This window comes from Narcine bancroftii, chromosome 1, assembly GCF_036971445.1.
Source record: "Narcine bancroftii isolate sNarBan1 chromosome 1, sNarBan1.hap1, whole genome shotgun sequence".
In the NCBI taxonomy this organism is placed as follows: Eukaryota; Metazoa; Chordata; class Chondrichthyes; order Torpediniformes; family Narcinidae; genus Narcine; species Narcine bancroftii.
In genome coordinates, this window is record NC_091469.1 from 336,440,200 (window position 1) to 336,584,378 (window position 144,179).

Genomic DNA, 144,179 nt, shown 5'->3' on the forward strand with positions numbered 1-144,179 from the left:
CGACCACTGTAATACTTAATTGAATTTTTAAAAAGCAATAAATACAAAATAAGATACCAATACAACTCCGATTATCCAAAACTGGATTATCCAAAACAAGGATATCTGAAATTCTCATTAGTCTGAAATTTTTTCAGAGCTAAACTAACCCCATACCTCAGGTCCCCGGCAGCAGTGCGATGACACTTGGCCCCTGAAGGCAGCAGCAGCGACCTTTGGGCTCCCGGCAGTGGGGACCTCAAGCTCTCGGGCAGGAGCGGGGCCTCAAAGGGGAGGTGTCAGTGATCAGCGGTGTCCAGTGAGAATTCAATTTTATTTTAATACTCAAAAAGCCTTTCCTTGCCATTATTTGTTGTTTGTACACTGTTACAAGTGATTTGCGGTTGCTATTGAGCTGTTTTTTAAAAAAAAATGACTGATTCTGCAAAAGTAATAGGCGAGGTTCTGACCATTTTGGTTAATCAGAGTTGTACTGTAATAAATTTTCAATTATCCTCATGCAAAAAAATGTGACCTAACAATAGTGCAGACAGCCTTTTTGTAATGTTGGAACAGTTCCCAATGAGTGTAACAAAGATCAAGATACCTGTTGGAAAGGGGTCTAGGACATTTTGGCGCCAGATTGTTTGGCACCAGATATTTTGGTGCTGATACTTTGGTGCTAGATGTTTCGGCCCCTCACAGTTTGGTGCCCACAATTTGGCACTGGACAGTTTGGCGCCCATATTTTGGCATCAGACCTTTTGGCCTCTCCCACTCACTGTCTGCTGGCTGACTCCATACTACCAATTGGCCTGAAATCCCTGCATTGCAGCACTGCCTGAACCCCCTGCATTGCAGAAACTCCCTTCCTGCAGGAAACTGCTCCCCCAGCAAACAAGTGCTTTTCAGCCCATGAGTCCGTGCCACCAAATTTATTAGCAATATATTTTAAATTATTAAAAACAGTTGGGGAATAGTCAAAAACAAGGGCTTTTGGTGACATTTATTATATTTTTTGTAAGTTATTATAAGTTTAATTACATATAATGGAATATATAATTAATTGAATATAAATTATTTAAAAATCTCATTAAAGCAATCCAGTTGTAAAAATTATTAATTATATTATTAAAAAAATAATCAATTAAGTAAAAATTAAAGGCAAGGCCTCATAAATACTCTAATGGTCTTTCTCTCCATATGAAGGCAATATCTTCAAAATTCTTTGTTTAGCACGCAAATATTTATTAATCTTATGCTGCAAGGAGTGACCAGCTGTAAGTTCTTCATATTAAGCATCTCTTCCCCTTTAGACTTTTTCTATGCCATTGATGCACTTTAAATAGTTGGATAGCGCATCCATAACTCCACATAAATTTGTCTGTGAGCTGCCTCCACATGGTTGTTTGTTTTATCCTCTCCATTTAAGTTCCTCATAAAAATTCCATAAATCTATCAAAAACAGTGCTGGGCATCTTCTGTGCCGATTTCTATTTGGCCTTCCAATATAATTATCTTCGAACCAATGTAACTGTCGCTGGAATTGATCTGGAAAAAAGTCTTCAAGTACATCAAGGTGAGTTTCAATGTCGTTCACCGGCACTAAACTAAGAGAAAGGATCATTTTAGCTTTGAGGGTGAAGTCTGCATCATTAATATAGTGCTGACTTGCTCCTTTGTTCTTTAAATGGTCATGAAAATTGTGACTCAAATTTAATTCCACTCCTAGAAAAGTGTCTTTCATTGCTAATATGGCAGCTCGTTCAAAGTCGCACATTATGCTTTCTTGGGACTGCGCATGGTGAGATAGCACTAATAAGTTCAAACAGTCTGATAGATGTTACCCTTTGAAAGCGGTGCATAAATAATAGGGTGAATTTTCACCATGTGTTTGGCCAATATTACATTTACTTGTGAAAACAATGTTGGGGCCAGATTAAAAGGTCCGCCAGCATATCAGACATCAGAATCTGCAAGGATTTCTTCACACCACTTTTTCCTACCAAAAATCAAAATTCTGCTTTCAGATAGCTCACTATCTTGGAGTAGAAATAGTTCACTTCCATTGCAAGTTTTGTAGATCTTAAAACAATCTGGAATCTCTAGGTCAAACAAATTTGTTGGATTGGGAGGTGCCTGATACATTTCATTGTGCTCCCTTCTAGTAGTCCTTTTAAAGGAATCAGGACTCTGAATGGCTCCTTGGCCTTCCTCCGACATATCTGCCAAATATTAAGAATTGTAGAAGTAGCTTCAAAAGTATCTTGAGCACAATGCTTCACGTTGGTTTTAACCTGTGCTACTTCGACTGATACAGCAGAAGGACCGTGGTTATGCTTATTGATTCCACAAATCATTTTGCTGTTTTTCGTATGGATTCGTCCTTTGCACATATTCTTATTTTTGCCCCACCAAAACAAAATTGAATTATGTCTTACTGCCCTTGTCAAAAATATAAAGATAACCAATATAAGCGAATTTCTCTTTAGACCCTTTCACACTGCCAACCTGCCAAATAGGTGTGTGAATGACCTGTGTTGAAATACCGGGTAGGCCATTCACACTGGATCATGAAATCCCGGGTCCATGCGCGCTTTCACATTAAACACCCAGTATCGCAGAGCTAAGCGGGGGCCTAACTGGCAGTGGCGATGTCCTGAGTGACCTATTACGTAAGCCAATGACAGTGAAATCGTAGCAGGAATAAAGCACATTTACACACAATTTATGAAAGTGAATGGAAAAAATGTACACGCACTATGTATAAAAGAGTGTGGGAAAATACACGCACAATTTAACAAAACATATGTACACCATTTAATCAAAGACCATGGGAAAATCTACTGCAGTGGGCTTCAGACAAACCCACAGAATAGCTCCCTCACAATCTGGCAGTCCTAGTATCAAATCTAGGACTCTGAGCCTACAGGCTACCCTCATTTAGCAGGCCATCCTTCACTAATACTACAGTCTAATGCTAATATCTACACTAAAATCCTTTGAAATGTAACTACACTAACACTACATGTGTCATGTGCCATCTCATGTCAATACTACACTAACACCTACACTAAAAAACCTTTGAAAAATTATCACTAGTTTTAAATACACTGAAATGCTGGCCTTTCCTCCAATCAACCTGGCCAGACTGATGCACACATGCAGGCAATGACATCACTAATGCTACTTGGCATAGTCGAAATGGCTTGGCTCTGATACATCCTTTTGGGTTGTAATTCTGCCTCACCCACAGTAAAAAGAATATCAGGGTTGTCTGTGATGTACCCTGACAATAAATCTGGTTGAGTGAAACTTATCTATTGCATAATGGAGATGATTGCTCTTCAAATTCTGATGTGTTGTCTTACAATAGTCTATGTTTGGTAACCATTGTAGGGAGAGAGGATGGAGTGATGGGGTATAGGGGAGACTCCTCTGTTGGCAACCAATGGGAAATACAAAGTTTACAAATCAAATACTTTTGCAAAAAAAAATTGGTACCCAGAAAACGTCTGCTTGTTAACAAACACCAGATGGTCTATTCGACACATCTTAATCAGTGTTTCACTTCAGACAGATAGCTTCTGCATGAGTCAGCTTCCAACACCCAGCAATAGGAATAATAAAGGCAGAACTATGTAAAATAGTTTGACCTCAATATGGAAGCATTGTACATCCTTGGGTTTGTTTGTTTAGACATTCAATGCTTACTCATAGAAAGACAAAATCAAGTGTGACAGGTTTTTTCTCCAGGCTTTGAACTATATAAAACACATACCTCATCACCTTTGGAACAAAGGAACCCATCAGCCCTCAGGATGCAGTGTAAATGTTAGAGCATGCTCAGTGGCATCCATCATTTCACTTTTATGTGACGACTCTGTGGATCAGCTGCTAAATTCAGATTATGCAGAGTTCCGCCTGATGTAATAGGAAAACATTTTATTTTACTGGTTCCGTTCATTTTCTAAGGGATTAGAACCAACTTTTTACCAACTTTTTTTCTTTTGATAAACATTCCTGATTTTTTTATAAAAAGAGAAAGTGCTGAATGGTTCTGCCATTTAGTTTTAAATTTAAACTTCAAGAACCAAGTGTCAAATGTGTGTATTTTGTGAATAATATACCTTAAACAGGGAGGCAGAAAAAAACCGACCACTTTTCATAATAAAATGAAAGGAATAAAAAACATAAATCCCCTATTGCTGTGAACAAAAAGTAGTTGATAAATTATTAAGACACAGTTGAACAAGGAAGTGCAATTTTATTGTGGGATGATCACACCAGGGATAAATTTCCACACACAGGAAACTAAGATGAAATGGAAGGTGCATTATGGTTATAAATTAAGTTAGCATGGATCTTGATAGATTGCATGCATGGATGCCGACAATTTGTGTTGCTGCTTTTTGCTAAAATGAATTCAGCGTTAGGTGGAATTTCAGTTCTGAGTACTTGGTCACAAAGAGATGTGAAGTGTCCTGTGCCATTATTTTAAAGAAGAGCAAGTTAGTGGAAGTATGACTTATTAATGGAGTTCTTCAGATTAGACAGGACACTCTCCAGAGCAGGCTGCTGAGAGTAAGGCCTTGAGTGTGGGAGAGTTCACCAGATTATCTGCACCAAAGGAAACTTTTGAGGTGAAGGAGGAAGCAAACCTGCTCCTTCTGCCCATCAAGCAGTTGTGTTCTAGTATTTACTCTTTCCCAAGAATGGTCTTCACCTCCCCTGAGCTATCAGACTTCACAATACCCTTGGGAAAAAAAACACCCAAACATCCAATATTTGAAAAAGGACCGACAGCCATTCAGTGCTTTACCTTCATTAAACCTAGAAGTGTCAGGTAAGTGACTGTTTTGTGACCTATACATTTCTAACATCCCACTTGACCCCAAAATAATTGGGTCCCAAACAGCCCTCATTTATTATCTTGCATTATGAAAGAGGTGATGGGAATAATAGTAAAACATTCACACAAAAAAAATTAACAACGTTAGCCTTTGGCTGTTGCCAATGGTTCTTGGAGTCTACGTGCAAAAAAATGCTCAAGTCAAGGAAGATGGATGCTCTGTTCATTGTTACCTCCCCTCTCAGTATTAGAATGTGGATATGGCATTCCCACAAAAATGATAAAGCCTCATTTCATTGATTCAAGGTCTTTTAAGACCAAGTACGGTTTGTCAGTAGCCTATATCAATTGGAAATAGCATCCATCAATCCTGAGACATGCTTTTCATTGTGAAGTCCAAGCATTCTAACATCACTATCATTACCTGGGAAATATTCTAAAATGGCATATGTTTAAACTGTTGCCCTGCGAGTTATAGTGCAAGCTGTGGTATAGAAATAAGGGATTCATTGTGGTGAAAATGCATAGAATTCTTTGCCAGCTTGGAAATTTTCACATAGCATGGGCTCTGGATGATTAACATTTCTGTTTTTATAACAAGTCAATAGTGCATATGCCAAAGCATCACACATTTTCTTTCTTTGGCTTGGCTTCGCGGACGAAGATTTATGGAGGGGGTAAAAAGTCCACGTCAGCTGCAGGCTCGTTTGTGGCTGACAAGTCCGATGCGGGACAGGCAGACACGATTGCAGCGGTTGCAAGGGAAAATTGGTTGGTTGGGGTTGGGTGTTGGGTTTTTCCTCCTTTGCCTTTTGTCAGTGAGGTGGGCTCTGTGGTCTTCTTCAAAGGAGGTTGCTGCCCGCCAAACTGTGAGGCGCCAAGATGCACGGTTTGAGGCGATATCAGCCCACTGGCGGTGGTCAATGTGGCAGGCACCAAGAGATTTCTTTAGGCAGTCCTTGTACCTTTTCTTTGGTGCACCTCTGTCACGGTGGCCAGTGGAGAGCTCGCCATATAATACGATCTTGGGAAGGCGATGGTCCTCCATTCTGGAGACGTGACCCATCCAGCGCAGCTGGATCTTCAGCAGCGTGGACTCGATGCTGTCGACCTCTGCCATCTCGAGTACTTCGATGTTAGGGGTGTAAGCGCTCCAATGGATGTTGAGGATGGAGCGGAGACAACGCTGGTGGAAGCGTTCTAGGAGCCATAGGTGGTGCCGGTAGAGGACCCATGATTCGGAGCCGAACAGGACTGTGGGTATGACAACGGCTCTGTATACGACATACAGATCAACAAAGTACAGTGATGCACCAAACAGAAAGAGTGATGTGTTTCAGAGTGGTCTCATATTTAGATCCTAAGTTCAGACAATCTGACCCATTAAACCCAAGCTTCTCAGAACCTATTCTGTTTCTCTCTTCTACTCCCTCCCCCCCACCCCCCAAATTAATTTGAATCTTTGAATTTCATAGACCTGACATTATAATTACTCATTGTAGGGGACAATTTGGTCCATTCATCTAGACTGGATGTTCAAGCAGAAAGTATGCTCTAGTCCAGTAGTTTTCAAACTGCCCCCTAAATTCACATTCCACCTGAAGCAATCCCTATGCTATCAGTGCTCTGTGATTAGTAAGGAATTGCTTCAGGAGTTATGTGGGTGGAAGGAAAAAGTTTGAAAAAAGTTTAATCATCTCTAATTGACTCGTTACGTGCATAACTCCAAAGGAAATGGGCCAATGACATTTTTCTCAAGCAACTTATTTCAGTAACAATTGGATCTGGAGCAATGATCCTTACCTTCCCTTCCCACTCACATACCAACTTAAGCAATTGTTTACTAATCACAGAGCACCAATGGCATTGGGATTGCTTCAGGAAAAACTGAGAGTTTAGTGCGGCAGATTGAAAACCAAAGCTCTAGTATATCAGATAAGGGAATCTAAATAAAATCAGAGAATAGGAAAATGTTGCAGGAATGCAGAATTTAGTCAAGTTTTAAACATGATCCTTTATTATGATTTGTTGCATTTACTGCACATTGATTCAGATGCACCTGAATCAATGCTCCAATCTTTGTCATGGAATTGGTTTTGGGCCCACTATTTATGATTAATAAAACAATTAAGGATGGAGCCAAACAAAGAAAAACCTGTCATTTGTAATGGCAAATAGTAAGTTCAGAAAGCAAGGCAAAATATAAAGGCCAGTATTTCATTTCAAAATGATGAGCAAGAACAAATTTAAAAGAGTATAAGCAAAAGTAAGGCTATGATTTTAGAATATTTTTTTTTCAGAGTTTCTCTGTTTCTTAGAAGGAAAAGAGTTAACAAAGAAAATATTGTGGTCCAAAATAAATCTGAAGTATTAATCATGGAAAATGAAGAGATGGGCAAAAGGTTTGAGAGAGCCGTGGTTTTCAAGGAATATTGGAAACTTGGTTCGAAGAAAAAGAGAGGCGTACATTAGATATAAGAAGCATGGAGTTAAGGAGATGTTTGAAAGATGCATTGAATATAAGAGGAATCTTAAGAGAGGAATTAGGAAAGCTAAAAGAAGGTACGAGGAAACTATGGCAAGCAGGGTGAAAACTAATCCAAAAGAGTTCTACAAATATGTTAATGGTAAAAGGAAAGCTAGAGACAAAATTGGTCCCTTAGAAAATCAGAGCGGAAAACTGTGTGTGGAGCCTAGAGAAATGGGGGAGATATTGAACAATTTCTTTTCTTCGGTATTCACTAAGGAGAAGGATATTGGGAGATGTGAGATAAAAAAAGCAAATTGGGTAAATATGGGGAATATAGAGATTACAAAAGGTGTATTTTTAGGGCTTTTGAAGAATATAAAGGTGGATAAGTCTCCTGGACCAGACGGGATCTTCCCCAGGACATTGAGAGAGGTGAAGGAGGAAATAGCAGAGGCTCTGGCGGTAATTTTCCAAATGTCATTAGATATGGGGATAGTGCCGGAGGATTGGCGCATTGCGCATGTGGTTCCGTTATTTAAAAAGGGTTCAAGGAGGAAGCCTGGCAACTATCAGCCTGTAAGTTTGACATCTGTGGTAGGTAAATTAATGGAGAAAATTCTTAGAGATAGTACTTATAAACATCTGGATAGACAGGGTCTGATCAGGAGCACTCAACATGGATTTGTGGGAGGAAGGTCATGTTTGACAAATCTGATTGAATTTTTTGAAGAGGTGACTAGGAATGTGGATGAGGGTAGCGAAGTGGATGTTGTCTATATGGACTTCAGTAAGGCCTTCGATAAGGTACCACATGGAAGGTTAGTTAGGAAGGTGCAGTCTTTAGGTATAAATTTTGAGATAGTCAAATGGATTGAACATTGGCTGAAAGGGAGAGGCCAGAGAGTGGTAGTGGATAATTGTCTGTCAGGTTGGAGGCCGGTGACCAGTGGTGTGCCTCAAGGATCTGTATTGGGCCTATTGTTGTTCATTATATACATTAATGATCTAGATGATGGGGTGGTGAATTGGATTAGTAAATATGCAGACGATACTAAGATAGGTGGAATAGTGGATAATGAAGAAGGTTTTCAAGGATTGCAGAGGGATTTGGGCTCCTTAGAAAAGTGGGCTGAAAAATGGCAGATGGAACTTAATGCTGATAAGTGTGAGGTGCTTCATTTTGGTAAGAAGAATCAGAATAGGATATACGTGGTAAATGGGAGAGCATTGATGAATACAGAAGAGCAGAAAGATTTAGGAGTAACGGTACATCGTTCCCTGAAGGTAGAAACTCACGTGAATAGGTTGGTGAAGAAGGCTTTTAGTATGCTGGCCTTTATCAATCATTGCATGGAATATAGGAGTTGGGAGGTGATGTTGAGATTGTATAAGACGTTGGTGCGGGCTAATTTGGAGTTCTGTGTGCAGTTCTGGTCGCCCAATTATATGAAGGCTATAAACAGAGTGGAGAGAGTGCAGAGAAGGTTTACCAGAATGTTACCTGGGTTTAAGCATCTAGAGTATAGGGAGAGATTGGACAGATTAGGTCTTTATTCTTTGGAGCGTAGAAGGTTGAGAGGGGATTTGATAGAAGTATTTAAGATTATGAAAGGGATAGACAGAGTGGATGTGGATAGACTATTTCCGTTAAGAGGAGGAAAGATTAAAACAAGAGGACATGAGTTAAGAATTAAGGGGCAGAGGTTTAGAGGTAACATGAGGGGGAACTTCTTTACTCAGAGAGTGGTAGATGTGTGGAATGAGCTTCCGGGAGAAATAGTGGCGGCGGAGTCAATTGTATTATTTAAGAAAAGGTTGGACAGGTACATGGATGAGAAGAAGATGGAGGGTTATGGGCATTGTGCAGGGAGGTGGGACTAGAAAGGGGTGTTTGGTTCGGTGCGGACTAGAAGGGCCTAATGGCCTGTTTCCGTCCTGTAATTGTTATGTTATGTTATATGTTATGAAGATGAACTGAATGGGAATTTTGCATCAGCCTTCACTACAAAAGAATCTGGGAATCCCCCCGAAATAGATAAAAATCAGGAATGGAAAAGGGTATAGAAAATTACAACCTCCAGTCAAGTGGCACAAAGCAAATTGTTGTAGCTGCAAACTGACACTCTTCAAGTCCTTATGGAAAAAATAACAAATGCAATTCATTTATTCAAAAAGGGAGGATATCATAAAATTAGTTCGATCAACGTTTGATGCAGGGAAAATGTAAGGTATTATGAATGACATTATACCAGGCCATAGAAGCTAGAATGTTTGTAAGTAAACAGAGCTTGCTTCCTAATTTAATTATACTGGTTTACTCCCCTTTGTATTCTCAGATGTGAATGGCTCGGACATGAAGCATCAACAATTCTTCTTTCTCCCATTGATGCGGCTCAACCTGCTGAATTCCTCCAGTAGATTGTTTTGTTTGCTCCAATTTCCAACATCTGCAATTTCTTGTGTGTCACAAAGGTTCTTCTGCTAGTTTGCAAGGCATGAGTGGTGTGTCGAATTATTACGATTTATAATACAAACACCTTGGATGAGGACAGCACAGGAATGGCCGTAGAGTTTGCTGATGGCAAACAGACAGGAATTTTTTTAAAATACATTGTGAATAGAAATTATCGAGGCCACAACATGATAAAGACAGGTTTACGGAGTGCGCAAAAATATGTAGCAAGTGGGGGAAAATGTGGGGAAATGTGAACTTTTCCATTCTGTTAGGAAAAAATATAATTAGAAATATGTCTAAATGATGAGAAGTTGCAGGGTTCAAATGCAGAAGGATCCATGTGCCTTGGTGCAAGATGCATGAAAGATTAATATGAAATTAATAAAGGTAATATGGAGAGTTCAATTTTTTTTTATTACTAGAGAGGTCTATTACAAAATTAAGGAGGTTATAAAACAGTCATATAGAGCCACATTTGGAATTCTGTGTAAAGTATTGATCATGATATTCAAGGAGAATGTTAACATATTGAAAGCAACAGAGAGAGAAATCAGAAATGGGAAGTTTGTCCCATAAGAAAAGGTTTGGTTGAACTCAAAAGTCTGAGGAAATTTAATCTCAACATGCGAGATCCCATGGTCTTTGATGTGGAGAGAATAATCCTTCCTGTTAGTGAATCTACAACTGACACACATTAAGGATAGAAATAAAGCAAAACCTTTCCTCTCAGAAGACTACAAGCCTTTAAATTCCTCTTCCTCAAAATGCAGGGGAAGCAGAATCTTTGAAACATTTTGAAGGAGAAGTAGAAAGATATTTGATAAGCAAAAGGCTGATGTTATCAACTGTAGATGCGAATAAAATTATAATCCAAGAGGTCTAATTGCCCAAGCTGGTTCGATGGGCCAAGAGGCTACTCCTGCCCTAATTCATATGTTTTATTCCTGAGCCCATTAACTCTCTCTCTATAGTTCTATCTATCCATCTTAATTTTCTCAAGAAAATGCTACTGAAAACTGGAAATCCTGACTAATTCTCGAACTTCCTTTTTTTTAAATAAAATATATAAATTGCATGATAATTAATTTCACCAGGTAAGGTTTTCCTCTGTTCCCTCCATCAAAGCAACACTAATGAAAAAGATCCATTATAAAGCTTACTGCCTTGGATTTATTGAAGTTTAGTTTCACCAAGATACCACAATGAGGTAGATGTTGATATTGTTCACATTTCAAGGAGCACATTCATGAATGAACTCAAATTTTAGCCAATTGACTGACCGATCTGCATGCTAAATTCTCCAGCCAACATTGAGAGCACTTGATTATGTTCACTTCTTGAGCAGAAGGAACTGATTCACTCTTCATCTGTCATGCACCCTCTAACACAATGGTTTTCAAACTGCCCCCTAAACTCACATGCCATCTTAAGTGATCCCTATGCCATAAGTGCTTTGTGATTAGTATGGGATTACTTAAGGTGGCATGTGAGTGGGAAGGGAAGCTTGAGAATCAGTGATCTCGACTCAATTGTTGCTGAAATATTTTGCTTGAGAAAAATTGTCATTGTCCCATTTCCTTTGGAGTTACGAAACTGTGCACATAACGAGACAATGATGTATGATTACAACAATGGTTTTCAAACTTTTTCTTTCCACTCATACCACTTTAAGCAATCCCTTTCTAATCACAGAGCATTTATGCCATAGGGATTGCTTCTGGTAGAATGTGAGTTAAGGGGGGACAGTTTGAAAACCACTGATCTAACACAGATAAATCCCAAGGGTGCTGGCAGATTCATTACACAGAGGTTTTGAAAGAAAACAATATTAAATGACATGTTCAGGCCAACATAGTAATCACAAGATTTCTTTGAGATGGGGGACAGGGAAGAATTCTGACAAATAGGTACCCATGTTTGCCCTAACACTGGACAATTTCTTCCTGAACACTTTTGTGTGTATTTTATGGATTTAGGGCTGCTGATCACGAACATTGTCTTAAAATTTTCATAAGTACTTTTTGTGATTTCCATTCATATTTTATGTCTACTGGTATACTGTATTGACCACAAAGCAAGCTGTTTTGGTCAGTCCAATCATGGTTGGATATGCACTCTTTGCAGGCATATGCAAATGTTGTCTTAGGCCTGGGGATGCTTAGTAGGATAGATGCAGACAGGTTATAAAAGCAGATCATATACCCAGATGCTGTTGACTGAACGCATGATGATGCACATTTTCTTCAGGCAATAGCATAGAGAGTGTAATTAACAATAGCATTTATTGTCTTCAGAAAGATTCAAAACACCAGAAATGTTGATCTTGGAGGAGTCAGTGCTGACCATAGTGAAAGGTTTCACCAGGACATTGCAGCCATTGAAAAGCTGGAATCCATTAATGCTGGATGACTGTTGCTGGACACTGGCACAAAGGGCATCAGATGCTGAGTACAACAAAAAATTGGCAGCAAAACATTTTTTAGGTCAGTTGAACTAATGCAATATGTTGACATCATCATGTGATTAAGCATGTTAAATTCAGTAAAGGTTAATTTAATGCTTCTCCAACTTGCTACAGGGGGCATCAAATCTGAAATTATCTTTGTGTTCAGCTTGAAGTTGTCTACTATAACTCCCAATTTATTTTCAGGAAGCAAACCTTTTGGAAAAAAAAATTGTTGTCCAGTGTATTTTACTGAAGACCTCCTTATGTACAGCCTCAGATCACTCATAAAAATGATGCCTGCAGCATCCTTCATGTACATCTTTAATATCCAACAATGTTATTGTCCTTGCCAAAAAAATTGGGGCCAGTTTATGTAATCTTATATGAATTTAGATAAAAGCTGAGGATTCAGTATCTCAATCCTGCTCCATCATTTAATGGGATCATGGCAAATCTCTTCATAACCTTAACTTTGCATTCCCATCCAGCCCTGGTAATCTGTTATCCCCTTGCTTATCAAGTAACGGTCTATCTCCAACTCAAAAATATTCAAAGTTTTTGCTTCCACTACTCTGAGGAAGAAAGACCCAAGTGCCATCAACTCACTGAAAATCCATTGCTATCTAAAGAACTCCAGCAGATGCTCCCGACTTCAACATCATAAATTGGCTCAGCTGCAAAAAAAAAATCAGATGAACTGTATTTTGATTGGATTTTAGCATTTCGAGGACTTTTCTTGCTCAGATGCCCAACAGGTGTTGACCATGGATACTGAATACATAATTGTTATATAAAAAGTACAACTATATGATTGGACAATTAGGAACAAAGAAGAATGAAGACCAACATGGTCCAACCACCCAGTCTGACTGCCTTCAGCTCCGCCCTGGTGTTAAATGGCTGTTAAAGGAGCCAAAGGTGGTTTATTTTAAAATCCTGTGACCACAGGGTCTGGGCCCCAGATGGTGCCGCTTAGATCACAAGGGGTTGCAGAATCCAGGGAAGAAGAGGAATGGACACCAGAAAGTGGGGAGACAACCCCCCCCCCCATTTGAGAAGGAGAAGCAGATGAGATGACCTATGGGTCGGTGACCATGACGGGAGATCAGCAAAAAGCTCTGAGGCTGGAGAACAAACAAGCTGTGAGCTGTTGGTGACTCAAGGTGAGGAACTCACGCGGGCTGTGGGCTGCTAAGGTCTGCGTTCAAGGGACTCACACCATGCTGTGGACTGCTGAAGGAGTACTGAGTATCAGAACAGAGATACGAAAGGGAGCTGAGGGCTTCTTGATCATGTCAGAGGTTTGGATCTGGAGCTCGGCTTGCTGATGACAATAATCTTGAAATATTTACTACAAAATATGATTTTGATTTCTGATTCCACACATCTGACTGATGGAGACAGCATGAAGGATTTTCATCTTAATGAGGTGACCAATATAGAACAGGAAATGGGAGATGTTAATGTTGGCGCATATATCTCACTCCAGTGCAACCACCACATTACCCATCACTGCCCACTTTCCATTGCCTTCCCCTCTTAATCTATCAGTCAACATATCATTGGAAGATTACCTCCAAGTTTTTTTTAATCAGATTGACTTATCCCAATTTTTGGCCTGACTTTTCATGCAGCCAAACAGTACAATTCATGTAATAACCTTCAGGTCAGATACACAAATAAAGCTCCATGTTCTAGCTCAGTCTCTGTACTCCCAAATCAGAACCTCCTGTCCTATCCACAATTGTCCAAGTCCTTTCTGTACTCCCACTTGGAAGCAAAATTCCAGAAATAAGCCCTATTCTTTTCAACTTGAAACCCGCATTTATCCGGATTCCCATGAAAAGTCATTGACCTGACGTTTCTCTCCCCAGATGCTATTGAGCTTGCTGAGTATGGTCAGCATTTTCAGATTTTGCTTTCAGTATTTGTAGTATTTTGGATTTCTGTACACTGGTTACCATCACTTCTTCTTGCCTAATGCCATAATCTAAAGCAAAATTCAATTTGTTATTTTGTTACTAATTCACTGAACTGGATTTGAAATGAAGAAAATACACAATTATGAAAATAATAATATTAGGGGATAGGTGTACTCTATCCAGCTCTTTGATCCTCCCCTCAATTCATGAAGATCCGAGCTGATCTTTTAGAGAATGGACATATTCCATCACTATTCCTAGGTTCTTGTAATATGGGTATCAATCTCTGCTTTGAATGAAAGCAACACACCATAGTAGAGAATTGTAAGGGTTCACAATTCAATGAATGAACTATTTTCCTCCTTGTCTTAGAGGTAAATGTTCTAACCCTTATTTCTAAAACTATGCTCCTGCTCTTGGATTTCTTGGTCAAAGGAAAATTTCCTACATCTTAGTTGTCAAACTGTTTTAGAATTTTGTATGTTTTAGAGTGTTGATTGGCATTTAGGGTTGAGATCCTTCATTAGGGTTGGAGACAGTAACCATCCAATTCACAACCATAGATGACACTTCATCTGTTAAGTAATTCCAGCAATTTAGTTTTGCTCCAGATTCCAGCATTTGCATTTTCTTGTGTCTCCAGCCAATGTCACCTTGGTCTATCGAATCTTTCCTCAAACTTGAAGCTACCATGCATAGAATATTTAAATATTATTTCCACTTATTGGTAAAGTTATTATAAAGGATTAGGACCTTGTATGAATTCTCAGAGAAAGAGGGAAAATGCTAGTATTTATATAGACAGTTATGAGAAAAAGGATGTCCATGGGCTCAAGTGGCGAATGAAGCCAATCCAATCTCAGGACAAAAATGTAGAAGCACCTGAAGCAAAAGGACATGAACTCCTACCAGAATGCTTACCTGTGTGTTGGCAAAAGTATCCTCTCTGTAATGCCTCAATTACTATAATTTTGTGTGGGTTGACTGGCAGGTTGCAATAGTGTTGCTGGATCAAGCTGCATTACTGGATGCACACGTTGTGGCAGATGGAATATCGTAGATTCTTTCCAGCTGGAGCAAGAGAAAGATTTTGTTGACATTTGTCGTTTATGCTGTTTTGTGCCCACAGCTTGGCCTCTCCTAGTCTTAGAATTTGCCTATTTTTACAGCTCCTTTATCATGGTGGCAATCATGTTTGTATGAAGTTAACAAAGTGCTTGATTTTTCTGGTCTTGTGACTGTTGCCTGTCTGCTGTAGTCCATTTCACATTGGAATAAGTTTAGTAGATTCCGGACAAGTGGCAGTTCATAGCATTACAGGGCAGAATGAACATTTAACAAGTCAATACAATGATATTCCTATGTTTCTGATGGTTTTGTTCCATTCTTGGAACAACAAAACCTGTCTCAATGATTCTACATCCGAACTGCCAGTCATCAAACACAGGGGGGACAGTCTAGTTTACCTTGACCAAGCCATCAGTGATTCAAGTAAATTATGTAACCTGGTGCATCTATAAAGTGCTATAATATAGGGGCGGAATGAAAATTCATTCTACACCACTGTCAAATGAGTTTATATCATAAATTTATAAAGTAATCCTTCATGAATTAACATATAGAACCTACTTCTGCTTGTGATACCTGACATGATTGTACACAAGAATATTTTACCAATTTGTAAAGCTCAAGTTATAAACTCACTTTGTTGAAAGAATCTGTAACTCTAATTTTTGTCTCTCAACAATGTGGTTCATGACTGTTTTGGAAAATGAGCCACACAAGGCCTTCAGAACCAATAAATGTCTATATTTGCAATTGCTCTTTGATGCATTAAGTCACGGGACATCCAAAGTGTTTTATTTCGCAAAGCAGCACACTTAAGCAATTTACATGTTGAAATTTTAATTTGGCAGATTTAACTGTTCCAAATCCATGGGAATCTGTTTCTTCTGCCAAATGGGATTACTATAATGAACATCCACATAGATCCAGAGATGAGCAGGTAAGCTTATGAGCAAAGATCAAGTTACCTGAGCCTAATCTTGCTGGAATTTAGAAGAATGAGAGGGGATATTATGGAAACTTGCGCAATATTGAAAGGATAAGGAAGTTGTATCCACCAGTGTTGTGTTCAAATTAGGTCACATTACCCTCCACAATCCACATTCCCACCATCTTTGAGTCAGAGGCCACCTGATTCCCCCACACTACATTCTGTCTCTCAGAAATCTGCACAACATTTCAATCCATTTACATGCAAGTATCCTGCAGTGTGAGCTGCCTCAATGACTACTGCCCAGCAGCACTAACTTCTATTCTGATGAAATGCTTTGAGGGGCTGGTCATGGCCAGAATCAACACGTACCTAAGCAAAAATCTGGAACCACTTATCACAATCGCTCCACAGCAGATGCAAAATCGCTGGCTCTCCACTCAGCTCTGTATCACCTCAAACAGCAATTCATTGACTACAGCTCAGGCTTCAATACCATTATTCTCTCAGTGCTGGTCAAGAACCTTCAAACTCTAGGCCTCTGTACCTCTCTATGCAACTGGATCCTTGAGTTTCTCATCAGAAGTCCACAGTCAATATGAATTCCCTCCTCACTTTTCAACACAGGCACACCCTACAGGATGCATGCTTAACCCACTGCTCTACTTGTTACACATCCATGACTGTGTGACCAGGCACAATTCCAATGGCATCTACAAGCTTGCCAATGACACCACACTTAGCAGCAGAATCACAAACGGCAATGAGGAAGTGTACATGGAGATAGATCAGCTCATTGAATGGTGTAATGACAACAACCTTGTGCTTAACGTTAGCAAAACCAAGATGTTTTTAGAATTCAGAAAGAAATCAGGAGAACACAACTCAGTCCTCATTGAGGGCTCAGTGGTGGAGATGGTCAAGACTTCAAATTCCTGGGTGTCGACATCTCCAAGGATCTCTCCTGGTACTTCCATATTGATACAATCACAAAGGCAGCTCGCCAGCTGCTATACTTCGTGAGGTGTCCGAAGAGATTTAGTATGTGACCAAAAACTTTCAAAAACCTCTACAGGTGTACCATGGAGAACATTCTGGCTGGTTGCATCACTGCCTGATATGGAGGTGTCAACTCTCAGGACAAGAATAAACTCCAGAGGGTTATTGACTTGGCTGGCGACATCACAGGTACCAATCCTCCATCGAGGACATCTACATGAAGCAGTGTCTTAAAAAAAAGCAGCTTCTATCCTCAAATACCCACAGCATCCAGGCTAAGCCCTCTTCACTCTGCTACCATCGGGAAAAGGGTACAGGAGCCTAAAGATGAGGACTCCACGGCACAAGGACAGCTTCTTCCCTGCAGCCATCAGATTCCTAAATAATCAATGAACCAAAGACACTGCCCTACATTTCATGCACTGTTATTTTAACGTTTTTTTTTAATATATAATGTAAGATGGCTATAATATGAATGTTTTCACTACGACAATAAATTCTGATAGAACACACAGCCCATATCCACTGACCCATATCCACTGATGGCTCATATCCACTGATGGCCCATATCCACTGATGGCCCATATCCTCTTCTCTTCTTCTCTTCTTCTCTTTGGCTTGGCTTAGTGGATGAAGATTTATGGAGGGGCAATGTCCATGTCAGCTGCAGGCTTGTTTGTGGCTGACAAGTCCGATGCAGGACAGGCAGACACAGTTGCAGCGGTTGCAAGGGAAAATTGGTTGGTTGGGGTTGGGTGTTGGGTTTTCCTCCTTTGTCTTTTGTCAGTGAGGTGGGCTCTGCGGTCTTCTTCAAAAGAGGTTGCTGCCCGCCGAACTGTAAGGCGCCAAGATGTACGGTTTGAGGCGATATCAGCCCACTGGCGGTGGTCAATGTGGCAGGCACCAAGAGACTTCTTTAGGCAGTCCTTGTACCTCGTCTTTGGTGCACCTCTGTCATGGTGGCCACGGAGAGCTCGCCATATAACACGATCTTGGGAAGGCGATGGTCCTCCATTCTGGAGATGTGACCTACCCAGCGCAGTTGGATTTTCAGCAGCGTGGATTCGATGCTGTTGGCCTCTGCCATCTTGAGTACTTCAATGTTAGGGATGAAGTCGCTCCAATGAACGTTGAGGATGGAGCAGAGACAACGCTGGTGGAAGCGTTCTAGGAGCCGTAGGTGATGCCGGTAGAGGACCCATTATTCGGAGCCGAACAGGAGTGTGGGTATGACAATGGCTCTGTATACGCTAATCTTTGTGAGGTTTTTCAGTTGGTTGTTTTTCCAGACTCTTTTGTGTAGTCTTCCAAAGGTGCTATTTGCCTTGGCGAGTCTGTTGTCTATCTCGTTGTCGATCCTTGCATCCGATGAAATGGTGCAGCCAAGATAGGTAAACTGGTTGACCATTTTGAGTTTTGTGTGCCCGATGGAGATGTGGGGGTGCTGGTAGTCAAGGTGGGGAGCTTGCTGATGGAGGACCTCAGTTTTCTTCAGGCTGACTTCCAGCCCAAACATTTTGGTAGTTTCCGCAAAACAGGGCGTCAAGCACTGAAGAGCTGGCTCTGAATGGGCAACTAAAGCAACATCATCTACAAAGAGTAGTTCACGGACAAGTTGCTCTTGTGTCTTGGTGTGAACTTGGAGTGGCCTCAGATTGAAGAGACTGCCCAGATCCACTGATGGCCCATATATCCACTGATGGCCCATATCCACTGATGGCCCATATCCACTGATGGCCCATATCCACTGATGGCCCACCAACTTCCCTCAGCCACCCCCCCCCCCGCCCATCATTGGTCCACCAGCTTCCTCATGGAGAATTGTGTTCAAGAGATTATTCCCACCCTAATTTGTTTACCAATTCTCATGTGTGGCAAGTGAGTACATTTCCATGTCTGGCCTATAATGCAAGTGCTGCACTCATTACCCACAGCAGCACCAGTATCTCCTCCGTCTCCAAGCTGATAGACCAAGGCCATCCTAATTCCTCCTCAAGCTGGAGTACCCCAGCCATTTCCTTGGCTAGTGTTTCCACCACAGTGGCCATTCATCAGGGTGCTCTTCAGATTTAAGAGTTATGAGATGGCACGCATCCGAGATCGCATGCGCCATACCATCCCAAGTTTAACCAGAAGTGGGCCCAACAGCTGTGCATCCAAGATGTACCATTATAGCCCCTAGGGAGCACCAACCTTCACTGGGCTGCCAGCTACAGACCCTCTGTGCCTGGCTACTGTTCCCGTTCACACTCCCACAGATTGCTCAGACCAGTGCTGCCTGTATCATGTTCACAAATGTTTCCAAAACCTGCTCATTGTTTGGACTCACTCAAAGAGTCAGGTCTTTGATTTGGCCAGATTGTGTACAGTGAAAGATCTGCCCTTGAGCCACTCAACCCACCAGATGTGTAGCTGTTACTAGTGCGGGGAGAAGCTGGTTGACAATTGTTACTTCCCCAAAGTAGGGATATCAATGGGGATATCAAAACCCGTGGAGCTGGACAGTTTCTCCCCCCCACCCCCATCTCTAGTTTCAGTGTCAGCAGGGATCAGTGTTCGTGACAACCCTTCAGTGTTGGCTCTGTCAGCACATTGGTCAGCCACACAGCCAACCACTGTTCAGTGCTGCCATCACCATTTCCAGCACCCACAGAGGAGTCATTCTGTGAACGAAGGAAACCCACTCTCTCTGGGTTAGTATCGTGCAAAAGCATCATGACTGAATGGGTCCAGTCAAAACTCCTTGATCCCTGCTCGCAGCGCTAAATGTTGTGCCCAGAATAGGTTCAACAGGTTCAAAGAAAATCAAAGATGGACGCAGGTTATAAACAGTGGTCTTTATTTACACAGAGGAATTTACACAGAAGGGCACACTGACAGACTAACATACACAACACAGGCATGATATACTGAGAAAAGAGGGTTTAACTTGTTCAGCACCACCACCCACAGGCATGGTATACCATGTAACTAATTAAGTACATGTACATGAACCTGATCTCCAGTGTCACGACTGCTTGAGGTCTGGGACTGGCCAATTGCATTCAGCCCTCCAGAGCTGCCTGTGGCTTGCAGCCTGGAGTTCGGCAATGGTCACAACTAATAAGCATATACACAGCATTAATACACAGATAACTGCACACTGAGTGTGAATAAATCACAGCTAAACATTTTCAACACCAGATTGGGAATGCAAGATTTAAACACACAGTACCCATCAAACCTCTCTATCTCTAGCATGCACTGCACCCTAACAAACAGTAAATGAACTACAACAAACAAGTAAATCAAATGAACCTGGCCTTCAGCATTTCCTACAGCTTGGGATCCAAGAAGGGCCATTGAATTCAGCCCTCTGGAACTACCCTTAGCTTGCAGCCTGAGGTTAAGTGATGATCACCATGCAGCTACAAGAGTAAAGTGAAAAAGACTGCACATGCTCAGCTTTTTCAATGCAAAACCCATCCACGTGACCTGCAAGGACCAATCAGGCATTTGTCTCATCTGTGGGCAAATCTAATCTTGATTGGCACCTGAAGGATCAATCACACATCAGCTGCCAGGGCCAATCATGGTAGGCAGATCTAACTCTTGATTGGCTGGTGAGGTGATTTCCCACTCAGCTCCAGCTGGAGAGGTCACATGACTCTCCACAATCCACATTCCCACTAGATTCCAAACAAAGAGGCAGCATTACCCTCCTCACCATCAGGTGTCAGACAGAGTGGTCACATGTCCCTCCTTAATCCACACTACAAATGGTTTGTGAGAATAGAACAAGAAGATGTAGGGTTGATTTAGGATGGAGTCGAGGAACTTCTCCTTCCAGAATTAATCTGTGGAATTTTCTGCCTATGAAAGCAGTTGAAACTTACAGGAAATGGGTGAATACTTGTGGTAACTGCCAAGTGTTTTTGTCATATCAATACCAGACAAGTTACTGCCTCTGGAGACAACTATTTATTCTGCAATTATTAGTTTAACCAAATTAGCTGGAAACAGAATTCAATAAATTGATATTTTCATGACCAGCTATGGTTTTCTTATCAAAAAAAACTCTTGTTTTTGTGACAACTATTTTTAATTCAGCATTAAATTCCCCAAATAGCAGGATTTGAACATAAATATAGAATAAAATTCTAAAGAGCTAATTGTTCCATATTTTGTCACATAATACTACATTTAGAATGTAACATACATGAAATTCTTCAACTTTTGTCTACTGTAAGGCAGATAGAGAGTTGTTACTTCATCCAGTGGCCCTCACAGAAATCTACAGCACCTGATGTTCCAAGCCAGTATCCCCTGAGCCGGCTTAGCTTCCGAGATCAGACAATCTCAGGCGTATTCAGGCTATTAACGGACAGTAACTGATCAAGATGTGTGTAAAAGGTATCAAGATTATCAAGCTGAAGAATCTGTACAAATATTGGAATTTATCAAATCTGTCAGAAACAATAATCCTGAGATTACTGGTAATTGTTTTCTGTCTCTGAGGTTGTTGGTGGTTATGGTATGATTGGAAATACCTTTAATTAATTAAAGTTGTTCTGTAACTATGTAACACATCATACATGTATAATTTCAGTCCATAATATTGCAAGCACTTGGAATCATCCATTATATTCACACCACAGTAGAATTTCAATAATATACAAAATTAAATTTCCTTATCTGATATTGTTTTTGCTTGATTATCTGAAATTGGATTCTCCAAAATCCTCAATTATCCAAATTTTTGTTGGAGCCGAACTGGCCAGGGATGTTAGGCTCCCTGGCATCCAACAGTAGCAGCAATGGACTTTAGGCTCCTGGCACCTGGAGCAGCAGACCTCGGGCCCCTGGCACTAGCAGGGCCTCGATGAGCAAGTGTCAGTGATCAGTGGTGGCCAGCATTTTTTTTGGTGAGAATTAAACTTTATCTTAATGCTTAAAAAGCCTTACTTCATTGTTTGTTATTGTTTAAACACAGTAACAAGTGACTTGCTGTTGCTACTGGGCTGTTTTTTAAAAAATGACTAGTTCTCCAAAAAAAAAATTTATCCAAAATAGGCCTGGTCCTGACTATTTCAGATAACTGGAGTTGTACTGTATTAAAGTTTAAATTTTAAGTTTAAATCTGTCACAAAACACCTAGTACAGTGAGAACGATTCTTCTGTGATCAGAGTAACAGATGAAGTGTTATGAAATGATGGTTGGAATATAGGATGGAGATTAATAATCTGTTTTGGGAGGTCCAAGAATGATAGTCTTGCTATCAACATCACCAAGACCATAGATTTACTGTTGATATAAGAAAGAGGAGGTCAAGGGTCTCCATACCTGTCTGCATTGATGGGATGGAAGAGCAGAGAGTTAGTGGCTTCAGGTTCCTGGGAACCCTTACATTAGAAGACCTCTCCTGGAGCTAACACATCAAGATGATCGTGAGAAAGACACACCAATGCCTAAAATTTCTAAGGAATCTAAGATGTAGCATGTTGTTGAATACTCTAACAAACTTATAGAGGTGCACTGTGAAGCATATACTAACAGATTATATCATGGCCTGATTTGGTCATTTCAGTACCCAGCAATGCAGAAGGCTCCAGGAGGTAACAGGCATAGTCAGGTCCATCAATGGCTTTGACCTCCTATCCATTAAAGACTGCTTTGTGAGGTGGTGCCTCAAAATTACACCCAACATCATAAAGGACATCCACCACCCTGGTCACAACCTTTTCTCACTATTACCTTTAGACCGAAGGTACAGAAACCTGAAGACCTTTAAGGTCAAAGATGGTACTTTACAACAACCTCCCCATGCTAATACTAATAAGAGACTGTTTGTGACACCACAAGAGGACTGTCTGCATTAATGCAACACCACTTATTTTCTTGTGCCAAGCTGTGCCATTATTTAAAAAGGACAGCAAAAACAAGCTAGGGAACTATAGGCCAGTGAGTTTGATGCTTAATTGGTGGAGGAAATCTTGAGGGATAGGATGTGACAATATTTGAATAGGCAAGGGTTGATTAGAGGAAGCTAGTATGGCTTTGTATTTCGCAGAATCTCACAAATTTGACAGAGTTTATTGAAGAAATTACCAAGTGGATTGATGCAAGGAAAGCAGTGAACATTGTACAGATGGACTTGAGCAAGTCCTTTGACAAGTTCTCACATAATAGGTTAGTCTTGAGTGTTAAATCACTGGGGATCCAAGGGGAGGTGGCCCATTGAATTTAAAACTGTCTTTGCGGCAGGAGTCTGAGGGTAATAATGGAGGGATGTTCCTTCAATGAGAGGCCTCTGTGCTGGGTCCACTGTTTTTTTTATGTTATCTGTATCAACTACTAAGATGACAATACTATTAAAATGACTAGTAAATTTGCACATGAAACTGGACATTGAGGATGGATATTTAAGTTTACACTGGGATCTTGGCCGCGAGTGTGGGAAATGAAATTAAACTCTGTCAAGTGTGAGTTGATGCAGTTTAGGGAGCAAAATCAGCATAAGGATTACAAGGTAAATGCCAAGGCCCAGGAGAGTTTTATGGAGAAAAAGAAACTAAGAACACAGGGACATAATTCCCTGAAAGTGGCAACTCTGGTGGATGAAGAAGGCATTTAGCATTCTTGCCGTCATTGGGAAGGATACCCAGCAGAAAATTTGGAACATCAGGATATAGCTGTACAAAGTGCTTAAACTCTACCTGGAGTACTCTATGCAGTTCTGGTCGCTCAGCAACAGGTAGGGTGTCAACAAATTGGAAGGGGTTCCGAGGAAATTTGCCAGGATATTGCTGGGACCAGAGGGCTACAGAGAAAGGTTTGCTGGGCTGAGTCTTTATTGCCAAGAACGTAGGAGGCTGTAATGGAAGATTTAAACGGTGTTTCTTACTTTTGCAGCCTTTGCTTCTGCAAACCTGAGAACCTGCTTGTTGCATCTGAAATATCTAAATTTACACTATGGGGCCCAGGGATGCATATGAATCAGTAGACATTATCCAACTTCCACCATGAGGCACAGAGATGCAGTTGTCTTTTGTTGGTCGCAGACTGTCAGGAGACCTTGAAGATAATTAAATCATTTGTTCAAAGAGATAAGATCTGAAGTAAACAACTTTTGGGTAATATAAGCCATTGGTCCCACTGCTGAAGTTTGAGACTCTCCAAGAGGTGGCAACATATTTCAGCAAGAAGAAGAACTTCAAGAGTCCAGCTAACGTCCGTGTGTGTGTGTGTGTGTGTGTGTGTGTGTGTGTGTGTGTGTGTGTGTGTGTGTGTGTGTGTGTGTGTGTGTGTGTGTGTGTGTGTGTGTGTGTGTGTGTGTGTGTATTTTCTTTCAGTAGCTCAAACACTGTGACCAATCTAAAACGAACAAAATGAGAGGTATAAGTTCACCCAAGACAGAGGCCTTTATCCATGTGGGCCATGGATAGATTTTAGAACTAGAGGGCAGAGGTTTAAGGAGAGAGATAGAAGAGAGATCTGAAGGGCAACCTTTTTAACTCAGAGGGTCATCCATATCTGGGATGACCTGCCAGAGTAAATCATGGATGTAGGCACAATTCTGACATTCAAAAGCCATTTGAACAGGTTTATTAATTTTTTTAAAATGGCTCAGAAGGATGTGGACCAAACGCAGGCAAATGGGACTAAGCCTAGAATGCCAAATTGGTGGACTTGGACAAGTTAGGCCGAAGAATCTGTTCTATGCTGAAAGATTCAATAAGTGTGTCCAGGTCGCATGTTGGCTGCCTTTCCAGCGGGAGATGCAGATGTAGTCTATGGAGGGGAGGGAAGTTTGTTATGTTCTTAGCTGCATTCACTAAATTCTATCACTGGTGAACTTAAGCAGGGTACATACCTCACTGAGATGCATTCAACATGTATTCCTTTGATAGTGGACCTGTTGAAGATATTAAGAGACATGGGGGTCATGGTGAACTTCCTTAGACTTCTAATAAACTATTTATATTGAAGCATTTTCTTGACTGTCAATGTGCTTGTCCCAATTCAGGTCATTGGAGATTCTATATTTATTCCAAGGCCTATATTCTGAGCAAATAATAACTCACATATCTATGGCCCTATTTTGAAGATGAATAACAAAAACCTCATTGTTCTTGACAATAACACAAGATTACAAGAAAAAGGAACAAAAGCAGGCCATTTGGCCCATTGAGTCTGCTCTGTGTAATCTCCCTGAACTAAACTGTTCTCGCATCTAGTTCAAAGTTCCCTCTTTGTCCCCATATCTCATGATACCCTGACTAATTAGATACTTCACAATTTCCCCCAAAGATCCTTCCTCCACAGCTGCATGAGGCAACGAATTGCTCAAATCCACTACCCTCTGGTTAAAGAAATTTCTCCTCATCTCTGTTGTAAATTGGTAATTTTTAATTCGAAAACTGTACCCTCTTGTCCTGGAATCACCCAACAGGGGAAACATATTATTTACATCCACTTTGTCTAATCCATTCAGTATTCAAAATGTTTCTATGAGATCCCCTCTCATTCTTCTATATTCTAATGAATAGAGTCCAAGAATCACTAAGCTTTCCTCATACGTTATCCATCTCATTCATGGAATCATTCCGGTAAACCTCCTCTGTACCCTCTCCAACCTTGCTATATCTTTTCTAAGATATGGGGCCCAAAACTGCACACAATGCTCCAAATGAGGTCTCACCAGTGCCCCATAGAGTCCCACCAACTCCAATTTATTCTTAATTCTTCTGCCATCTCTTTGTTACCCATTATAATTTCTCCAGCTTCATTTTCAATCATTCCTATATCTACCCATGTCTCTCTTTTACATTTTATATATTTGAAGAAGCTCTTAGTATCCTTTTGTATGTTATTTGCCAATTTCCTTTCATAATTCATCTTTTCTTTCCTAATGACTTTCTTTGTCTCTCTAAGTTTTTTTTAATTCCGTCCTCTGATTTTCCACTAATTTTTGCTCCCCTGTCTGCCTTCCCTTCTACTTTTGTTTTAGCTTTAACCTCTCTTGTTAGCCACATCTGTGTCATTTTTCCATTCATAATTTTCCTTTTCCTATATCTATCCTGTGATTTATTTCTTGTAGAAATATCAACCAATTCTGTTCTGCCATCCCCCTATCTCACTTACTTTTCCAGTTCCTCTCTCATACCTCTGTAATTCCCTTTGTTCCACTGAAATATTGACATACCAGATATCATTTTTTTCCCTTTCAAATTGGAACATGAACTCGATCATGTGGTGATCAGTACTTCTTAAGGGCTCTACAACCTTTAAATCCCTAATCACCTCAGGTTCATTACACATCACCCAATCCAAAACCACCGATCCTCTGGTGGGCTGATCGACTAGCTGTTCCAAAGAGCCATCCTTTAGGCATTCAACAAACCCTTTCTCCTGAGATCCTGTACCTTCTTGACATTCCCAATCCCCTTTCATATTAAAATCTGCCATAATTATCTTGACCTTCTCCTTCTGACACCCTTTTTTTCTATTTCCAGCTGCATCTTGCAGTCCACGTCCCAGCTGGTGTTTGGAGGTCCGTGTATTACAGCCAGTAAGGCCTTTTTACCCTTACCATTTCTTATTTCAGCCCATGAAGATTCCACAATTTCTGTCCCTTTGTCCCTTCTTTCAAGTGATTTAATAGCATTGTTTACCATCAGGGCCAGGCCACTCCCTTTACCTACCTGCCTATCTTTCCTATACAAGGTGTAACCCTGTACATTCAGTTCCCATTCACATCCATCATTCAGCCATGTTTCAGTGATGGCCACAGTGTCAGACCTTTCCATCTGCACAGCTAGGTCATCTGCCTTATTCCGAAGACTGCGTGCATTTAAGTGCAACACCCTTAGACAGGTACCTGATATCTCTGTAGTTCCATTGTTCACCAAATTATCTTGTCTTTTCCTTTGTTTTTTTTGCCTCATTTGCTGCACGTCATTTTGGACTTTTCAAATTTTAACTTTGTCTACCATTACACACTGGTCTTTTCCTACCCTAATCTCAGCACTTAGATTCAGATTCCCACCCCCCTGCCAAACTAGTTTAAACTCTCCCAACAGCTCCAGCAAACCTGCCTGCCAGGATATTAGTTCCCCCTTCAGTTCAGGTGCAGCCCATCTTCTTTGTAGAGGTCAGACCATCCCCAGAAGAAATTCCAATGATCCACAAATCTGACCCCCTGCCCCCTGCATCAACTCTTGACCCATGCACTCATCTGTCACATCCTCCTATTTCTACCCTCTCTAGCACATGGCACTGGCAGCAATCCTGAGATTACCACCCTTGAGGTCTTATTTCTTAACTTCCTATCTAACTCTCTGTATTCTCTTTTTAAGACCTCATCCCTACTCCTCTCTATGTCATTAGTCCCCACATGGACCACGATGTCTGTCTGCTTCCTCTCCCCCACCAGAACACTGTGAACTCGATCAGAGATGTCCATGACCCTGGCACCTGGGAGGCAACACACCAGTCGGGAGCCTCGATCTCGTCCACAGAAATCCCTATCCATATGCTTAATCAAAGAGTCTCCAATCACTATCGCTCTTCTCTTCTTTCTCCTTCCCTTCTGAGCCGGGGGGCCAGCCTCTGTACCAGAGACATCAACACCTTGACTTGTCCCTGGATGCTCATCTCCCTCAACAGTATCCAAAAGAGTATACCTGTTGTGGACTTGAATAGCCATAGGGGAATCCTCCACTGAGTCTTTCCCTTCTCTCTCCTGACAGTCACCCATCTATCCGCCTCCTGAAATTTAGGAGTGAATGTCTCCCCAACACTGCTGTCTGCAACTACGTCTGCCTCCATCAAGATCCGCAGTTCGTCCAACTCTAGCTCCAGTTCCCTAACTCGGGTTGTGAGGAGTTGTAGCTGAATGCACTGCCTGCAGGTAAAATTATCAGGGACAAGTGTTATGTCCCAGATTTCCCATATCCCACAACCAGAGCACACCACTGTCCTGGCAGGCTCCATTACCTAGATGTAATTAAAGCACAAATCCTTTCTTTGTAGTAGGCTCATCCTTAGCCTCTGCTCAACGAAGCCTCTCAAGCTAAAGCCTCAAAGCCCCACTCCCACTCCCCCACTAGGCCACTCACTCACTGGGCCCCATCTCACTGGCCACTCCTTTAGCAAGCCCTCCTTTTTATTGGTCCCTGGGATTTCCAGCGACTCTCCAGGCTGAAGGCTCCTCATTAAATGAACAGCAAGGTAAGCTGTCCTTCCCTTTTTAAATTCTACCGCCTGACCAACATCGCCATATGGAAATTATCTTGTTATTAATACAATGCTGTCTGTGGGAGCTTGCTGTTTAAAAAGGTTCCATCACCTCACTGTCTACCAGGAAACAACTTTCAAAACTACTATTTACAACCCAATGTGGGTCACTCAGACATTTTTACTTCAAAAAACTATGTTAATTGTAGTTATCTGAAGCATCTGTTTAGTCAGCAAAAATAATGCCAAGTTTGGACTGAAAGAGGACATTCTATATCTTATTAATAAGAACATACGAAATAGGAGCAGGAGTAGACCATCTGCCCCATCAAGCCTTCTCCGCCATTCAATGAGATTATGGCTGAATTGATGACAGCTCATCTCCAAGGACCTTCCAATTCCCCATATCCCTTAATTTCTCTAGTATGTAAAAATCTATCCAACCTTGCCTTAAATATATTTACTGATATATTTACCAATATATAACGTCCACTGCATCAATGGGTAGTGAATTCACAGATTCACCATCCTAAGGGAAAAAGCATCTCCATCCTAAATCTATTACCCTGAATCTTGACGCTATGTCGCCTAGTTCTGGTCTCCCCCACCAATGGAAACAACTTACCTACTTCTATCTTATCTATGCCTTTCATATTTTTATGTTTCTATAAGATTTCCTCTCATTTTTCTAAATTTCAGCGATGACAGACCCAAGTGACTCTATTTCTCCTCATAGGCTAAATCCCTCATCTCTGGAATCAACCTGGTGAATCTTTTCTGTACCACGACCAAATTCCTTGAAATCAAATCAAAGAATTAGCCATGGCAATGCCTGCCTATTTGTGGGTTTTGTGTGGCAATCCATGCTGCAAGCCTACACAGGAAAGACCCCTCAACTCCTCCTCCAGTATATTGATGATTCCATCAGGGCTGCCTCAAGCAGCCGCAATGAGCTTGTCAACTTCATCTACTTTGAAGCCAACTTCCACCCTGATCTTAAACTCACTTGGCCCATCTCCCTCACCACTCTCCCCTTCTTGGATCTCTGTCTCCATCTCAGGAGATAAGCTTTCCACTGACATATATTACAAACCTACTAATTCCCACAAATACCTTGACTACACCTCCTCACACCCTGTCCCCTGCAAAGATCTATCCCCTCTTAATTTCTCTATCTCATCTGTTCCCAACATGAGGTCTTTTGAGTCCAGATCTACCAAAATGTCTGGCTTCTTCCACAAATGTGGCTTGCCCTCCATCACCATCAACTCAGCCCTCACCCGCATCTCCTCCATTTCCCGTCCATCTGCCCTGGCCCCCTCTGCTCCAAACGTAACAAATATAGAATTCCCTTTTTTCTCACCTACCACCCCACCAGCCTCCACATCTAATACATTATCCTCTGGAATGTCTGGCACTTACAACAGGATCCCACTACCAGACACATCTTCCCCCCTCCTCCCCTCTCTGCCTTCTGTAGGAACCACTCCCTCTGTGACTCCCTTGTGCACTCATTCCTCCCCATCAATCGCTCCCCCCAGCACCTTCCCCTATGGCTGCAAGATGTGCCACACTTGCACCCACACCTCCTCCCTCACCACGCTCTGGGGCCAAACAAGCCTTTCAAATCAAGCAACCCTTCATTTGTGTATCCATAGGACTGATTTACTGCATCCGGTCGGTACTCCCTTTGTGGCCTTCTCTACATCGGAAAGCCTGGGTGCAGATTGGGAGATCGATTCGCTGAGCACCTTCTCTCAGTCCACAACAGTGACAGAGACCTCCAAGTACTCAACCATTTCACTTCTGTGTCACACTCCCATACTCACATGTCTGATCATGGCCTTATGTACTGTCCCACCAAGACTACCCAAAAATTAGAGGAACAACACCTGATTTTGCATCTGGACACTCTCTAGCCACATGGCATTAACATAGACTTTTCTTGTTTCTGCTAACCTGCTCTCCTCTTCCCCCTCCCCTTCCCTTCCTCTTTCCAGTTCTCCTCCCTCCCTTCCTTCTCCCTTCCCGTAGCACTACCACACCTCAGGGCTGTGAGCTCAGCCCACTCATGTTCACGCCACTGTCCCACTAAAGAATCTCCAGATCCAGCTCCAACAGTGTCATCAAGTTTGCAGATGACACAACAGTCGTTGGTCTCATCAGCAGCAATGATGAGTCGCACTCCAGAGAAGAGGTGGAAGATCTCATGAAATGGTGCAAGAGTAACAACCCGAGTCTCAATGTGGACAAGATGAAGGAGATGATCATGTACTTCAGGAGGATCAGGAACGACCACCTTCCACTACACGTCAACAACTCAATTTTGGAGAGAGTGGGGAGCACCAAGTTCCATGGAGTTCACTTAACTAGTGACCTAACGTGAATACGCAACATCTCCTCACTACACTTCCTGAGATGATTGAAGTGGTCACGGCTACCGGCCACCACTATGTCAACTTCTGAAGGAGCTCTATTGAGAGCATCACAGTGTGGTACATTGCTGCTGCAGAGAAATGGATCAGAGGTCAATCCACAAGACCAGAAGAGTGGCAGAGAAGATCACTGAAGTCTCCCTCCCACCTCCACCCACCCCCCCCCCCACCATTGACGTGATCTATCGTTAATTGTCTGAAGAGGGTGCGCAAAATCATTGAGGATCTTTTCCACTCTGCACACATCTTTCAGCTGCTCTCGTTGGGGAAGAGGTCCAGGAGTATCAGAGCCAGCACCACCAGGCTGAGCTACAGTTTTTTCTCATGGGCAGTGAGTGCGCTGAACGACCAAAGTTGTTGCTCACATTAACCATCCAAGACTCTCATATACACTGAACAATATTTATATATTTATTTGTATGTATGAATACTTGTCCTGCATTTGTATTGTTTGTCTGTATAGGTGTTATGTCTGGCTGTGTGTCTGCATGTTTTGCACCGAGGACAGGAGAACGCTGTTTCATTGGGTTGTACTTGAGGAATCAGATGACAATAAACTTGATTTGATTTGATTTGACTTTTATTACAGATTTCCATCGCCAGCTGCATTTTACTTTTGGGTCATGACCCATACCCCTATCCCTGCATATTTGTATCTAACTCTACGATTGTATCTGCCTCCACCTCTCTCCCTGGCAGCCCGTTCCAGGCACCTCTCACTCTCTGTGCGAAACCAACTTGCCTGATACGTTGGTGATGTGAACTGTTTTATGTTTTAAATCAAATGATCACACCACACATCCAAATCTTCCATTTAACATGGATGCAGAATTATTGGGTAAGAACACAACATTTCTCAAGCACTGCTTCCAATGGACTCCTTTCCTTGATGGATTTTCTTCCTCACAATACCACTCGAATATGTGTCAAACTGTTTATTTCATCATACCCTGAAACCATTCAGGCTATTTCTCTTTCTCTGTTTTTTTCTTTAACAAGGAAGATTCCCAGATGATGCAGATCAGAAGATATAATAGTAGGGAGATTTCCAGATGGATATATGAATATGCAAGGATTAGAGGGATACATGTAATCTGCAAGCCCAGTGCTTTAGTTTAATTCTGGCATCATGTTTGGTGAAAATGTCATGGGCTGAAAGTCCTGTTCCTGCGTGGCACTTTTTGTGTTCTATAATCACCTCTAATTGCTCGCATTTTGTAATCAGCAGCAAATAAATATTACTGGCCTTTCCATGAGCTTTCATGTGTCATCTTAAGACAAGTGGAAAGACATTCCAGCTCAGTGCCAATGACCTGAAATTTGGAACTTGTGTGAAGTAAGAGATGACAATGCAAACCATAATTTGAGAAAGAGGCAATGATTATTAGGAAATAGGAGACTGAAATGCAAACCCATGTTATCTGCCATGCTACCCCATCTTACATTTAGTTGTACTAATTTAGCTCTGCTGGGCTCTCAGTGTCATTTACACACCCAATACCAGATTTCTGAACAGACTTCCTTTTCAGGCATGGATTACCAGGCAATATCCATTTCCTTCCAAGACATTGCAATGACCTCTCCACACATACATTCCTCAGCAAACTTCAATAATGAGCTGTCAACCTTCATCCTTGTTAAATTCAAGAAGCCAAAATTATACTTCAACGTTTGCAGATTATAATTACTGGTCCTTTACACCATTCCAGGAAGCACACAAGTTGTCAAGAGTCACACAGCCACCGTCATAAATAATTGCTTCTCCTATGGGGAAGCATCAGATAATCACCACTACACCAACTTTATAATTATAATGTTAAAGATTAAATACAATCACTGCTGACTTTAACCTTTCAGACCCCAATAATTAGAAAAAAAAACCCTAGAACTCTTGCAGTGTGGCAGGGATACAAAGCCAAAATCTGCCAGTGCAGAATAAGGATTGTTCTTTGGGTTCTGGAATCAATTGGGCACCATGAATTCAGAAAATTTGTGTGCTTCCGATAATTGGCTCCATGAAGTTAATGAAACCAAATATCAGAATGAGAGTTTAATGAGCAGTGGTTGCTTAAAAGTAGTGACTGAGGATGAATTATTATGCTGTTTATTCTTGACAATGATTTCAATTATCCATGCTCAAAAATAGGGATTTATCAAGTAATTATTATTTCATCAGACGTGCCTCAAAAAGCCACTGACTAAATATTACAAGCTTTGTCCAATTCAAGAAATTAAAAATTAAGATAATCTTAACAAAAAATATTAAACCATTTGAATCTGATAGTTGATATCCTTTTTTGTCTAACAGCTGAGAGTTTCTCAGGTAGCTCATTAAATCTCTGTTTTTTTATGTATTTTTTTATTCAATTAATTCACAACCTCAATTTTAAGAGAACAAAAAAAAAATGATGGATAGTCAATGCAAAATGTGTAAATTAGGATGAAATTAATCAAAGATGTTCAGCCCTATATTTGGGTATATTTTTTTGAATCTACATGAGGGAATTCACTTCTCTTGTTTCAAGATATCTTGCCTCAGTAATAGCAGAAGGGGTTTCTTTTCTTATGCATTTTTTCCCAGAGCAATAAAACGAGGGGGATGGTGGTAGTGGGGGGAGGGGGGCGTTTTAACTTGATAAAGATCTGTTTGAAAGCAATCTGTCACATTCAACCAAGATGGGCTAGCCAAGTAGCCTCATTATTCTAACATTTGGCTCTGCATAATTCAAGCAACCAGATTTCTTTGGCAATATTGACATTGCCCTTAATTTATCTTTACAATTGTCTTACTTTAATGTAATCCATCCTAGAAAAATAGGATTGATCAAGATTTATATTCCATAATAGATTAATACAAGATTTGCTGGAGAAGGAGGGGGTTTTGCAAGGGAGAAAGAGAAGGACACGTGGCTGGCAGTTGGAATCTCAGAGAGAGGGACAGACTGAACAGTGTCAGCCAGGAGAAGCTTGTTGAAACTGAAACAGAAGCTCCAGAGTGGTGGATGGCTAGAAGTGCTATCTGTTTGATGTTTCTCTTGGAATAAGGGGAACAGAAAGAAACTCTGTGGTTGCCTGAAAGAATTAGGTTATCATCTGGAGAACCCTGATGGGGCAAGTTTCATAAGCAAGACATTGAGGTGACTAATGGTGGTACCTCAGTTCTGGAAATCCTGGAACAACACATCTCTCTCAGCAAAGCTACAAGAACCTTCCTGAGTGGTAAACATTTACCTTTCGAGCACCAAAGCCTGGTGAACTTTATCCATGTTAAATTCTGTGGATAGTACAAGAATTACATGCAACCAGAGAACTTGGAAGAATGAGATTGAACTGTGAACCAAATAACTTTTCTTAAATTTTGTTGGACTCTGGCTTTAACTTACTCTTAATTTAGTCTATGTGTAGTCTGAGTCCAGCGCGTTCTTTGAATGAAGTGATAGGAGAAGGTATTCGGTTCAACAGTCAATTTATTACACAGCACAAGAATAAAACTTAACAGAGCTCTGGGTCAGTCTGTTAGTTCATAGGTCACCTGCCAGTGAGCTACTCCCCGAGACTGACCCCTATTGTCCAGTTGGTTCAGTTTATATAGGTCAACCTTATCATACAGAACAAAAGTTGGCTTCCTTTGCTAGATTTCATTATCATACAGAACAAAAGTTGTCTTCCTTTGCTAGATCTTTTTGCATAAGGGTTATCACAAGTCATCTCCTGTTTTGCAGATATCTGGGGTGTAGCACTCCCATGTTAATCCTCCTGGCCAGACTATCCCATTGTGTTGATCAGAAATTAATTCATCCCCAGATATCTCTAATCACCATTCTGTTCTTGTCCTGCCAATTTCTGCTGTTCTCTTTAACACCTCCTCCTGCCTTAATCTTCCTCCTAGACTGGTTTTCCATTCCCTTTGATTCTTGCGGGCCATTCTTTGTTCTGATCTGGCCTGTGTCTCCTGTGCTACTTCCCACCTCCTTCAGTTGAGCATTCCTCCTAAATCGTTTTATGCATATCCTCTCCCTGTATCTTGGGAGCAGCCAATTTTGTTCAGCCAACTTTGCTCCATGCTGTGACAGCCACTTAGCCACATTCCTCTTTCCCTGACTCATGCAGTACAAATGAACTTATTGATTAATCATTTATTTCTTACTGTTTTAACCCCTAGATTCCATGCAGTAAATATACACTTATTAATTTATCATTTATTTCATACTGTTTTAACCCCTAGATTCCAACAGTCCCCCTTTTGGTCTCATGAAAATGAGACCAATCACCAGTTAATTTATTAGATAGTAAAGAGCCCTTATTGAATTTAACATCATACACTTGTCCATTATGCACACACTTACGTCCTGTGTGAGCCCCCACACAGTGTTCAGGAAAGTTAGTCCAATCAGTAAAGTACTGTTCTTTTTCATTGTGCGACCCCCAGGCCGAGTGCACACACTTTGTACAGTGGTTTTCTACCCCAGCCCCTTCAAGGGCTCGGAATACCAGTACCCATAGTCCCCACATAGTATTCATCCCAGCTTCTTTCGTTGTTTTGATGCCAATAACTTGATTATGCCGTCAACCACTGATACACAGTCACTGTAGTCCAATAGTCTCTTTAAAAAGGACTTTAAGTGTTCTTAGTCCGTGGTTGCTTCACAGGTTCTCAGTCACCTCCGTTCGAATCTGTTCCAGTGTCCGTGTCGGTGGGTCCGTTGCTGCACACTGACTCCAATGATACCACGTCTCGCCTTTTCCTTGTAGTCGAACCGCGTGGGACGTCCTCTCCACCACTCTGTAGGGTCCTGTCCACCTGTGCTCCGACCACTTTCTTTTGATGACCTTTAGCAGAACCCACTCCGCGACTGAAGGTATCGGTGTTTCCCCTTCTCTGATGGGACTTGTGACCTGTTGTGAAAAATCTGACACCAGAGCCGTTAGTTTTTCATAATAAAGCTTGCATCCCATTGAGCTTACCTCATTCTTCGTTGTCTGAATTCCGGCTCCCGGTCCTGGAACCTGGTGCCCTGTTTGTAGTTCATATGGAGTAAATCCTGTCACAGAACTTACCGAACTCCTTACTGACATTAATGCCAGGGGCAACGCATCCACCCAATTTAGTTTGGTCCGTACCTGTACTTTCCCGATCTTACTTTTTATTGTTTGGTTCATCCTCTCCACTTTCCCTTGGGATTGCGGATGGTACACCGTTCCAAAGGCATGTTTCAATCCCAACATTGCTTCTACCTCCTGTAGATTATTATTCTTGAAATGACTTCCGTTGTCAGACCTGATTTTTCTAGGGAATCCGTGTCTCGGAATATACTGGTTGATCAGGAATTTACATACCGTCATAGCGTCTTCTCTTTTGGCAGGGATTGCCTCTGGCCACCCTGTGAACACATCTACTGCTACTAAGAGGTATCGATAGCCACTCACCCTCTCAATCATGTCCGTATAATCCAGTACGATTTCCTGCCCTGGTAACTTAGGTAGAGGGAACTGACCTTCATGTGGCTTTACAGTCGCCTTAACATTGAAAGCTATACATACATCACACTCTCTAATATGGTTCTCCACCATCGCCGGCAGGAAGGGGTGCCACCAATGTATCAAGTACCTTATCATCTGCTTCTTTCCACAGTGTGTTAGCCCATGCGCCTCCTTGAGGAGGGGTTTCATGAGTCCAGATGGTAAAACTGGCCTCCCGTCTATCGACCTCCATAGTCCTTGATCCTTGGTTGCCCCCCTTTCCTCCCATACCATCCTTTCCTGAGGTGATGCCTTTGCTTGTTCCTGTACTATTACTTCTACGCTACACGGTGGTAATAAGTCATGTGCTGTTCTGTCTGCCTGTATCATAATAAACTGAGGACCGTATCCTGCTGCCCTTTTAGCGGCCCTGTCCGCTTCCTGATTTCCCCGAGCCACCATCGTATCTGTTCTATCATGTCCTTTACATTTAAGAACTGCTAATGCCCTTGGTTTCAAGAGGGCCTCAGCCAGTTTCCTAACATCCTTCTCGTGTTTAATTGGGGTCCTTGCTGCTGTTAAAAACCCACTTCTAATCCATTGACTAAGTTCGACCTGTATTGTCCCTACCACATATGCTGAGTCTGTATATATATTGACCTCCTTCCCTTCTGCCCATTCTAATGCTGCTATCATTCCCTGTAGTTCTGCGAGTTGTGCTGACTCCTTTCCTCTCACTGTCCCTGTAATGATTTCTTCAAATCCTCCTGTAGTTTTTCGTACCACCGCATAGGCAGCTTTCAATCCATCTGTGGGGTGTCTGTAACAGCACCCATCTGTAAACAAGGTTTCATCTGGTTCTCTTAAGGGTGTAGTCTGTAGGTCAGGTCTTATTTTAATATCCTTCACTACCCTCTTTTCACAACAGTGTGGTACTCCCTCTCCCATATTGTCTGCCATGTTAATGCCTTCATGGGTAAATGTAACATTTGGAGCATTCAGGATCTTTTCTAGTCTCGTCTGCCTTAGTGAAGTCATTGTAAATGCTGTCGAGCTCACAAATGCGACAATGCTATGTGTTGTTAATACCGTCAGGCCATGTCCCATTACTATGTGTGCCACCTTTTGTAAAATCTTTGCTACTCCCGCTGCATGTCTTGTACATGGTGGGTGTCTGTCTTCCGTTGGGTCTAGTGTGATACTCACATACATCAGCACACATCTTCCACCCCCTTTTTTCTGAAAAAGAACACCATCAATTGTGTGTGCTTTTTCAGAAACATCCAAAAAGAAAGGTAGTTTATAATTTGGAATCGCCAAATCTGTAGCTGTTGTAAGAGCTTGCTTCAATAGAATAAAACTCATCTCAGCCTGTGCAGTCCAATCCAGTGTAGCTCCCAGGTTCCTCATCCCCTGCTCATTCACCAAAGTTCGCAGTGGATGTGTCAATTCACCATACGATGGGATAAACTGCCTACTATAACCTGACAAACCCAAAAACGAAAGCATCTCTTTAACTGTCTTTGGTTTTGTATGATGTAGTATCGCTGTTTGATGTGCAGGGGAAATCCCTGTGCCTTTCGCTGAGACCATTCTCCCTAAAAAGGTGACCACCTGCCTGCAGCATTGCAGCTTTGAGCGAGAGACTTTAAAGCCTGCCTTAAACAGCTGCACTAGCAGGAGACAGGTGGCCTCCAAACAGGAAGCATGATCAGGTGCTGCTAATAGGATGTCATCTACATACTGGATCAGAACTACCCCACCTGGCAGTGCTAGCCCCCCCAGCTGATCTTTCAACACCTGATTGAAAATCCCTGGAGATAAAATAAAGCCCTGTGGAAGCCTCGTATACCGCAACTTTCTACCTCTATACGTGAACGAAAACACATCTCTTAATGGTTCTGCCAGAGGCAAGCAGAAGAAAGCATTCGCTAAATCTATGCAAGAGAACCACTTGTGGTTGGGGGTTAAAGCAGTCATGGCAGTATATGGGTTAGGTACTGGAACTGTGGGTGTACTCACAATACCATTGATGCGCCTTAAGTCATGGGCCATCCGATATTTGCCCGTGTCTTGTTTAGGAACCGGTAAAATGGGTGTATTCCAACTAGAACGCGAATGTTCCAACACCCCTGAATACATAAGGCCATCAATGGTCTTTGCCAAACCTTCCTCAGCTTCAGGTTTGTGGGGATACTGCATCTGCCAAATAGGGGTGTAATCCGACAGTTCGAAGGTTATGGGATCAACCTGCTGACAAAAACCTACATCTGCTGGTCCCACTGACCACAGGTTCTCAGGGAGAGAATGTAGCATTGGGGCCGAGTCTGGGTGATCCATCTTCTCCCTACCATGAAATCGTTCAATCTGTCTATGCTCAAGGAGGACTTGATCATGTGTCGGAGACAAAATTCTGTATGCCTGACCAGATGAGGAGAACTGCACTGTCGGTATTTGGGTGTCAGACCAGTCCCTTAGGGACTTCAAGTTCCGACACATCGGTCCCAAATCTTTTGCCTGATGAGTAGTGCCAATTGCAAGGGTGACATGAGGAATGGCCTCACCTGCCATCTCATACCATTCCAGCTGCTCAGATGTCAGTGCCACCGCAGCGGCCACTCCCTCCTTTCCTATCACTATGTAGTCCGAATTAATTTCCCATTGCCTGCCCTCTACCTCTTCATAAAAGGCATGCTGATACATTTCATCCCCATCCCTATCGTAAAAGAGGGTCATATGGGGAGGGTCCGAGGAAGGGGTATACGGGTGTAACGTCTGGATCCACGGCTTCCATTGATTATAAAGCCTTAGCAGCCCTCCCTTCTGTGGGTCCTCAGGTTGCAGCAGCCCCCAGTAAATGTCAGCCCATTGTCCCTCAGACGCGGATCCTCCAGCTGCCGCCAACAACATCTGAGAACCGGAATGAAGTGTAGTTAATGAACAGTTCATAGAATATCCATTTGGAAAGGTGACCTCTATTCCGCTGGGTCCACAAAGGATCGATGCTCCGCACCTGACCAGTAGGTCTCTGCCCAAGAGATTGGTAGGGCACCTGGCTGACAAAATGTATTGATGTGTAAAAGTCTGTCCTGCCACAGAAGTGACTAGTGGTGTAGAAAACGGCAGATTTTCTGGTGTACCCGAGAACCCTATCAGCTGGACGCTAGAGGATGATGTTTTATCTTGAAATTCAGTGCCAGTGAGTGTTGAAAATCTGGCTCCCGTATCCACTAAAAAGGATACTTCCATGTCCATAACTTTAATCTGCAGGAAAGGGTCTGCCAACCTAGCCTGCTCGTGGGTGCTCGGGCTCCGTCACTGTGGGCAATATTGCTCCTCCTCTGTCAGCAAAGGGAATTGTCTCTTTGGAGCTAAAGCCGCATGGGGTGCCTGATGTACCGGGGGTGGCACTGACGATCTCTGGGACTGGACCCAATGCTCATTTTGTGGTGGTCCATATCCCCTTCCCCCAGTGTCCCGAGGATCCCAAGCCAGGGGGCAGTCTCTCTTCCAGTGTCCTGGCTGACCGCATACAAAGCATACGGCTGGCTGCATTCGTGGAGTGTCCCGAGGATCCCAAGCCAGGGGGCAGTCTCTCTTCCAGTGTCCTGGCTGACCGCATACAAAGCATACGGCTGGCTGCATTCGTGGAGCACCCCGACCTCTCCCTCTTACTCGGAATCCCCCCATTGGACCTCCCATTCTGGCCACATAGGTGGGACCCGGTGCCCAATATGGGGCCGGGTGCCAACTCATATTATTCCCTTGTGGTGGCTGCGTTGGCTGCTGAATCATCTGGTTTGCACCCTTTGAGGAAATCTTTTTTGCCTCGTTTGCCTTTTTTCTAGCCTCTTCCAATTGAAGCTTAAGGAGTTGCACTTGTGCCGACTCCATAGTATGTTTGTCCTCCTTTTGCTTAGCCCTGTAACGTTTCATGTGATGGGTCAAATGTTTTTCCCATTGCTCACTCGAGCAGCCAGGAATATCAGGGTTATTCTCTAATGTCTCCCTAACTACAGCTGGCAGTCCACTCGTTACTGCAGCCCTAAAGAGTGTAGTCTGCAAGGGATCTGTGGCTGGGTGTACTCCTGCCTTATCAGTCCAACTCTCCCTACACTGACTCAAAAAAGTCGAGATCTCCTCATCCTCCTTTATGGAAAAGGTCAGGGACTGCATGACACCGGGGGAAACGGGGAACTTATCTCTCATAGCCCCTCCTATTGCCGTAGCATGGTTGGCAAATGGCTCGGCATCGAGGCAACTAGTGATTCCTGCGACTATTTCTACCTGCTGTATCTCCCACAGCCCAAGCTGTTTACCCAATAATGCTCTCCAATCCCCTATGGCTATCTTATGTCCCATCGTATATTGGCAGAACTTTCCCATCCATGCTCCACCTCCCTCAGTCGGAGGTGGCATTTTATCCACAATACAATTCATGTCAGTGAATGAGAAGGGTTGATACCTCTCCCCAATTTGCGGACCCTTATAAATTAGCGGCATCTGTCTATACCTTTCTGGAAGCCGTACTTCCTCCCTGTCCCGCAACGCATATCCCAAAGGGGAACGAGGGTCATCCTGACTCTGTCTTCTATGTGTGATCATGCTTCCCCTGATCGTGACTGGCTGTTCCTCCTCTTCATTCTCCACACTCACACTAGCTAGATCAGTATCCTCGTCCTGCTCTCTCTCCCGTTCCCATCTGACACTCGCGGGGTCATTTCCCTTCCTATTCTCCTCTTGTCCCAGCTCTTTCTCATCTGTACTTCCCAAGCCCCTACTATTTTTCCTTACTGCACATCTATCGTTCTGTACTTCGTGCACCCACTCTTTTGTTTCCTCCACTCTCCCCTGTGCAACTCTCTTCAGTCTCTCCTTCGCCTCATGTAGTTCTGGACCTGTTAACTCAGTGACATTCACTATTCCCTCACTTATCTGCATCGCTGGCATTTGGGGAATAGGATAAGGTGGTGGCAATGTCTCCGGTAACTCTGGATATAACGGGGCTGACGGCTTCACCTCCCCCGTATTCTCCTTAGTGTTATGGGATCCCTGTTTAATATCATGTTGAAGGTTCGCATCCACAGCCATGCAAGCCAATGTTATAATGTGTAAATCTGCCCTTCTCTGTTCCTTCACTTCGCTCTGTTGTTTAAACCTTCTTCTATTCCACATAGATCCTTGTCCTTTTGCCTCATGTTCCTGCACCTCCTTGGCTGCTTTCCTCTCTGCTTCTCCTAAGTACCGTACCAGTCGGATTTTTTCAAACCCTAGTGGCACCTTCCCCTGATCCTGCAGCTCTCTCCATATCTGTTCGTACCATGCCATAGCCTGTACCTCCTCTCCCTTCGGTACTCCTCCCAGTAATTGATCCCTTGTTTTCTCCCACTGTCGGTGTACAGATAGGGGAACCCCTCTGTCTCCCCCGAGCTCTTGCCCTACATCCCTATTTACTCCTTCCATCTCCGTTCTGATCTTTAACCCTTTAGACTTCGTGATTCTGACACCCTGCAATCTACTTCGTCCCTTCCCACGTTGTATAACCACTAGATGACCAGCAGCTCCCTGAAAACAGGTGTTCCCCTTCAGGGATGATCAGAGAGAGAGCCAGCTGGGGGATTATGTGTCTCGTGGTTGTGTGAAGTGTCTATTGTTTGTTTTGCGGTTAGCTTGTTAGTTTCCCCCTTTGTGTGAAATGTACATTGTTTGTTTTGCGGTTAGTCTGTGTACACAGGTGCCTCACTGTGTGACTGCCTATCCCCACTGTGTTTCCCTGATCCGTATTCTAAATACCTTGCCTCTATGCCCTCTCTACCCTGTAAAACAGTACAATCTGTAACCTCTGCTACCCCTTTTCCAGAAGTACTTAAAACATCGAGAGTAACACAGTGATATACACAGCAACAATACCAGCGTGCATGAAAAAACAGTTAAATGCCGAACACCTTATACAGATACTTATTACTATTATGGTACACGATTCTTAAACAAATACTTATTCCACACTATAGAAACAAATAACTATAACACAATACACCTTATACGGATACTTATTATACCCTACTATGGTACATGATTCTTAAGCAAATACTTATTACACACTATAAAAACAAATAACTATAACACAATACACCTTATACGGATACTTATTATACACTATAGGAGCAAATAACCATCACCATACACCTTATACTAATTGGCCAAGTGTCTAAAGCTATCTCTCGAGATCGCTACGAGGGGACTCCAACCCCGTTCTACTAGGAGGACTCCAACCCCCTTTCTACTAGGAGGACTCCAACCCCCTTTTTCTCAACCCCCTTTTACTAGGAGGACTCCAACCCCCTTTTTCTAGGAGGACTCCAACCCCCTTTTACTAGGAGGACTCCAACCCCCTTTCTACTAGGAGGACTCCAACCCCCTTTTTCTCAACCCCCTTTTACTAGGAGGACTCCAACCCCCTTTTACTAGGAGGACTCCAACCCCCTTTTTCTACTACAGGGGACTCCAACCCCGTTCTACTAGGGGGACTCCAACCCCCTTTGTTTTATTCTTTGGCTTTAACGAGGGCTTTTGCAGAGTAGTGACAACACACAATTTATCTTTGCCAATAGCAGAACTTCGTTAAAACAGGCGTCTGCTTACCTCCCTTTGTAGGATGGTCACTTGTTGTTATCACCACACCACAATCGACCGGTGTTTCGTATCTTTTTCTTCCGTCACTTCTCCATCTTCATCACGTCGGGGTCACCAAATTGTTGGACTCTGGCTTTAACTTACTCTTAATTTAGTCTATGTGTAGTCTGAGTCCAGCGCGTTCTTTGAATGAAGTGATAGGAGAAGGTATTCGGTTCAACAGTCAATTTATTACACAGCACAAGAATAAAACTTAACAGAGCTCTGGGTCAGTCTGTTAGTTCATAGGTCACCTGCCAGTGAGCTACTCCCCGAGACTGACCCCTATTGTCCAGTTGGTTCAGTTTATATAGGTCAACCTTATCATACAGAACAAAAGTTGGCTTCCTTTGCTAGATTTCATTATCATACAGAACAAAAGTTGTCTTCCTTTGCTAGATCTTTTTGCATAAGGGTTATCACAAGTCATCTCCTGTTTTGCAGATATCTGGGGTGTAGCACTCCCATGTTAATCCTCCTGGCCAGACTATCCCATTGTGTTGATCAGAAATTAATTCATCCCCAGATATCTCTAATCACCATTCTGTTCTTGTCCTGCCAATTTCTGCTGTTCTCTTTAACACCTCCTCCTGCCTTAATCTTCCTCCTAGACTGGTTTTCCATTCCCTTTGATTCTTGCGGGCCATTCTTTGTTCTGATCTGGCCTGTGTCTCCTGTGCTACTTCCCACCTCCTTCAGTTGAGCATTCCTCCTAAATCGTTTTATGCATATCCTCTCCCTGTATCTTGGGAGCAGCCAATTTTGTTCAGCCAACTTTGCTCCATGCTGTGACAGCCACTTAGCCACATTCCTCTTTCCCTGACTCATGCAGTACAAATGAACTTATTGATTAATCATTTATTTCTTACTGTTTTAACCCCTAGATTCCATGCAGTAAATATACACTTATTAATTTATCATTTATTTCATACTGTTTTAACCCCTAGATTCCAACAATTTACACACACATTACATACACATGTGCTTAGAATTAGAAAGGGGTTAAGTTGGGTAGTTAAGTTAATAGTGATAAGTTGATGTTTGATTCTGTTTTCATGTTTAAAGATAATTAAAAACAACTTTTGTTTAAGTAACTACTTGTCGTGGTGAATATCTATTGCTGCTAGGTTTTGGGATCCTTTGAGCTTATAACAATAGACAGTGATGTCATATTCAACATTTTCAAAACATCTAGCTGTTTCATGAAACCAATTTATACTGAATCTATTTTCCTTCTCAATCAACATTTCACTTTCAATTGGAATTGAGCTCTTCTCCAGCATTCTTTATAATCAGATTTCCCTGAAGATCAAGATCAAGAAGGTAATTTCTTTCATTTTTTTTGACACTTTACGTTTATTTTTCATGTCAAATTGTCAGATTTTACCTTCTCCATTTAGTGGTGATATGATATTGCTCCAAATATCTTTTCGTTGGAGACTCATTTTCTGTTACATTTCAGGAAAAAATGTTTTGGTCTAAATGGTGTAGCATGAAGTTACTTTTGGACTTCTTTTATGTGGCTTAACCTCTGGATTTATTTCGCCGTGTTTATTTCTTATTCCTTATCTAAATTGGGGATTACATCGATTGTTTTTGCCTGTGGACTCCATACAGATGTATGGTTCCAAAACCCAGTCGACCCTTACATTCTTAGGCACCTATATAATGAGACAATTCTGGTTTTGTTTCTTTCAAATGTATTTTTGTTTTATCCCTTGGCTCCTCTATTGCCTCTGTCTGATTTAATTTTTAATTTACACATTTTTTTTCCCAGTGATTGAACGGGCCATGTAATTTGCAGTTTGATCAGTATACTGAATATTTATTCTCTCTGTGAACTCACATTTACCCATGTCTTCCCACCATGCTTATGTTCAATCAGCATTTCTTTTTACTAGTTGCATCAAACTGCAACCTTTCTTTTGACAAAGCTGAAAAAGGGCTTTGTGAATATTCAGTGGAATTAAAACACAAGCGTCTGCAGATGCTGTGATTACAGTAAAAAGACAAAATTGCTGGAGGAATTCAACAGGTCTTACAGCATCCATAGGAGGTAAAGATATATAACCAATGTTTCGGTTTTGAGTCCTTTGTCAAAAGGGATGGGAACCTGTATGATAGGGCAAAGGACAGGAAAGATAAAATAGGAAAAGTTAGATTAGGCAGCGAAAGTAAAAATTCAGAAAGAGCAAGGAGGGTGATCAAAGCAAATCTGAAGGCTTTATATCTTAATGCAAGAAGTATTCGGAACAAGGTAGATGAATTGGCTGTGGAAATTGAGACAAACCAATACGATTTAATTGGGATTACAGAAACATGGCTCCAAGGTGGACAAGCCTGGGAACTTAACATCCCGGTGTATACAATATTTAGGAGGGATCGGCAAGAAAGAAAAGGGGGTGGGGTAGCATTGATGGTGAGAGAATGGACCGACACGATTGACAGGAAGGATATTAACTCGGAAGATGCAGAATCTATATGGGTAGAACTGAGGAATAGCAAAGGGCGGAAAACGTTATTGGCCTCCAAATAGTAATGTAGAGGTGAGGGAAGGCATAAAAAGAGAAATTAGAGAAGCATGCAATAAGGGAACAGCTGTCATCATGGGAGACTTTAATTTGCATATAGATTGGACTAGCCAAATTAGTAAAAATACTGAGGAGGAGGAATTCCTTGAATGTTTACAGGACGGTTATCTAGACCAATATGTTGAAGAACCAACTCAGGAGCAGGCCATTTTAGACTGGGTATTATGCAATGAAAAGGGGCTAATCAACAATCTTGTTTTACGAGGCCCTTTGGGTAGGAGCGATCACAATATGATTGAATTCTCACTCGACATGGAGAGTGAAGAAATTAAAACTGAGACTAAGGTCCTGAATTTAAATAAAGGGAATTATGATGGTATGAGATGGGAGTTGAGTAAGATTACTTGGGTGGTGTTTATGGGCGGGGGGGGGGGTTGGGGGGGTGTTGACAGTGGATAGACAATGGAAAGCATTCACAGATATGATGGAAGAATTGCAGAAATTGTTTATACCGGTTTGGCATAAAAATAAACCAAAAAAGGTGACTCAACCGTGGATAACAAGGGAAATTAGAGAGAGCATTAGATCCAAAGAGAGAGCATATCAATTGGCCAAAAAAAGTACCAAATCCGAAGACTGGGAACAGTTCAAGATGAAGCAAAGGAGGACAAAGGGATTAATCAAGTGGGCAAAAATAAATTACGAAAGTAAGCTTGCGGCAAACATAAAAACCAACTGCAAAAACTTTTATAGATAAGTTAAGAGGAAAAGATTGGTGAAATCCAGAGTAGGTTCCTTGCAGTCAGAATCAGGGAAATATATAATGGGGAATAAGGAAATGGCAGACCAATTAAATTCTTACTTTAGTTCTGTTTTCATAAGAGAGGATACAAATAACCTCCCAAGGATGTTGGGAAACATAGAGACTAATGCAAGGGAGGAGCTGAAAGAAATCAGTATCTCTAAGGACATGATCTTGGGGAAATTGAAGGGATTGAAGGCCAATAAATCCAAGGGGCCTGATAATCTACATCCTAGGGCACTTAAGGAAGTGGACATTCAGATAGCAGATGCTTTAAGAATTATTTTCCAGAACTCGATAGACTCAGAATCAGTACCCACTATTCAAAAATGGGGGTAGAGAAAAAATGGGGAATTATAGGCCAGTGAGCCTTACATCAGTAGTGGGCAAAATGATTGAATCCATTATTAAGGATGTAATAGCGGATCATATGACTAGCAGAGAAGGGATCGGAGAGAGTCAACATGGATTTACAGAAAGTAAATCGTGCTTGACAAATCTATTGGAATTCTTTGAGATGGCGACAGGTAAAATAGATGGGGGAGAGCCAGTGGATGTGGTGTACCTGGACTTCCAAAAGGCCTTCGATAAGGTCCCACATAAACGACTGCATGCAAAATCAAGGCTCATGGGAATTGGGGGAAAGGTATTGATGTGGATTGAAAACTGGCTGGCAGATAGAAGACAGAGAGTTGGGATAAACGGCTCATTTTCTGAGTGGCAGGTGGTGACCAGTGGGGTGCCACAGGGATCTGTACTGGGACCCCAGCTGTTCACAATTTACATTAATGATCTAGATGAGGGGATTGGATGTAATATCTCCAAATATGCAGATGACACTAAGCTAGGAGGGGTTGTGTGCACTGAAGAGGGGGTCAGGAAGCTCCAGTGTGATTTGGATGAATTGGGGGACTGGGCAGATACATGGCAAATGCACTACAATGTGGATAAATTTGAGGTTATCCGCTTTGGTAATACAAACCGGAGGGCAGATTACTATTTGAATGGCAATAGATTGGGAGATGGGGAAGTGCAGAGAGACCTAGGGGTTCTTGTGCACCAGTCACTGAAGGTGAACATGCAGGTACAGCAGGCAGTTAAAAAGGCAAATGGTATATTGGCCTTCATATCAAGAGGGTTTGAGTATAGGAATAAGGATACCTTACTGAAGCTGTACAGAGCCTTGGTGAGACCACACCTGGAATATTGTGTGCAGTTTTGGTCACCTTATCTAAGGAAGGATGTTCTTGCAATGGAGGGAGTGCAGAGGCGATTCACCAGGCTGATACCTGGAATGGCAGGAATGACTTATGAGGAAAGATTGTGCAATTTGGGATTGTACTCGCTGGAGTTTAGAAGATTGAGAGGGGATCTCATAGATACATATAAAATTCTGAAAGGACTGGACAGAATGGATGCGGAAGGGATGTTTCCAATGGTGGGGGGGTCCAGAACCCGGGGCCATGGTTTGAGAATAATAGGCAAACCATTTAGGACCAAGATGAGTAGGAATTTCTTTACCCAGAGGGTGGTGAATCTGTGGAATTCATTGCCACAAAGGGTAGTAGAGGCAGGTTCATTGAATATATTTAAGAGAGAATAAGATATATTTCTTCAGTATAAGGGAATTAAGGGTTAAGGAAAGAAGGTGGGGACGGGGTACTGAACTTTAAGATCAGCCATGATCTCGGCAGAGCAGGCTCGAAGGGCCGAATGACCTACTCTTGCTCCTATCTTCTATGTTTCTATGTTTCTAGTCAACAACTTCACTGCTTACTTGTCAATTCCTATTTCCTGGTTGTATCAAAAGCTTGTGCTATAGTGAGCTCCAGCTTGAGGACCAACAGCTCATCAGGGAAAGCAAAGATGCAAGTGAAAGGACCTTTACCCTCCCAGAGTGCATGAATGCAAGGGGTATACTGGGACACAACTATTAAAGGATAAAATTAAGGAGCTGGAATTGCAATGTGATCATCTGAGGCTTATTAGGGAAAGTGAGGAGGTTATTGACATGAATTTCAAGCAGGTGGTTACCCCCAGATTGGAGGGGTCAGGTAAGTGGACTACTGTAAAAGATGGAAGGAAAGTTTTTCAGTCAGTGGAGAGCACGCCAGTGCCTACTCCTTTTAGCAACAAATATATTGTATTGGATGATGTTGGGGAAGATGACCCATCTGAGGTTGGATCAAGGGAGCCAATGGAAGGAGGAGGGACAAGATGATCATTGGGGACTCCATCATCAGGGGAACAGACAGAAGGTTCTGTGTGTCTGACAAGTATTCCCACATGGTATGTTGCCTCCCAGGAGCCAGAGTGTGGGATATCTCGACAGGGTTCATGGTATTCTGAGAGGAATGTGTGAGCAGCTGGATGTCCTGGTACACGTGGGTACCAATGACATAGACAAATTGAGGGAGGAGATCCAGAAGAGTAAGTACCGTGAGCTAGGATGGAGATTAAAAAGCAGGACCTCCAGGGTCATAATTTCAGGGTTGCTACCTATGCTGTGTGTGGGACAGGGCAAAAATGAAAAAATTAGGAAGTTAAATTTATGGCTGGAGGAATGGTGCAGGGTGCAAGGTTTTGGGTTCATGGACCATTGGGATCTCTTTTGGGAGAGACATGACCTCTACAGGAAGATGGTTTGCACCTGAATCCAAAGGGGGCCAATATATTTGCAGTAAGGTTTAATAATGCTGTTGGATAAGTTTTAAACTGAATTGGCAGGGAGAGGGGAACCAGACTGATAGTGAAATGGATAGGAAGAAGAACATAGGGGTAGTTCCGATAGACTGTGAAATCTCAAAGCCGGAGGGAGCAAAGAGGGATAAGAGAGTTTCAGAGAGGGTGCCAGGCAGAAAATTTGAGAGAGTAGGGTGTTACAGTTTCAAGGTATTGTATATGAATGCATGGAATATAAGGAATATAATGGATGAGCTTGAAGCGCAACTGGACATTGGAGGAATCAATATTATTGGAGTAACAGAGACATGGCTCTAGGAGGGACAGGATTGGGGAATTAATGTTCCAGGGTATGTCCTATTGAAAAGACAGAAAGTTAGGTAGAGGAGGTGGGGTGGCTCTGTTAGTGAAGAATAAAATTCAGGCGATGGAAAGGAAAGACATTGAATCAGGTGGAGTAGAATCTGTTTGGATAGAGTTGAGAAATTGCAAAGGCAAAAGAACCATAATGGGGGTCATATACAGACCTCCGAACAGTGGCTCTGATGTGGGAATCAGTATAAATAAAGAATTTAAAATGGCATGTCAGAGTGGTAGTGATACAGTAGTTATAACCATATAACCATATAACCATTTACAGAGCGGAAACAGGCCATGTTGGCCTTTCGAATCCGCACGGTTCACTGATTTTGTGCGCCCTCTTCAGGCATTGGTCCCGGTAGATCTTCATTCAATAACGATGGGCGAATTCATTGCAGGTAGAATCAGATAATAGCAAAACTATGAGCAAACAGATTGGCTGTCTGTGTCTTCAACTTGCAAGTGGACTGGGAAAATCAAGTAGGTGTGGGAAAGCTAGAGAATGAGTTTATAGAATGTCTCCGAGATGCATTCTTGGAGCAGCTTGTGATGGAACCTACCAGGGGAAGTCGATTCTGGATTTGATACTATGCAATGACGTGAAGTTAATTATGACCTATGGGTGCCATTAGGTAATAGTGACCATAGTATAATTACTTTTAATCTCCAGATGGAAAGGGAGAAGAAAAGGAAGTCAGAAACTATAGTGCTACAGCTAAATAAGGGTGACTATACAGCTATGAGGGAGAAGCTAGCCAAAATAAAATGGAAGGACATTCTAGCTGGGAGGACAGGATTCAGAATATATTCATTCCAAAGAGGAGGAAAGGCTCTTCGAAGAGCAAATGGCAGCCGTGGCTGACAAAGGAAATCAAGTGCAGTATCAGGTCCAAAAGAATTAAGTATAAGATGGCAAAGCATAGTGGGAGGTTAGAGGATTGGGAAGTATTTTAAAAACAACAGAAAGAAACTAAGAAAGTCATTCAGGAGGGGAAAATGAAGAACAAGAGTAAATTAGCAAGTAATATAAAATGGGATACAAAAGCTTCTTCAGTTATGTTAAAAGGAAGAAATTGGTTTGGGCCAAAATTGGGCCCTTAAAGGTGAAACTATCAATGGGGACATGGAGATGGCTGAGGAATTTAACAAATACTTTGCATCTGTTTTCACCAAGAAGGATATAGGTTATGATCTGATAAGGGGTAGGGGTCAAGCAGTAACTAGGGACTTGGTGAAATTACCGAAGGAAACAGAGAATCTGATGGATATATTCAGATCCAGAAGCAGATAGTTGTGAGCAAATTGTTAGAACTGAGGCCTGATAAGTCCCCTAGGCCTGATGGGCTGCATCCCAGAGTGCTTAGAGAGGTTGCTCTGGAAATTGTGGAAGTACTAGTTGACATTTTCCAAAGTTCTTTGGATTCGGGGGAAGTGCCTGCAAACTGGAGAGTGGCTGATGTCGTATCACTTTTTAAGAAGGGAGGAAGAGCGAATACAGGAAATTGTAGACCGGTCAGCCTGACGTTGGTGGTGGGGAAGATATTGGAATCCATCTTTAAAGGAAAAATAGTAGAACACTTAGGAAGAAATAATAGTATCGGTGCTAGTCAGCATGGGTTCCTTAAAGGGAAATCTTGCTTGACTATCTCCTGGAATTTTTTGAGGACATAACAAGAAGGGTGGACTTGGGAGAGCCAGTGGATGTGGTGTACTTGGTCTTCCAGAAAGCCTTTGATAAGGTTCCACACAGGAGACTAGTTAGCAAAATCAAGAACCATGGTATCGGGGGTAGGGTGCTGTCATGGATAGATAATTGGTTGAGAAATAGGAAACAAAGGGTTGGGTTAAACCAGTCATTTTCTGGATGGCAGAATGTGACGAGTGGGGTCCCCCAGGGATCGCTGTTTGGTCCTCAGTTGTTTATCATTTATGTAAATGATTTGGATGAGGGGATTAATAACTACATATGCAAATTCGCAGATGAAACTAAACTGGGGGTAGTGTGAAGTGCGAGGAGGATGTCAGAAAATTGCAGGGGGACTTGGACTGGTTAGGGGAGTGGGCAGAGAAATGGCAGATGAAATTCAATGTGAGTAAATGCAAGGTTGTTCATTTTGGAGGTAGAAACAAGAGAGCAGAATATTATTTAAATGGTGTGGGGTAATGCAAAGGAATCTGGGCATTCTTGTTCATCAGTCATTGAACGTTAGCATGAAGGTTCAGCAAGTGGTGAAGAAGGTGAACGGTATGTTGGCTTTCATAAAGAGGGGATTAGAGTATAGGAGTAGAGAAGTTCTCCTGCAGTTGTACAGGGCCCTGGTGAGACCTCACCTGGAAAATTGTTCTGGTTCCCATATTTAAGAAAGGACATACTTGCTATAGGGGGAGTGCAGCGCAGATTTATAAGGTTAGTTCCCGGGATGGCTGAATTGACATATGCGGAAAGGTTAGAAAGTCTGGGATTATATGGGATGGAGTTCAGAAGGATGAGGGGAGACATATTGAGGTATTTAGGATTATCAAAGGGCTTGACAGGGTGAAATCAGAGCACATGTTCCTAATGATGCGAGAGACTTGGACTAGAGGGCATAGTTTAAGAATTCAGGGAAGGCCAGTTAAGACAGAAATGAGGAAAAAAATTTTTTACCCAGAGAGTTGTGGATCTGTGGAATGCATTGCCATAGAGGGTAGTGGGGGCAGATTCGCTGAATAGATTTAAGAGAGAGTTGGATAAAGCTCTTGTGGGCAGGAGAGTTAAAGGTTATGGGGATAAGGCTGGGATTGGTTATTGAAGGAGGAAGATCAGCCATGATCCAATAAATGGTGGTGCTGGCTTGACAGCACCTATTGTCTATTTTCCATCTTCAACACCAACTTAACCTGAAGGTTAATATTTAGGATTTTGCATGAGGATTCCCAAGTCCCTTTTCACTTCTGAATTTGGAATTTTCTTCCCTTCTAAATAATACTGTAGTGTGTCCGTCTATTTCTTCTACCAAAGTGCATGATCCTACACTTTCCAACATTGTATTTCATCTGCTACCTTTTGCCCATTCTTCTGATCTAACCAAGGCTCTTTGCAGCTTTTCCATATCCTTAGCACCACCCACCCAACCACCTATTTTGGTACAAATGTATCCACAAAGCCACCTATTCCATAATCCTTTTATACCTTGTATATAAATTATACAGATTATGGATGATGTGTATTTGAACTTTTAAAAGGCCTTCAACAAGGTGCCACTATAAGGCTGCTAAACAAGATGAGAGCCCATGGTACTGTATGACGGATGCTGGCATGGCTAGAGCAATGGCTTCTTTCATACATTGAATATAAATTACACAAAGACGCCCAACACCAACCCCCCATGGAACCCCACTGGTAACCAGTAGTCAACAAGAATAGGATCCCTTTATTCATACTCTCTGCTCCCTGCTGACAAGCCATTGCTCTAGCCATGCCAGCATCCATCATGCAATACCATGGGCTCTCATCTTGTTTAACAGCCTTATAGTGGCACCTTGTCGAAGGCCTTTTGAAAGTTCAAATACAGAACATCCATTGTATCTCCCTGCTCTATCCCACTTATGACATATTCAAAAAATTACAATAGGTTTGTCAGGCATGATTTTCCTTTAAGGAAATCATGTTGATGAGTCTATCTTTTCATGCACATCCAGATATTCTGTAACCTCAAACTTGACAATCAACTCCAACTGCTTCTCAACCACTGATGTCAGGCTAATAGGTCTATAATTTCCTTTGAGCTGACTCGCTCCCTTCTAAAACAGTGAAGTAACATTCGCGATCCTCCAGTCCATCAGAACCATGCCAGAATACATTGATTCCTGAAAGATCATTACCAATGCCTCTACACTCTCTTGCTACCTCCTTCAGAACCCAAAGATACATTTCATCCAGTCTGGGAGACTTCTCTTCCTTTGGACCATTAATCTTCCCAAGTACCTTCTCTCCTGTGATCTTGACTGCACTCACTTCTCTTCCCAAAGACTTTAAGTGTCTGCTATGCTACAAAGGTCTTCTACAGTGAAGAGTGATCCAAAATAATCATTCAGTTCCTCTGTCATATCCTTGTGTCTCATTACAATTTTCCTGCATCATTTTCTATCGGTGCTATGTGTAGCTTGGTCACTCTTCTACTTTTTATACATTTAAAAAATCATTTTGTATCCTCTTTAAGATTATTTGCTAATCTCTTTTCATAATTCATCTTTTTCTTCTTAATCACCTTCTTAGTTGTCTTCTCCAAGTTTTTAAATGTTTCCCAGTCCTCTATCTTCCCAATAATTTTTGCTTCCTTGTATTGCCTCTCTTTTGCTTTTACTTTGGCTTTAATTTCCCTTGTCAGTAACAATTGTCTCATTTTTCCATTCACTAATTTCTTCCGTTTTGGTTTGTGTCTGTCCTGCACTTTCCTCATATCTCACAGAAACTCCAGCCATTGCAGCTCCAGCCTGTTTTCCCCGTTAGTGTGCTTTATCAATCGACATTGGCCAGTTCCTTTCTCATGCGACTATAATTTCCTTTACTCTACTGATATACCATCACAGCAGACATTATACTCTCTCCTTTTCAAATTTCAAAGTGAACTCAAACATATTATGATCACTACCTCCTAAGGGTTCCTCTCTAATCACCTCTGGTTCATTACACACCACCCAATCCAGAACAGCCTATCTCCTTTTGGGCTCATCAACGAGCTGTTCCAAAGAACCATCCCTGTTGGCATCCCACAAACTCCCTCTCCTGAGATCCTGACTTTCCCCAATCTAAATTTCATGTTAAAATCCCCCATGATTATCATTACGTTGTTCCTCTCACATGCCTTTTCTATTTCCAGTTAAATGTTGTAGTCCCAGCTGTTGTTTGGAGATCTGTATATAACTGCCATTAGGATACTTTTACATTTACATCTACCTCTTCTGATCCTATGACATTTCTTTCCAATGATTGAATATCGTTGCTTACCAGCAACCCCTTCTGCCTACCTGCCTCTCCTTCGAAGTTCAGCTCCTAATGACATCTATCCTTTAACCACAACTCAGTAATGGCCACAGCATCATATCCTCCAATTTGTAGCTGGACTGCAGGATCATCCACCTTGTTTCTAATGCTGTGCTCATTTAAGTATAATACCTTCAGACCAGTTTTTGAATGCGCCATATCTCTGTCATCCCTTTGGTTATAATTTTATTTCATCACCTGCCTGTCATCCTTTTTGCACACTAACTTCAATTTACTTCTGTTTCCCCCTCCATCAGCCCTTACACTTTGGTTCCCATCATCATGCCAAATTAGCATAAACCCTCACTAACAGCTACTGTATATTGAGGCATACAGCAAAAAAAGAGGCCATATAATATTGCAAAGCAGTGGAAAGCCGGAGGATTGGGAAAAACCAAGTGAAAAAAAAGGGAGAAAATATGCATGGACTCCAAGGACCAGGGCACCAGAGGACAGGAAGATCACCCCTCTCCTTAAAGGGAAAAACGGAGAAGACGACCTGTGGGGATGGTGACCACGTTGGTGGACCAGTGAGGGGGCTCTGCGGCTGAGGGACCAGTGCATTTGGTGGGCTGCAGGAGACTCAAGGTGAACCCAAGGAAGTTTGGGCTGCTGGAGACTGCTGTTGGGAGACTTGGACCGGGCTGTGGACTGCAGGAGACTGGCTGGAACTGGCTGGAGGGGTACCAGGTATCAGAACCGAGATGCAAGGAGGTGCCAAGGATGCTGAAGGATTCCTAACCATGATGGAGGTTTGCATCTGGAGCTTAGGTTGTCAATATTTTGGACTGAACTCTGCTGCGGAAACACTGGAGGCGAACCTGTGTATACACGATGAGTCTGGGGGGACATTCTTTTGCTTCTCGCTCTCTGTCTGTAAGTCTGACTGTAAGAGTCATTTAGGCAATTCCTGCCGGTAGCTAATCTGTCTGTCTTGCAGCAGACTGAAAGGAATTTCATGTAATATGACACTGTTTTATTACTATGATAATAAATTGAACCTTCAATCTTGGAGAGGATACCAAACATTTTTGCAGAAATACAAAGAGTGAAAGAGAGGCAGGAGAGGATATTGGGCTGTTGGAAATATACTGGAGAAGTGGAAATGGAGAACAAGGAAATAGTGGATGAACTCAATAAGTATTTTGCGTCAGTCTTTTCTGTGCAAGACACTAGAAACATACCAGTTATTGAAGCAAATCGGGACAGAAGTGAGTGTAGGTACTATCACTAAGGAAAAGATGATTGGGAAGCTGAAATGTCTAAAGTAGATGTCACCTGGTCTGAAGGGTCCGCACCTCAATGTTCTGAAAGAAGTGTTAAGAGATTATGGTCACATTAGTAGTGATCATGAATCATTAAAAGGCAGTCATGGCTTCAGAGAACTAGTAAAAACATGCCGCTCTTTGAGAAGGGAGAGAGGCAAAAAACAGGCTGGTTATAGGATGGTTATCCTGACTTTAGCGTTCAGTAAGATTTTAAGATTATCAGATGGTAAATAGAGCCAAGGATAAGTGAGAGTGCATTATTTTTTGCAAGCACCATTGATGATTTGTATCCCAAAGAGCACAGTGCACAATCAAAAAAATGTCAATGCTCACTTTCTCTTGTATCATTCAAAAAAATCCACTGATCCACAATCTGTAACTGCAACTTAATTATGTATTATTGCAGGAATAAGAGCAGAAAATACGCAGCAGGTCCTAAGACATTTGAAAGTACAAGAGACAGTAATCATAACTAATGCCTGTGGTCAATCTTTAGTTTTTTTTGGTAGTTCTGCAGATTACGCAGAAATAACCCACAAAATCTATAAAAGCAATGGATATAGAGAGGTTCGCAGAAAATGAGAGTTCCTCTTATTTTATATTTCTTCTTTCAGACTTGATCCCTGTTTGCCTTGAACAATAAACTCAATATTTAAGAATATTCATCACTCCCTTACTCTACAGTCACACTATTTCATCTTCAGTCACTGGAGCATAAAAACATGCATACAGCTGCACTGGGCACGGTTTTCTTCTTTACAAATTCAACTCCATTCACTTCAATCCAACCCCATCCTTGACCATTATATTTTACATGGTGATTGCATGCATCTAAAAATGAATTGTTGCTGCTTTAATATCTATATTACCCTAGTGGACATTTTTATATCATGATCGAAGTAAGTATTTTTTTTTGTTATGGAAAAGGTCATCAATTCTCAGTCTCAGATTTGCTATTAGAGTTCATTATTCCATATCACAATTTGCCATCTTTGAATATGGATCTCAAACCTCATTAATCATTAATAATTATTTCATCCCTAAGTTCCTCTCTGTCTTAAATGCAAAGGATTCAGCTGGCTATCTAACCCCAACCTTGAACAAGTTACTCAAAAGGTTTCTGTTTAAGGAAAATGAAGAAATAGAAAATTGCAAATGCCACTCCATTCATTAGGAAGGAAGAGAGGCAAGAGACCAGAAATTAGAGGCCAGTTAACCTGACTTTGGAGACTGGTAAGATTCAAGAGTCCATTATTAAGGATATGGATACTTGAAAACAGAGTTAAAATATGCCAATATTAGCCTGGTTTCTTTCAGGAGAGAGTGTGCCTGACAAATCTGTCAGAATTATTTAAGGAAATAACAAGTAGGATAGAAAAAAAGGGTAGATCAGTGTACGTTACTTATTTGGATTTTCAATAGGCCTTTGTCGGCTAAACAAGTTAGGAGCACATGCCATTCAAGACAAGGTACCTGTATGGATAGAAGTTTGACTGATTGTGTCGTGGTTTGCTGAGGTCCAAAAACTAGTCAGGCAACATGGAGAATACTTCAGGAAGGTTTAACCTTTATTTGCAAGTAAAAGCAGAGGCAATCAGTGAACAGGTTGCTGATCTACCCCACCACCCCCCCCCCACCCACCCACCCCCCAGCCTCAGCATGCATCCTGTTTTTATGTTACAGTCCTGACCTTGCTTACTCTTTTTTTTTTAAACTCTATTTATTCATTCAAAAAACAAATAATATATGACATATGCAGCAATTAAACATGAACATGAACAGTTTTTTATATATATAGAAAAAAAATCAAAAAAAGAACCCCCCCCCTTTCAACCAACTCTCCTAAGGAGAGCCATAAAAAAGAAAAAAGAAAGAATATTAAAAAAAAGTTAAATATTCATATTAAAATCTAATCAATATAAATTGAAATGTAAATATTCCAAGTATAACAGCCACTTATTAATAAAGAAATATAATTATCATGCAAAAAAACATTATTTTTTCCATTATTAAACAATATTTCATCTCATTATGCCATCTATTAAAATCATTATATTTGTATCTTTCCATGTACTAGCAATACATTTTTTTGCTATGGATAAAGCTAAATATACAAAAGCAAGCTGGAATTTATCTAATCTCAAGCCTTTCAGAGGTTGCAAACTACCCAATAAAAATACTGTTGGATCTAAAACTATTTTAATCTTATACAGATATTCTAAAAATGATTGAATTTTGTCCCAAAAAGATTGTATACATAATCAAACAGCATGAAAAAATGTTCCAACCATATCACCACATCTAAAACACAAATCTGATTCATTAAAACCATATTTTTTAAATTTTTCAGGTGTCAAATATAATTGATGTAAAAAATTGTAATTAATCATTTCATAACATGCATTTATCAATCTAGTTACACTATCATAACAGATATCTAACCAATCATCTTCAGAAAATATAAAACCGCTTCCCATTTAATCTTAGATCTATCGCAACCCTTTTTATCCATACCATCTTGTAATATTTGATATATAAATGAAATATAACCCTTCTCTGGTACCTTCATAAGAAAAGTCTCAAATTTAGTCATTTTAGGTAAAATCATATCTCTACCAAACATATATTTGACCAAAGATCGAATTTGATAATTATTATCGATCAACTCGTCAAGGTTGTCCTTTATCACCAGCTTTGTTTGCAAACTCCGGGAGATCCAAAATGAGTGGTGGACTAGCCTCGCCAAACGAACCCAGCTCAGCGCGGACATTGGCGACTTCAGGGGTTTCTACGAGGCTCTAAAGGCTGTGTACGGCCCCTCACCCCAAGTCCAAAGCCCGCTGCGCAGCTCAGACGGCAAAGTCCTCCTCAGCGACAAGATCTCCATCCTCAACCGATGGTCAGAACACTTCCAATCTCTTTTCAGTGCCAACCGCTCAGTCCAAGATTCCGCCCTGCTCCAGCTCCCTCAACAGCCCCTAAGGCTAGAGCTGGATGAGGTTCTCACCCTGGATGAGACATATAAGGCAATCGAACAACTGAAAAGTGGAAAAGCAGCAGGTATGGATGGAATCCCCCCAGAGGTCTGGAAGGCTGGCGGCAAAACTCTGCATGCCAAACTGCATGAGTTTTTATAGCTTTGTTGGGACCAAGGAAAACTGCCTCAGGATCTTCGTGATGCCACCATCATCACCCTGTACAAAAACAAAGGCGAGAAATCAGACTGCTCAAACTACAGGGGAATCACGTTGCTCTCCATTGCAGGCAAAATCTTCGCTAGGATTCTACTAAATAGAATAATACCTAGTGTCGCCGAGAATATTCTCCCAGAATCACAGTGCGGCTTTCGCGCAAACAGAGGAACTACTAACATGGTCTTTGCCCTCAGACAGCTCCAAGAAAAGTGCAGAGAACAAAACAAAGGACTCTACATCACCTTTGTTGACCTCACCAAAGCCTTCGACACCGTGAGCAGGAAAGGGCTTTGGCAAATACTAGAGCGCATCGGATGTCCCCCAAAGTTCCTCAACATGAATATCCAACTGCACGAAAACCAACAAGGTCGGGTCAGATACAGCAATGAGCTCTCTGAACCCTTCTCCATTAACAATGGCGTGAAGCAAGGCTGTGTTCTCGCACCAACCCTCTTTTCAATCTTCTTCAGCATGATGCTGAACCAAGCCATGAAAGACCCCAACAATGAAGACGCTGTTTACATCCGGTACCGCACGGATGGCAGTCTCTTCAATCTGAGGCGCCTGCAAGCTCACACCAAGACACAAGAGAAACTTGTCCGTGAACTACTCTTTGCAGACGATGCCGCTTTAGTTGCCCATTCAGAGCCAGCTCTTCAGCGCTTGACGTCCTGCTTTGCGGAAACTGCCAAAATGTTTGGTCTGGAAGTCAGCCTGAAGAAAACTGAGGTCCTCCATCAGCCAGCTCCCCACCATGACTACCAGCCCCCCCACATCTCCATCGGGCAAACAAAACTCAAAACGGTCAACCAGTTTACCTATCTCGGCTGCACCATTTCATCAGATGCAAGGATCGACAATGAGATAGACAACAGACTCGCCAAGGCAAATAGCGCCTTTGGAAGACTACACAAAAGAGTCTGGAAAAACAACCAACTGAAAAACCTCACAAAGATAAGCGTATACAGAGCCGTTGTCATACCCACACTCCTGTTCAGCTCCGAATCATGGGTCCTCTACTGGCACCACCTACGGCTCCTAGAACGCTTCCACCAGCGTTGTCTCCGCTCCATCCTCAACATCCATTGGAGCGCTTTCATCCCTAACGTCGAAGTACTCAAGATGGCAGAGGTCGACAGCATCGAGTCCACGCTGCTGAAGATCCAGCTGCGCTGGGTGGGTCACGTCTCCAGAATGGAGGACCATCGCCTTCCCAAGATCGTGTTATATGGCGAGCTCTCCACTGGCCACCGTGACAGAGGTGCACCAAAGAAAAGGTACAAGGACTGCCTAAAGAAATCTCTTGGTGCCTGCCACATTGACCACCACCAGTGGGCTGATAACGCCTCAAACCGTGCATCTTGGCGCCTCACAGTTTGGCGGGCAGCAACCTCCTTTGAAGAAGACCGCAGAGCCCACCTCACTGACAAAAGGCAAAGGAGGAAAAACCCAACACCCAACCCCAACCAACCAATTTTCCCCTGCAACCGCTGCAACCGTGTCTGCCTGTCCCGCATCGGACTTGTCAGCCACAAACGAGCCTGCAGCTGACGTGGACTTTTTACCCCCTCCATAAATCTTCGTCCGCGAAGCCAAGCCAAAGAAGATTGTTTGCATTAGTCCTTGAACCTTTATCACAGCTGATAAGACAAGCCTTCTTCCACTCCACAGCACCACCCAGTGGTGGATAATCATCCAAGTCCAGAAATTATTAGATCATTTTCTGCACAGGCTCAGTCCGTCTCCTACTCTCTCAGCAGTCCACTTTCACCTTGACTCTCTAAGGTAAACTGTCACTTTTTAACATAAAACCGCACAACACATAGGTCAATACACAACACAGAACTCTGTAACAGTACGGCATTGGTCATAAAATATTTATATTGTGAGCAGTTATGCAGCCATTGGAGACAGTCCAGAGGAAGTGTATGAGAATGATCCTGGAGATGATATGGTTAACCTCTGAGGAGCATTTGATGGCTTTGGGACTGTACTCACTGAAGTTTTGAAGGATGAGTGGGTATCTCATTGAAACATTCTGAACATTGAAAGGGCTGGATAGAGTGGACATGGAGATGTTTCCAGTTCTGGGAGAGTCTAAGACAATGGTTATCAACCTTTTATTTTCACTAACATGCCACTTTACTAACCAAAGATGTATATACCCTAGGATGCCATAGGTGCTCTGTGGTTAGTTACAGATTACTTAAAGTGGTATGTGACTGGAAAAAAAAAGTTTAAGGCCCACTGGTCTAGGACCAGAGGACACAATCTCAGTATAAAAATATATCACTTTAGAACAGAGATGAGAAGATTTGTTTGGCCAGAGAGTGGTGGATCTGTGGAACTCTTGCCACCCATAGCTGAAGTGGCCATCACTGGGAGGATTCAGGGCAGAAGTTGATAGGTTCTTAATTAGTAAGGGTGCCAAGTGTATGTAGAGAAAACAGGAGAAACAGAGAAAAAATCAAGCATAATTTAAATGGCAGAGAAGACTCAATGGACCAAATACCCCAATTCTTATGGTCTTCACAGGATAATACAAAATAAAGACAGAACATCTGAAAATAGCTGGTCAGGCCACACTTGTGTGAGGAGATAAAGATCTGCTGTTTCAGGTTGAAGACTCTTTTACCCACAGCATACGATCAGTATTCTTCCTAATCCAGGGTTTCAGTGTTTCCTGCACCTTATGTTTCAATTTTAAAATTTTAGCTGCTGCAGTTTTTTTTTAATTTTTATCAATGTTATCTTGAAACAATCAATTCCTGATTACAAACAATACCTTTTCAAATTTGAGGTTATGAGTAGAATGACATCACCAGAGTCCATCATTAGTTAATTGAAAATTTTGAAGAATTTAGATGTATTATCAGATAATATTTTGGAAATTATGTTACCAGCAAGAATACACCATTGAACTTGAACCAACTAAGTCAATGAAATTCAAAATGAAATGTTCCTCACATCTGTCAATGTGTCAATACCACTGTAATTTTCAGAGAAGTGTAAATGATTTGAGATATAGATATCTGAATAACTGACATGGAGGACATCGATTTATAGACACACCACCAACAATTACATTTAGAAAGAGTAGTCTTTTATTCAATTCTATGTGTGTAGAAATTATATCAACCAGGATTAGAGCTTTTCAAAATTAGATTCAATTGGATTTCACATATTCTGAGCCCAGGACATACAATTCCTGAATGATTCTTTTGCGGGATTAGTAGCATTGGATATTTGCTATCTTCTGTTGTGAATTTGTTACACAACAGCAGAGTTGGTAATTGCGAAGTTTGGACAATTTTCACTAGTTAGAGTGACCATTCCAATAAGAGGACATACACACACACAGAGCGTGTTTCAAAAAATATTGTTGTTGTTGTTGTACACACACACACACACACGCACACACCCTCCTTTTGGAATGGCCATCCAAAGTGGTATCAAGAAAATACAGTGTTGGACAATAATTTTAATTCTTTATTGCCTTCATAAGGCTATTGGAACAAAGCAACCAGGTTCCTGAAAATAGCTTGAATTCTTTGCATTTAATCTAAGTCAAAACAAGTGTTTGATTTCTTTTTTGCATTACTGCACTAATAAGTATAATTTTCCTTGAGCAATATTTAAATACAGAAGGAAATGAAGTTAAACAAGTAAACAAGGCCCTCTTGGAAAATACTTACCAAGCAAGGTGAAAAGCATAATGCTAATGCACCTAGTCAGTGAGGTGACTCCAGGCATACTTGTGGTGCTGTACCAGCTCAAAAGAGCAACTAATACTGCAGTCACATTGATGGCACAAGATGTATGCCCATCATATTAGTAAAATCATTAGCGCTTGCATTACTGGTGATCACTGAATCCTTTAATAGCTTATTCTTTTGTTTTTGATGTGCAGATGAATGGGAAGAACATCATTTATTGACCATTCTCAATTTTACACAATATTTTACATCTTAACATGTAATATTTTAATATTTCAACGTGTTTAACATCTATTCTAATTTACATATATGTAAATATGTTTTGTGGTCCTGGGGAAATGCTTCTTGTCTTTACCGTGCAGGCATGGTATGAATGATAAATAAAGGTGACTTGACTTGACTTGAATGTGCTGGTGAGCTGCCTTCATGAACTTTTGCATATCTTTCAACAAAAGTAATTTCTTTAATACTTTTGAGAAGGGGGCCCAGTGGATAAACAAAACAAATTAATGATATTCCTAAGTGGGTATTGTGTGAGTTAGAGGGAAACCTGCAGGAATTGTTGTTTCTACACGTCTTAACTATGTTTTTCTTGGGGATAGAGAATGGAGTTTTGTGAAGTGAGATTGGACTCGAAGAATAAATGCAGAAAATTTTGAAAATGTTAGAATTTGGGGCCATGGTATGCCAGAAGTGGAGGACAATGAATGTTTTGGGTGGTGAATGGGTTAACAATCAAGCTAACTGTTTTGTTCAGCGAAGTACAGAAGACAGACACATCTAGGCACGTCTATGCTCCTGCCTTGTCTCCAGTGGGTAATAGAAAGTCTTTGGGGTTACAAGAGATTAATCTTTAACAAAAGGAAACTCAGATTTTGACCTGCTTGAGAATCTATGACATTTATTTAACTGGTGGAGGAGAGATTTTGGTCAAGGTTGATATTCAAAACATTGAGGATGGGTAGTTGGAGTAGGTAACACAAATGAACATCAAACATGAGACTTGTTTGAGATTATTACTTACCACTAATCAGCCTGTGTCTTGTTCTTATTAGCTGCAGGCCTAATATGCTTCATCTGTGAAGAAGATGTTGACATACCGGCTTATGAGCTTACAATGAGGAGAAAGTCATTGATGAAGCTGTTTAAAGATGGTTGCATCTGTACTTATGACCCAAGGTTTGGATGATTAATCTGCAGCAATCTCAACTGCATTCCTTTGTGCAAGGTATCACTCCAATCATAGAAATGCTTTCTTTCCCCTTGTTGCTCATTGATTTATTTTAATATCAGGGCTTTTATTTGGGTCACATGCTGCCTTGATGTGCAAGTAGTCCTGAAAAATTCCAAACATGGCATTTGCAAACAGATTATTGAAAAGTATTGAATGACAACTGTCAGTGCCATCTTTCATCAATTTGATTAGATTTCAAATTTATTGTCTGAGTACAGTACTTACATGATATCACATACAACCCTAAGCTTCTTGTTTCTATGGATGGGGCAGGATGACCACTTATTGGTAGTGGAAATACAGAGAGAATTTAAAAATCAATAAAGTGCAAAAGTAAGAGTCCTTAAATGAGTGCCTGATTGAGTTTTTGTCCGAGGAATCAGATGATGGAGGGTTGCAGCTGTTCCTGAATCTGGTGGTGTGAGTCTTTCCTGATGGCAGCAGCGATAAAAGAGCGGCGTGGATCCTTGATGATTGCTGCTGCTCTTAAACGGCAGCATTTTGTGTAGATGTTCTCAATGGTGGAGAGGGTTTTACCCTTGATATCCTGGGCTGCACCCACTTTATTTTCTAGGGCTTTTGGCTCGGGGGCATTGGTGTCCCCATACCAGATCATGATGTAGCTGGTCAGCACATTTTCTAGCACACATCTGTCGAAATTTGCCAGAGTTTCTGATGTCATGTCAAACCTCCGCAAACTCCTGAGGAGGTAGAGTGCTGACGTGCTTTTTGTTTGTGGGTCCAGGAAAGATCTTCCAAATTAATGACACCCACTATCACTTTCACTATGAGCTTGTGAATAGTTGGAATGTCTTTATTTAAGGAAAGATGGACTTCCTTTCTTCAATCACTATTTCACTAGACTGTTCGTAATCCAGGACTAGGTCTAGGTTCTAGGATTGGTCCTAGAAAATATGGGTTTTCTGGTGGGGGTGACCTAGAATTGAATAGAATTGCATTCTCTAGAATTTAAAAGAATGATCGGAGCTTTTGTTGAAATTTACAACATTTTCAGAGGGGTTGATAAACCAGCTGCAGGGAAGTCCCTTCTTTTGGCTGAGGAATCTGGGATCAAGGGGCACAGTTTCCGAACAATTGGTTGTGCATTTAGTACAGTGATGAAGAGAAATGTCTTCCCTCGAAAGGTAACGAACCATTGATGCTCCCTAATCTAAAGGGTTGTGAAGGTTCTGTGTTTGTTGCTTGACATTAAGGAATTAATGGATATTGGGTAAGTGATGTAAAATTGTGCTGAGATAGAAGGCCAAACACAATCTCAGAAAGCTTCAGAAGAGGCTCAAAGGTCCATTTCTTTCCTTATTTCAAATTCAAGTTCAAATATATTATCACCTAGATGTACCTAACAAGCAGAAGGTTTCTCTGGACCATTGTACACACATACAAAGAATACACAGTCCATAATTATCACATATATACATAAACTTATACTTTTAAATAAATATATACATATAAATGTTTTGGCATGATTTACTCACTTATAGGATGTTAATTAATTTCACTCCCTGTGAGAAGAAGCTATTTCCCAGCCTGGCAATCCTGATTTTGATGCTCTTGTAACTCCTTCCTGATGGTAGTTAGTCAAAGATACTGTGTGCTGGATGGAAAGGGTGATCAATAATTCTTTGACCACCATTTAAGCAACACTTCTGGTAAATTTCATTATTGGAGGAAAGAAAGACCCCAGTGATATTTTTGGCTGCTTTGATGACTCACTGTATTGACTTGCCTGATGCTTTGCGGTTACTTTACTACACAACGATGCAACCCAGACAGGACACTCTCAATTATGGTGCTCCTGTAAAATGCTGTCAAGAATCGGGTTGGTGGTCTTGCCTTCCTCAACTTCCTTACAAAGTGCAGACATTTTTGTGTCTAGGAGGAGCATGTCTGGGTTAATCTCAAATTGTGGTCTCCACCTGTGTTTTCAGGACTTTTCTAGGATCCTCACCGTGAAGAATTTTGACAAATGTTGGAAGATTATCTTGATAAATTTTCATGTCACTGTTTTTCCATGACTAATATAAAAAAATATAACCCATTCTTTTGGTCCCATTGTTTGAGCAAAACTCTGTGATGCCTGTTACCAGACTGTTACTATTGGATTCATGTTCTGGTAGGTGCCGTTCAACAACTAAGGTTTTTGAGAAAGACAGCAATGACTCAAAACCTTAATCACATTTGCTGTTCAGCACACAAAGTGGGATTTTGCTCCTTCCTCCCTTGTGCATGCTGACCACTTTACCCATCTACACTAATCCCACTTGTTTGTATTAGCACTATATTCTTATATGGTTTGCCTATTTAATTCTCTGACTAAATATTTCTTAAATGTACTATCTCACCTCCAGGATGAGTCATAAGCCACATATATTGATATTCCTTCACAATTGTCAGATCAGTTTCCCTACTTATCCTCATCATAAGAACTGCAGTGGTGCAAGAACAAATTGCGTCATGACCTATCATTTAGATACGGCATTAATTATGGGCATGACAGGAATACACATATCCCCAAATGAAGCTAACTCTAAGGTACAGATCTCCACTGACTTGATTAATGATCGATGAAAAATCACCAGAATAATACATGTCATGGTCTGCATAACTCTGGCTAGCAACAACTATTAAAAATAAATATGCAGATAACTTACTTAATTACTTGCTTGACTGCTAGGTCCCCAAGTTCCTTTGCATGAAATAACATCTGATACACAAAGCATTAGTGTTTAATTCCCCCAAAATACTGAGGAAACAAAGTGTCCAGTACCATAACTGAACAAATAATGTTCTCTTTTAAGACTTTTGAAAGCAAAAGAGAAAAATTTCTTCTATAGGTCAAGTGGAAATCCTACTCAGTCATGAAAAATGAATCCATTGTCTGAGGTGTGAGATGGATAGTGATTGGGATCAAATCTTTACTCACTGACTAACTGTTTTCCAATGGAAAGGATTTGGGAATAAAATCTGGCAGAATTATTGAGTTCCTTGATGGTGCCACCAGTTATCCATCTGTGTGTCTGACTGTGTATCTGTGGAGGTATACGTAACCCATATTAAGTTAGCCCCAACATGACTTCTCTCCTGACTCCTGCTCGATTAATGAGAAGAACTCCCACCTGAGAGTTTAATCTTCTCCACGCCAGTGGGACGGGGTCATGGTATATCCAGATATAATGGATTTTCCATTCAATAGAGATTGTCAAATTATTGAAATGTGCTTGATAACCAGACATTCTTTTCAGGTAACTTTAATTCTTTAAAAAAAAATTTACATACAGCACTGTAACAGGCCCAATTATATACAAATGACCTACAACCCCGGTGAGTTTTAGCAGGGTGGAAAATAGACACACATTCATTTTTTAACATTATTAACACAACACAAACAAATGAACTCTTCCATACAAAGCAATAATTCACATCTAACAATATACTTGGCTTTAACATAATCTCATGCGATTGCCCAAATATCTGCGCATGCTTATATGTAGCTGTGTCTGCTCATTTATGGTTTTCAAATTGAGACCATTGGTGTGAGTAGTTCCAGGGTTTTTTTTTCTCTTTTATTCCCTCAGCTGTATCCATCTGACCTCTTGTTATCCTGTGCTCCTTCCCCTTCCCCAACCTTACTATTTAGGCACCTGGTTGCTTTGTGCTCATCCTTGCTGAAGGGGATCGGGCCTGAAATATTGGCTACCCTTTACTTTCTATAGATGTGTGATCTGGTCAGTTTTTCTAGCATTTTTGTTCATTCAATAGTTTAAATATACATCAGCATACATGTACATGTGTGCATGGATAAATAACGAGTGCCCATAAGTCTTCATTTGGTCTTAATGTGGACTTAAAATCTGTCAGGTGTCAATGAAGAAACCAAAGTTTATATTGCTCATCAGACAATAAGATCCATGTGAAGGCTAATCCAGAGGCGATGTGCTTACATTGTGAGCTATCATGTCAGGACATAGCAATTCTCTGTGTTATTTTCCATGTGCCCCTGAGATATGGTGCTCCATCTTCAGTAATGTAATGACCACAACAAACCATAAATAAAATTCATTGAGAGCTGCAATTCTCTCCAAATATGCCATTGAATCTTCAACAGGCAGTATTTTGTCAGTGAACCATGTATAACAATGTAAATAAAGCAGTTTGTCAGCTCACTGTTGACAATATTGTGCTGGAAATCTCATTGAGCCATGAATGCAATTACTTTTAATATGGTTCGATGCTAATTTTGGACATATTTGCAATTATAATGTGGATGCTTTAAAATCTGGCACATTAATACAATTACATTGGACAACAATTTTTTTCCCCCCAAAAGGCTTGCTTCCTGAAAAAAAAATGGGGATTTTGATAGACAACTTCATGTTGAACACAAAGACCATTTTAGATTTGCTGTATCAGATAGTAAGTTGGAGAAACATTAAATTAACTTTTATTGAATTTAGCCTGTTTAATTGCATAATGATGCTGACACATTGCATTAGCTCAACTGACAAAAATGTTTTGCTGCTGATTTTCATTTGTACTCAGCATCTGATGCCTTTCTTGTCAGTATCCAACTGTAGTCGTCCAGCATTTTTGGATTTCAGTTGCCCTGATATCACTTTTCCATGGTGGCAACGTCCTGGTGGCTAACCATGTTTGTCACTGACTGCACCTAGATCAGCAGGGAAGAAGTCCAAGTGCAAATGCAGAAAATGAATTTTCAATGACATGTTGAACTTTATGGTTTAGTCTGCTTGAAGTAAACTTAAAATATGACAGGAAATCACAAAAATAGGTCACATCTAAAATAAACAGTAGTTGAAAGGAAAATGTTAAGGTGATTTTCGTGATAAGCAGCCCAAAATCTGTAAAATACAGTCAAAAGTGTTCAGGAAGCAAAATCTTTAATGCCCAATGATACTGGAGGTGGTTACAATGGCCAAAGCAGGTGCTGATAGATGGAGGGAAATGGTTTACTTCAGAATCTCAGTCAAGAGGAAGGGGAAGGGGGGTCAGAAATCTACAATTAAACCAAGGCCCTCCAGATTTGACGTCTAAATACATCTTCCTCGTATTGAATTTTTGATCTGTACATTCAAATCCCGTTCTGGCATCACAGGAGCTTAAGTTCAGTTAATCAAGTGAAGTATTGTCATTAATGATGATCCTGAATCAACTGGCTTGATGTAAATCTTGTTGGTTTCACTAATGCTTTTGATGATGGGATTACATGAGGGATTGCAAGTCAGTGAGCAGAGGAAAATAAAAGAAAGCCCAATGAGACTCCGTAATAATGACTATGAAAATGTATCTATTTCACGAATGGTCCTTTGGAGGAAGATCTCTGTTGCCTTAGATTGACTCTTAACCGTTATTGGAAATTACCTAGAAATCACCAAAGTTTAGGGGTGGATCTGAAATGATAACTCTTTTTCTCTCTGCAGACACTGGGAGATATTTCCATTGCTTTCAGATTTCAAGCACCTGAACTATGCTGAACTTTGGGAAACAAAGACTAACCTTACCATTTGTGTACAAGGCAAAAAACCATTTGGTGCAATTCTTCAGTCTTCTCTGTTATTTGAAAGAAGGTCCAATGAAAATATCAAAGTCCTATCTGTTAGTTCACCACTAACTAAGCACAAGGTTCAAAATACATAGTCCTGACCTCAGAGTCATTGTGAAAGTGCCCAATCAAAATCTTTACATGTCAACTATATTCCCTTTATCTACCTTATGTGGCACATCCTGAAATTATCCTGATAAATGTGTCAAGATGCACAAAACATCTGTACAAACATTGGTAGGTTATAGTTTATAGACTTACAGCTACTACATTCATACATTACAACATGTTTTTTTAAAAAATCCTGGACACATTAATTGTTTAGGCATCCATTTTGTGCCTGAGAAAATAGAGTGATGCCATTAATTTTCTTTTGGACTGATTAAAGTTAGAAATACCTTCCACCGCAAATTGAGCATCAATGCTTCATCAATTGTGCATCCCAGTAGTAGAAGTGACATTCTAAAGTTGTTTATATTTAAAAGTTCAATCTAACGAAAAGTTCTCAACACTTTTCAAAAAACTTTGATGCTGCATGTGATCAGATTCTAGAACATTTCAATTTTTTTTTAAAAGATCCAATAAAATTATCTGTTTATATGCAAACAAATACACAAATCATCCAATATCAGTTAAATTCTGTACGAAAAGGTTTGGTACAACTTAGTTTAATTGCTAACTGCTTAAAAATATAATGATGAAGAAATCAGCAATTTTACTATCCATAGAGCATATAACTAAATTATTTCATCAATAATTGAAAGATCTTTAATAAATAAAGTCTCTCGCAGTGTGATAATAATCAGTTTGTAATAATTTGATATCTGTAAATACAAAATGTAACAGCTCCCTTCATGTTTCATAATGCACTACAACATGAATTATAAATTTGTAATATCCATCATAAAATATTAAAAATGCATTATAATAATTGAATCCTCCATACAAGGCCAATCTTTTTGATACTGAACTGTACTGAAATGATTTAATTTGTATGCTTATGCCAAACAAAGCAAACAACATAAATATGAACAATGGTTTTCCAGATATAATCCATGGTCTACTACAACTGAAAAATTACAATTATATTTTCACTTACACTGATTGTTACAGTAAGTCAATCTAGAGCTTTGAATTGCTGCAGAGTGACCACTTATAAAATAAGAATGCCCCAATGTGTATACTTACTTGTATCTCCCAGTCACTTCCAGATTTTCCCTTTTATTGAAAGCACTGGTTGGGGTACATTGGAGCAACAGAGCAGGTTTTTCTGCAATTTTTTTCTTTTGGAGCAATGGTGTCAAAGGATGCTTTGTGCACACCTCTGGGATTTGTATAGGAAAAAAATACACACACACACACTGGAGAATGAACACTAGGAATTATCAAAATGAGACCAGAACTGTGAGTTTAGTCCACACACACACACACACACACACACACACACACACACACACACACACACACACACACACACACACACACACACACACACACACACACACACAACCACTGTTATACTGTGATTGGCTACTTCCAGCTGGACATGCCCCCCCCCCCACCCCCGAGACCTTTTCTACACATTACCCTTTGCACGATCCCCAGTTTTCCTGCCATGAACAGTCGATGAGGTTGGTTGCTGCTCCAGTCTCTAGTCAATAAAAGCCCTTCAGTTTCACAATTTCATTCTTTTGTGGTAATTGATGGTGCATTAATTTTATTGACTATGTTTTTCAAAGAAAATGGAGCAATACCTAAAACCAGAGAGACTCATCATAGAACCTTGATCCTCTGACACCCCAAACACGTTTGAACTCTGGCTACATTCACTTTGAGGACATCAATGAGTAGTCTCGCTTCCCATTTGCCATCCCTTCCCTGGACTTGACCATGGCTACAATCATCAAGGTCATCTGTAGTATCTTCACACTCTTTGGGTACCCATGCTTCATCCACAGCGACCAGGGGACCTCATTCATGAGCATCAAACTGTAGCAATACCTGCTGGCCACTGGCATCGCCACGAGCAGGACCACCAGCTACAATACCATGGGCAGGTGGAAAGGGAAAATGCCACAGTCTGAAAAACCAACCTCCTGCAAGAGGTCACGGGCCTCCCTGTTTCTCTCTGGCAAGAGGTCCTCCCAGACGCACTCCACTCCTTATGGTCACTCTTATGAATGGCCATTAACAGTACTCCTCATGAATGTACATTTGCCTTCCCTAGAAAATCTATATCAGGGACGACACTGCCTTCCTAGCTGACCTCCTTGGGACCAGTTCTGCTTTGGAAGCATCCCTAGGCAATCTAAGACTGACCCACTGGTTGAGGGGGTCCACCTCCTTCACACAAAACCCCAGTACACCTACGTAGCCTTCCCTATTGGGTGCGAGGACACAGACTCCATCCAGAACTTGGCAACATTGGGCACCCCCCTGACTGTAATCAACCACCAACACACATTCCTTTCACTGCCATCTTGGAGGTCCCTGAATCTGCTGCTGACCACATTCCACTCCCAGAAACTGTTGTTGCCCATGATACACCAGCACCACACTCCCTCCTCCCTTCACCTCTCCCTTCCCCCTGGTGAACTGTAACTGGTGACGACAGACCAACCACACAAGCTGCCCCAGGAGCTGTGGTGGCATCCCAACTGTACATATCGTTTGCTGCAGCAAAGGAGACCACCTGGCAGACTTGACCTGTAAAATATGTACATGTGTATATATTTGCTTTGTTTTTTTTTTCTCTCACCCCGCAGGATTCTTCTTAAAAAGGAGGGGTTAATGTGGTAAAGCACGGTTATACTGTGATTGGATGCTGGTGGCAGGACACGCCTCTCAGGACTGATCCTACCCATTACCCCTTTGAATACTCCCCATTCCTCCTGCCATGATCGATCGATGAGGTTGGTTGGTGCTCTAGTCTCTAGTCAATAAAAGCCCATCAGTTTCACAACTTCAGTCTTTTGTGATAATTGATGGTGCATCAGAACCATCCTAGAACCCCTCAACCCATGTTCTCTGGTTTGTACCTCACCCACCCTCAGTGGAAAAAGCCTACCTACATTTACCTTATCTATGTTCATCATAATTTTAAATACCCCTTTCAAATCTCACCTCATTCTTTTATGTTCCAGGGAAAAAAAAGCCCTACCTGTTTAACCTTTCCCTGTAACTCAGTTCCTGAAGACCTGGCAAAGTCCTAGTCAATCTTCTCTGCACTCTTAAAATCATTGGTATCTTTCCTAAAGTTAGCAACCAAAACTACACACAATACTCAAAATTTTTCCTCACCAATGCCTTATACAGGTTTACCATAGCATCCCAACTCCTATACTCAATATTCTAATTTATGGAGGCTAACAAGTCAAAAGATCTCTTTACAAACCTATTGTAGGCAGCTGCTGCCATCGGCTGCTCTGCACATGATGCAATCGCATTACAGCCACCGTACTCGCAACAGTGCACCACACATGCACTACTTCCTCGAGGGCACACTAGTTGAATTGAGAACTAGCAGGGAACAGATGTCACACTGTGGGGGTGCCCTCTTTACCTCTCTACTGCCAACACGACTTGTTATTAAGCACACAATAACAAACAGGGTGTCAGAAGTGGCCTGAAGTCTTCCAGTCTCCAATCAATCACAGTGAGTAACCACAACCATGTTTTGCACAGTTGCCATAATGGCAGATGGATTCAGGCGACTCAACTCACTCATGTTTGATGGAAATGTGGCAGAAAACTGGTGTATCTTTGAACAGGAATAGGACATATTCATAGCAGCAGCACATAACGACAAGGATGACCATACCAGGGCGTACATTCTGTTAAATTTGTGTACGCAGACTAAGTGCATGACAGGAACCTCATTACTAGCCCGGCTGAGTCAAGAAGGACCTCAAATGTTTAAAGCATAAATTCAGAGAAATGTGACAATGGAAAGGCACAAATTCAACACGAGAGACCTGTCAGGTCAATACACTTTTACATCAGTGATTTAAAAATCAGGGCAAAAACCTGAAATGTTGGCATGCTTCGTGATGAACTAATTAAAGACACGATGGTCTGTGGAATTTGCGATGATAATGTGTAGAACGAGAGAGCAAGCCGACACTAGCAGCCATCGCAATGTCCTTGGCATATGAAACTACTGAGGAAAACAGTAAAAGGCTAACCTCTCCACAACAGCAGGCCACAATCATCGATGCAATACTGGCGGGACCAGAGAGTAGTGGTTGGAGGTTAGAAGGAAGAGCCAGCCAAGTTAGCCAGGCCACCACACACCCAGAACAGGATGAGGCAATTGTGGAGGAGACCATATACAGAGAAGGGAGATGTGCCCAGTGTTCATCCAGCAGTTCAGGAACTGCAGCAAATGGAACCACTTCAGCAGATGCTGCAGATCTAGGCAGCAGTCCAGTACATGGACCAAACCCAGGAGGACCGTCGACAATTTGGAACTGGAGCACTGAGGGTGCGACCCCAATAATGAGTACTACATCGAAGGGCTCACCACGAGGATGGAACACAGCAGAATCCCAGATCAGAGGCAACAATGAGCCCTTCGTGTCCACGACAAAATAGCCGAGATGAAAGTCGACACTGGGGCCAAACGCAATGTCATGTCACTGGGGACATTCCACCAGCTGAGAAAGACAGAACAAATCAAACCATGCAGCAAGGCTAAGAGACTAGTGGAAGCAGCAGAATTCAGAACAGCAGCATGGTGTGGCTGCAGTACTTTGTACAAGGATGGCTCTATGTGCTAACCTTCATCATGGTCTGCAAAAACATCAAGCCTTTGCTAGACCTCAATGCATGCACGGACATGGGGCTTGTCTCATTCAGCACAGAGTTCCATCAGATAAGCCCATCTGAGGATGATTTCTCACAGAAGATCTTTTCTGAGTACGGTGAACTTTTCAAAGATGAGGTGGGAAGCTGGCGGTTACTTACTCCATGCAGCTTGATCCATAGGCAAGACCCACAGTCTGGATGGCGCATGGCATTCCAGTAACAATAAAGGATAAAGTTAAGGCTGAGCTGCACAGAATGCAGGATTTGGTCATCATCACTCCAGTCTTCGAACCAACTGAATGGGTGTCCTCCATGGTAGCCACCAAGAAAAAATAAAATGGATTTGTATAAATCTGCGAAGCCTCAATTTGGCCCTAAAAAGACCACATCACCCCATGTGCACTGTAGAGGAGGTTGCCGCACAGACAGCTGGTGCAACGGTTAATGTCAAGGCAGCCCACAGCTATCCTAAAGGTGGCAAGGAAACTTCTGGAACCTCAACCGAAGGACCTGCAGAATGTCAAGGCCCAGCTTCTAAACAGAAGACTAGCACAAAAGAAAAGTTATGACAAAACCAGCCAGCCATTCGTCCCATTGGCCAATGGGCAAGTTGTAAGAATGCAGACTCCACAAGGTTACAACCATCTGGGTATAGTGGAAATGAGCTGCCAGGAACCCAGGTCATACCTGGTTTGTTCAAGAGGGAAAATGTACAAAAGAAACAGGTGACCCATCTTCCCAGTAAGAGAGCCACCCCATCTCAAACAGACTCAGACAAATCGGCATTTTTGGATTTGGAACGTGAACCCAGAATCAATGCGAGCAGTCCCACCCCCGGTAACCACAGGAGAAGAGATGGATGATTCCCTTTAGACTATGGACAGTAGAGACAATGAAGGCAAGGTGCTCCCAGCCACGACATCATCAGAGGACTACTACAAAACCTTCACTGTGTGTGTCTGTAAGCCGAATCAAAAATACGGGGACTGAACTGAGTTGAATATATATTGTTGTACAAGGAAAGTTTATGCATGTTCACTGAATCAAGCGAGATGTAGCTCAAGAAAGGGAATGTAGTCAGTTGCTGCCATTGGCTGCTCCGCACCTGATGGAATCGCATTACAGCCACCGTACTTGTAACAGCTCACCACTCATGCACGAGTGCTGCTAGGGCATGATAGTTGAATCGAGAACCAGCAAGGAGCAGATGCCACACTGTGGGCTCTCTCTCTTTCTCTCTCTCCCTACCTTGTTTATCATATTTGGTTGTGTTCAGAAAAGGCTTTTGTTTGGTTTACCTCACCCACTGACTCGACTTATTATTAAGCACACAATAATGAACACCTATCTAGCTCTGATGCCATTTTCAGGGAACTATCTATCTGTATTCCCAGATCTCTCTGTTCTACCACACTCCTCAGGGCCCTACCATTTACCCTGTATGTCCTTTCTTAGTTTGTCCTTCCAAAATGCAATGCCCTTACATTTGTTTACATTAAATGCCATCTGCCATTTTTCAGCTGGTCTCCATCCCTCTGTGAGCTTTGAAAGCCTTCCTCACTGTCCACAACACCTCCAATCTTTGTGTCATCTGCAAACTTGCTGATCCAATGTACCACATTATCATCCAGATCATTGATATAGATGACAAAACACAATGGTCCCAGCACTGATCCTTGAGGCACACCACTAATCACAGGCCTCCAGGCTGAGAAGCAACCATCTACTCCACTCTCTGGTTTCTCCCATATAGCCAACAGTGAATCCACTTTACTACTTCACCATAAATACTGAGCATATGTACCTTCCTGACTAACTTCCAATGTGGAACCTTATCAAATGCCTTACTAAAGTCCATGTAGACAACATCCACAAACTTTCCTTTGTTAACATTCTAGGTAACCTCCTTGAAAAATTCTACAAGATTGGTTAAACACGATCTACCCCACTCAAAGTTATGTTGACTATTCATAATCAGCCCCTGGCTATTCAAAGTCTTATGTATATGATCTCTTAGTTAGGACACCTTCCAATAACTTACCTGCTACTGATGTCAGGCTCACCAGCCTATAATTTCCAAGGTTACTTTTGGAGCCTTTTTAAAACAACGGAACAACACGAATTCCTCTAGCACTACACCTGTGGCTAATGACATTTTAAATATTTCTGCCAGAGCTCCTGTGATTTCTACACTAGCCTCCTTCAACATCTGAGGGAATTTGTCAAACACTGGGGACGTATCCACCTTTACTTTATTTAAGGTACAAGCACTTCCTCCTCTTTAATATGTATAGGTCCATGAAATCACTGCTTGTTTTCCTTACTTCCCCGGACTCTGTCAGCTTCCTGAGTAATGTGATCATTCACAATTCACATGTAATTAAAGTGCACATTCAAGGTAATTTGCCATTTTTCAATATGAGGGCCAGAGTTGTGCCAATGAAAGTCAAAGAAGCCATTATAAAGCTGAAAAAGAAGAATAAAACAGTAAGAGACATAACAAACCTTAGGATTATCAAAATCGACAGTTTGAAGAAGAAAGAGTGTACTGGTGACCTCAGCAATTGCAAAGAAACTCATATTCCAAGGAACACCTCCAGTGCTGATGACAGATGAATTCCCTTCATAAGAAATAAAAATCCCCAAACATATTTCAACAGATCAGGAACCCTCTTCAGGAGGCAGGTGTGGTCATGTCAATGACTATTGTCCGCAGAAGATTTCATGAACAGAAATACAGAGGCTAAATCGCAAGATGTGAACCTTGCAAAGGTGGTACACTTTGGATCTTAGGCAGTTCCTTTATAACTTTACACTTTGCTCTTGCCAACACTCTGATAGTTTAATCTTTCCCTCATCTGTCCACAAGACATTTTTCTGGAATTCTGCAGGCTCTTTTAAATATTTGTTGGCACACTAATCTGGCCATCCTTTCTGTGGCTGACTAGTAGTTTTCAGCTTGCATTGTGCCTCTGTATTGCTGTTCAAGAAGTCTTCTATGGATAGTAGTCATTGATATATCCACACCTACCTCCTGAAATGAGTTTCTGATTGGTCGGTCATGAGTTTCAGGATTTCTCTTCATTAAGATGAGAATTCTTCTGTCGTTAGCAGTAGAGAAAGGGTAAGGAAGCTTTGGAGTGGGTGGAGAGAAGATTTTATCCAGATGTTGTTTAGAATTGAGAACGTGTTTTATGAGGTAAGGCTATCAGAGCTAGGGCTTTTCTCTTTGGAGCAAAGGAGGACGTGATGTGACTTTATAGAGGGTTACAAGATTATGAGAGGCAGCCAGCATTTTTTTCCTGGGGTGGGATTAACAAACACTAGAGAACATCTCGACAAAGAGAACAGAGGAATGTTTAGGGCAGACATCAAGGGCAAGTTTTTGCACAGGGAGTTGTGAGTGCCTGGAATGCATTGCCAGAGATGATGGTAGAGGATGGAACATCAGTGGCATTTAAGAGGATCTTAGACAGGCTCATGGATGAAAGAAAAATGAGAGGGTGAGGGTTTTTTTTTTTGTTAGGTATATATCATTCTTCAGAACATCATGGGCTAAAGGGCCTGTAATGTGCAGTAATGGTCGATGTTCTAAAAGGAATGATTAAAAATTGACAGAAGAATGGAAACTATTATTTTAAAGTGGCTAGAGATATATAAATCCGGTACTCACCTGGATTTCTGGTACTCACCTGGATTTCCGGTACTCACCTGGATTTCCGGTACTCACCTGGATTTCCGGTACTCACCTGGATTTCCGGTACTCACCTGGATTTCCGGTACTCACCTGGATTTCTGGTACTCACCTGGATTTAAATGATAGTGAATTTCAAACTGGCAATATAATTTTTTTTGTGTTTTCTTTTGCAGCAACAATAAAGTACTTACTTACTTAAACTACTAGGCACATTTCTAATAGGGATACAGGAATATAGTTCTCCCTGAATATTCAGGTAAATAATTGGAAGTTCAAAGATGTGGAAAAAATGGTTTAAAAAAAATAGGATCATGGGATTTTGAGCAGCAAAGATAGTGTAGAATTTTTTAAAAAATATTCCAGTGATGAGGGTCTCTAGTGACGTGGATTAGATAGAAAAGGTGGAATTGCTCTCCTTGAAGATGAAATTACAGGGGATCAGAGAGGGATGGCAGAATAGACAGAGAGAAACTATTCCCATTGAGAGAAAGACCAAGTAGCAAGAGCTTGAAATGCAGGTGATGGCAAAAGTGAACTGAGGGAAACTCTTTTTGCTTTGTCATAATTGATTTAGATCTGGAGTTAGTGGATTGAGGGTAATGGTGGAGATGGTAAAAGTACTGGAAAGAACAAAAAAAATCTTAGGGGACTGGGAAAAGGCAGGAAGGTGAGATTAGCTGCAATACTCTTTCATGGGAGGGAGTTATAGGAACCTGATAGGTCTCTCATTTCTGATTCGATCATTTGATGAGCTCACCCAATCCAGTCTCAAAGTAATCATTTTCCAAATTATTCTACCACCTATACTCTTGCTTTTCCCTGGATTCAATAAACAGAAATCCTGCAAAAAAAAACATTGCAATTAATAATTTTCTCTTCTGAATTTAAATTGCACAATTCCACACTCTGGTTGCTCAGCCCAAAGCCATTGAATTGTCACAGTACTCCACAGATCATCTGCCTGTATACTGGATTACAAGCTCAACAGCATGTGCAGATCATTTTAATCAATAGAACAAAAGAAAGTATAATTATGCCACACTCATTCTGTAACAAATTTTAAAAAAAATGATTTATAGAAAAAGCCCTCAGAAGTTTATTTGGCTGTATGAGGCATGCTACATCCCCAAGAACAGATTCCTGATGTATCACAATAGCGGACAGTGAGAGCAATCTATCTTCCATTCATATGGGTCATCAGGGAACAAGCTTGTGTTGGTAGTGGTTTACAGAATGATCATTATTTTAGATGTTGGGATTCCAATACTATGTACTGATTGAAAAAAAAAATGTCACATTCAATGCAAGATAAATAAAGTGCAAGTTGGCAGCAGGGTGAGAAATAATCTCCAGGATCAGAGGATAGCTACTTAACATCAAAGAATTTAAAGTTCTATCTGAAATTTAAATACAGACAGAGGTTTTCCAACTTGAAACCAATAAAACAAGTTTTGAAGGAAGAGGGGAGAATCTCATTGAAACATACCGAATATTGAAAGGGCTGGATAGAGCAGACTGGAGAAGATGTTTCTAGTAGTGGGAGAGTCTGGGACCAGAGGGAACAGCCTCGGAATAAAAAGACATCTTGCTACAACAGAGTGAGGAGATATTTCTTCAGCTAGAACATGGTAAATCTATGGAATTCAATGTCACATACAGCTGTGGAGGCCAAGTCATTGGGTATATTTAAAGTGGAAGCAGTGATGTGGCAACACCCACATATACCAAGCGGCAGCCACATTACCTAAGAGAATGCTTCGACGCTTCATTGTGCTGTCTCCAGCAATTTAGCCAAGTGCACTACCTCCTGCAGGCACTGATGTGGTCAGCGATGAACCCAGCCATGCACATATCCCATATTAGGCCTTCGAGGTGGGCAGCCACAGAGACTTCTTGGCAGTCGCAAGCTCGCCTCAGCTGCCACAGTGGCTGCATATATTCATCAATTCATTTACCCAGTGCTTGTTTTCAGCTGCCCTGAAGGAATAGTGTGTGTAAGATGCCATTCGGGGCCTGGTATGCTTCTGCAGGAACTCTATCACTTCAGAGTAAATAGTGAAGTCTCACCTCTTGGAACAGAGGGTGACCGATTTGAGCAAAGAGCACTTCCCTCATGTCTTCATCACTCTGCAAGTCATTGTTATGAGTGAGAAAACAGGTTAGTTAAGCCTCAAAGGCAAGGACTCTGAACAGTTTCAATGGGGAAATATTTTATTTACAGAAGGCAAGTGTGGGAAATGGTAACTGATGCAACACACACATACACACCCCAAGGAAAAAATCATTACAATGCCCTACTACCCCTTGCCTCAGAGCAGACATGGTTCTATGCTACAAGGGACACTAATTAAATGGTCCCAACCCTTTTAACAGTGCACATCTTACCATCAGTACCCTTCCCCATTTCTAGACCTGGAGTGAAGCTGGGTGGTCCCAAGCTGGCAAAGAGAGTGAACAAAGAGCACATGACACCTTTATAGTGCTGGAAGGCCCAGCCAAGGTCATTAGTAGGAGCCAATGGCTCAGTGGCAGGAGGGTTAATCCAATTGCAGAAGCCAATGGCCCAAGGCCAAGCACAGGCAGGTTGGAAAGTCCAGTCCAGGTAATTTACATGGTACTAACAGCAAGGTGTGCACTAATGGGTTGGGCAGAACCAACCCCTGATTGGCAGCTGGTGTATCCTCTGTCCAGGTAGGGGGTAGTGTTGACACATGACAGCCACAACTCTTTCCAATACAATCGACTCACCCAACACTTATTTTCGGCTGCCCAGAAGGAATTTGCATATCTGACATTCATTGGGTCCTGGCACTGCTTCTGCAAGAGCTCCATCATTTCAGAGTAAAGAGCAAAGTCTCTTATTGCTTGGAAAACCCAGTGGCCAACTTGATATTTTCTTCGCTCCGCACACCATTGTGCCTCATGAATGCTTTGAGGCAGTGCACCCACTGATTGAATTTAGTTGAGGCCTTGGGATCAGTGTCTAATCTATCCACCCGTATTACCTTGTCCATGGTAGAATTAAAGTGAGTAAATTGTACTACCAATCAACCACAATCATCCAGAAAATTGGGATTAATAGGCTTTAATCACCTTAAAGTGTCAGCACAGCTTGTATGTGGCTGGCCCGGTTCCAAGGCAGGTGCTAAGGGAAGGGTTTGGGTGTGACAGTCTTTATGGGGATATCTGGGAGGGAGGAGTCACAGGTTCAGGGGTGGGCCAGCACATACATACTTCTATATACATAGTGGTAGCACCACATACAAGCAATTAATTAAAATTCTAAAAACAAAAAAAAAAATGTGTGCATTAAAATAGGACTCACTGCAATTATGTATCAGAACATGGGTTACATTTAAAATGTAGTTAGGAATGTGGAATACAATTTCTCCTCAGCTTGTCCACAGAAGTTTGATGATAATGAGCATGGGCCTAACAGTGAGATTTTGGACAATTTATACAAAAAGTATTGTAGCTACATCAGACCCAAATGTGAAGCCTGATAAAATTCCTAGAAGTTTAATTTTTCAAATTCTTTCTTGTACACCATTTTTGAATATATCTTGATTAAAATATTTAATGTATGAATAACCTGAGTCAGCCCAGGTAGCAAATACAATTTGGATCAGTCTACCCCCTAATGACATCTAAATCTCAGCTTGAAAGCTTAGATCTTTTTAGCTCTTAGTTTATCATCAACTAGAATTTGCACGTTAAATTCTGTTAGATTTAGTAAATTCAACCAGAGCTTAATGATTAAAACATGTAACTGTAAAACTTCAATTGTTCCAATTCAGTCTGTTTGTTGCTGGGCATTGTCATCCTGAGACTTCAGAAGGGATGAGTTTAACTCCTCTTTCTCCTTATTCCTGCATTCCAGTTCTTCTTAATGGATTATTCTCCAGAATAATCTTGTTTTTTATTACTTTCTCTTTAAGGGTTTGACTCTGTGTTTATTCTTCCAAGTTATAGTTCTACCAAGTATTTAGAACAATAGAATGCTACAGCACAGAAAACAGGACATTTAGCCCTTCTTGTCTGTCCTACTCTACACTTGACAGGGGACACCACAAGGGAATAACGTTGGTCCATGCCCAGGTGTATAAAACTTTCAGTACTCCCCATGTTGAATAGCCATCCCATGGTATGACCATTTACCTCAACATCCATCATCGATCGTGCCAGTCGGTGTGGCCTGTTCTGGTCCAGCATGATGGAGGCTAGTGTCAACTCATTGTCGGAGTCGCTGCTGCTGTAATGTTGGGATGGCTGCCTCCAAGATGGCCATCCTAGAGAATTTCAAAAATGGCCACCCCCATAGGTCACACGCAGTGTGGTCTGGAAGAGACACCGGACGTGAAGTCATCCCATGTCATCAGTCTCCCGTTCCCTCCATTCAGTTCTCGGCGATTGGAAGTGGCACTGGAAGAGGGTCAAGCCAAGATGACGATGTGGGTAATGACCCGCATCTGGTGCTGCTGGAAGGGGATTTAGAGCAACATACCTTAGTGTCGTGCCCCTTCCTTTGGCAGTTTGAACAGGTTGCGCTATGAGCCGGCTGTACTTTCTCAGGTGTTTAGTTTGGCTGCAGTAATTGCATTTTGTGTGCTCAATGGCTGCAATGACAGGCAAGGTCCCCGAGCCCCAAAATGGTGGCTCCTGTGCACCCCAACTGGCAGCCACATGGTTTGCTGAGTAGGCCGCAGTGTTCTTTTGGTCTATTTTTAACGATCAAGCCAGCTGTATGGCTTCCTAGAGGGTCCAATTACCTTTCTCCAGGAGTCGTAAACCAGACACGAAACCATCATGGATGAGTTCTTGGTAGGCTGCAGCCATTACATCCTTGCATTTGCAGGATTGTCCCAGCTCTCTCATGGCCCTCAAGAAATCATCAATAGACTTCCCAGGGCACTGGTGTTGAGTGCCCAGTAAATACTGGGCATACATTGAGTTCATGGGGGCCCCATATTGCTGTCGCAGGAGGGCCATCGTGTCATTGTATTTCTCACAGTTCCACATTATTTGGTAGGCTTGGTAGTCCACTGATGAAAAAAGCAGATCATATTTATTGCCATCGGTTGAGATTTCATGGCGCCTCATGAAGGCCTTCAGATGGTGTAGCACATATCAAATTTACAGAGGTCTCTGGTTCCTTCGTATTGGTCGCCAGCTTCTCCACTCGTATCGCAAGTAATCAGGACATTAAATTGTAGCACGATCAATAACCTCACACAGACACAAAGCATGTGGTCAAAGGCTTTAATGTCCTGAAGCATCCAGCATACAACTACATACTTCTGACCTGGATCCAAGGCTGGAATTGAGGGAGGAGAGTAGGGCTCTCAGCCTTTATTGGGGAAACTATGGGAAGGAGTTACAAGGTTGGTGGTGGGCCAGCCTGATCAGTCCATTGAGGTCCCCACCTGCATTACGGTGTTCCACCACAATCACGTCGGAGGCAATGAGTTCACTGCTGATACCTGCCTTTGATGAATGGCAATCTCTGAGTGGTGTCTTATTAGAAGTTGCTTAGTCATTAATTAATGCCTATTTATGGATGAAACATATATTTTAATCATCATCTCGCCCTGCAGCTTGATTTTAAGAGGGTAGTTCAATGAATAATTTTGAAGGGAAATTTTGATGAATGATTTCCAGGGGGTAGTTTGCGGAGTAAATTTTGTTTCCTGGAATTTCAGCATAAGGCTGTCATCACATGTACTTCTCTGATGACACCACATTGTTTAAGAGCTAATTTTAGAGGATGAATGTTGTGTGCATGTTCCAATGCATGGACTGATATTGGAATGTTTGGCATATAGGAGATAATGAAGGATGAATTGTTTCCCACTCATCCCACAGATCAATTCTCCGTGCAAACCCCTTTCAAATTCGATCTGTGGCTGAGTTTGCAGATTCCTCATAGGATTCAAGAGGCACTTCACAAGTTAATGCTCCTCAGCTCTGAGGGATTTCTCAAGAAGTGAACTAATTTAGTCTCTTTCCAATAACATCTTTAAAAACACTTTTAGCACCTTCAGTGGTATTTCAGTATATTTCGGATAAGATGATTAGAATGGTTCATGTTAATCCCAGGCGGTTTCAAAAAAAGATTTTGTATGAATCTTGTCAACTTGCATTCTGACTTCTCGTATGTTTTGTGTTTGAATTCTCAGACATCTTGGCTCCTCATATATTCTAACAATTTTAGTCAACAGGTCCACCTTAACTTTTACATTCAATTTACCAAATTAAACTATTCAAAACAGTCTCATTTAAAAAAAAATATTAATCAATTTTGTCTCAAATCCCTTGGTCTTTTTTGATAATCAGCACCTTGAAGGCTTGAGATTGGAGTTTTATGTCATTACTAGGACAGCTGTCACATTGAGACTGAGTTCACTGGAGTATTTCTATGCCCCTCAGGCATTGGTTATGCGAGGATAAGGGCAACATCCGATTATAAACGTTGAAGAAATAGATCGTATTGGAAAAAAAAGTTTTAAACATATCTTACAAGTAGAAATAATGATATAATTATAAGTTGCATGAAGATTTTTGTTTCTTTTTGCACTCTACTTACCAAATCATATTTTTATATCCATTCACATGAATGAGTTCATTTTCTTCATTGTGGTATTACAGTGCAAGCAAATGGGATTTGAATTTTGCATTGTCTATAAGGAGTTTGCATGTTTTCCCTGTGTCTGTGTCGGTTTCTGTTGGGTGCTCCGGTTTGCTCCCACCCTTCAAAACTTATGGAGATGTGGGGGGGGGGGGGGGGTTGTTGGTCAATTGGGCAGCATGGGCTTGTGTGCTGTATGTCTAAATTTAAATGTAGAATTTAAGAACAGAAAGGACTCAAATTTGTTGGTTGAAAGATCCCGTTGAAGTATGAATGCCAAGTCTGAATGGACATTTCATGGATATTATCTTTCATCAATACAGTATATTTTTTTACCTACATCTGCCTCAACTTCCATACTTTCATGATTGGCTGGTAACAGGACCACTATCTCCCTGTGCCAACCACCAAATTAATGGAGCAATTCTTGACTCTCTGTCAAGAAGATTTAATGCCTTCTTTGTTTTTTTATTCCTGAACTTTTCACATAATTAATATCTGGGAAGATCTGAAGCCTTGAAGGTTTCATTGGACCTTGAGGAGTTTGATAAGTTCAGGCTCCCTCTGGTTATACTGGACAACAAAGATTTTTCTTCCTGAACATTTTGGGGGTATTTTATAGATTTGGCACTGCTGATTATGGAAATCACCTTAAAATGTTCCTATCACATACCGTTTTTAGATATAACCTAGTTTTGTGATTTCCTGTCATATTTTTAATATGCTTCAAGCATTCAAAACCAATAAGTGCAACATGTCATTGAAAATTCATGTTTTGCTTTCACACCTGTACATCTTCCCTGCTGAACCTGGTGCAGTCAGTGATAAAAATAGCAAAAGGTTTCATTAAGACATTGCGACCATGGAAAAGTGGTATCAGGGAAACTGGAATCCATCAATGCTGGCTGACTATTGTTGGACACTGACATGAGAGGCATCAGATGCTGAGTACCAACAAACATCAGCAGCAAAACAGTTTTAGGTCAGTTGAACTAATGCAATGTGTCAGTGCCATTAAGCGATTTACACAGACTAAATTCAACGGAAGTTAATTTATGGTTTCTCCAACTTCCTACATGATACAGCAAATCAGAAATTATTTTTGTGTTCAGCTTGAAGCTGTCTATCATAATCCCCAATTTTTTTTTCAGGAAGCAAACGTTTTGAAAGAAATTGCTGTCCTGTGTTATCAGCCCAATTCTGCATCTACAGTCAACAATAAATAATATTTTTGTCATCAAGTCTGACTTTTATAGTTGCGTCTTATATTTACCTTTTAAAGCTTAAAATAAAAATGTAGTTTCAGCATGATTATGCATGGAATTCTTGGGCTGCAAAATCATTTCTCAAATTAAGTGCCTATTGATTTCTGTTCAGAATTATAAATGTTGCAATGGAAAACCAAAGATATCCTTGTACTTTGGCTGTTCCCTAGTCATTAGGAGGGACATTTATTTCGCAGCACTTACATTTCAGCAATAATTAGCAGATGATTGCTCAAGGACAGGCTATTATAAATATGGCACCCATGTTACCGCTGAGCTACATGCAACATCTTCCTGTTAACTGTAAGTAAAGGATGATGTGGTATAATTAGAGATGGTCCTGATTTCAGAGATAGGGCCTATGTTTCCTCATGGACTGAAGAGCTTGGTGGTGGGTTAATAGATTCTGCTGCATAAAATACTCATGTGGTTTATCACCACAAAGCTAATTCTTTCAAAACTGAAATCAGATTTGGGGAGGAAAAGCATGATCTTGTGCTCCAAAAAAGATGCAACCGTCTTCATCAAAGGTAAACAAGTATGAACATTACTTATGAAATGTTGTTCCTAAAGCCAAAGTTTTCATGGATTTTGTGCTCAAATTTTGAAGCATAAATGTGATTAGGTATTCCATGTATCCATGCTCACAGGACATTTTTGAATGATGGGATCAGATTTTTCCATTTGGTGAAGACTGATTCCCTTCACTACTTGAAGTATCCGACTGCTACCTGTGACAGCACAATTCAGAGATCAGGATTCAGATCCCAACATGGTAGCCGTGGAATTTAAATTCGGATTATAGTTCAGACGACAAAGCAGCATCTAGTCTCAGTAATGCTGACCGCATAAAATTTATTGAAGGTCCTTCAAGAAATCTACCATCCTTGCTCATTCTGCCCCTTATATGACACAATGGTCCAACTCTTGTTTCCTTTAATGTCTTCTGAAATGATTGAGCAAACTAATCAGTTGAAGGGACCATTAAGAAAAGGCTATAAATATTCACTGTCAGCAAACGCCAGATCTCAAACACTGAATATTAAAGAAAAAAATGAATATTAAAGCAGGATTAATTTAACATCCTATAGCCCAACCTTGTGTTTGAATTCTCACCCATGATTGGAATCCACTCAATTCTAATGATTTACATGTCCTTCCTTGCCCCTACAGTCTCTCCCTGGACTCTCCTCTCTTATACCTCATCTTGTATTTGTCTTCTCCCCCTCCTCACCCTGAACTAATTATATTCTGGCTGCCTCTGGTACCTCCAACTCTCTCTGCCCATACACACTTCTCTCAAGTTCCTTCCTCCAACCTGATTATCTCCTGCTACCTCATTCCTTCCCACCACAATCAGATTCCTCCTCAGTTAGCTTTCACTTTTACTCCCCGTAGTTTAATGACCCACAAGTATTACTCCAATCCTCTCCTTCCCTGCACTCCAATTCTCATCCATTTGATTCTTCCCTCCCAGTTTATTTTCTGGGACTCTAAACGTTTTCTTTTTTTTTGAAGACTTTATTTAAAATTTTATAACATGAATACAATAGAAAATTACATTTAAAGAAAAATAAATAAAAAAATTAAAATAGTATGATTACAATATTACATCAGAAAACTACACAAAATAACCCCCCCCCCCCCCAAACGTTTTCTTTGCATTGATCATAAATTTAGATATACAGCACTGTAACCGGCCAATTCGGCCCTATGAGTCTGTGCCATTCAATTTACACTCCATTAACCTATACCCTGGTACGTTTTTTTTGAAGGGTGGGAAGAAACCAAAGCTCCCAGAGAAAACTCATGCCGATGCAGGGAGAATGTACAAACTCCCTTCAGACGTGGGATTCAAACTCAGGGCCGGTCCTGATTGCTGGCACTGTAAAGGTGTTGCACTAACCACTACGCCAATCATGCTGCCCCCTTTGTAACACCTCCCCCATAAATTCCGTCTGCTCTTTCCCCTGCCTCTATTTGATCCCCAATAACCATAACTTGCCAAATTTGGAGGATGTGGAGATGAGCCCTATCAAGTGGGTTTCATGCAAATCCATCTGTGAAGCCAATTCCAATCCAGCAACACTCATAATATGGCATACATTGGAAGCCAAATCCAGAGCAATAAAAAACGATGCAAGATATTACTGAGAAATGAACATCCCCATCACAATGGAATTTTTATTGCATTAAATTTGGTAGTACGAGGATAGTTGATAGTCACTGTTGAGATATGATATAGCTATGTTGGCAAGCAAACCTTTCCTATTACATATATATTGTTAGGTCTGCTTTGTTCATGAATGAGTGAGACAAACACCAGGCTGAGTCGAAATCAGGGTTCTTTGTTCTTTATTACCGGATTGTAACACTTGCGACTAACCATGTTAGTCGGAGAATGCATTCTGCCGTTATCAGCAAAATGGTGATTTTTTATACCCTTGGATATGTGCTTAGAACATCATCATATCATTACTTGTCCAATGACTAAAACTGTTGCTATCCTTTCCCTGCTAGCTTCCTGCCTCTCAATCCATCAATGTCTCTCTTATCTTGTAAGTACAAGGATGCATTTACATCTTGTTACAGCCCTGTACAGGGCAGGGTAACTCCTTACACATTCCCATCTCATGATGTTTTACCTTACAATATCGAGGCAGTCCCTTCTTGCATCTAAGCATTGCTCAGGTTTGTTTTAAAGTGGTGAAGTTCAAGTTCAGTTATCATCTGATTGTACAAGTACAATCGGACAAAACAGTTTTCTCAGGTCCTCAATGCAACACATTGCAAACACACATGCAGACATAATACACATACAGACAAATTATACATATACACAGTACTTATATATGAATATTGAAAGAGACAAATATCATTGTTAAATAAATAATTAAGTCAAGGAGGGTTTGCATGAGCAGTTCATCAGTCGTTCAGCAGTCTCACTGATGGGAAGAACATTTCTCAACCTGGTGGTTCTGGATCTAATACTCCTGTATCTCCTTTATATTCATGTATCTTTTTCTCAAAGGGAGTAGCTGATAGATGCTGTGCACAGGGTGCAGAGATCCTCAATGATTTTTTTCAATCCGTGTTTAGATAACAATTACGGTAAATCCAATCAAAGGCATGAGGGCAGGAGGGAGGGAGGGATTTTTTTTTAAATCAAAAAGGATAATCATACAAGTAAATACAGCTCAATTTGTGGTCCATTCAGCCTAAAATAAATTATCCTTTTAATTTCATGTACAAAATAATGCAGAATATCTCAGTTAATCTAGTTGCATACCATTGACTTTGATATTAACACTAATTATGTCTATTAACAAATGTGTGATATGTAGAAACCTTTGATCAATTACCCAAATGCAAAGATCCACTAAATGCACAGCTGAATCTTTGCAAAAGGATGTAGATTATTTAACACCAGATAGTGAAAAAAATATAAAAATGAACAAGAAATAATAGAACATCTTGTTTAAGATAATTAATTGATGGGCTTGTTCTATCAGTCTTCAACCTCACATCTTAAAACCATGAATATAGAAAATTGCATGTCAATTCAAAATGGGAAACATTAAATGGTGAATCTCATAAGCTATCAGCAACAAAATGTAATGTGTTGAATAGATTCGTAGGAAGGGGACCCAAGTTACAGAGAATATACCAGGAAATGATTGTGTACTTCTGACCATTGGAGCTTGTGCTGCTAACCTGAATTGAAAGAAAGCATGATGTTCATTGATGCATCAAGGCATTCCAAGAAACAGATCCAACTCATGTTGTAAAGATTGCACTAAATGAATGATGTAATATCAATAACTTCAAGAGACTGGAAGATATCAGACGACAGGCTTTTATTCCTATAAGAATGAACGTACACTCATGTTGCTGGTCCAATTCCAGAGTTTGTACTGAAGGAGGGAGTTGGGCGTAACTGCCTTTATTAGGGAATTCCAAGAGTAGGAGTCACGGAGTTAGTCATCAAGGAGGTAGGCTGGCCATACACACAGAGACGGTACAAATGGAACAAATAGCATTTCCGTGATGTCACCACATTCACCTCCTCTTTTAAAAGAAAGTCCAGTGAGGTGGAGTGGGTTCAGTATCTATCACTAATTCAGCCAGTCCGGTCTTTTCTGTCTCTGGAACTGCCATAGTGCTGGCTGTGGCTCAGATGCTGGTTCCTGGACAATGTGATGCACGACAACAGTTTGTAGGTCTGGTGACTAGGGTGGTGCAGCTGTGGTGGGGGTCAGAGTAAAGTATTGGGATATGTGGTGGTTGGTCGTGGTGGTAGGAGCAGCTGGGGTGGGGGCAGGGTAAAGTATTGGGATATGTGGTGGTTGGTCGTGGTGGTAGGAGCAGCTGTGGTGGGGTTAGAGTAAAGTATAGGGATATGTGGTGGTTGGTCGTGGTGGTAGGAGCAGCTGTGGTGGGGGTCAGAGTAAAGTATTGGGATATGTGGTGGTTGGTGTCACATTTGTGGCCCGAAATGTGAAGTTAATGAAACATTAAACACAAGTTTTATCAGGTAAATTTCTCAGTGGCTTTATTCTCCCATTTCCTTTGTTCTCCTGCTTGTGTTCTTATCTCTCTCTCATACCACGTAACTTCTGGTACATCTCATACATATTCATTATCATGACATCCCTCCTTTAATCAGAAATAAACTTTACCTTCACTTATCAATATCCCTCGGAAACATACAAACATCGTAACTAATGGTAATACTATAACTCAACTACATAAAATTTACTTCCTACAGCACTCATACATGAACTTTATGATATGTCTTGGGTAAACTTATACCTCTCATTTTGTTCATTTTAGATTGGTCACAGTGTTTGAGCTACCGAAAGAAAATAGACACACACACCGAGAGCAGTTCAGTTTATACAAATGTTTATTACTAATTCAAAAGCTGATTTCACACTACAATATGCAAGCCCTTCCCAACTATACTTATCAACGCTTGGACTAGTCCCAACTGCCGAAGCGAGGCAATGACTGCACACTTGTAGTAGGTTGTCAGGGCGCTGGTAGCAGCTTCTCCACCTCCCCCGACCGGGACGTTGCTTGGACTCTGGCTGTTCTTCCTTCTTGACAAGGGATGTTCCCACCCCTCGGAGAATCTAAACTTCAGCAGCAGGACCACAGGCTTATATACCCCAAAAATAATTAATCATGCGCCTACTCCTTCTAATATTTGTCAGTCAAAATCAAAACTGAACATTACATTCTACAATTTAGAAGATTAATTATTATGGAACCAGGATGTTATAATTTCCTGGTTTATCTCGTAGATACAAAGACTTATTAAAACTTCTCGAGCAAGACAGGTTGTGACCAATTCGTCAATTTCAGAGTGTTGCATTTGACAACTGCTTTCCCTGGGCTTCACAGTGGAATTCCATTTCAAAGTGTATCTTCAGATAAGTCCCCATGGCTGAGTTTAATTACATCTGCTAGTTCTGAAAGTAAGGTGACCTGCGTGTGGACTCAGTGTCGTCAGTTCCACATAAGCAAAAAGCATCTGGGTACATGGTTTTAATCCTCCATTACATGATATAAGATTAAATACTGTCCCAAAGTTCTTATTAAAACTATGGCACAAAGTCTTCGTATCGTTTGGGCGCTTTCTGGTTTCGTTTCGGCCTACCTGCGATATTGTCGTCGCTTCTCGGTTGTTCCCTCTCAGCGTCGGAAATACTGCTCGCCACGGCTTCTGGCACTCTAGTCACTTCATCAGGAGTGCTGGTAACTGCCTCTGGAACATCATCAGGTCTCTCAGTTTCAGCATCTCGTATTGGCCTTTCAACCTCTTCATTTGATATATCTCTGGACTGGTACCTTTTTACACCTGATAAATTTCTCTTATACAGGACTCCAGTCAGAGACTTGACTGTCACCATACTGCCACTTCTGGATACGACAGTATAGGGTTGATGGCAATAAGGTGTGTCTAGCTTACCACCAGTTTCATGCCTCACGAGAACATTATCTCCTGGCATGATGTCTGAGTACTTGGCTCCACGTTTCGAATCTGTGTACAGCTTTGCTGCACCTTGCTTTTCAGCCTTGTGGTCCCTCATCTCCTGGTCGTCTCGGATTTCCTTTATTTCTGGCATTTTTGTGCGGATTTTTCTCCCAAAAAATGCTTCAGCAGGACTTTTTCCAGTGGTTGCATGAGGCGTTGCTCGATAGACAGCCACATAAGATAGCAATGCTTCTCGCCAATTTTGTCCTTCTGCGTGTGCAATCCTCAATCGTTTTTCAATGGACTGATTTTGTCTCTCTACTTCTCCGTTGGCTTGCGGCCATTTCGGAGTTACTTTATGATGGTGGATACCTGTGGTCCACATGTATTCCGCAAATGTCTCTGAAATGAATTGTGGACCATTGTCAGAGTATAATGTAACAGGTAATCCATATCTTGCGAATATCTCTGCTAATGCTTGTATTGTTTTTTCAGTGGTTGCGGACTTCAACACCACGTACTCATAGTTTCTGCTGTAGTAATCTATCACTACCATAATTGATTCACCCGTCGGTAAAGGTCCAAGAAAATCAATAGCTATGTCGATCCATGGTCCTGTCGGAAGTTGCGTACTCCGTATCGGTTCTGGCGGATTACTCCTACTTGTGATTTGACATCCGTGACAAGTTTTAACAAATTTCTCTGCATCTTTATCACAACCTGGCCACCATACCTTGGTCCTGAGGTTTTGCTTGGTACCAACAATACCTAGGTGTCCTTCATGCGCTAAGGATACGATCTTCGGTCTCAATCTTTGCGGTATCACCAATCTGCAACCTCTTAATACACACTGTCCGATGCAACAAAGTTTGTCTCTAATGGGAATGTAAGCCTTGTGAGTACACTTGTCCCATTGTCCACTCTGTATGCATTCTCTTACTTCCATGAGTTCTGGATCACGTTCGGATTCTCTCTCGACTTCCTTCGTAGTCACAGATTTCGGTGTTGCCTGAATAGCTACGAATCGTACAAAGCTCTCTGTTTCTGTTCCCAATTCTGACTTGGATTGTGGACCACCATCCTTCACCAATCTGGACAGCGGATCTGCAATGTTTGTTTTCCCTGCAATGTGGATTACTTTATATTTGTAGGGTTGTAGTCTGAGTACCCATCTCTCTATTCTGGCACATGGTTTGGATCTAGGTGCATAGATCACCTCTAATGGCTTATGATCTGTGATGAGTTCAAATTCAATGCCGTATAAATAAGCATGGAACCTCTCATAGGCCCATACAAGTCCGAGTGCTTCTTTCTCTGTCTGAGAGTATCTTCTTTCCACATCTGATAACGCTGGCATAGGCAATGATTCTTGGTCCTCCATCATGCATCTGGACCAACACGGCTCCTAAACCAACCGGGCTGGCATCCGCTATGACTTTGGTTGATGCCGCCGGATCGTAATATCCAAGAGTTTTTGCATCTGTCAGGCTTTCCTTCAGCGCTGTGAACACTTTCTTCTGCTCAGATCCAAAATGAAAAGGTACACCTTTCCTGGTTAGTTTCCTTAGTGGTTCTGCCACTGTAGCGAGATTAGGAATGAACTTTGCACAAAAATTGACCAATCCCAGGAAACTCCTCACCTCTGTTGTGTTCTGAGGTGCACGTGCCTCTGCAATAGCTTTCACCTTGGCCTCTGCAGGGTTTAGTCCTTTCCGTGTAAGTCTGTGTCCCATGAAGTCCATTTCTGACACACCGAACTGGCACTTGTTTCCATCCATGGTAAGGCCTGCCTCCTGTAGTCTAGATAGTACACGCCTCAACCGTTTGTCATGCTCTTCCTTCGTTGGTGCATGGACTATGATGTCGTCAGAAATGTTGGCAACTCCAGGAATGCCTTGAATCACTCGATGGATTTCATACTGATAGATCTCCGAAGCTGCATTAATTCCAAATGATAGTCTCTTGTAACGATACAATCCACAGTGAGTCACAAATGTTGTCACATCTCGGGAACCTGGATCCAGCTCTAATTGATGATAGCCCCATTTCAGATCAATTTTTGAGAATACCTTGCTGGTAGTTAGTTCTTGAAGTATTTCCTCCACTGTTGGTATAGGGTGTCGTTCTCTAATTATAGCTTCATTGGCCATTCTCATGTCAACACATAGTCTTATGTCACCCTTTAGTTTGGGCACAATCACTACGGGACTGACCCATTGTGTCGAATGTTCCACCGGTTCAAGAATGTCTTGTTCGATCAATTCTTTAATTTTGGCTTCGACTTTCCCACGAAGTCCAAACGGAGTTCGGCGCATTGGTTGTGCATTTCATCTACCGCTAGCTTCAATTGTCGACCTTTCAGCTTTCCTACTCCTTGGAAGACTGCGGGGAATTCTTGCTTCATATCCTCGTATGACTGAATTGAATTGACACAAGCTCCAATATGAAGTATTGCCATGTCTTGCGCCGTGCTTCTACTCAGCAATGGTTCTCCCCTCTCTTCTATGATCATAAACTCTGCTTCGGTGTACTTATCTCCAGCTTCAACAGTTGCAGTAAAACATCCAATGGTCTGCAATGGCTTGGTTGCTGTGTATGGATACAGTTTCTTTGAACACTTCTTTGAGGTACAGATGATCTTTTTCCTTTTCAACTTCTCCCATAAATGTCGATCAATCACATTACTGTCACTGCCTGAGTCTACAATGACCTGAACTGTCACTCCACCAATGATCTCATGATGTACTTCATTCAACGTAAATTGGTAACAACTCTGTCCCTCCTGGGTATCATCATCGTCACCGTCTATCTGGCGAATGGTATCTTTCTTTCCAGGATACTTTCCTTTCCCCCAGGCTTTGCCTTTGGAAGTTGTACTCTTCCTCTTCTGGTCTGCATTGGACTTGCTTTTGCACTTCTTTGCAAAATGGTCCTTACCTCCACACTTTCTGCAAACTTTGCCTTTGGCCGGGCAATATGGGTCTTTTCCAAAGTGACCTCGGTTTCCACATCGATAACACTCCACGTCCTGTGTCGACGTATATCTTGGCTGATTATGGCGATGTGAGAGCCTCTTAATTTGCTGGCTTGAGTTGTCTTTCAGGGTCATGGTATGAAATTGCCCTTCAACAGCCTCTAATGCAGCAGCAATGGTTAAAGCATCGGTGAGTTCCAACTCACTCCCTCTTTCCAGTAGACGTCTTCTGAGTTTATCTGATCTGCAGTGCTGTACGACTTGATCCAGTAATTGGTTGTCCAAATCAGCTGGCATGTAATTGCATCCAACAGCTAGCTGGCGTAGTCTCGTCTCGTACTGAGCAATTGTCTGGCCATCTTCTTGTCTCGTTCTCCGAAACAAATGGCGTTGAAATGTAGCATTCGGTGTCACTACATAGTGTGCATTTAATGCATCTACCGCTTTCCGGTACTCATCCTTTCTTCCAGTATTCAAAAGTGTTTTAAATGTTTCCCGAACTGCGGGTCCAGCCGTGAAAAGAAGTAACGCCCTTCTCTGTGCTTTTTGTTCAACTGTACCGGTATCTAGAAATAGGCCACGACTGTCGGCGTAGGATTCAAATTCTTCCAGCCATGCCTTCCACTTCACACTTACAGTGCTTGCATCACCCGTTGGGTCAAAATGAGCAATTCCACTATGTGTTAGAAAGTCACCGTCTGCACCAGCCATGAGGAAATATTCCAGCCCCAAAAGTACTGAGACAAAGAGAAAAGTCTTATCACCTTGAAGTTGCCTGTAATCCTCTGTAATCTTGTTTAGTCTTTAATTTTCTTCAAGCTTCTTCCATCCTCGTCGCCAATGTCACATTTGTGGCCCGAAATGTGAAGTTAATAAAACATTAAACACAAGTTTTATCAGGTAAACTTCTCAGTGGCTTTATTCTCCCGTTTCCTTTGTTCTCCTGCTTGTGTTCTTATCTCTCTCTCATACCACGTGACTTCCGGTACATCTCATACATATTCATTATCATGACAGTTGGTCATGGTGGTAGGAGCAGCTGGGGTGGGGGGTCAGAGTAAAGTATTGGGGCATGTGGTGGTTGGTCGTGGTGGTAGGAGCAGCTGTGGTGGGGGTCAGAGTAAAGTATTGGGATATGTGGTGGTTGGTCATGGTGGTAGGAGCAGCTGGGGTGGGGGGTCAGAGTAAAGTATTGGGGCATGTGGTGGTTGGTCGTGGTGGTAGGAGCAGCTGTGGTGGGGGTCAGAGTAAAGTATTGGGATATGTGGTGGTTGGTCATGGTGGTAGGAGCAGCTGGGGTGGGGGCAGGGTAGGGTTCCCAGGTAAGTAGTAATTGATCGTGGTGGTGGGGCTCACTGGGTGGGTTTGCCCATGCCTCTGAAACAGGACTGGTCCTGGGGACGTCAACCAGGTTGGCAGTGTGGTCCCCACCGTGGACTTCCTGGGGAAAAAAAACATATGTTTATGTGGCATGGTTTTGGTGGCCATACACAGGAGGGACCTAATCACGTAGAGCAGCTTGGGGAGTACTGCTTACTAATGGGAAATCTTAGGCCTTTCAATTTTATGACTAGGAGGACTGCCTTCTCCCTTTCCTCCTGGCCATTTCCCCAGGGGCTGTATCTGGTGCATCCATTAGTGGCAATGCCCTGCACCAATAGGTACTGATGAAACCTGTTGCTCATAAAAGAGGACCCCCCCCCCCCCCCCATCCCCGGTCGCTTTGGACGTAGTTCGGGTACTCAAATAGGGTAAAGATGTTGTACAGTGCCTTTACGACTCTGGTCGTGGTCATGTCCGGGCAGGGGATGGTAAATGGGAATCAGGAGTACTCATCCACAACGTTGAAAAAGTGCACAGTTTGTGGAGGGCAGGGGCCCCTTGAAATCCACGCTCAGGCTTTCGAAGGAGTGGGTAACCTTCATCAGGTGTGACTTGTCGGACCGGTAGAAGAATGGTTTGAACTTAGCACAGACTCAGCAGTTTCTGGTCAGTGGCCTGATATTGTCAATGGAGTAGGAAAGGTTTTGGGCTTTGACAAAATGAAAAGTCCTGGTGAACACAGAGTGGGAGAGGTCATCGTGGATGGCTTGGAGTCAGTCGGACTGCGAGCTGGAACATGTCCCCCGGGAGTGAGCATCTGGAAACTCATTGAACTTCCCATGCCGATACAAGATGTCATAGTTATAGGTGGAGAGTTTGATTCTACCCTGCTGGTTATTTCTATGCATAAAAGTGACTGCTTGTTGGTCAGTCAACAGGGTAAGTTGTTTGCTGGCCAGGTAGTGCCTCCAGTGCTGCACTGCCTCAACAATGGCCTGGGCCTAATTCTTGATGGAGGAGTGCTGGATCTCGGAGCCATGGAACGTGTGGGAGAAAAATGCCACGTGACTGTCTGCTTGGTTAAGGGTGGCGGCTCACTTTGAGGAAGGTCACTCCATAAATAACTTTCTTTGTCCACAAAATGTACCTGAGCTCAATCCTTTTAGTAATGTCTTTCCCAGCAGGTTTTATCCAGTCTAAACCACTGTATGTTTAATGGAGTTCATAAACAAACAATCTTCACTGAAAGTCAGCCAAACTGGCAGATATCATGAGGTGGGTGAAACATGCAGGGTGCTTAGTTCTTTTTTAATGATTGCACATCACGTCTGAACAAATAAGTTCCTTTTGTTGCATAGAAAAACGCATTAATAAGCTTGACTTCACAAACCTGCAGCAAAGAGAATCCTGTCTCTTGATCAGCTTTTATCACTCATCTTTTATTACATTATGGGAAAGGAGATTGTTTTTGATTCTTCTATCAACCACCCTCTTTACTGGTTCCCAAAGCTGGACAAAGGTTTAATTAAGTTCTGTTGCTGTGCATTATATTAAATGCATAATTGGTAATAGTTTTACATGTTGGATTTCCTTAGATGTGCAGGACCATTTAGACTTACTGATTATATTATGTTTTAATACAGCAGCTATCAATTTGGTTCCTAAAATGGTGAGTTTTTAAATACCTTAATGTTTCTCTCTCTCTTAGTCATTCACATCAGAGTGAATTTCGTTTGAATAGGAATTAAAAGAAGAATATTTTCTCTGCTTCTTGAAGAAAACTGATTACAAAGGAGCCAATACGTTTTTTTCCAACCATGTGTTTTAAGCTTGATACAGAGTCTCACAAATCTTGGAAGAAAAGGGTAAATCTCAGATGTGTATGGACTTTAATTAGTATTAATGTCACACCATTTCCTTCCCTGCCAAAGGCAGGAACTAGAACTGAATTTAACAATGGTGAAGTTTACTCCAGCAGGAGTTATCTTCCATTTGAAGTTTTAAATATTGTTGGTCCCAATTTGGGGCACAAAGCACTGTGAGAGCAGGAGGTAATGATGAGTGGTCTCTTGGCCATGAGATAGCACAGACCAGTAAATCTTTTCAGAATATTGTCATGTCAGATTAGAAAATGGAGTTGGGTTCTGCAAGAAACACTTGTTTTAAGAGGCAGCTGGTCTGGGAGACATTCTGGTAAGGAGAAGCCTAAAAAAGGTCTTTCTGTCAACATTTTTTGTTGGGCAGTCGGTGAAGGGAGAAAAAAACACACACACAGAAATGCTGGAGGAACTCCAATGGTCTGCAGCATCTACAGTATGTAAAGATATATTACCAATGTTTAGTGTCTGAGTCCTTCTTTCAAGATACTAGCAAAAAGCAGGCAGTTGTCTGAATAAAGCCTGGGGAGAAAAATGGGGGAAGAATGGAAGGGGGAGGAATCCAGACCAACAGTCAAAATATATTAATAAAAACACAAAATGATTGGTTTAGCAGTTAGTGCAATGCCTTTACAGAGCCAACGATTGGGACCGGGGTTTGAAAGCCACGCTGTCTGTAAGGAGTTTGTACATTCTGCCTGAGTCTGCGTGGGTTTTCCTCAGGACTCAAGTTTCCTCTCACCATTCAAAATGTACCAGGGGTGTAGATTAATTGGGTGTAAATTGGGTGGCAGGGACTTGTGGGTCGAAATGGCCTGTTACCACGTTGTATGTCTCAATTTACAAAAAAACTGTACTCAGGAAAAGATACATACACAAAAGCTGACTGCAAACACAGAAAAAAAAATTGATAACAAATAATGTGCAAACTAAGATGAGTCTCTGATTTAATTTGTGGTAAAGGAGTCTGATGTGAAAAGGTAGCAACTGTTGATGAACCTAATGGTACATGTTTTGTGAAATCTATATCTCTTTCCTGATGGCAGCAGTGAGAACAAAGGATGTGTGGATCCTTAATGATTACAGCTGCATTCTAACAGCACTATTCAATATAGATGTTATCGATTGTGCGGTGAGTTTTACCTGTGGTGCACTGGGCTGTGTCCACTACAGGGCTTTCCACTTAAGGAATTGGTGCTCCATACCAGGGTGTGATGGTCACCACACATCTGTAGAAGTTTGCAAAGGTTTCTAATGTCAAACTTCGCAAATACTTGATGAAGTAGAGGTGCTGACTTGCTTTCTTAAATTTGTACATACAACACGGTAACAGGCCATTTCAGCCCATGAATCCAAGCCACCCAAATTATACCCAATTAACCTACACCTTCAGTACATTTTGAATGGTGGGAAGAAATTGGAGTCCTGAGGAAAACCCACACAGACACAGGGAAAATGTACAAACTCCTTACAAACAGCGTGGCCTTCAAACCCCAGTCCCAATTGCTGGCTCTGTAAAGGTGTTGCACTAACTGCTACATTAACCATGCTGCCCTGTCTTCTCGATGATATTAATATGTTGGTTGCAGGAAAGGACCCAACCTTGAAAGGTCCTTCCTTCCTTGAATAAAATCAACTCTCATTTGTGCGACGATGGATCAAAAGGTATAATTCAGGATATTCAACTGAAGTATCAACCATTCGACAGATGCTGATCTCCCCAGAGTTCCTCCAGCAGTTTATTTTTATCAAACATTATATGACGTACTACAGTCAGTATTTAAATATATACTCACAATCATGAAAAAAAAATCACCCTTTGCAGAAAATTTGGAGTTATCAGTTTGTTGTTTCTTGCGAGAATGACAATCTAGCTCTTCTCTCTTGCAACTTCTTACCTCACATCCACCAAGACTCTTACCCCAGCTACCCCTGCAGGTAGTCACTGGTTGCCATTGTTTCTTCATTGTCAGCCAATGCATCCTGGCAATATGGAAGGATTGGTTCGCCTGAACATTCCTTCAACTTTTCAGCCTCAGATAAGAACAATAGCTGTGGACACAGGTGGACGAATCTGAATGCAGACAAGAGCACAGTCAAAACCATATCACTGCCACTAAAATATAAACTCAGGATTTGCAAACGTAGCTCTTTGATATCCATTCCACAAGTTCCAAGTATGCTGATTTCACTGACATCTGTATGATCTTGATTTGGTTCGAGTTACAGGGAAAGGTTGTGCAGACTGGGGCTTTTTTCACTGGAGTGTAGAAGATTGAGGGGGGACTTGATAGAGGTGTTTAAGATTTTAAAAGGGACAGACAGAGTAAATGTGGATAGGCTTTTTCAATTAAGAGTGGGGGAGATTCAAACTAGAGGGCATGGTTTAAGATTGAAGGGGGAAAATTATAAGGGGAACATGAGGGGAAATATCTTTACACAAAGGGTGGTAGGGATGTGGAATGAGCTTCCAGTAGACGTGGTTGAGGCGGGATCATTGGTTACATTTAAGGAAAGACTAGATAGTTACATGGAGAGGAGAGGACTGGAGGGGTATGGACCGGGTGCTGGTCAGTGGGACTAGGAGGGTGGGGATTTGTTACAGCATGGACTAGTAGGGCCGAACTGGCCTGTTCTGTGCTGTAAGTGGTTATATGGTTATATGGTTAACTACCGCTCAGCTTTTTGAGCACACGAGTTTGTGCTATTTCAGTAGCATCATTGTGTTTATTTTATTGATGCTATTTTAATCAGGCAACCAGGATTATATTTCAACAATTAAATATCATGCACAGAATAAATGAAAGCAGAAGGAGCATGGTTTTGCTCAATTCCACATTTCCTTGAAAATAACCACAATGGTGTAATAAAGTTGCAACCCCTGCAAATCTTCACCATTTTGTTCCAAGGTGGAGAGATGGGAATGTAGCAGAAATGTGTCACTCGTCTTCTAAACACTTCATTCTAACTTTAGGGTATGGTAAAATAATTTACTGATTTATCAACCAAATTTCCTCAGTCATGAGTTGTCCAGTTCACTGCAGCTAAAATATGGCTTTTGAACAAATGCAAAATGATTACTTTAAAAAAAAATATTTGGTTTAGATTTTATTTACATTTTTCAATAGTAGAGTTTTATTTTAATTATTGGGTTCATATTTGATATTGTAATAGGATAATCATGAACCCAAATCACTAACCACTAACAGAATCAATAATCACTAACCCAAAACAGAAAAATCTTATCCATTTTGGGTGGATCGTGATATTAAAATATAATTGAGAGAAAATGCACAATGTGTTCAATTAAATACATTAATTTTAAGAATTTTAAGAGTAAGTGAGTCACTGTCCTTAATTTTTTATTATTATTACATTTATTACTATTATTACATTTATTTAGGACACCACAACTTTGTGGTGAAAGAGCTTGTACTGTGTTGCACGCTATATTCTACACATCAGTGCCTGGTGTGTAGAAATATCTTGATTCAGTGAATGAAGAAAGTAAATATGGGCTCAGAAAACACCCTCTATTCACGCAAAAATGTTGGAAGAACTAAGCAGGTCATGTAGTATCATAGGAGATAAAGATAAAGTATATAACAAACTTTCCAGGCCTGAGCCCATCTTCGAGGTATAAAGATAACTCGAAGAAGGGCTCATGTCTGAAACATTGGTCATATACCTTTACCTTCTATGGACACTGTGTGACCAGAGTTCGTCAAGCATTTTTGTGCCCTCATCTGCGGACTTTCATGTTTCACTACACTCTTTTCACACATCTTTCCATTTTTAATTACAATGAAATTACTCCTCACAGGGTCAGACAAATGTCAGACAAAGAAGCTCTGTTGGATCAGGGATCAGGAGATGATGTTGTCCAGCAGGTTCTTTGGAAGTCATGAATGAGATGTTTATCATAGTAGATTTCAGGCAGAGCCAGCCTGTGTGGCTGCAGCAAGTTAGGTTCTTAAATACAGGCAAGTAACTCAGGAAGCAATTAACAAAGGAATTCCAGTGAAGTTACAAAGGATTCACTCTAGATGCTATCCTTTCTATACTGCAAGCTTATCTGAAACCAAATGATGAAACTTGCTGAACAGATTTTAACTAAAAGCAACAATCTGGACCATAATCCAAACATTAGAGTTTTGGTACACATTCTGTACCTTAATCAACAATAAATCTTATGGAACTAATGAGCATTTACTTCCATTAATACTCACTTATTCTTGTTATTTCCTCCTTTTCCTTCACATTGCCTACTGCAAGGCCAGGGTTCCTGGCTCTTAGAACCACACCATCAAGGAATGATCAGACAGGCTTCAGACAGGCCAGACTTAGAGAAAGACATAATTGGGATGATGTATATATAAAAAAATACTCAGGAAGGTGAGCTGAAAAGGGATAAAAAATAAGGTAAGAATGTTATTCTTGCCAGGACTACAGGTATAATGCATGGAGCTCAGCAGAAAACAGAGATAACAGGTGATTGAGTGACTGACATAAGGGAGAGGATTCCTTTCGGAGCATATCCAAAGTTCCATGAAAATAAACTTCCCAAGAAACTTCTTTCCACAATGGATTGGAATGAGTAGGGTGGCCACAGCTGTAAGTGTGGGTGTTCTGAGAAATGGAAGATACTTTTTATCCTGACAAAAACACTTCTGTCTTGCAGGTTGAAATGCTGGTAAAATTTTATATTCCTCTCAGAGACCCTATGAGTTGAGTCATAATTAAACAAAAAATTCACAATTACCAGCGTCATGTTCAAGGAAGTCCACAGTTTTTCTTTCGTTGTGATCCCATTGATAACTTTCTATTAATCAGAATGGGGAAATGAATAGTTCTCTGCCTCTCTTCTTATCCTAATAATTTTGCAGTAAACCTGGTTAAAAGATGAGACTCACTTTAAGATCAAATGTTGTAGAGCACGTTATACATTTTGGTTCATATTTGTCTGCATTATGAGTACTGACAATAACCACACCAGCAGTGCGAGTATAAGACACCTTTAATAAACTAATATGTATACTAAGAGGTCTTATCTCTCTGCAAGACGAACCTGGAAGGCAAGACTGTAGCTCTGGACTGCTTTATATACAAGGTCACCGAGATGACCTCTGGTGACCTAGTGGTGTAATTACATATCACCACATTCACCCCCCTTAAAAATTGTTATTTCCCTCCCCCACCCCGTCCTTCTTCCCTTGTTTGTAAGTTCATAATTCCAAATTTTTCGTGGCTTCCATTGCCTTCTGAACCTCCTCGGTAGTGGTATAGGGGTGGGGAGTGCGGTCTGCCTTTCGGCCTTTCTTGGTGGAGGTGTGGGAGTGGGAAGTACTGTTTGGTCATGTGGCCGTGTGGGCTGGGTATCCTCTTGTATGGGATTAAGTCCTGCCATCAAGTCTAGGGTGGTGATATTTTGTGGGGCGGGTGTACCCAGGGTCCTGATTTCCGGGGTGGGTGGTATAGTCCTCTGGGGTGACAAGATGGATGACTGTTCTAGTGATTGCTGCTGCGTTCCTTGTTGATCCGTAGACATCTGTGTTTCCTCTGCATTGTTCGCACATCCGGCGGTGCGAGATCCCTGGTGGGCACCGAGTCTTCTCTTCCATCTGGGAATGTGACGAAGGCATACTGAGAGTTCTTGTGTCTTATCTCCACTTGATCCACCAGCAGGTCTGCTTTGTGGGGTCTGCAGTGCTTCCGGAGGAGAAGAGGTCCCGGTGTCATCATCCATTTAGGCAGCACTGTGCCTGTCATGGCTTTCCTTGTGAAAGAAAAGATACGTTCACATGGGGTCATGTTAGTGGCAGTACACAACAAAGATCGTATAGAGTGTAGGGCTTCTGGCAACACTTCTTGCCATCTAGTAACAGGCAGGACTTTTGCTTTTGTGAGAGATGAGTAAAACTAGTATGGATATATGTGTAATGAATAAAGCCAGTATGAAAAGGATAAGGGTATATGCCTAAAGATTCCGCCCTGCTCCAGCTCCCTCAACAGCCCCTAAGGCTAGAGCTGGATGAGGTCCTCACCCTGGATGAGACATATAAGGCAATCGAACAACTGAAAAGTGGCAAAGCAGCAGGTATGGATGGAATCCCCCCAGAGGTCTGGAAGGCTGGCGGCAAAACTCTGCATGCCAAACTGCATGAGTTTTTCAAGCTTTGTTGGGACCAAGGAAAAATGCCTCAGGATCTTCGTGATGCCACCATCATCACCCTGTACAAAAACAAAGGCGAGAAATCAGACTGCTCAAACTACAGGGGAATCACGCTGCTCTCCATTGCAGGCAAAATCTTCACTAGGATTCTACTAAATAGAATAGTACCTAGTGTCGCCGAGAATATTCTCCCAGAATCACAGTGCGGCTTTCGCGCAAACAGAGGAACTACTGACATGGTCTTTGCCCTCAGACAGCTCCAAGAAAAGTGCAGAGAACAAAACAAAGGACTCTATATCACCTTTGTTGACCTCACCAAAGCCTTCGACACCGTGAGCAGGAAAGGGCTTTGGCAAATACTAGAGCGCATCGGATGTCCCCCAAAGTTCCTCAACATGATTATCCAACTGCACGAAAACCAACAAGGTCGGGTCAGATACAGCAATGAGCTCTCTGAACCCTTCTCCATTAACAATGGCGTGAAGCAAGGCTGTGTTCTCGCACCAACCCTCTTTTCAATCTTCTTCAGCATGATGCTGAACCAAGCCATGAAAGACCCCAACAATGAAGACGCTATTTACATCCGGTACCGCACGGATGGCAGTCTCTTCAATCTGAGGCGCCTGCAAGCTCACACCAAGACACAAGAGAAACTTGTCCGTGAACTACTCTTTGCAGATGATGCCGCTTTAGTTGCCCATTCAGAGCCAGCTCTTCAGCGCTTGACGTCCTGCTTTGCGGAAACTGCCAAAATGTTTGGCCTGGAAGTCAACCTGAAGAAAACTGAGGTCCTCCATCAGCCAGCTCCCCACCATGACTACCAGCCCCCCCACATCTCCATCGGGCACACAAAACTCAAAACGGTCAACCAGTTTACCTATCTCGGCTGCACCATTTCATCAGATGCAAGGATCGACAATGAGATAGACAACAGACTCGCCAAGGCAAATAGCGCCTTTGGAAGACTACACAAAGAGTCTGGAAAAACAACCAACTGAAAAACCTCACAAAGATAAGCGTATACAGAGCCGTTGTCATACCCACACTCCTGTTCGGCTCCGAATCATGGGTCCTCTACCGGCATCACCTACGGCTCCTAGAACGCTTCCACCAGCGTTGTCTCCGCTCCATCCTCAACATCCATTGGAGCGCTTTCATCCCTAACGTCGAAGTACTCGAGATGGCAGAGGTCGACAGCATCGAGTCCACGCTGCTGAAGATCCAGCTGCGCTGGATGGGTCACGTCTCCAGAATGGAGGACCATCGCCTTCCCAAGATCGTGTTATATGGCGAGCTCTCCACTGGCCACCGTGACAGAGGTGCACCAAAGAAAAGGTACAAGGACTGCCTAAAGAAATCTCTTGGTGCCTGCCACATTGACCACCACCAGTGGGCTGATATCGCCTCAAACCGTGCATCTTGGCGCCTCACAGTTTGGCGGGCAGCAACCTCCTTTGAAGAAGACCGCAGAGCCCACCTCACTGACAAAAGGCAAAGTTGGAAAAACCCAACACCCAACCCCAACCAACCAATTTTCCCCTGCAGCCGCTGCAACCGTGTCTGCCTGTCCCGCATCGGATTTGTCAGCCACAAACGAGCCTGCAGCTGACGAGGACTTTTACCCCCTCCATAAATCTTCGTCCGCGAAGCCAAGCCAAAGAGAAGATATAATAGAATGTAGGAAGTAAAGTTAGTCTGAATAAGATAAGGGTCTTCTAAGACAGAGTTAGCAAGTTCCGCATATGTAATTAGTAAGCCTTAGACAGAATTAGCAAGTTCTGCATATAAGAGTTAGTAAGCTCTGAGGGTTGGGAAGGTGTGAATAAGGACAAAGGCAGGTGAATAAGGACAATGACATGATGGGACACAGACAGGATTACCCCTGGTTCTCCAAGTTCACAGAAACAGCACGTAGGCAGACAGGATTGCCTAATGCCAAACTTATCCAGGAGGCAGAAGAATGTAAAGGGGGGGTGGAGGGTACCTCTACACTGAAATGAACTGTATAAAAGTTGGGTGAGCCCCAGTATGTGTGTGTATTCCCAGGGTAAGGGGAAGCACCCAACTTTGCATTGTTGTTCTTTGTTCTCAATTTTTGTCGCGAGCAAATTCTGTGAAGGTACTTCTGTTTCTCACACTTTTAAAGTCAAGAGGACTGTTTTCCAGATAGTGGAATTTTCCCTTTCAACTTGTCCATTCCCCCTGGGATTGTAGCTTGTAGTGCGGCTGGTAGCAATCCCTCTTTCGTGCAGGTACTGCTGTACTTCTGCGCTCATGAATGCAGCACCCCGTCTGTGTGTATGTAGGTAGTTCGGGTACCCAAATATGCTGAAAATGGGTTGGAGGCATTTTATAACAGTGACTGCTGATGCATCGGAACATGGGATTGTGAAGGGGAAACAGGAATATTCATCTATTACGTTTAAGAAATAGACATTTCTATTATTGGACGGGAGCGGGCCTTTAAAATCGAGGCTGAGGTGCTCAGATGGTTTGGTAGCTTTTATCAGGGTGGCTTTGTCTGGACGGTAAAATTGTGGTTTGCATTCCGCACAGATGGGGCAGCTCTTGTTCACTGACCTCACTTCCTCTACCGAAAATGGGAGGTTTTGGGTTTTAATGAAGTGAAACAGTCTAGCAACCCCTGGGTGGCCCAGCTCATTGTGCAAGCTCTTCAAATGGGATGTGTAGTTAAGGATTGCACAAGAGCTTCTGGACAGCGCGTCCAAGGGCTTGTTGAGTCTCCCGGGGTGGTATAGAATGTTGTAGTTAAATGTAGACAATGTAGCCCTCCTGTCTGTTCAGGACAGACAGGCTGCAGTGTTGTTTCTTCGTAAGGCGTAATGGGGGGGTGAGGCCCGTTGTGCATTATTGTAATGCCTTCTAACTGGCACTGAAAATCTAACCCCAATAGTACTGGGGCACAGAGGTGAGGGAGTACTAGTAATTTGAAGCCTTTGTATTTTGTGCCCTGGATTTCTAGAGTAACCCTGTAAAACTGTTTTACCTCAGCTGCAAGGCTGCTGGCTGCTAACAGGATCTGGTGCTCACTCGGGCATGTGGGGAGGGCCAGGCGGTTGACTAATCCCTGGTCAATAAAACTTTCAGTGCTTCCACTATCTATTAAGCAATTTACCCTCACATCATTAATTTTGATCCAGATAAATTGTGTGGACTTGCCTGATTCATGCGTATGGAAGCAAGTCTGGCATGTCCTTCGTGTCCTTCCATCTGATAGCATTTGGCATCATATTCATCTCCTGAAGACTGTGTCCTCTGCTTTGGAGAATTTGTCCAAGATGGCCAGCTGCACATGACATTCTTCTTCTTCTGTTTGTCTGTGGAGAAAGAAGAGCTTCCCAGCCTCTCATTAGCATGAGAATGGGCCTTGGCTGTGGCCTTGGGGCTTCTGCAGACTTTTGCACAATGTTCACGTTTTCCACAGTTGGAACAGACATTTTCTCTGGCAGGGCAGAGGGCTCTGGGGTGCTTTCTTTGTCCACAGAAAAAGCACTTGGGACCCTCAAGGTGCTGCTGCTGCTGTGAATTCTTGTGAGGCAACATACTTCTCTTTTCGTGGGGCTAAAGAGTCCAGCAGTGTGACATTTGTCCAAGCCCCAGGGTCCTGTGAATACTCCTCCAATTCTTTCCTGGTGCTTTCTAAAGCTTCTGCAATAGTCTCTGCCTCATCTAGCCCCACCATTCCTTTCTCCAGCAATCAATGCCTCATCTCAGTGGATCGTATGCCCGCAACAATTCTGTCCCTAATAAGGTCCTCTGCATTATCCTGGGCTGATACTGCTTTAAAGTTGCAGCCTCTCGCCAGATCTTTCAGAGACAGTATAAAGTCTCTGGTAAACTCCCCTATTTGTTGAGACCTGGTCATGAGTCTGTACCAGGAGTGGAGTTCTCTATGCCCCTTACTGTAATGCGTCTGTACAATGCTCATTGCCTCTTGGTAGGATCTGGCATCCTGTATAAGGGAGAAAGGGTGGTCTCCCAGCTACGCTAACAGCAGCATTAATAGCTCTTTATCCAATGCCTCAGCACCCTCCACATAATTCAGAAAGCATCCCTGCTAGCGGCCGGTGCGTGCCGGCTCCGGGATTTCTGGAGTCGAGCTCCAGCCTGTCTGGTCGCAGCACATGGCTAAGCCGCATTCTCTGGTCCCTTAGGTGTACTAAGGGTGGACCCTGGGGTACTGGGAGCTCCTGCTGGGGGAGTAATGGTAGCGGTGTCTATTTTCCCTGGCTCTGTAGTGGTTGGGAATTCTGCACATACGTGGCGATCGGGAGCACGACTTGTGGAGATCCTTCCACCTACACTTGTAGTGGCCCCTGTCTGAATGGACCGGGGTTTAGGGTCGGCGGCGCCTGTACCAGCGAACCCATGGGCAGGCAGGGCTCTTGGCTGTTTCTTACCTGCCCTATCGTACTTCTGTGGTCTTCCCTGCATTCCACCACGATTCCAGTACAGTGGTTCCTCACCATCTCTGTCCTCGGAAGCACGCGCGTGCTAGTCGTCCTCGGATTCCATTCCTCAGGAAGAGTCTCCAGGTGGTTGGGAATGCGTGTTGGAGCAGAAGCAGTTTCCATCCTAGTAGCTATCATTTAGTTTATTAAATTGTACTGACAATAACCACACCAGCAGTGTGAGTATAAGACAGCTTTAATAAACTAATATGTACACTAAGAGGTCTTGTCTCTCTGTAAGATGGACCTGGAAGGCTAGACTGTAGCTCTGGACTGCTTTATATACAAGGTCACCGAGATGACCTCTGGTGACCTAGTGGTGTAATTACATATCACCAAATTATGATTAAAAGCTACATCAATATTAGTCTTGATAAGTGTCGTGTTGGGAAGAGTATCAGGTTTGCTGGGTTCACAGAGAGATAAATTTGGACACAAGTGTTACAATCACACATACCTTTAATTAACACATGGGTGACAAACAGGGGAAAATTTTAAATGTTACTCAATTACTATTTCACTGAAGCAATAATGTAGACATTCACATCCATTCTAGGCTGCTCTCTGACAATAGTGAATCTATACTTGACATGCTCACACAAATGAGTAAACACCCTACAAAGAGGGACTCTTACATAGAGCCGGTTCCCTGACCAACTGGGGGTGTAACTCCCTGCAAGTATTGATATATCGCAATACTACAGCTCAGCTTCAGTGTAGTGTACACCTGCCTCAAAGCTCCAGAAAGCTGGGTTCACTCCTTATCTTAGGTTCAGTTTTTGTGGAGCTTGCATGTTCTGTCTGCAACAGCCTGGATTTATTCAGGGAATTTGCTGCTCTTCCACTCCCAGACATGGGCAGGATGGTCAGTTATTTGGCCACTTTCTACAAGTTGTGTAAAATCTGGGAGGAATTACAGGAAAATGGGAAGAATAAAATGGGATTAACATAGAATTAGGTGATTAATGGTCAGTGCAGACTTGATAGTTTAGAGCTTTTGTTTCCATGCTCTATGAATCTATAACTCCCTGATTAATAAGCTAAACACCTTTTAAAAGTTCCAGTCAAACGGAAAAAATGTATGAACATTCTATCTCTCTTGCAGTTTGGGTTCATCTCAAACTATCCATCCTAAACTTTGCCAAAATTCTGTTAATTGCTTAAAAAATCAGCAAGTAAATATTATTGAACAACCCAAATGAAGATCGTCGCCTCCCTCTTTGATGGAGGTGACAAGTCACTTTGGGTAAATTGGAACTGCTTAAGGTTGGTGAGAAGATAACAAAAAATTTTATGTATAAATGGAATTCTAAATTACTATCTGGTGCTAAGTAAGCCCCCTTACTAAAACATATTATTACAATTTGGAATAAACTAAATTGGTGTGTGTGTGGTGGGGGGTCTCACCTAAAACACCCCTAGCTCAAAATAAATTAATTCCGTTAACAATTGATAATAAAATTCTAGAAACTTGGTCTCAGAGTGGGATCAAATATAATCGAAGATTATTTTGAGCAGGGACAATTTATGACATTTGAACAAATCAGAAATAAATTTGGAGTTGTAAATACATCATTTTTCTGCTATCTTCAGTTAAAATCTTATTTAAGAGATAAATTATGTCCAACGTTGACCTTACTGCAATATACTGAAAAAGAGACTATGGTTCAAAAAGGGATCACAAAGAAATTTATCTCAAAAATTTATTTCTTAATTAAGGTGGAAGCCTCAAAACAAGGGCTAAATAAGTTAAAAGAGAGATGGGAATCAGATTTAGGTCTAGAAATTGATCCATTTTGCTGGTCTCACCTGTGTCAGGACAGAATGAGCATGTACCTTAATCCGCAAAAATTAAATAAACTGAAATCTGAATTATCCAATTTTTGTTTTTGATGCAGTCAAGATAATAGGGACCTTTTTGCATTTGTCCTGGTCATGCCCTAAGGTGAGATCCTTGTGGAAAGATTTGGGGAATCTCTGAGAACAAATGACCGGAATTTGATATCTTCAGGTGACAGAATTGTTTTTATTGGGGAAATTATCAGATACAAGATCTTAAATGAGGCTATCGAAATATCTATTGAAATTTGTTAAACTTGCTGTAGTGGTGGCCAGGTAATGCATACCCATTACTTGGAAATCTGATTCCCAACTGAGTCTGACTACTGGACATCAGAAATGCATAGTTGTTTTCCCCTGGAGAAGATTATTACCATGTTTTTTTCAGAATATGGAACCCATATTTAAGATAAAGTGGGGTTAACCTTTGATGATCCCCCCTTCAGTCTCCAATATCACTATCTCCAGTATCCCTAGCGATATCTATGTCAAGACATTTATCCCTACAGGAAGAAATTAAGCTCTGGATAAATCATATAATGTTCCATCTGCATGTAATTAATACTTTTGGAAAACAGATGATTTTTGTCACATTATATGGGAGAATTATTTTTCTTTTTTTCCTTTTCCTTGGGGGGGGGTCTTTCTCTTTTTCTTATTTCTCTTTTTTTCTGTTTCCTACTTATCTTTTAAGGATTGGCATGTGAAGAAAGCATGTCAGCGCCTCTACTTCCTTAGGAGTTTGCAGAGGTTTGGTATGACATCAGAAACCCCAGCAAACTTCTACGAATGTGTGGTGCAAAGTGTGCTGACTGGCTGTTTCACAGTCTGGTATGGGAACACCAATACCTATGAGTGTAAAGCCCTCCAAAAGGTAATGGACACAGCCCAGGACATCATGGGCAAAACTCTCCCCACTACATTAATTGTACTGCGATTGGAGGACATGAATGACCCACACAACCCAGCACATGCTCTGTTCTCACTTCTGCCATCAGGAAAGAGGTATAGGTGCCACAAGACTCAGACCCCCAGGTTCAGGAACAGCTTCTGCCCCTAGACCATCAGACTCCTCAACAACAAACTCAATCAGGGACTAATTTAAGGACTCTTACTTGTGCACTTTATTGATTTTCTTTATTCTCTCTGAACTGCACAATTTGTTTACATTCATTATCTGTTTACAGTTGTTATAATTGTTTACATGTTCATGCTGTACACAGTTTGATTTCTGCACTACCAATTAGTGGTAATTCTGCCACGCCTGCAGGTAAAAGGAATCTCAGGGTTGTAGGTGAATATCATGTATGTACTCTGACAATAAATCTGAAATCTGACTCAGGCAGGAAAGGTCATGATGGGTCGTCTGAGTAGCTGGCAGCCTCCACAGACATTGACATGAAGAAGAAGTACTGTAGATGTAAATACTACACTGATATGCAGGCAAACCAAGGGCAAGAGGTGAGAATGAAAAAAGAAGAAAATAAAATCCCTTTTAAAAAACATTTGAACAACAAGAAAGAAAAAGTACTCAATGGATCAAAGGAAAATAAAGTAAAAGTACACTGTCTCAGAAGGATGAAAATCAGTACTTTTAATAGTCCCTTTCACACTGCATCCCACTAAATTGGTCATTCATTATCCTGGGATAGGAATGGGGGATTGGCTTTTCACACTTGACCATTCCTAACTGGGACACTGAACGCTTTAACATTTGCAAGGAGCCATCACTGAGATTAGGACTGTTCTACCTTCTACTGGTGATGTCATGACACATCGAGTGATGGTGGACCTCCCCTAAATCCTGATCAATGTATTATGATCTTATATTTGAACAAAATTAATCATGCCTAATTATAACATAATTAAGCTTTATGTACAGCACAGTACGAGCCCTTACGCCCCATTGTTGTGGAGCCGACCTATATAAACATTTATAAGGGACCGTGCAAAAGTGATAGTAATAAATAGCAACAGTGGACAATTTTTAAACAGCATGGGAAAGTTTCTACCATCATAGCGCACTATTTATACAGTCTGGGGAAGTTTGTAGCGCTATAGCGCACAATTCATATAGTGTGGGAAAGTTGGTAGCACTATCGCGTCCAATTTAAATAGCGTGGGAAAGTTGGTAGCACTATTGCATAAAATTTATAAATACCATGGGGAAAAAGTGATGGCAGACCTGCCCTCCCAGAATTCCATTCGGCAGAGAAAGGGCTGAATGCTTGGTTGCATCCAAGGAGCATTCATCAAGGGGATTCTCTGCCACACGGCTTTCTGGGAAGTCAGGTCTACCATTGCTTTTTACCCCACAGTTTTTATAAATTGTGCACTATAGCACTACCAATTTTCCAATGCTATTTAAAAATTGTCTGCTATTCCTATTTATTGTTATTTATTTCCTCTCTCTCTCTCCCCCCACTGCAACTTTCCCATGGCAGAATTTATACTTTCATTTTAATCTCTTCTTCCTTCACGTTCTTGCACTCACACAAAAACTTGGGCCATTTCAATCCAGACAATGCAATTACCCATTTCACACTTGCCTGACTGCAACACCAACACCTGTAAATACCAGAGATTGTACTAGAGGACGAGGCTGTCAATCCGCGGTGTGAGATGATGTCATCTGATGCTGGCATTGACCTGATTTTGCTTTCATGCTAGACACTTTAAAGGCAGATTGAGGTTAATTCCTGGGATCACTTGCAAGTGTGAAAGTGGCTAAAGTTCCACAGAAAGAATGAAACAGGGGAGCTGAAATGTTTGTTTCAAAATTTGAATAGTCTCTTATGGAATCAGAACATATTAGGGTGTTATAAATTTGGCAAGGAAACATATAAATAGAATTCTCATGCAAAAAGTAAATACTCCTGAGAATCCTAGAAATGTTAAAATAGTCTCTTTACAAAGGATGCAAATTGAGGGGGAATGAAAATCTGTCTGAGCAATCATCTTTACAAAATAATACAAATTACCTGAAAAAAAAAATAAGTACAGGCATCAAAATTGGAACAGCACATCATTGAAAAACAAACTAGATTGGATGAATCCGCTCTGTAATTGTATTCTGGAATTCCTAATGGAAAGATAACACACACTTTGCAGCAGAAGGATGGTCGGATCCAGCTCCAACAGTGTCATCAAAGTTTCCAGATGACACAACAGTAGTTGGCCACATAGGCAATAATGACGAGTAAGAGGTAAGAGGGGGAAAAAATCTTGTGAAATGGTGCCAAGGGCAACAACCTGAGTCTCAACGTGGACAAGACTAAAGAGATGAATGTGGACTTCAGGAGGACAAGGAATGACCACACTCCACTGCTCTAGTGGGGAGAATAAAGAGCCTCAAGTTCCATGGAGTTCACTTAACTAGTGACCTATCAAGTACACACACCTTCTCACTTACCAGGAAGGCACAATAATGACTGCACCTTGAGCAGACTGAAGTGGGCAAGGTTGCCGGCCACCATTATGTCACCATTCTACAAGATTTCTATCGAGATCATCCTGAACAGCTGCATCATGGTGTGGTACAGTTGCAGCAGAGAAATGGATGAGAGGTCAACACATAGGACTATAAGAGCAGAAGAGATGATCACTGGAGCCTCCCTTCACCCCCATCAATGTAATCTACTGGGACTGCTGTCTGATGAGGGAGTGCAAAATTGAGGACCCTTTCCACCCCGCACGCAGCTTCTTTCCCATCAGGAAAGAGAAATAGGTGTATCAGAGCAAGCACCACAAGGCTGAGGAGTAGCTTCATCCCATAAGCTATGAGAGTGATGAACGACCAAAGAACTGCTCACACTATCTAAGACTGTCATATTCACAAAACAATGTTTATTTCTTTCTATCTATCTATCTATCTATCTATCTATCTATCTATCTATCTATCTATCTATCTATCCTATCTATCTATCTATCTATCTATATAGTGCTTATGTATTATTTATCTGTAAGTGAGTTATGTCTGGTTGTGTGTCTGTGTTTTTTGCTCTGAGGACCGGAGAGCGTTGTTTCATCAAGTTGTACTTGTGTAATCAGTGACAATAAACTTGACTTGCCCAATAAAAAAAATGTAGATACTGGACATCTGAAATGAATACAGAAAATGGCAGCATTGGTTCAAAAGGAAGAAGAGCTAATGTTTCAATCAAAGACCTTTCATGGTTTGTGTGTTTTGGTTTTAGCCGTGAACCTGCTTTAAATGAATTAAAGCAAATTTTATCTGAGAAAGAGAAGGAGATTGCGAATTTAGAGATTGTCATCTAAGTGAATAAAAAGCATTTTTCAAAAAGGATGTCATATAAAATAGTATCTTTGGAAGAAGGAAATGCCTTTTATCTCCAACAAGCTAAAAATGAACTAAATGAGATATGATTTACAGCTCAATGTTTCAGGCCATGCAGGAGCAATCCTCAACTGATCAGGGAAATGGCAAACTATTTTAGATGAAAGTTTCAGACAATGTGCTCTGACACAAGAACAACTCAATGCTTCGAAGCAGGAATTTTAAGTACTGTAGTTGGGGAATGCAACAGGAGAGAGGGACCAGTGCAAGCAGATCAAACTATGCAATAAGAAGAGAGCTGATGAAGGCACATATCAGAAAGGGAAAATTCAGATTAGGTTCAGAAACATTACATAATGAATCCCAGTTTAATTGACATGCCATTTTGGGCTACAAGTCTATGCCACCTAATTGACCTATAGCCTCCAGTACATTTTGAAGCATGGGAGGAAACCAGAAACCGGAGCCCCTGGTGAAAAACCATGCACACACGAGGAGAACATACAAACTCCTTGCAGTCAGCGCAGGAATCGAACTGCGGTCCTGATCGCAGGGGCTGTAACAGCATTGTGCTAACCACTACGCCAACCATGCTGTCCCTGAAGGAAATCTTTGAGGATGCAAAAGAAAGTTGGAATTCATAGCTTTCAGGTTGGGGTAGAATCTTGAAATGTGGTGCTTGCTGAATTTTGAGAGGGAATTCCATGGTCATTATGACATACATGCACACACGCACACATAGAGGAGGGTGGTGGTGGGTGACTGGTTAGGTATGTTATCCAGCAATAAGTGAAGAGACTTGATGCTTTCCTTATAGGGAATGGAAGTGTATTGGGACTGAATATCTGTGGAGAATATCAGGCAGTTACAGCCAGGGAACTGAAAGTTGGCATGTGAGGTATCCTAGATGTAGTTGGGAAGGGACTGGATTAAAGGGGACAAAAGGGAGTTGAGGTAAGATGATACCAGTTCAATAGGGCAGGAGCACATGGAGACAATGCTTCTACTGGGATAATTAGGTTTGTGGATCTTGGGTAGGAGATAGAACTGAGCAGTATGGGGTTGGGAAACAATGAGGTTAGAGAGATGGAGGAGAGATTACTGGAAGCGATGAAGTCCGTGGTTTGATGTTTTATGGTGGTGGCATTTTCAATATCTTCTCAGAAATACAATCAAAGCAGGAATGGGCTCCCTGAACTGGTCAGCTATTATGTTAAAGGAATGTTTTGTATTTCATCACATTATCACATTAGCAATTAATCTGAAGATCTTATTAATACAATAAACAAGAGCTTATTGCCCCCTTTGCTCTGAATGACTTAAGGTAACCACAACAAACACCAAAATAAAATCCCATCTCAGAAAAGTTCCAAAGGGCCAAGACTTGACTGGTCTGAGGATTTACAGTATCTTTGCCCAATGTCCATGCTTTCATCTTCTCCTATGGAGATTTAAAAAACCATATCCTCATTTCCAAATTGTTCATGTGAGTGGCTTCCATCAAATCTTTAAGCTCTGTGTTCTTAATAATCAAGTTATATTTTACTTTCTCTGCCTTTGGTTGACAGGCCTACAATTATTACACTTCAGACCTTGGACTTCAGAACAAAGGACATTGGACAGTACAGCACAGGAATAGTCCTATTGGTCCACATGTCTGTGCCAAACACAGTGTTGAAATCGACTGAAACCCTGGAGTTTTCATTTGATAGATATTCTTTTGTCTCATTTATATTCACAGCTATGTAGAAACTTCTTAAATGCTATTGTCGTATCATCCACCATTACTCCTGGTAGCCCATTTTGGCACCTCTCACTCCTCTCACTCTTATGTGTTAAATTAATATTCTCCGCACCACCCGCCCCCCCCCCCCCCCCCCCCCACTTTGCTTTAAATTCATGTCCTTGTGTGTGATGCTTTTTATCCACGGGGTAAAAATTTTGACTATCAACCTCATCAATGCCTCTCATGATTCTCACATTGCCCCTTAGCTTCCTCTTCTTTGGCTTGGCTTCTCAGATGAAGATTTATGGAGGGGTAATGTCCACATCAGCTGCAGGCTCGTTTGTGGCTGACAAATCCGATGCGGGACAGGCAGACACGGTTGCAGCGGTTGCAAGGGAAAATTGGTTGGTTGGGGTTGGGTGTTGGGTTTTTCCTCCTTTGACTTTTGTCAGTGAGGTGGGATCTGCGGTCTTCTTCAAAGGAGGTTGCTGCCCGCCGAACTGTGAGGCGCCAAGATGCACGGTTTGAGGCGATATCAGCCCACTGGCAGAGGTCAATGTGGCAGACACCAAGAGATTTCTTTAGGCAGTCCTTGTACCTCTTTGGTGCACCTCTGTCTCGGTGGCCAGTGGAGAGCTCGCCATATAACACGATCTTGGGAAGGCGATGGTCCTCCATTCTAGAGACGTGACCTACCCAGCGCAGTTGGATTTTCAGCAGTGTGGATTCGATGCTGTTGGCCTCTGCCATCTCGAGTACTTAGATGTTGGAGATGAAGTCGCTCCAATGAATGTTGAGATGGAGCGGAGACAATGCTGGTGGAAGCGTTCTAGGATATGCTCTTGATAAAACATCCCAAGTTTTTTTTCCAATGTCTCCTCATAACACTACCTTTTAAACCAGGTCTAATCCTGATAAACCTCTTCTGTACCCTTTCCAATGCCTTTACTTCCTTCCTTTAATAGGATGACTCAATTCACAAACAGCCAAGTCACATTTTTACATAGCTGCAATACGACTTCCTTACATTTGTACTCAGTGCCTTATCCAGTGAAGCCAAGAATACTATATGCTTTCTTTACCACCTTATCTACATGCATGGCCACATTCAATGAGCTATGGAACTGGACCCTCAAATCATTCTGCATATTAGTGCTTTTAAGTGCCTTGCCATTAATGGTATACATTCCCTCACATTTGCCATCCCAAAGTGCAACCTCAAACCTGTTCAGATTAAACTTCATCTGCCATTTCTCTGCTCATATTTGTAACTGTTCTATATCCTGCTGTATTTGTTTGATAGCCTTCAACACCATCCACAATTCCACCAATCTTAGAATCATCCCCAAATTTATTAATCCACCCTCCTACTTTTTCATCTGAATCATTTGGTCCAAACACCATTCTCTGGGGAACAGGCACAGGCCTCCAGTCAGAAAAGAGTCCTTCCACCACTAACCCATCTTCAATGGCCAGGCAATTCCATTTCTCAACTATCAGCTCACCAAGGAACTAGATCTTTTCTTTCTAAATTAGCCAACCATGAGGGACCCTCTCAAATGCCTTACTAAAGGTTATATAGACAAAATCCACCTTTGTCACCTGTTCAAAAAACTCAATCAAATTGGGAAGACATGACCTACAGCTCACAACGCTATGCTGGCTGTCCCTAATTTGACCATAAATTTCCAAATTTGCACAACCCTGCATCTTTCCAATTATTGTCCTATGACTGATTTAAATTTTTTAAAATTTAAATTTAGACAATCAGCACAGTAACAGGCCCTTTTGGCCCTTGAGCCTGTGCCAGCCAATTACACTAAATTCATCTACAACCCCTGGTACATTTTGAATGGTGAGAGGAAACCGGAGCAGCCGGAGGAATTACACTCAGACACAGGGAAAATCTACTGAATTCTTATAGACAGTATGGGGTTGCGTTAATCACTATGGTAGCCATGCCACCCTTTGATGTAAGGTTCACTGGCCCATAATTTCCTGGATTATCCTTTTTTCTCTTCCTGAACAAAGGTGCAAAATTAAAAACTCTCCAGTCATCTTGGACTTCTGTTAATAATGAAGATGCAATATTTTTTTGTCAAGCCCCAGCAATCTATTCACTTGCCTCTTTCAATCATCTGGCATATATCCCTTCAGTCGTATGACATTCTACAATTTAATGATCCTCAAAAGACCTAACGCCACCTCTATTTTGATCTCAAAAGGTTCCAGCACATTAGTGTTCTCTTCATTAGACCCCATGACTTTCTCTTTGGTAAATACTGATGCAAGATCTTCTCTTCTTCTTTCTTTGGCTTGGCTTTGCAGACAAAGATTTATGGAGGGGTAAAGGTCCACGTCAGCTGCAGGCTCGTTTGAGGCTGACAAGTCCGATGCGGGACAGGCAGACACGGTTGCAGCAGTTGCAGGGGAAAATTGGTTGGTTGGGGTTGGGTGTTGGGTTTTTCCTCCTTTGTCTTTTGTAGCATCTTTTGAGGGGGAGGACGTGGAGGGGGAGGATGTGGACATGTCCTTGGGCCAGCGCAAAGGAGCTTTTAGGTGGAGTGCAATGTGCGCAGTACTGGCCCCACCTATACACCCATGGTTCGTGTGCCGTGGCCAAGCAAGCTGGGACGTGGCAGCGAGGTCCTTGGGTCGTAGGTTTTATATTGGAGTGGCCAGTCCGGGCAGTATGATGCAAGATATTCTTTTATTAACTCACAACATCCTTTGACTGCAAACACAAATTCTCTCTTTTGCCATTGATTGGTCCTACCCTCTCCAAAGTCATTGTCTTATTGGTAATAGAAATGTAAAATGCCTTGGGATTTTCTTTAATCCAATTTTGGCTTCCTATTGCCATTCTTAAAAGTATTTTTTTCCTGCAAATCTTTATATTTCTCCAGAGCCCTGTCTGATTGTAGCTTTCTAACCTTGCATATGCCTCTTTTTACTTTTTGGCTAAATTCAAGTCTTCCCTCATCATACAACATTTTTTTACCTTGCCATCTCTATCTGTCCTTTGTATTGGAACATGCCCGAGCCAGAATCTAATTAGTTTGTTCTTAAACAACTCACACATGCCATTTCTGGACTTACCAATGACAGAGGATCACCAAATAACTGCATCAGCTCTAGGCTAATCATGACATAACTTTCCCACCCAAATTTCATGTTTTTCTTCAACACCAAAGTCTATCCTCTATCATAACTGCCCTAAGGATTTGTGGTCACTATTCCCAAAATATTTGTCCACAGCAACTCCAATCAGCTGGACATGCTCATTTGCCAATAAAAGGTCTAGTATGTCCTACATCTTGAGCCAATCTACATGCTGCTTTAAATAGGTCCACTGAATTTACTTAAAATTTTTTTCCACTATTTAAGCCTTTGGTATTAACAATATCCCAGTCGATAATGGGGAAATGAAAGTCTCCCACCACAACAACCTTCTTGCTTTTGAAACCTTCGATAATCCATCTGGTCTTCCACCTGCTAATGGCTATTGAGAAGCCTATTATATAGCCCGATCAGAATGATTGCACTTTCTTATTTCTAATTTCTACCCATACTGTCTCAGGAGATTGGCTAACCCTTAACTCCTCTCTGAGTACAGTTGCAATGTTCTCACTGATAAGCAATGCTATGCCTCCACTTCTTTTATCTTCTTTTCTATCCTGTCTAAAACATTGAAAACCAGGAACTTTGAGCTGCCAATTCTATCCCCCTTGAGAGCCAACATTCTTATGGCCACATCATCATATTTCAAGTACCAATCTAAGCTCCAATTTCAATGACCTTGTCCACAATACTCCTTGCATTGAAATAAACATAATTCATCCCATCTGTCCAGCTGTGAATATTCACTTGTCTCATCTGGTCCTTCTTTTCAGACTTACTTGCCCTGGTATCTGCTATCCCCTCAATTCCCCCATTCACAGACCTGCTATTCATTATCCTGTACCCCACCCTCATCTCTTGCCACTACAATTTATACCCTCTTGGATAGCACTTGTGAATCTACCTGTGAGAATATTTGTTCCCTTTCTTAAACTTTCTATGACTTTACCTGTATCGTCTTCTTTTAACTACTCATTTTCTTCCTCCTTGACCACATAGTTTGTTATCTGTTGCAATATTTTCATGTGGCTTAGTATAAAATTCTTCATGAGAAAACATGGTGATGGAGCACAGTTCTTTTCATGTACAGATGTAAATACAGATTAATTAAATGAACAGGGTAAACTATGCACCTATCTTAAAAATAAAAAAAAACTTGTACTGATCAAACTATCTGCTAATATCATCAATATCAGTGTCTCACTCAATAAGTCAATGTCCCTTATTGATGTATTGATATTTCTTATTGGCTGTCACTTCTCATTAACTGAAATACTTTTAATGAAGTCCAATATAATTTCTGTTATTTTAATTCTTACAGCAAAAGATCAATGAATGTTCTTCTACCTTTGTATGAAATTATATAGAACATGGTTCTTTGCAAGCTTTGCAATCAGAGTATGATTGAAACTGGAGAGAAAAATAGTGAAAGGGAAATGGTATCCATAGAGAAAAATGAAATTGTTGTTGTAAAAGTATTTTTCTTGGTCTAGATGATCCTTTATGTTTCTTGCATTCTGTACTCAAGCTATTTTGAGCTTGTATTTTATCCAAGTATCAGAAAGACAAACAAGATTCAAGATTGAAATACCATCAACCAATCTAACGAAACTTATGTTATTTGGTGAGACATTTCACTGCACTAACATGTTGATCTGGAGTTTCCTATTGATAGATTCAGCCAGAAAATGAGGGTGGATTAATGGATGTATTTGTATTGAATCTCACCAGAATAGATTGGCATGCTTTCTTGATGTTTTGAATTCTTGCTGTTTGAACCGGTTTAAAGCCGGAGTAAAAGCAAACTGCTTTTTGGCTCTTAAATTTTTTAGAGAATTTCCAAAAATCAAATGCTAGCCCTATTGTTCTTTTTTTTTGAGAGTTTGATTTTATATTTTAGATGTCATCAAAAATGTAATTTTATATTGTGTTGGAACAAATAAAACCATATTACTTAGACAGAATACATTATTAAGACAACATAATTTTCTCTATTTCATGTATGCTGACATCAATCACTTTTTTTTGGTACACCAAATGGCCATATCATGGAAATTCAGGTACAACCTCCGCAAGATCATTCCCAATACAAACAGACCATTCTGGACTAAGCTGGAGTCTCAGAAGGATGTTCGGTATCTATGGCAGGGACTGCATGATATTACATACTACAAAGCAAAATTAGCGTTATTAACTGCAAAACATCTCATATGGATGAGCTCAATATCTTGTATGCTTGCTTCAAAAGGGAATACAATGATGCACCATCACAAACCCCTATAAAAACCAACATATCTGGGTGTCTAGTTCCTTGAGCTGAAGGAAAAATAACCTTTTGGTGGGAGAACCCTCAGAAAGGATCCAGTCCACACATCATACCAAGTAGCCTCCTGTGTGGTCCAACAAGTTCAAGATTTTACTGACATTTTCAACCTCTTGCTTCTACAGTCCAAGGTTTCTGACTATTTCAAAATGATATCCACCACACCCTTGCCCAAAAACTGCAAGGTGACCTGCCTTGGTGACATTCAGCCAGTAGTACTTGTGTTTTAAATGGGGAAGTGCTTTGAGATGTTGATGGGACAAATCAACTCCTCCCTCAGGAAGGACCTGCATCCATTTTAATTTGCCCATCATCAAACAGGTCAACAGCTGATGTCATCTCACTGCATTAAATCATCAAGTCCACAAGAACCCTAAGATCAGTTTGGTTATTGACACAATTATTCCAGCAAAACTAACAAATCATACAGAGCTATTTGGACTGTTCATCCCATTACAACTGCAGCCTTGATTTCCTAATTAGCAGACCCCAGACAGTATGGATTGGAAACATCACCTCCACCTCACTTTGTTAAGGACCAATTTCAAAGCAATGAGGACAGATACGGGTTGATAAATTAGAATCAATCAATCAATGGCATGAAAAACCATCATTGAAAAATGGGTGGCCTTTCAAGGAGGAAGTCATTCAGTTTATCTATTTAAACTCCCAAGTGAAGGGGGAATGGGACCATTAAAACAAGTGGTTGCTGGACAAAGAAAGGACACATAATCAATGTTAAATTGATGAAACAGGTGAGTAGCAAGCTGTTTCTGGAATATTCACAAGGGATGTAAAAACAAAATTGGAGAATGATTAAAGACAAATGAAGTTTGGTCATCTGATTGTGCAAGGACGACCCGATGAAACAGCATTCGCCGGACCTCGGTGCAAAACACACAGACACACAACCAGACAAAACAAGGTATAGACAAACAATACATATGGAGGAGAAATATTCACACAATCAAATAAATATTATTTCATAAATCTGAGAGTCTCATATGGCTAATGTGTGCAACTCCTTTGATCATTCAGCATTCACGCTGCCCATGGGAAGGACTATAGGGCTCTGGTCTGCTCCATTACAGGAGCAGGCTGAGCACATTGCCCTGTGGTGTGCCAATCAATGCTCAGTGTGATGTTGCTCGACGTTCTGCTACCAACCCGGGCAGACTGTGGTCTTTCCATTAAGTCCAGCATCCAGTTACAGAGAGGGATGTTGAGTCCCAGTGGAGACAGCTTCTCCACCAGCCGCTGGGGAATGATCATAGTAAACACCGAGCTGAAGTCAAGGAAAAACAGACTGGAGTATGAGGCGTTGTTCTCTAGGTTGATCTGATGGTAAATATGAAAGGAAATCCAAAAATCTGCGACAGGCATAGGAAGTGTAAATGGGCAGTGAGACAAGAACCAATCGGGAACAAAATAGATCTGAAAAGTGAAGCTGAGGTGCTAAATGAGCACATGGTCTTTCCTAAAAAGAATGCTGCTCATGGTATTTCAAACAAAAGTGCTGCAGAGAAACTAAATGGACTAAAGATTAATAAAGCCTGTTGCATTTAGAGCAATGAAATCACTGATTCTGGATGGGATGTGGCTTAAATTGTTTCTGAAAAATGAAGGATCAAGTAAGAGATAACTACTATAATTTAAAAACTATAAAATGGGAAAAAAAATCTAAGCATTCAAGGATTAAAAATGTTGCATTTTCTTTCAAAAGGAAGTGTCTGGAGAACGTTGGCAACTACAGACCAAGCAGTTTCATCTCCACGCTGGGAAAGCTTTTGGAAATGATTATCTGGAACTGAATTACAAGTGACAGTTTGCAAAACAGGTGATGCATCTGGCACTTCCACCCAACTGGTTGATCTGAAAAAAATTGTTCTTGTATTTCTCACACATTCACAATGTATTAAAAAAAAATATATCGCTGTGATCCCTGACAGGGTTCAAGAAGACTTTGAAAGGGCCGTATTGTCATACGGCACTCTGGGAAAGTGACCAGATAATGAGGAAACTTTGTCTATGACTCCAACAGATTACATATGGTTATGAAGGTAAGGCAGAAACCGAGGGACCAGTGCAGATATATCTGGAAGAATTGGCACATCTTGCAAAGCTTTGCCTATTACATTTCTGTGACCATGGTAGTGATAGATATACAGTCATGGATTTGAAAATATATTGAACATTAAGAAATGATCGTGGCAGATGGAGTGAGCAAAAAAAAACCAAACAGATAGGGGCCTCCTTACTGATCAGCAATGAATGCATTTTTTAATTATTGACAAAGGACACCTTACTATAGACATATTTGGAAATTCATTAGACTTTGTGCTGGGAAGGGCCTATCTCTCAATATTTAATTGAGATTTTTTGAGGAAGTGAGATGCAGTTGATGTTGTCTACTTGGACTATTAGTAAAGCATTTGACAAAGGGGCTCATGCTAGGCTGGTGCAGAAAATTGTCACAAAGGATGCATGGCAAATTGGTCATTTGGATACAGAATTGGCTTTATCATAGAAGACATGGTGATGGCAAGGCATTTCTCTGATTGGAGATGTGCAGTGTTCCACAGAGCCCTCAGTGCTGGGACCTCAAATAATCTGCATTAAAATATGGTTCCATAAATTTTCAGATGACATAAAAAAAACAGTAGGATATAGATTAGTTAGAAATTTGGTTGGTGAAGTGGGAGATGGAGTTTTATCCAAGTGTGAAAGAGTCTGCATTTTAGGAAGTCAAATGCAAATTCAAGACTACTGTCACAAGTACAGTGAGAAACTTTGTTTAGGAAGTAGTCCAAGACAACCAAAACCTTGTACAGTTACAAAAAGAGTATAGAGTGAAAGAGAGATCCATTTGAACAGAGCAAAGGCAGCAATATTTTAATAGTTTAAAACTCAATGCTGGAGAAACTCAACAGTGTACTTTATATAGGAATGATAAAGATATATTACTAATGTTTCAGGCCCGAACCCGTCATTAATGTATGAGCAAATATGAGCAGGTACCTGTACTCAATTGGTGGGGGGGGAGGGTGGGGGGGTGCAGGGTGGCAGGAGAGGAGCACAGGCAGGAGGTAATAGGTGGATCAGGGAGGGAGAGCATGCCAGCAAACAAGGGGAGGCTATGTGAATGGAGAGGGAATGGGGTGGGGAGCTGGAGAATAGGGATGTGGAAAAAAGGGAGAATAGGGAATAGCTGAGCAGAAACTGGAGAAGTAGATGTTAAAGCCATCCAATTGTCAAGTGCCCAGATGGAATATTAGATGTTGCTCCTCCAATTTATGGGTGGTCTTGGTTTGACTTCCTTGATAATTGTGTTTGTATATCTTGGGTAGGAGCTTCTTGGTCAAGTCCAGACCCCCTGTAAATTGATAGAAAAACACCTAATTTTCCATCTGGGCACTCTCCAACTGGATGCCATTTAAATTGAGCCCCCATTTCAAGCTCTGCTGTCCTTTCTTAAACTCCTTCTTAATTACCATATACTTTTCATGAACCTTTCCTGTTTCCTGCCTCCTAAATCTAATGTAAACTCCCTTCTTCCTCTTCACTAGCTGCTTAACCTGTTTTATCAACCATGATTCCCTTTTCCTATCATGTTTTCCCTGCCCAATGGGACAAACCCATCCTGAATCCAGCACAAGTGATTCTTATACTTCCTCCACATTAATTCTCTGCTTTCAACCTTGAACATCTGTTTCCATTTTACTCTCACTAGTTCCTGCCCAATCCCATTGAAATTACCCCTTCCCCAATTAAACACTTTCCCATTTAGTCTATTTTTATCCTTATCCATAGCTAGACTAAAGCTCAAGGAGTTATGTTCCCCCACTGAGGGGTCCGCCACCTGACTAGATTCATTACCCAGAATTAGATCCAGCATAGCACCTCCTTTTATCAGCTGGTCCACATATGGGTCAGGAATAATTTTTGGACACACCTGACAAATTCAGCTCCTCTTGCAGTCAGGAAATGCCGGTCAATATTAGTGAAGTTGAAGTCTCCCATAACAACCCTGTATTTCCTGCATCATTCCAAAATCTGCCTGCTTATCTATTCCTCTGTGTCCCGAGGGCTATTTGGGGGCCGATGGACTACTCCTAATATAGTGTTCCCTTCCTATTTCAGACTTCCACCCACACCATCTCAGTGGATTCCCTCTGCAACATTCTCCTTTTATATAGCTGTAATACTATCCCTGACCAGTAATGCTACTTTCACCACCCCCACCTTACCTCCCATCTTATTCCTTTTATAACACCTAAACCCATGTATCTGCATCAGCCAATCCTGTCCTTCCTCCAGCCACCTCTGTAACAATCACAACATCATACTGATCCATGCTCCAGGTTCATCCCCTTTATTTCTAATACTCCTTGCGTTAAAATAGACACATTTCAAACCCTATAACTATATTTATGTTTCATACCAAGCCTGTCCTTCTTCACAAATTCAGAACATCATGTTTTTAACTTCTGCCCGATCTCTACACTCACACTCCAGTTCTCTCCCCCCTGCCAAACTAGTTTAAGCCCTCCCCAACAGCTCTAGCAATCCTGCATGCTGGGATATTGGTCCCCCTCCAGTTCAGGTGCAGCCCATCCATTTTTGAACAGATTAGACCATCCCCAGAAGAGATCCCATTGATCCACGAATCTGAACCCCTGCCCCCCTGTACCAGCTCTACAGTCATGCATTCATCTGACACAACTTCCAATTCCTACCATCTCTGCCATGTGACATGGGCGACAATCCAGAGATTACCACCTTTGATGTCTTCCTTTTTAACTTCATTCCTAACTCTCTATATTCACTCTACCTATCTATGTCATTGGTCCCCACGTGGACCACAAAATCCAGCTGGTCACCCTTCCTTTCCAGAATGCTCCAAACTTGATCAGAGAAGTCCCGGACCATGGAATCTGGGAGGAAATATACCAATGGGGAGCCTCATCATGTTCATAGACCTCTTATTTATTTGCCTAACCAATGAATTCGCAAATACCATAGGTCTCCTCTTCTCCCGCCTTCCCTTCTGAACTAAGGGGCCAGAGATGTGACCATTACGACATGTCCCTGGTAGATCGTCCCACCTAACAGTATCCAAAATGATATTGTTGAGGAGAATGGCCACAGGGTGGTCTGCACTGTCTGGCTATTCCCCTTCCCTCTCCTAACAGTCAACCAGTTACCTGCCTCCTGACTTTTGGGGGTAACGGTATCCCTGAAACTCCTCTCTATTACTGCTTCTGCCTCCTGAATGATTTGGAGTTCATCCAGCTCCAGGCCAGTTTCCTAACTCAATCTTCATAGAGATTCAGCTGGAGGAACCTCTTGCAAATGTAGTCATCAAGCACAATTGTGCTGCCCCAGATTTCCCACATGCTGCATCCACTGCCCTAGCTGCTGTCCCCATTCAATATTCAAAGGTCTTACCTGGCCTGACCTTAATGGAAACAAGCTTGTCCTCAGCCTCTGCTCACCAAAGCCTCTTGAGCCAAAGCCTCAAAGTCCCACTCCTACACTAGGCCACTTACACACTAAGTGCACCTCTTGAGCTTTTCCTCTTTTTATTTGTTACTACCCCTTATCTGTTATTATTCACTCTCACCAATCACCATTCTGTTTAACCCTTAAATTGCACACCACTTCCTTTTAAAACACATTTACTAAAAGCTGGTACCCAACACTCACTGCTATCCCAAGTTCCTTGCTCCTCCTCTTACACCCACGGTTCTGAAATTATAATGGTCCTGAGTCCCCGCTCCACTCCTTTTTTAAAGTCACTCACCAAAAGCTGATTCTGGACACTCACTGCTCTCACGAGGCCATCGCTATTCCTCTTATAGCGATGGTCCTGAAATGACAATTTGTGAGGCAGTATTTAATATATAACACATAGTAGTTGTTTGGAACTTGCTGCCAGGGGAAAGTGGTAAAATCAGATATTATGGCAATGTTTAGGAGGTCTTTAGTAAGATACATAGCAGTGAATACAGGGATACTGACCATATACTGGCAAACAGGATTATTTAGGCTGGCATCATGGTCAGAGTGCATGTGGTGGCTCAAACAGCTAATTCCGGTGTTCCACTGCTCTGTATTACAAATATAGGCTGCAAAGCATGACAATAGCCAAAAAAATAGACTATGTGACCGAGATCATTAGTGAATAAATGTCAGTCCTTGAGAAAATGTCACGTAAGTTCTGAGCTCGAAGGCATACTACATTCTGCAGTTACATTTGCTTTCACCTGGAGATGATCACAACACAATCCACTCTGGCTTAATTGCTCTTATATATGATTTTTTAATGTTAATTTCTTTTGCACTTTAATTCAAACCTTCTAAAAAAGGGATGGAGAATTAGCTTACGGATGGCTAAATGACAAGGGCCAGTGCTCCAATATATTCTGCACTGAGAAAATGAAAAGGTCATTGATGACATGATACAGTTTGGATGGTTTTATGCTGGGCATGGAAGGGCAGTTTAAATAGGACAAGCAGAGTGATAGTCTTTCACAAATAACTTATTCAGGAAACGTCACACTACTGCATTAAGGGGTAGTTAAATATTGTGGTTGGTGGCATTATGTGAAAGTGTTGCTCCAGATTAGATTAGAAATAAGAGGATAATACAACTTGAAATGTGGCTAAAGACATGGCGCAGGAGGGAGGGCTTCAAGTTTCTGGATCATTGGGCTCTCTTCCAACTAAGGTGGGACCTGTTTTGATGGGACGGTTTGCATCTGAACTGGAGGGGACAAGTATCTTTGCAAGAAGGTTTGCTAGTGCTGCTCTGGTGGGTTTAAACTAGATTTGCAGGGGTTGGGAACCAGAGTGCCAGAGCAGATAGAGGAGTGGAGGAGGGAAAAGATTATGTGAAAACTGGAGTTGTATGTGATGGAATTGCCCAAATGTTCTCAGGGGCAGCAATTTCAATGCAAGGCGTATTGTAAGAAAGGCAGATGAGTTTAGAGTGCAGATTAGCATGTGAAATTATGACATTGTGGCAATTAGTGAAAGTGGGTTGCAGGAAGGACAGCACTGGCAGCTCAGTGTTCTGTGGTTTAATTTCAGTTATGATAGAGCAGGAGGGATGAAAGGGGGATGACTAGCATTGCTCGTCAGGGAAAATATCACACCTGAGGTTTGGCAGGAGAGACCAAGGGCTCGTCTACTAAGGCTACATAGATGGAGCTGAGGTATTGGAAAGGCATGATCTTTCTTATGGGGTTGTATTATAGACCACCCAACAGTCAGAGAGAATTGGAGAAGAAAATGTGAAGAGAGATAGCAGATAGCTGCAAGAAACATAAAATTGTGATAGTAGGAGATATTAACTTTCCATATATTGATTGGGACTCCCATACTTTAAAAGCGCTGGATGGTTCGGAGTTCATCAAATGTGTTCCGAAAGGTTTTCTAAATCAATATATAGAGAGAGGGAAATGCTGGATCTCCTAATAGAAAACAAGGCATGACGGTTTGGGTCCAGTGACCATAATGCCATGAGTTTCAAGTTAATTATGGATAATGATAAATCTGGCCCTCAGGTTTAGATTCTAAACTGGAGAAAGGCCAATTTCAAGGAAATGGGAAAGGATCTTTAAAGTGTGAATTAGGTCAAATTGTATTCTGGTAGGATGTGTTTCATCAGTGGAAGGCAATCAAAGTCAAAATTTTCAGAAATTTTCAGAATACAGGCTGTTAGTTCTGTCTTTCATTCAAATTTGTATGTAAAGTTGGAACAGGTATGGTTAGGCATCAGTTAGGCAAATATTTATCTTAATATACAGTATATATTTTACCTTTATATGCATATAAAACACTTCCAAAGGCACTAAAACATCCTAAAAAATAGCACTTAGGGTTAGGGTTAGGGCAGGGTGGTGGCCATTTTACAGAGGCAAACAGTGGCCATTTTGTGGGGTGTCAGGTTGGTGCATGCTGCTTCTTCTTTTAGACCATCAACCCTTTCATGGAATCCTTGAAATGGAATCCCCTCCAGCGATATTCTTCATATGTCAGGGGATAGCAGCACTAGCTGTGGGGTGACAGCACTGGCTAGGGGAGGTGGCAGCACTGGTTGGGGGTGTGGGAGGTGGCACTGCCTGGGGAGGGCAGTGCTGGCTTGGAGTGGTGGGGGCCAGCCCCCCAAATATACAAAGACTACACATCTCTTCCTTCTCTGCTCCATCCACCATCCCTTGTCCTCCCGTTCTCTCTCAACTTAATAAAAGGCTAAATCCAAATACAACATGGTGGCCACCAACCCCAGCTCTTGCGAGAGGTTGGCCACCCCTGCCATTGCTGCTATTTTCAATAGATATCTCCCTGTCTTCGACCGCAAAATTTCAATTGACCCCCCCACCCCTGTTTATTGGTCCCCTTTCAACCCTCAGGCATTATTCGATCCCTTGAATAGCCCCTTCGACCCACAGGCATTTATTGACTGCTTGGATAGCCCTATTGACCCCCCCACCAGGAGTCAATATTGACCACTTTGGAGACTCCTGTAACAGAGTATTGATACAGTCCTTAAGTTACTAGATTCATAAATCAAAAACCTAGACAAAATATCCCGAGAACATGAGGTCAAATCCCCCTGAGGCAATAATTGATTATATTTAAGCTAATTAACTAAATCTGCAATGAGCAGGTTATAGTAACGGTCATCATAAATTTATCAGATTGTCATTGAAAACCGATCTGGTTCACTCATGACCTGAAGGAAGGTAATCTGTATTCCTTAGCAGCTTAGTCCTGCTAGTGGCTCTGGATTTGCTGCAAAGTGGTTAACTGTTAAGTTGTTCTGAAATGCCGCAGTCCAAGAGTTATTAGTAATGGGTGATACAGGTCACATCCGATGAAGGTGCACAAGGAGTTCTTCCTTCTACATTAGTTTCCAAACCGCAGAATCAACATTTGTCTTCATGAAAACAAATCAGAGCAGAAGTAACTGCTTCTGCTCTTCATGCTCTTCTGCTCTTCATACTTGATCTGGAATTGACCAATCTATCTAGATTCGGACATTGCTTTCACACTGTGCAAAATTCCTTGATTCTCAAAAATCACTTCATCTTGGAGCTCAATGCTCACTCAGGTGGGTCTTCATTTAGCCTCGCACCCATGCGCAACCTTGCACCATTCATTTGATCACATTCACTTTATTTTAATGTCTCCATGGAATCAATGAGGTCGAATTCTGTGACCATCCCAGGAAGAAACGTATCTATGAAGCAATTCTGCTTTTGACGGACGATTCTGTGGCTCTGGCCAAACTGCCCTCAGTGTTATTATTAGCTGGTCATGTATTGGTCATGTATAATTGTTCAAATGGTATGGGGCAGCACAGTTAGCATAGCGCAACGCTATTACAGTGCCAGCGACCTGGGTTCTAATCCGGCATTGACTGTAAGGAGGTTGTACGTTCTCCCCGTGTCTGCATGGGTTTCATCCGGGTGCTCTGGTTTCCTGCCACCCTTCAAAAGATACGGAGGTTGTAAGTTAATTGAGGTATTCAGGTGGCACAGGCTCGTGAGCTGGAATGGCCTGTTACCATGCTGTAAGACTAAATTTAAAATCATAAAGCATAATGAATATAAAACACTGAAGAAGTGTTTGAATTAATAACAATATAAGGAAAAATAGACCACTTATCTGAGCTTATTATTTTTCCTCAACATTGCATAACTGACAGATGCTAAGGTGCTGAGTGTTAAATGCATCTTCTCTCCTCCTCTCTGTCTTTGCTTTGCGACTGGGTTCAATTTCAAGTCTATAACCAAAATGAAGGTCAGATGCACCAATATCTATCTCCTATCTTGTTCTGGTCTTCTATCTTTCAAAGTGAGGAGATGTTGTTGGCAGTTCTCAGTGGACTAACTGATTAAAGATAAATGCCATTTGACCTGATGGTACAAATTACACAAAGACCAAGTACTAATTCCAGTGACAAGCTATTAGCTGAAATCTTGCATCCTGTATAAGACCTATTTATTCTTATTCATAAATCCATGCCAATATTCCTGATTCCATGAACTTAATTTTGACTAATGGCCTCCGAGTTGACATCTCAGCAAATGGTTTTTAAACAAGACATGCACAGGTGGTGTGCATTTGAATCTCATCTGTCCTCCTAGTTATCTCACAAGTAGACATGTAATTTAAGAAAATAAAAAACTCAGACTCTGAGAGAAGCCTTCAGTAAAATGCACATAGGCAGAAATCCAGGAATGGGCTTGAATATTAATCAATAAAAGAGTCAATAGATGAAGGAAAGATTAGAAAAATATTTAGTGGGGCAAGACAGATGGGAACATTAAAAACAGTTTGAGTTTATCTCAAGAAGAAATAAATAGACAAGAACCTGTGGGATCTTCAGATATTATTGAAGTGGTAAAATGACTTTGGGCTTTGTTCGTTAATGTGTCAGGAATGGATTTGGAGGGCTAATTACCAGGTCTTCTGACTCATGGGAATCGCTGGCTCATAGTTGCTTACACTGGAGGAGGTGTGGGTCGGTGGGTGGGGAGGGGGGGAAGGGGGAGTGTTCTTTCGAATTACCTCTACTTGTCAGAAACTCCTAAAAACTGGCTGTTAATGCTATGAAGAGCAATCCATCCCACAGATGGCTATGACACTCTCTGTCAAAAACCTCATTTTTGTCTGTGCCAAAGTTTCTAGAAATTACATTAATCTCATTAACTGCCTCCGAACCAGAGAACAGGGAGCTAAATTAATCGCCTGGATCCTGAAGGATAAAGATGGAACAGGTAACTCTGAAATCTCAAAATCAGAAATCTAATTTTTTTGTTTTGTTTCTGATCTACATGGCCTTTAATTCACACCTGAACCTAATCCACTCTCCTGTTTTGTTCTGGTTGTCTTGAGTTATGGCTTCCAATGACGCAGGCATATGGGGAAGATAAATGCAGGTAATTTTTAATTTATTTTAATTATATTTAATTCAGAAGAGTTTTATCTGTATAGTTATTAAATATTTGAGTATAAAAAATCTTTAAAAATACTCAGAAGGCTTTGCCAGCATTGAAGATTTTGGAGCTTGCTGCACCTTAATGGATACTCCCTTGTTTTGAGAATCAGTTTCATTGGCCTGTTGCATCCAGAAAGATAGAAGGTGGTTGTGGTGAATTGTTGTTTACTCACTTATCTGGCTCCACCCCCTTGCTGTGACTGTACCCATGGGTCCACCCACTTGACCCAGTATAAAGGCTTCAATGCCGTAACCCCTCCCCCAAAAGCCTGGATCACAGCATGGGATACACTTCAAGTTTATTATGTCATTCTTGTCTTTTGAGTTATTGATAATGGTTCAATTTTATTCACAATATTTTTTACTCCTACGTTGGAACAACTCTTGAAGCCTGATAAGATGGAAATCGACCCACAATCGCCAGAAGCATCAGACAGTTTTGAACTCGGGCTACGCTGCTTTGATGTCTTTCTGTAAAATTCCATCATAATCGTGGCCATGGAGGTAAACAAGCTGCACCTACTCTTCTCCCGGTTTTGGACATCAAGTATTACTGATGATCAGGGGCACCTCAACATACGGGGAGGCAATGGACATACTGAAAAATCAGTACAGGGTGAAAGTCGATAAGGTATACGCCAGATACATGCTGGTTACCCGCAGACAGCGACCAGTAGAGTTGAACGATGACTTCATCTGGGCTCTCCAAGGACTTGCACAAGTGTACATTCTTCAGCCAGTGTTAGTTGACAAGTACACAGAGGACAAGATCCAGGATGCCTTTGTCACTCGAGTCAGATCAGACTACGTGCACCAGTGACTACTTGAGCGGAGTAAGTGGGACTTAAAAGGGGTGATCGACCTAGTGAAATCACTGGAGATCACCCTCCGTAACTTGGAGGCTTACTCGGCGAATGGCGTGGGGTCACCATGGTCGACACGGCATTTCCACCTTGGAATATAGGATTGCAAACTGGTGGACTGTTACCATGTCCAGCTAGTGAACACACCACAGCCATGGTCTCTCACTAGCACCTAAAGTGCTATTTCTGTAGCCAGCCACAGCACCCCTGTAAGCACTGCCTGGTGAAAGATGCAACATCTTCAAAGTGCAGGAAGAAGGGGCACTATTCAAAGGTATGCCAATTACAGCCACCTTCTAGCCCTAGTGCCATGTCTTCAGCATCTTGAATGCAGCCATCCTCCAGGGACGGCCACTTTGCAACATGGGGACCGCCATCTTGGATGCTGCCATTATGCTCCTAGACTATAAGTCAATACGAGGCAGACCACGAATTGACGCTGGCCTCTGAAGTACTGGATCAAAACAGCCTGCATCAGCTCTCCTGGTTGATGATGGACATCTCAGTCAATGATCAGATGATGAGATTCATTTTTGATAGCCAGAGTACAGAGAGCTTTATCCACCCCAAAACATTATTCCCTTAAAGCAAGGCCAGTAAACTATAAAGTCTCCCTGGCCTTAAAATCCTACTCAGCTTAGATCCACAGATACACCACCGTGATGCTGACTGTGCGGGACACGACCTACAGAGACCTTACGCTCTTCATCATGCCACAGCTCTGCACGCCAGTGCTGCTGGGGTTAGACTTCCAGTGCCACCTCAAAAGTGTTACAATGCAGTATGACAGCCCTCTGCCCCAGCTCACGGTCTGCAACCCACAGTTCGTAAGATGGCTGCCCTTCCAGCAACACCCCCCCCCCCCACACTGGCCAGGCCAACAAGTGGCCTCCAACCCTCTGCATCAATTCCCCATCGCTGTTCGCCAACCTCATCTCCCACTGTAAGCCAGTTGCCACAAAGAGCAGTGAAGGGGACAGACCATTCATTAAAGCTGAGGTGTGGCCACTTTTGAATGAGGGGATCATTGAGCCCAGTACCTGCCTGTGGAGAGCCCAAGTGATGGTGGTCAAGAGTGGGGGTAAACAAAGAATGGTGAGTGATTACCGACAGACCATCAACCACTGTACACAGCTGGATGTGTATCTCATCCCTCACATTGTGGATATGGTCAGTCAAATCACCCAATATCATGTATTCTCCATGAAAGATTTGAAATCAGTCTACCACCAGCTTCCCATCCATCCAGTACACCATTTTTGAGACAGACGGCTGACTCTGTCATTCAGGATACCAATGGAGTCTCTGTCTTCCATCAGGAGATGGACTGGATGGTGGACCAAAATGACCTGTGCGCCACCTTCCCCTACCTGGAAAATGTTCAACCACCCAACAGCACCCCTCCCCTCCCATGGGCACACATTATCTACCATGGCACCCTAGCCTTGCCCCAGCCCCAGTCACTCCAGTCAAACTGCCATGCACCCAGTAAGTCGACGCAGCGCTGGAGGTCCAGGACTCAACAGTGGTCCCAGCAACAGCCCAGCAACCGATTCTCTGACAGTCGCAACAAAAAACAGGCCACCGGACAAGTTTAACTTGTTAGAAACTCTGATCCACATCACCCCACTGATCAAAATTATTTTTAAAAGGGGTGAAATGTGGTGAACAGCTGTGTACTAATTTATCTGGCTCCACCCCCTTGCTGTGACTATACTAATGGATCCACCCACTTGACTCGGTATAAAGGCTTCACTGCCAAAACCTCTCCCCCAGATGCCTGTGTCACAGCATGGGATATACTTCAAGTTTATTGTGAATGAAAGCCTGTTGTTCTGTAACTCCAGTCTTTCAAGCTTCAGTGGTACAGGGGCACTGAGCACAAAAGTCTGAACCTGATTTCAGTGGATCCATCAAGCCTCACAAACACATTCTTTTGGATCATGCTTGACCTGTTAGCCATCTTCCTGCTGAATGTCAGAGAGGAAAATTGGGATGAAAATGCAAAACAAATTGAGGCCATAATCAGCCATTAAGACTGTAAAAAAGAATATTGTTATCCTGTGTAGAGTAAAATGCTGAGAAACAAAACAAAAGTGAATTGGCAATTTAGAAAATGCAGTTTAACAATCACAGAGACAAACAATGGTACCTTTTCACTTTAGTTTGTACTTGAAATATATCGATACAAAAGATCAAGTGTAATGATAATTAGCACCAAATGGTCCTTGTAATAATCTATCCTTTACATAAAACATTTAATCTGCTTTTTGTTTACAAAGCTTATAATAATTGTGTTACACATGTTCCTTGCTGTTTGATATTATTCCAGTCAAATTACAAAAGTTGATATCATTATTCATTTGGATTAATGAATGATCAGTGTTTGTTATGAATCACATTATATAAAGGATTACTGAAGACTTTTGATACCTTGTAAAGCTGATCCTTAAATCATTCTTCATTAAATATTCTCCTCACAATCAAGATCCATCATTCATCCCATTAGTCTTTGGATATCACATGGTATATTTGCAACAAAAATATGATGTCATGGTATCTTTGTTGATCAGTTGCTCCTGTTTTCTATAAAATACGATGTTCATTCTTATCACCTATAATAACATGATAGTAATTCTTTTTCTCTTGCCTCCAGATTTGATTCCATGGCATTCGATGAACCTGGAATTACTTGATATTTCTTTGTTTTAATATATTTTATTTTGAGAATTTTCAATCAACATGCAATCAAAATGAAGAATAATCCAAAAGATTATTTAATAATATTAACAAAATATCAGTAATATTAACAAAATTATACAAATATCAATCCATGTGTCAATATTAAAGGATGTGAGAAAAAAAAAGAGTCAACATGTGATTTAATTATTATAAAGAAAGAAAAATTACAATAATATGACAAAAGTACAAATTCAATGTCCAATTTGAACTAAAGAGGGAAAAAGATAATAGAACGAATAAAGAACAAAATAAGAGGAAACTCCCACCACCTAAGAAACAAGATGAAAAGAAGAAAAAGTAAGAAAAGAGAGAGAATAAGAAAAAGAAAAGATTGGCTTCAGTTGGGATAAACCCAACTCCTATCAAGAGACTTTAACTAGGGTCCTTGGTGCTGCGAGCACTTGGGCAAGGGACTGGAAGGGGGAATCATTAAAGATTTACCCCATTGTACCTTAGGTATGAATTTCAGATTCATGAAAATACATCATATCTGTTTTTGAGGTTATGAGTGATCTTCTCCAGAGGAACACAATTATGCATTCTATCTTCCAGAAGGCTAAACCTTGTTGGCAATCAGATTTCCAAGTATCTGCTATGGATTTCCTGGCTAAAGCGAGCTTAACAAATTTTAAGTGTGATTTCGACAGCCTTATTTTAGGTCTTTTTTTCCCAATAAAAATAATTCAGATGCCTGAAGGTATTGAATTCCAATTTTTTTTTTTCTAGATTACCAAATCTTCCCAGAAAGGCCACACTTTAAGGCATGACCAGGTTGAATGCAAGAAAGTACCTATTTCTTGACCACATTGAAAACATTGGTCTGATATTTCCAATTTGAATTTATGTAATTTTTCTGGAGTAGGGTACAGCTGATGCAAGAAGTTGTATTGCACCAGCCGATACTTTACATTAATCATGTTAATCAGGCTGTCCGGCCATAAATTGGACCAGCAAAATGGATCAATTTCTATACCCAAATCTGATTCCCAACTTTGGAATAACTTGATATTTCTGACCAAACTACAAAAAAAGACAACAAAGATTATCATCAATTGACCTTTTATTTTGCAAAGCTGAAGTAAAATGACCATTGTGGGATTGGCGAGGGTTCCACAAATGAATTTCTGTTAAGTGGGAGTCAGTTCATGAAAGAGCTCTACAGCTTTTAAGTGTGTTTGTGCAGCTATAATAAAAATCAGTACTTAATAAGCAGCAGTACAGAAAGACACAAATGGAGGATTATTGGAGCTGAGTCACATCGATTGTTATAAATTGCAAACTACATCATTGTATTGTTAGCTAAATTGAATCTGTGGGGCTCTTTTGAATTTTGCAGAAAAACTCAACGCAAACCAGAGTAATAACATTTTGGATTCGCTCTGGGTAGTCAACATTCTAATGGTATGAACATTGAATTTTTCAATCTCAGGTAATGAGTCTCCCCTCTCTCCTATTGAGCCACTTCCATTGTTCTCCTTTCCCACCCATTCTCATCCCTCCCCTCTTTCGTTCTGTTCCTTTCACCCATATTTTACCTGCAGGATACCACCTCTTACTGTCCCGCCTCTCCAGATTCATTCGGTCTCTCATTACACATTGATGGTCACCTTTTATCATATTCCAGCACAGATTGCCTTTGTCTTTGATGCACCATCTATAACTTCAAAAACTATAAGTTGTAGAGCAACTGATAGGTTTTTATTCACAACAGAATGGATGTCCATCCATATTGGTCGACTGCCTAAACTGACGAGGAGGCTATGGCACAGTCATCTTTATTCAGGGGTCAGTGGGAGGAGTTGTCTCAGGCACAGACAGCAAGGGGCACATCTAAACACACACACACACACACACACACACACACACACACACACACACACACACACACATCTATAGACCACATCCAAACATATATACATTTGTTTACCACCACCCACCACATTCACCCCTTGTTTTTAAAGAAGAGTCTGGCGGGGTGAAGTGAATTATAAATTTATTCTTTCAGGTGGTCTGGTCTGCCATTGCGACCGTCGTAGTACCAGTTGCAGTGCAGGTGTTGAGTTTTGGTTGGTCTGGGACATTTGTATGTTGCCCTCAGCAATGTCTTGATTTGTGCATGGCATGGGATCTGACATTTCATCTACTGGGACAGGGATAACATGCCATTGTGAATAGTGGTAGATGAAAAGGGTGTGGGGTGGTCGGCAATGGACTCGGGGACTCCTGAGGGCATCAGGTCCCGAATGGAGATCGTGTCCTCGTGCCCATCAGGTTACGTCACGTAGGCATATTGGGGATTGGCGTGGGGGAAATGGACCCTCTCAACCAATGTGTCAGATGTATGGATCCACATGTGCTTCCAGAGTAGGACTGGCCAAGGCATCAGCATGGTCCCAGAAGCTGGTTACAGACAGTGGTGGGGGGGTGGGGGGGGTGGTGCCCATCATATTCCATCGTGACACTCATAAGGTGGCATTGAAAGTCCAGCCCCAGCAACCTGGCAGTGTAAAGCTGCACCATCACGAGGAGTTTAAATTCTTTGTAGTCTGCAGCCCCGTACAGTCAGAGTCACTAGGCAATAGTGCGGATATCTGCCAGGGATAGTGAAGGTTTGCACAGGAATAGTTGATTGACAGATGTTGAAAAGATGTTGAAGAGGGGAAAATAAAGGGATCAATTGTAGGGTTATATAGTGTGGGGGAGGGGGAATGCTATTGGAGACTGTGGTAAACCACTGGTACCGGAGGAAGGTAAATGAGGTCTACACTAGGCACTTCCTGGCTACCCATAAACAGTGACCCAGGGAGTCAAGCACTGAGTACCTACGGGCCCTGCGAGCTCTCGGATGGGCCTGCGACTGCAGGGCAGTGATGGTCACTGTGAACATGGAGGAACTAATCAGAGATGCTTATGTTGCTGGCATAAGATCCAGCTACATATGGCAAAGACTGTTGGAGCAACGAGGCCAATGAGACCTTGTGGTTTACTGGCCTTGCTGTGAGGGAGTCGCGCTGCACTATGTCAGGGTGGATGAAGCTCTCCGTACTCCCACTGTCAAACAGACAGCTCGTCTCATGACAGTCTATGCCGATGTCCATCATCGATCTGGCTAGTTGGTGGGGGCTCCCCTGGTCTAGTATGATGGAGGTTAGAGTTGAATCACTATCAGGCTCCATAGATACAGTGGAGTGTTTGGGTGTTCGGTTCTAAGATGACGGCCCCCATGGCCCGCAAGCGGCGCTGTTGGGTTGGGAAGATGGCGGAGTCCAAGATTGAGGCCTCCAATGTCCGCACACAGTGCTGCTAGGTTGAGGAGATGGCAGTCACCACAGCCTTCACGCGGCACTGCTGGGTTTAGAGGGTGATCTGAATTTATAGACTAGTGTAGTGCTCTTTCTTCCCATAGTTAGTGGAAACTGCATCTTTCACTGGGCAGCATTTCCTCGGGTGTTTTAGCAGGTTGCAGAAGTAGCACTTTGGGTGCTTGCAGAGTACGGCAGCCATGGTTGGGTCACTGGCGGGATGCGATGGTGTTCCGCAGGCTTGCAGCCCTCCCACTTCCCAAGATGGTGGCACCCATGGTAACCACGAGGCAGCTCAATTGTCAGTTGAGTATGGTTCCATGTTTTGGAGGGCCATTGCCTTCTGCAGTTTGAGCTCACCTTGCTCTAACAGTCTTTGCTGGATGTAACTGGATCTTATGCCCATGACATAGGCATCTCTGATTAGTTCCTCTGTGTTCACTGTGGCCATCACTTCCCTGCAGTCGCAGGCCCATCCGAGAGCTTGCAGGGCCTGTAGGTACTTGGTGCTCGACTCCCCGGGTCACTGTTTATGGGTAGCCAGGTAGTGCCTAGTGTAGACCTCATTTACCTTTCTCTGATACTAGCTTATAAGTATGTCCATAGCTGCTGGGCATGACTTGACGTCCCTGATCATCGAGTATAGCAGGGGCCCGACCCAGGAATACAGTACTTGTAGTCTGTAATCTTCTGATTGAACAATAGTAGAGGAGGTCCGCAGGAATGTTTCAAAGCAACACAGCCAGAGTTTGAAGCTGTTCGGTGCATCAGGTGATTGTTGGTCGAGGTGCAACTTTTCTTGCTTTAGGATCTGCTCCATTATCTAAAAAACTGTTGTGAATAAAATTGATGCACCATCAATAATGTCAAAGACTAGAAGTTGTAGAGAAACTGATAGGCTTTTATTCACAACAGAATGGATGTCCATCCATGCTGGTCGACTGCCCTGGATTGAGGAGAGGGCTGTGGCACAGACACCTTTATACAGGGGTCAGTGGGAGGAGCCTCAGGCACAGACAGGAAAGGGTGTGTCCTAGCACATCCAAACATATATTCAATGGTTTACCACAGTCTCCAATATCATCCCCCCTCCCCTACACTATATAACCCTGCAGCTAATCCATTTATTTTCCCCTCTTCCCCTTTGTCTGCAATCTGTCAATCAACTATCCCTGTGCCAACCTTCACTATCCCTGGTTCGCTAATCCCCTCTCCAACCCCATTCATCCTGCCTTTGTTTTACTACGTCTCTCACTCTGTACTCTTATCTTGGTGAAGGATTCCAGCCTGAAACATTGTCCATTCTTTTTCTCCCACTTCTGCTCCTGCATTCTTCCAGCAGATTGTTCTTTCCTCCAGATTCCAGCATCAGCAATTTCTTGAGAGTGACCAGAGCAAAGTCAATCAGAATCCACACCTGGAGTATCTGTGCAGTTTTGGTCTCCTTATCTGAGGAGGGAGTGTATTGAAGGTTCACTAGACTGATGCCAGAGATGACAGGACTTACATATGAAGAAAGGCTGGATCGACTAGACTTATACTCACTGGAATTTTGAAGATTGAGGTTGGGGGGGGGGGTGTAATCTTATAGAAACGTATAAGATTGGACAGGCTAGATGCAGGAAGGTTGTTCCCAATGTTGGGGAAAACTAGAACCAGAGGTCCCAGTTTAATGATAAGGGGGAAGTTTTTTAGGACTGAGATGCGGAAAAGATTCTCTCAGTGAGTGGTGAATCTGTGGAATTCTTTACCACAGGAAGTAGTTGAAGCTGGTTCCTTATCCACATTTAAGAGGAAGTTGGATTTGGCCCTTGTGGCTAAGGGGATCAGGGGGTATGGGGAAAATGCAGGTACTCGGTACTGAGTAGATGATCAGCCATGATCAGAAAGTAGGCTTGAAGGGCCAAATGGCTTACTCCTGCACCTATTTTCTATGTTTCTAAGTAATTTTGATATAATGTCAGTACCCCAAAAGTTTCCAACTATCCATCTAGCAGGTCATTACAGAACATCTCAACTGAAACATTTTAGTATTTTATCTGTAATCAAAGTCAATGGTAATGTGCTATAATTTGCAGTTCGTTTTATACTGCTCAAGGTAAGTACTATCTCGATTTGTTGCCACTCCATAAAAACAATTGCAGATGTTGGGGATGTCTGAAGTCCATTAATGGAATACTCACTGAGCATTAGTGTGTGTGTGGACATTATTGAGGAAATAAATTCTGAGTTACAACCTTAGAGATGGTCAGCAGCTTTTGGTGTGCATCAGCGGTCTCAGTGAAGGTCTGGCTTCATGTGTTTGTTTTCCTCTTTTTGCTGGTTCACGTCAGCTGATTGTAGTCCAAGTCACACCTTGAGTCCAGCTCCAACTCTCAGCCAAAATGTCTCAAGTGAAGTTTTGTCCTTTTGTTTTTGAATCCAAAATTATATGGAGTTAAAGCAGTTCTCTACATGCTTAATTGAAGTTGGATAACAAATTCCAAGCTGTTTAAAAACCAACCTCCTTAAAATGCATTACGTTAATCCTAAATTACCAACTTTATCTGATTGCTAATTTTCCAGTGCTTTGTGCTAAATCCATACTTATTGGACAATTAAAACACTTTCATAGTGATCCCAATATTGTCTAAAAACATACCTTCAAATCATGGAGTTTCATTCATAATCAAGTTATGTTAACTCAAGTCTTGTATACATTATCACCTGAATTTTTTTCAACTAGTTAACTACATTTCATTCATCAGGAAAGCATTGCTCTTTCCATTTTCTCTTTAGCCATTTGCCTCTAGACTTGGAATAATTATAACTCTAATTGTAATTGCTATTTACAATTTCTGTTCTCATAATGTTGAACATCTCTCACAAATTAATATTAATCTCTTTGCCCTATCTTGGTTATAAGACCATGTGTTTACAGCATACCTTTCCCATTTATAGCTTATTCCAAAGTGCTCATCAGTGAACAAACTATTTCTGTTGTTTTGAAGACAAAAGCAGCAGACAATTTGCCCAGAATGATGCCTCATAAATAATAATAAGATAAATGACCCACTAATCTGCTACAAGGATGTTTAGAAATAAATGTCTACCATGATGCAGATGAGAACTGCCTTGCTCTTCAGTTAATGCCATTTAAATTGTTTCCGTGATTCTTCAAGGTTCCACTTAATGCCTCACCTAAAACAGTTGCATTTTTTAAAAAAAGTATCACCATATTGATATTAGTCTAGTGCATGTTCTGCAACTTACAACCTAATTTAAAACTAGAACTGGAACTGAATCAGCCATAAATAACTGTCAACCATGTGTTCACGGGTAAATGTCTCATTTTCATTTTAGCTCAGATTGACACTTTCCATCTGGTGTTGCTAATAGGGGAAAACAGTAACGTTGGTAAATGAAAAGCCAGTCATGGCTTAAAAATGAAACTTCTACTTTCATATTCATAATTACTGCATCAGTATGAACTCCTTACCAAATGACAAAACCTAGATTTTCTAGTATTTCCCTTTATTTAATAATTAAACTAGATGCAGTCATGTACTGGCACCTGTTCTATACCCCTTCCAGATATCCAGTATCCTTAAATGCTTTGCCATTTTTTTCTCTCTACCACTATACAGCTAGCTCATTATACTGAACACTGCCTCTTACATCAAACTTGCTTTAAAATCAGTCTCTCATACACTTCATTCATTAGGGACCATGCTCAGTTAAACATCCTTGTATTGTGTAACAGACAGTATGTATAGTTGCTCCACAGTTTCAAATTCCCTTGCTTGGTCCTGACCTTGGATGTTCTGTTGTGAAGAGTTTGCTTTTCCAGTTCTTTATCACTGCTTCCCATCTGTAATCGCTGCTGCTCTCAAGCTTTATGACCATGTACTCTGTCAGACATGCTTCCACAGCCACGTTGCCTTCCTCATTACTTGCCTCTGCTGCCATTTTATGCCTTGTGGCTTCCAGCTCCAGTTCCAGGCCTATCAGTTTGGCACCCACTGGGATTCACGTACCTGCATAAAACTGACTGCTGCTCTCTTCACCTCTCTCACCATCATACCATGATGAAGGGCTCAACCCCAAAATGTTGGCTATGAATCTTTATCTTTACTATATGCTTTAGAGGGAGGAGAAAACTTGGTGTTATTGGGTGGCACAAGTTTCATGGGGTTAATATCGGCTTCTACCATGTTAAAAAGAATTGATAGTACTGGTGATCTTTTCCAACATAGTGCCCTTACAGACAGTGCCATATTCAAACCCAGGTTTCTGTCACTGTAACACCATTGCACTAACCATGCTGCCCAGGCAAAATGACTTTCATATTCAATTGGTTCATGGAAACTCAATAAAGCTATGATGAAAAGTGATGCCCAAAATGGGTTAATTTTCTAGCCAGAGAATTGCCACCATTAATCAAGACAAGAGCTCACAACCCATCCCAAATTTCTTCCAGGTAAATCT